Raw genomic sequence first — 128509 nt, forward strand, 5'->3', positions numbered from 1 at the left:
TCAACAATTCCACATGCAGACATCCAATAAATAAGCAAGCCACGTTGAATGAGTCTCAGTTGACTTGCCCATGAGATAATAACATTACCTATTTCATATGCAGATTAAATATAACTATATAGGAACTGCATATGCTTCTGTACTAGATGCATATGAACATGCATGTTTACATATGTAAATGGAAATAGCTGTGCATCATGCATCAACAATAGGGAAACATTCTGGAGAATGCATGGTTAGACAAATTTGTTATTGTAAAAACATAATACAATATACTAAAAAACTGGGAAAACTATGTCAGGCCATGTTATGATATGAACCATCATTGTATATATAGCCCATCATTAATAAAAACATCATTATGATGTATAGGATTTTATATACAAAATATGTCTATGTGTGTGTATATATATATATATGTATATGTGTGTGTGCATATATCAGTTTGTAACTTAAGAATTATACTATTATTATATTTATCATATTTTTTTAACTTCTAGCAATGGCACACACTACTCTTATATGAAGAGATTGTGCCAAAACTGAAAATATTACTTTAAAAATACTTCCTACTATGGTCCATAAGATAGGTTACACTAACTCGCATTAATTTTGCTGCTTTCTATGGAGCCTGAATACTTGTTCCTGGCAAAGCCATCTCTGTCCAGAATAAGTTAGCAGCCCTTGCCCAGGATACTTCTAGTTTCTTCAACCTCCTATTCAAGTGAAAAAGAGGTTCATTCAATCCAATATTGTCAATATTGGTTGACAATAGAAAAGATTATTCTTCCCAATTTTGAAAAGAGAATTTAAGACATTCTATGTCATTAACCTTTTCTTTTTTATATTTTTATTTGGTATGTTAGTCCTTGATAATGTCAACCAAATATACAGTGGGTTTGTTTTTTTTAATTGATGTTGTTGCTGTTATTTCAAAACAGTTTCTCTATGTAACCATGGCTGTCCTGGAACTAACTGTGGATCAGGCTGGCCTCAAACTCAGAGATCTGCCTGCCTCTGCCTCTCAAATGCTGGGGTTAAAGGTGTTTCAGCAACACCACCCAGCTAGTAGGTTCTCCATAAAGCCTATGACTTTCTAGTCACAAATTCTTGGACAGATTTACACTACCAGATTTTACAGCTCCATCCTGTGGAACCAGAAAACAGTTGGTTACCTCCATTTGTACCTGACATTTACACCATTCTTTCACCAGTAAGCATATTTTGTCAGGCTGGTTGTTAGTCATAAGATTCACAGCTATATAAGACTATTAATAAGTTTTCTTCCTGAACATCACACACAACATTTTCTGATATTACAAAAATCATCTATTCCAGTCAGTACCAGCTTGATTTGGCCCTGTGGTCCAAGTGTCTAGTATCTTTGGCAATAGAGCTTATCATCAAGTTTCGATAGGTAATCAAGAGCAATGGTGACAGCCTAGATTGTTTTTAGGGTTCTATTGGTTTTCCTGACCAAAAACTCAAAGGAAAGCACTCCTCACCCATCACTGGTCTTGTTTGATAATCGATAGTATATGGGGGGAGAAACATAATATCCCAATTCAGAATAATTCTATTAAATATATGAGCATACATATGGAATCATATAAATAGGTCTGTACATTGCTTTAACAAACACCATTAGCATTAACTATCTCCTCCTCTACCCGACCCTGCCATGCTTCTCCCCATCGAGCTTTTGTTTCTTCATACCCTCTGTGTTCAACTTCCTCCTATGAAATCATTCTTTACTCTTCTAAAGTTTGCCCCTTTATAGTTTTCTGACATCTACAAGTATTCCAAATGAGGCCCACCCATTTACAGATTTAAAGCAAGGATTCTCATGGGCCAGAGAGCATGAGGCATTTGCTGGAGTCTCCAGTACTTACCTTAGTTACTCAGTGTGCTTTTTTCAAGTCCCATTCATTTTCTTGCAAATTTTACAATTTTGGTTTTTCTTTACAAAACTCCATTGTGTCTATGTACCACGTTTTACTCATTTGAAAACTGCTAGAGGAAAAATTTGGGTGTATTCTTTTGCACTTAGTCTCAGTCAAAAAGTTTCTGAATGGGACTCCAGTAGAGTAGGAAATAAGATAAAAAATCAGCTCGCTAATGAGATCTCATGAAACCAAAATGTTTCTGAACAACAAAAGAAGCAATCAATCCAGTAAAGAGGCAGCATAAAGAGTGGTAAAAATCTCTGTCAGATATGTAACCGACAGAAGTTCATCATCTATAATATGCAAAGAATTCAAAAAAAACTTCAAAGAAAATTGAGAAAACAAACAACCCCATTGAAGAACTGGTGATGGATCTGAACAGAATGATCTCAAAGGAAGAGTAAGAAATGTGTAAATGGTGGTCAGCATCCTTAGCCACTGGAGAGATGCCAATGAAAACTACTTTGAGATTTTTATCTCGCCTTAGAACGGCCAAGATCAGTAAACTAAATAATAATTACCACTGGCATAGATAAGAGGATATCTAATTCACTGCTAGTAGGAGTGCAAACTGACTCAACTGCTACAGAAATCAGTGTGGAACTTTCTCAAAAATCTAGAAGTAGATCTAGCACATCACCCAGCTCTTCTGAGCACCTATATCTGCAGATCTTCATTCTATTACAGTGACACCTGTTTCTCCATATTCACTGGACAAACAGTTGTTTGTACAATAGAGAGTAAGTGGAATCAACCTGGTGAATGTTCAGACATCCATCAACTGACGAATGGATCATTAATGCACTTTCTTAAATGACTGACTTTTCCATCCATTTTCCAGGAAGCAAGATAACAAAGGGAAACAGAAAGGGAGGGTTCTGTCTCTTGTCCCGATACCCCACAGTTGTCTGTTGACTCTGTATATACTCCTTTTCTTCTTACCTTGTGGGTCATTTTCACATAAAACAAACTTCCAACTGATTTATTCTCTTTAAGGATCAAGTGTTATAGCTACATAGATTTTTTGTTGTTGTTTTTTTGGGTTTTTTTTTTTTTTTGGTTTTTTTTTTTTAGCTACATAGATTTTACAGCTCAGCAATGCTCAAGTTCTGAGAGCAAAGCTAAAGATTCCTGCCATCCTGGACTTTCTACCCAGAGGCCGTGAATGGCGATATCAGTAGACCAGTGTGGCAGACTCCACATAACAGATCCTTCAATGAGAAGTCACAGGTGTGTTAGGAGTAAATGAGACCTGTCTTCTCTCATGTCTCAATCTCCTTGACTTCTTGTGTCACTGCACACTTTTGACTCTAGAACTCTGATAAGCAGTGATACAGATTAAAATGGCTCCTCCAGGCTGTGGCAAGGCAGGTTTTGACATGTTGGTCATAGCAGCCACCCAAGTACAAAAGTAACAGCAATCCCTGAGGGAATCTCATTCACACTAGGGGTACTTGAACCCCAAATCAGGTGACTGAAATTACTAGAGGATAGGGGGAAGACGGCTCCAAACCATTCAGGAGGAGGAAAGAGAGCAGGGCCTAGTAAGATTAGTCAGAAAGCTGAAAGGGATGATGCTCTCCTGGGTGACCGGATGCTGGTTGCTGGCTGTCCTCAAGCATTGTGGTGATTTGAATGAGAATGCTCCCTAATGGCTCATGTATTTGAATTCTTGGCCTCAGTTAGTGGAACTATTTGGAAAGGATCAGAAGGTATAGTCTTGGAGGAGGTATGTCACTGGGGACAGGCTTTGAGGCTTTAAAAGCTCATGACATTCCCAGTTAGAGCCCTCTGTCTGCCTCTGTCTGTCTGTCTCTGTCTGTCTATATGTCTGTCTCTGTCTCTTTCCTCTCTCTATTTCTGTCTCTGTCTCGTGTGTGTGTGTGTGTGTGTGTGTGTGTGTGTGTGTGTGTGTGTGTGTCTGTGTGTGTGTGTGTGTGTGTATAAGTCTCTTTTGCTCCCCATCTGTGTATGTGTGTGTGTTTGTGTGAGTGCATGTATGTGCCTTAAGGTTGCTGTCTCAACATACAAGTTCTAACTATGGTCCTAGTACCCTGCCAGTCTGCCTACTTCCATGCTGTTCCTCCACATGATAGTTATGGACTCATGCTCTGGAAATATAAGTAAGCCCCCAAATTAAACGCAGTAATAGAGAAAGAACCAAGACAACCAGAAGCACGAGTTTTTGCTTCTGCTAAAATCTGTAATCTAAGCAAGCTGGTAAGGTGGGAGACTTTCCAAGCACATACTTAGCCCAAGCCGACCTGCACTGTACTGTGCCCAATGGCATACTGGACTCTCTTAAAACCAAGAAGGAATTAGAAAAAGGAAGTTTTGCCAAGTAGGTAGGAGTGTGTGAACAGAAATGCTCTCTTCTCTGGTTTCCCTGAGACAAGCCTGAGTACAAATGAAACAACCACAGGGTCCTGGAGCCTAGCAGCTAGAGGAGCTCTCATTGTGCCTCACAGGCAGAAGACTGTGTCCTCACTGGGGACAGTGGTGCTGGTACGTTGACAAGTCTCCTAAAGGACAGGGTATTCTTTCAATAGCAATGCAATGCCGAGATACTTTCCTAATCTCCATAAGGATTTCCGTACCTAATAAAGAACTTCATAATTGTAATGAACAATGGCAACTTATGAGTGAGATCAGTTCACTGAAACTCAGCTGTCATTTCCCTCTAAATGAGGCAGAATGGCGAGGAACAGACTAGAACATATCAGAGCATCAGATAGAGAGAGAGTAATTATCTCATGAAATACTTAGTCATGGCTTTGAGATCTACTTATGCATGTACATACCTATGTATGCATATGATGTGTATGAATATGTATAGTGGGTTATAAAGATAAAATGTCCTACTGTGAGTTACAATCATAATGTTTAAAAGCCAGTCTTGTAGCCAATACCCTTATCTTGTATGGAGATACAAGAAACAACATAACTTGCATAAAAACAAGCACTCAGTGGCGAAGCTATGATTACAGCATAGTTCCCCCACTCCTTGATGATTATCTTGCACTTCAGCAGTTCTTCAAAATCAGACTGACACCAGATTCCCACCTTTGCCAGCAGCATCTTCCTGCCTAGGACTTGAATAGCGACACATTTTTAGTAACTCCATTCATAGTCTTAAACAAAAATTCTAAGCTAGATAGTAATGCCGACCTTTGTTGAGCTCTGTGCCAGACAGATGGGGAGCCTGGGGCTAAACATCAAGGTGCTTAGTTGTTTGTCTTGTAAATTTCCTCACTAAATATGACAGCCGGGAATACAGCCCGGGGCACTGTGAATGTTTATTAAAGAAGGTATTTCTTAAGAAGGCCTTGCTGATAAACTAGACAGTCCCATTTGTCCCTTTATGATCTAATTCTCTCAAAGGCAGAGCTTAAAAGTGTTTTGTTTTGTTTTGTTCCCTCAAAAGGGGAAAAGAACTTACTTCAGATACAGTGGTGGCCAAACCCACAACTGAAGAGAGCTGTCCTACATAATAACAGGCTGATCCTCAAAGTTCAAATTGCTTTCAAATTGCATAAAATTCTTTCAGAAGATTTGACTCAAAGGGAGAAAAACAAGCCAAAAAAAAAAATCTAATATTTTCAATTAATGTGTGCTCAGAAAAGTTGCCAAAGAAAAGAAAAATGAAAAATGGTTGTCCTCTCCTCCACCTCCTTCCTCCTTCTTTAAATATTTAACAAGTAATTGTGCACGGAGCTTACATTTAACTCTGGGCCTGCAAGAAAATACTTAGGCTCATATTTCTGAAGATAAATCCTCTGAAACAATAGCCAGCTCACAGGAAAGTGCACACTGACAGGTGTTTCAAAGACAGACATTTTATTTTGGCTTTGGTTTTTACCCCCCTTGGGCAAGTCTGGGAGCCATTGTATTTCTTGGAAGATTTCTCTCTGGTGAGGTATTCCACACATATGAATAATAAAATAAGCAGACACTATCCAAAGTATAAGGAAGATGTAGAAAGAATAGATTTGTTTAGAATCTAATGGTGATAGCTTGAGTATTAGAAAGTTCTCCAATTCACTGAGTTTACACTATGAGCAAAGGAAAAAGAATAGCCCTCTACAGTGCCCATCCTATCAACTGCATGTGCAGATTACAAAGTAACGCTATTAATATGCCAGAAAGATACTACATAGTTAAGCTCCAATTCATCTCCAAGAAAAGCAGATCCCTATTTACCAATATTTAAAATATTTCTTGCAAATATTTTAAATTGGTTATTTGTTGCTAAGTTCTTATTTTTTCTTTTAAAAAATGTGACATTCATAATAAAAAAATAGTTCATGTTTATGAATCACTTACTTATGACAGCCATTGTTCTAAGGACTACACATGTCTTAACTCACTTCATTTTCAGGGTTAATGGATTAAAAAAAATTAAGGCGATTCTAAACAAAAGAGTATTTTGGTCTGCTCTCTCTCCACCACTTAAAATTGTACCTGCTACATGCAAAATAGATGTTCACTGAATATTTGCTGTTGAAACTCTCCAGTATGCAAGGGATAAAAGTGACAAATCTGGAAGTCTATGGTCCAAGAGCATCTTAGTTCCTCTTTCCTTTGCTGTGATAAAATATCCTGACAACAGTGACTTCGGGGAGAAAGGTCTTATTCTACCTCACGGTTTGAAAGTACAATCCATCCTGATGGGGAAGCCCTGGCAGAGGAGCTGGAGGCAGTCGGTCACATTGCGTCCACCAGAAGCAGAGAGGAAAGTAAAGAGGAAAGCAGAGAGGAAAGTTTGTACTCAGCTCATTTCCTCCTTTGATTCAGCCTAGTGCCCTAGCCCATGGGATGCTGTCCTCCCATCGAGGGCCAGTCTTCCAACCTCAATGGATACCATCTAGACATGCCGTCACAGACCTGTCTCACATTAGCCTCCTCCAACAACTTGACAGTCGGCATTAACCATCACAGGGAGATGTTATAAAATCAATCAATAACTCAGATCTAAGAGGGTGTAGTGGCTAGTTTTGTGTGTCAACTTGACACAGGCTGGAGTTTCACAGAGAAAGGAGCTTCAGTTGGGGAAGGGCCTCCATGAGATCCAGCTGTGGGGCATTTTCTCAATTAGTGATCAAGGGGGGAGGGCCCCTTGTGGGTGGTACCATCCCTGGCCTGGTAGTCCTGGGTTCTAAAAGAGAGCAGGCTGAGCAAGCCAGGGGAAGCAAGCCAGTAAGGAGCATCCCTCCATGGCTTCTGAATCAACTCCTGCTTCCTGAAACTTCCTCCTGCTTGAGTTCCAGTCCTAACTTCCTTTTGTGATGAACAGCAATGCAGACTGTGAGCTGAATAAACACTTTCCTCCCCAACTTGCTTCTTGGTCATGATGTTTGTGCAGGATTAAAACACTGACTAAGACAAATTGGTACCAGCGTAGTGGGGTATTCCTGTGACATCCCGACCATGTTTTGGGGAGGACTGTGGAAGGATTTTGGAACTTTGGGCTAGATGATCCATTCGGTGTTAAGAGTTCTGTGGAATGTACTGTAGGAGCTTGGAAGATAATGTTGAGACCAGTGCAGAAGATGGAGGCTTGGCTTGTGAAATTTCAGAGGGAAGATTAAAGACTCTTACAGTGGCCATGTTTTGATTGTGAAGATTCTGTGGTTTTGGTTAGCTGGGGCTGAAGAATCAGCTGTGATTAACAAGATACCAGAACCACTAAAGCAAACTTTTGTGTTACTGGGACTATTGATGCTGGTTAGCTGAAGCTAAGAAATTAGTGGTGATTAAGAGGAGACCAGCATCACTGAAGTGAAATATTCTAGGAAGTGTTTTCTGAGAGCACAGAGAGTGTGTTCCAGAGATAGGCACAGTTGTATTTTGTGCTGTGGCTGGACTTGGTACTATGTAAGAGTCACCCAGATGGCTCTGGTTTTGAAGGCATGAAAGGGTCAGGAAGAGCAGCTGAGGCTCTTGGCACAGTGAGAGACCACAGAAGGCCATTGGTGAAGGTGCACCCTCAGTTGCAATTGATGGCCCAGGACTTGAAGGGGTCATGCATAGGTTTGTCACCATGAAGAGAGCCTATAAGAGGCTATTGGTGAAGCCTAATTACAGTGGAAGATAGCAGTGTTTTGGAGATGCCAGTACCATGTGATGACCACCAAGAACAACAGGAGCAGTGGAGTACAGGCAGCTGGAGCCTAGAAGACAAGCTGTGTGCTACAAAGTGCAGAGCTGGAGAAGTGACCCAAGCCCTTGGAGGAGCCCAGAAGATCGTGAGCTGGATCCCAGACATTGGACATTTGGAGTTTGAGTTTTGCTTTTGGTTATGACTGTGCCCTGATATGTTTCCTTCTTGAAGGAAGAAAATATTTTAGTGGAGACCACAGTTAAGAGACTTTGAATTTTTAAAAGACTTCGAATTTTAAAGATATTGGACATTTTAAAGTGATAGAACTTTTAATATGTAAAGACTGTGGAACTTTTAAAGTAATTTAGATCTTGGGGATGAATAAGAAAGTAAGGGTTGAGGCTTAATGGTGATGTGTTTGTGTGTCAAGTTGACAAGGGGTCAATTGTACTGGCTGGTTTTGTGTGTCAACTTGACACAGGCTGGAGTTATCTCAGAGAAAGGAGCTTCAGTTGTGCCTCCATGAGATCCAGCTATGGGGCATTTTCTCAATTAGTGATCAAGGGGGGGAGGACCCATTGTGGGTGGTACCATCTCTGGGCTGGTATTCTTGGGTTCTATAAGAGAGCAGTCTGAGCAAGCCAGAGGAAGCAAGCCAGTAAGGAACATCTCTCCATGGCCTCTCTATCAGCTCCTGCTTCCTGACCTGCTTGAGTTCCAGTCCTGACTTCCTTTTGTGATGAACAGCAGTGCAAAAGTGTAAGCTAAATAAACCCTTTCCTCCCCAACTTGCTTCTTGGTCATGTATGTTTGTGCAGAAATAGAAACCCTGACTAAGACAGAGGGCTTACAGTGCTATTCAGTGGATGCAATGGCGACCAGGTACCAGATCTTTCCAAGTGCTGTCTTCCCAGCACACACATTTTCCCACGGACGGTACTTGATGGTTTCTAATTGAAGAGGTCTCGTTACAGAAAAATGTGAAAGCAAGGAAATAAGGCCTCTTTATTTAAAATAGGCACAGTTAACATTTCAGAATGGTTCAATACCGCTGATAAATTTCAATAGTTTAATTACTGGGTTAAAGGGCATGAACTCAAAGATATGTGTTTGGCATTGACAAAACAGAGCCTGCTGTCCTCATTAAAAAGCAGGGCCAGCTCATTGTGGTTTCAAAATACATTTCACTAGCGGCTAATGCAGTTGAATGTTTCCTCATAAGTTTATTACCTGTTTAAATGTATTCTTTTGAAAAGCATCTATTCATATCTATATTTAAATTTTTGAGAATCTTATACATGAGTACTCAATCTACATCATTTCCGCCCTCCCATCTTCCTTTTTCGCTCCCACCTGCTCCCACGACCCTCACTTCATTTCCAAGTCATGACTCATCTATGATCATTATTGTAGCACATATGTGCACTCAAAAAATATCTACTAAGATCATTTAGTGTTCCTCTTAATGTGGTTATAACCAGCCACTTGAGATTGGATAACCAATCCGTCAGGAAGATAATGGCTAGAAACAGCAGCCACTGTTTCCCTGTAGCTCTGCATCTCTGGATGGAGCCTTGGGAACTCTCCCCATTCCTCAATAGGATGTTGACTAGTGTGGTTGTTAAGCAGGTCTTGTTTAAAAAATTGAGCTTGCATAGGTGTAGCAACCCTTTCCTGCTCAGAAACTGCTACAGCACAGCAGCAAGCATCCTGTTCTGGTTCTTACAAGCTTTCTGCCTCCTCTTCTATGAAATTTCCTGAGCCTAAAGTATAGAATTTGTGTTACAGATGTACCATCCAGGGCTAGGCAATCTGTACACACTTATTCTTTCCACTGTCACAAGCTCTAGGTCTATTTAGAAGCCTCCATCTGCTGCAAAATGAAGCTTCCATAAAGCATTTGTCTGTAGGTACCAGGGTAAGAATTTAGAACACAATTGGATCTATATTTATTCAGGAAAGTGGTAGTAGCAGGTTCTCCTTCAGAGTCTATAGCTTCTTCAGGCATGGGTAGTTGGTTATGTTTACATATCAGGCATGAATTCCCTCCTTTTGAGCAGGCCTTAAATCCAATTAGACAGCTGTTTTTTGGCCAGAAAACTCAAATGCCACTAACACACCATTGGAAATATCTTGCCAAGGAAATCTCACTGTTTTGGCTCACAGGCATCGTAGCTGGGTAGGACTATTCTCCCTCAGTAGTTTGCATGGCACCTCTGGGTTCTGTAAAAGCTTAGCCCTCAGGGATTTCCTGAGGCATTTCCATCTATCTCGGCTCAATTTCTCTAAGTTCTGTGTCTAAAATGTGTGGTGTTTTCACCAATGGGGTCTTACCTTGGAGTTCTGGGATGCTTTTTTGTTGACTGTGTGAAATGAGACTCTAGAATATTGATTAGAAGTTAATTTCTGGTTGTGCTATTGCACAAACTTGGTTGACTTCAGATCAGGACAAATCCATCTTTTAGATACTCTGTGCTGATTATTTATTTACCAGAGAGATTGCAGTTGGTTCCAAATCACTTGTAGCTGGTATGATGGGTGCTATAGTGACTGAGATTTAAGTGATTCCCCTGTTGCAGCTCCAAGCTGGGGCTGGGAGTGGAAAGGCAGCACTGAGCAAGGGACCAGGCAAATTCTCTGAAAATACACATGACTATGGCTCCAGACAGGAGCACATTCACCTGGTGCAGCAGGGTCTGGGGGAGCAGAATGAATGGGGCAGGGAGGGGCTGAGGATCCTGAGTACCATTAACCAAGAAAGTAGACAAATGCAGCTCCTGCATGGACCTGCGCCTGGAGTGGTGACATGGGCTGAAGATCCTCTGTCAGACTGAGGAAAAATGAACAGAGATGCAGCTCCTAGCATAGCTTGAGCCTGGAAAAACTTGGCATGGGAGGAGGGAACTCTCTCTATTAATATCCTCTCCACTTGTAAATTGGGGTTGATTTGCCATTACAGTTTTCTTAGATCTTTATATGTCCTGAATATTAATCTGTCAGATAGTTTGCAAATTTTCTCATTCTGTAAGTTGTCTTTCGCCTGCTGATTGATTATCCTCTTCGCTGTGCTGAAACTTCTTAGGTGGATATAAATCTGTCTATTTTTGTTTTTATTATCTATGTTTGGTGTGGTCTTTTTCATCCAAAACCTCACTGCCTTTCTTTCATGAAGTTTTTCCTGAATGCTTTCTTCTAGTGCTTTTATAAACTCACTTCTTCTTGAAGAGACACGAGTACAAGATTGGAGAACAGGGACTCAAAATTAGGAGTACTCAGTTTGAGTTTCTATAGCATGTACCACAGTGAGCGTAGAACACAATGGCTGAGCCTAGTGACTGTCACCTGTAATCTAAGTGCTTGAGAGGCCAAGGCATACAGTGAGTGTGAGCATGGTAGCCGAGAGAGTGAGATTCTCTCTCAAAAACATTCACTAGTAAGTTGGGAATGCTGACACATTCCTGTGATCGCAGAACCTGAGGATCTGAAACAGGAAAGTCTGAGGCCAGACTTGGCTACATGCAGGATACTGCCTCAAAAGAAGAAATGCACTATGCTCCATTTTCTAAGTAAACTGAGGATGGGTTGTGTAAAGCAATATAAGCACAGTAATGGCAAAATTATAGAAATGTTCTCAACTGAGGAATATCGAATGGCCAAGAAGCACCTAAAGAAATGTTCAACATCCTTAGTCATCAGGGAAATGCAAATCAAAACAACCCTGAGATTCTACCTTACAGCAGTCAGAATGACTAAGATCAAAAACTCAGGTGACAGCAGATGCTGGCAAGGATATGGAGAAAAAGGAGCACTCCCCCATTGTTGGTGTGATTGGAAGCTGCTATGACTGTGGAAATCAGTCTGAGGGTTCTTCATAAAAATGGACAAATTGGGTATAGTGAGGACTCAGCTATACCACTCCTGAGCATATACCCAAAAGATTCTTCACCATATAACAAAGACACAGGCTCTACTATATTCATAGCAGCCTTATTTATAATAGCCAGAAGTAAAATGAACCCAGATGTCTTTCAACAGAGGAATGAATACAGAAGATGTGATATATTAACACAATGTAATACTACTCAGCTACTAAAAACAGTGACTTCATGAAATTCTTAGGCAAATGGATAGAACTAGAAAATATCATCCATCCTGAGTGGAGTAACTCATTCACAAAGAACACACATGGTATGCACTCACTGATAAGTGGATATTAGCCCAAAAGCTCAGAATATCCAAGATACAATTCACAGACTACATGAGCTCAAGAAGAAGGAAACCCAAAGTGTGGATGCTTCAGTCCTTCTTAGAAGGGGGAACAAGGGGGCTGGAGAGATGGCTCATCGGGTAAGAGCACTGACTGCTCTTCTGAAGGTCATGAGTTCAAATCCCAGCACCCACATGGTGGCTCACAACCATCCGTAAAGAGATCTTACACCCTCTTCTGGTATCTGAAGACAGCTACAGTGTGCTTACATATAATAAATAAATAAATCTTTTTAAAAAGAATTTTAAAAAAAATAAAAAAAGAAGGGGGAACAAAATAGTCAAGGGAGGAAATATGGAGACAAAATGTAGAGCAGAGACTGAAGGAAAGGCCATCTAGAGACTGCCCCACCTGGTGATCCATCCCAGATACAGATACCAATCCCAGACACTATTGTGGATGCCAAGAAGTGCTTGCTGATGGGAGCCTGACATAACTCTCTCCTGAGAGGCTCTGCAGGAGCCTGACAAATACAGAAATAGATGCTCACAGCCAACCATTGGACTGAGTTTTCAACCCCATAGGAAGAACAACAATATCAACCAACTGGACCCCCAAGAGCTCCCAGGAACTAAACCACCAACCAAAGAATACAAATGTAGGGGCCCATGGCTCCAGCCACATATATAGCAGAGGATGGCCTTGTCAGGCATCAGTGGGAGGAGAGGCCCTTGGTCCTGTGAAGGCTCAATGCTCCAGTGTAGGGGAATTCCAGAGCAGAGAGGTAGGAGGGGGTGGGAGGGGGTAGGGGAACACCCTCATAGAAGCAGGAGGAGGGGGAAGGTATAGGGGATTTCAGGGGAGTGAAACTGGGAAAGGGCATAACATTTGAAATGTAAATAAGTAAAATATCCAATCAAAAATATTTTATTTATATATGAAAAGATAATACTATTTTTGAATAAAACTATATTCTGAAAAATATATTTAAAAAAAGAAATGTTAACTAGCCTAGTATGGTCAGTTCATATTACAGATATCACACAGTACCCCATAAATTTATATGATTATTTGATGTTCATCAAAAAACTGTTTAAGATGAAAATGGTAATTCTGAAACCATTTTGGTGGCACACACCTTTAGGCACAGCACTTGGGAGACAGAGCAGGGAGATCTCCATAAATTCAAGGCCAGCCTGGTCTATATAACAAATTCCAGCCCAGATAGAGCTCTGTAATGATACTGTGCCCTTTTTTTAAAAAAGGGGGTGGGGGAAGAAAGAAAGAAAGAAAGAAAGAAAGAAAGAAAGAAAGAAAGAAAGAAAGAAAGAAAGAAAGAAAGAAAGAAAGAAAGAAAGAAAGAAAGAAAGAAAGAGTGGTGGTTTGAATACTCTTGGCCCAGGAAGTGGCACTATTAGGAGGTGTGGTGTCATTGGAGAAAGTGTGTTTCTGTGGAGGTGGACTTTGAAACCTTCCTCCTATCTGCTCCTCCAGCACCAGGCCTGCCTGGGTGCAGCCATGTTTTCCCCCATGATGGACTGAACCACAGTACCAGTAAACCATCCCAAATTAAACTTTGTCCTTTTAACCCAGTCACAAAAGAACACATGTGGTATGCACTCACTGATAAGAAGATGTTAACCCAGAAGCTCAGAATACTTAAGACACATTTCACAAATCAAATGATGCCCAAGAAGAAGGAAGGAAAGACCCCTGGTCCTGGAAAGGCTCGATGCAGCAGTGTAGGGGGAATACCAGGATTGACAGGGAAGTGGGAGGGGGTTGATTGGGGAACAGAAGGAAGGAAGAGGGCTTATGGGACTTATAGGGGAAACAGGAAGGGGGGGGCTCATTTGAAATGTAAATAAAGAATATATCTAATAAAAATAAATGCTTCTCTACTGACAAAAAATAAAACAATGCAAAGGATTTTTAAAAAAGAAAAAAGAAAGAAAAGAAAAGAAATGTCCTTTATAAGAGTGACCTTGGTCATGGTGTCTATTCACAGCAATGGAAAGCCTAACTAAGACAGCCAAACAGAGAAAGAAAGGAAGAAAAATAAAAGTATTTCTGATTATTTGATGATCAAACAGTGGATAAATGTGAAAAATTATCATACTGTAGACAATAAATTTGTAAAATTTAAAAGAATACCAAGAATAGCCTTGACCAGGGGTAGTTCAAAAAGATGTTTTATGGTTTGGAGTCACTAAAGCTTTGTTAAATGGACATTTGTTAAAGTAAAGTTTCCTCCTTCCTGTCATCAACTTACATCCTCCCAACAACTCTTCAAGTATAGGAAACATGTGAAGAAAATGTCTTTGTTGACTATAATAATGTGGAGATGCTTTCAAAGCCTAAAAAATGACTGTGAAGACCAACTGCAGAGCTCCCTCCACAGATGAGCTGTCACACCTGTCATACACCTTCTCTAGTCCCAACTAGTGCCCTTCCCACTGTGGTGCTCTGGATCAAACAGGGTCATTCTCACAAAAATCAGAACACTAGGGATCTGTACTCATTTTGGCAAGTATTTAAAAAGTCATACATATATTCTAGACCTTCCTAATGCTGAGACACTTTAATACAGTCTGTCATGTTGTGGTGACTCCAAACCATAAAATTATTGTGTGCCTACTTCATAACTGTAATTTTGCTACTGGTATGAGTGGTAATGGAAATATCTATGTGCAGGATGGTGTGATATTTGACCACAAAGGGGTCATGACTCACAGGTTAAAAGCCATTGCTCTGGAGCCTTGGGATTAACAAGTAACCAAAAAAGCTCAGAAAACCCTAAGAAAGCCTAAGATAAAGAGGAAAGAAGGAAGAAGTAGAAAAAGAAGATCTTTCTAAGTCCTGCTCATCCTAACAAAAGGATGTGAAGGTAGTCAGCCAATGGGTGAGATGCTACAGTCAACTTCCAAAGGCAGAAATTAGCATTTGGTCAAAAAGCTCAACTATTGTTGACCTGTAACCAAGAGTAAGTGGCCAAGTAAGCGGATTCAGATCCTCAGGATATGAATTAGGTACCAAGATGTGCATTTAGGAAGTACTGCACAATAAACACAAAACCAAAGGGTCTGAGGCAGAATGAAATCTGTTATTCACCACTGTTAGGGAAGTACTTTTGAGCATACTTTTTGTTTTTTGAAAGTAGATTCTTGCATAATATATTTTAATCATGGTCTCTGCTCCACTACTCTTCCCAGTTCCTCCTCACTTCCATCTGGATACACTCCCTTTCTGTTTCTCGTTAGAAAAGAACGTGCTTCTAAGAGATAATTAAGAAATAAAATATAATAAGATAAAGCAGAAAGTTGGACAAGACAAGAAAACAAGGAAAAGAGCCCAAGAAAGGACAAAAAAATCAGCGACCCACTCACTCATGTAGTCAGGAACCCCATAGAAACACTACCCAGGAAGCCATGATATATTTAGACAGGACCCGGTCCAGACCTATGTAGGTCCTGTGTGTCCTACCTCAATCTCTGTGAGTTCACAGGGGATCTAATGATGTTGATTTAGAGGACTTGTTCCCTTGGTGTCCTCCATCCCCTCTGAATCTTACACTCTTTACTTCTCTTCCTGGTTCCCTGAGCTCTGAGGATTTAATGGAGACATTCCATTTAGGGCTGAGTGTTCCAAGGCCTCTCAGCCTCTTCCTACTGTCTGGCTGTGGATCTCTGTATTTTTTCTCATTTTCTGCAGGAGGAAGCCTCTCTGATGATAGCTGAAAAGGAAGACATTGATTTCTGAGTACAGCAGGATGCCATCAAAAATCATTGGATTGTTGCCTGTCTCCCTCTCCCACTCCGTCTCCCTCTCCCTCTCCCTTTCCCTCTTCCCCTCCCCCTCCCTCTCCCTCTCCCTCTCCCCCTCCCTCTTCTTCTCCCTCTCCCTTCTTCCTCTCTCTCCCTCTCAATCTCCCCCTCCTCTCTCTCCTTAGACAAGTAGTATTTATTCAGTTTTATCCTGTGCTCCTGATCTATGTATTCTCTGGTTTTGATCACCCAAGCAGTGATGGATTTGGAGTCCATCTGATGGAGGAGGTCTTAAGTCAACTCAGGTGTTGGTTACTCCCACAAGCTGTGTGCCACCATCATGCTAGCATATCTGCCCTAACAGGCAGGACACCTATGTAAGTCAATGGGTTTGTAGATGACCTGGTATTAATGTTTCTTTTTTGGTAGAGATGAACATACATTTCTGATGCAGATATTTTTATCATATACACATGAATCACTGCATTAATATCTTATGAACATTGCAAACCATTTGCACAAAATAGATATATTTTAATGGGATGCAATCAATTTAAAAGTAAAGATGTAGCCATAAAAGATCCTTTTTTTCTGTAGAGAAATACACGTTAACTAGAAAGGAAAATGAGGGATGAGCCTATGATATGCAAATGGAGGATCTGTGAATCCCCTACAAAAGCTCTTGAAGGCAGGGAAGGTGCCTGTTGGGATGATGCCTGCTGGCAAGGTAGCAGATTTAAAGACCCAGAAACCTGACCATCATCAAATACCCAAAAGGGAAATTGCAACCTAGCTCTTTCTGACTTGTCTGCTTCAAAGAGCCGCAATGACTTGAAGGCATAGCACTCACCCTGCTCTTGATAAGTTTTTGTTATATTTTCACATGTTTCTTGCAAAAATTTCTTTAAAACTTTGCAGTCAGAATCATTTTATAGAATGATTCTGACAGTTAAGAAGCCAATACATTATGACCTTAAGATCCAGTCCTAAAGCACACATTCTGAATTTGTTAGCTTCGTATATGCTTAGCTCTATTTTACTTTTAATGTTTAATAAATTCATCCTTAGCCTTTATGTCCTTTTGCATATACCAAAAGAGTGTTGAGACACACTTCCTGAGTTACACTCATCCCATATTATATTTATTTTATTTTATCTTATTTTATTATTCCCTGTGTGGGCTTCTGTATGCATGTATTGCTATGTACCACATACATGCAGTCCCCTGGAGGCAAAAAGATAATGGATCCCCTGGAACTTGAGTTATAAATCGTTGTGAGCCACCATGGGATTCCGGGAATCGAACCTGAGTCATCTGCATGAACATGTACTTTTAGCCACTGTCCTAATTCCCTAGTCCACATGCACCTTTTCAGCTGAGGCAGACTGTGCTTGTAATTATTGCTCCTACAGCTTTGTAATCTGTGTCATCTCTATCTTAAATATTCTTGTTTACTTCTGTAGCCAAAAATCTGCTTTTTTCCTCCTCTGTACAATCTTGCCTGGTCTTAATTATTTTTTCACACAAAAGTCGATAAAAGACAAGTAATGGATTTTAAATCACAAGTTCACTTCATGTCATTCTCTCAAACCAGAAAAGATTCATTCTTTCACAAAAAAAGCAACACGAGACAGAAATACTAAGTCAATTAAATAATGAAAAAAAGTAGCCAAAATAGGAGCTGCACAAGAGATGGCTCTAGAAATAATAGAATTTGTCTGACATCCCAGAGATATATCCTGGAAAGAGGAAAGTCAATTTTCACAAATTGTCCTCTAACTTATGCATGTGCGTGCACACACACACACACACACACACACACACACACACCAAATAAACAAGCAAACAAACATTTTAAGATAATACCCAGCACTCCAGAGGCAGAGGCAGAGGCAGTTTAAATCCAGCCTGGACTACAGCAAAAGTTCCAGGTACACAAACAGTAATCCATAAACCCTGTCTTGAAAAACAAAAAAGAAAAAACAAAAAGGAAAAACTCTGACAAGACTTACTTCAGAAGAATAGTCATCAAGCAGTGTTGTGTGAGATAAAACTGATAATATATGCATGTCTACGTGTATACATACGTGTGCATACATTTTATTAGTGGAAGAGGATCTAGTGTCTAGAATGAAGACCTTAAATTACAAGTGATTTTGACAAGAATGTAAGATAACTCTATAAAGACATCATATCCCTTTCAACAAATAGTGCTGAAACTAGGTGTTCACAAATAAAAGAACAAACTTAGAGCCCACCCTTGAGTCATATATGAAAATTAACTCAAAATTAACTAACCAACATAAGAACTAAAATTGCAAAATTCCTTAAAACTTAGAGGAAAGGAATCCTCATCAAACTGGTACAGGCACTCTAGAGATCAGTGTATATAATTCTCACAAAGGCAAAAAAACTAGGACTACTGTATAGCCCAGATATATCATGTGTTGGCATATGCCCAAAAGACTCAACATTCTCCTCCACAGATACTTCCTCAGTCAGCCATCTTCATGCCTGCTCTCTTCACAACAGCTGGGAAATGGAGGCAGACTAAGATGTCCACCAGCTGATGGATAAATAGAGAAATGGAGTATCTATACACAATGGGATTCTACTCAATTGGAAACAAAAATAAAAATGTGGAAATTAGAGGTATATGGATGGAACCGAAAAATATTATACTGGCTGAGGTGTAGATCCAGAAAGACAAACGGTGCTTGGGTAAGTAAAGTAGCCAAGGGAGTAGAAAGACACCATTTGCAGACAGGGAGAGTAAGAGCTCCAGAGAGGGGTTTTGTAGGATGCAGGAGTTATGAAGAAGAAAAATAGGAGAGTGGATATTTGCTGCCTGCCAGGACAGAAAAGGGTCACTAGGTACTGTATCACCCGGAGCTTTAGATCTCTGGTGGTGCAAACCGCCAGGGGTCTGCCTGCGCCAAGAAACTGAGCACATAGGTGGTCTGTCTGCCAGCCCGCTGGGAGTGGGGCCTGTATCCTGCCCAGAGAGCTGCAGAAGGAGAGAAGCCCCGCGGCCATATTCGCCGCCTGCTGGGACAGAGGTACTGGATCACCCTGAGAAATAACCTTAAAGATCCACAGTAGGTCGAAGCACCAGCCAGTGACAATAAGACCATCTAACACCTGGGAGAACTAGATGGCTAAAGGCAAACGTAGGAACGTTACTAACAGAAACCAAGGCATTTATGGCAGCATCTGAACCCAATTCTCCAACAATAGCAAGTCCTGGATACCCCAACACACCAGAAAAACAAGATTTGGATTTAAAATCACTGGTCATGATGCTGGTAGAGGAACACATGAAGGACATACTTAAAGAAATTCAGGAGAAAATGGATCAAAAATTAGAAGCCCTTACAAGGGAAACACAAAAATCATTGAAAGAAATTCAGGAGAATTCAAAAGCCAATAAGAAGGAAACCCACTTAAAGAAATGCAGGAGAACTTTGATCAACAGGCAGAAGTCATGAAAGAGGAAACACAAAATATCTCTCAAAGAATTAGAGGAAAACACAAACAAGCAAATGTCAGAACTGAGCAAAAACTTCCAGGATCTAAAAACAGAAGTAGAAACAACTAAGAAAGCACAAAGGGAGACAACTTTGGAGATAGAAAACCTTGAGAAGAAATCAGGGACCATAGACACAAATATCAACAACAGAATACAAGAGATAGAAGAAAGAATCTCATATGCCGAAGATACCATAGAAACCATGGACTCAACAGTTAAAGAAAATGCAAAATGCAAAAAGCTTGTAACCCAAAACATCCAGGAAATCCAGGACACAATGAGAAAGCCAAATCTAAGGATTATAGGCATTGGTGAGAGTGAAGATTTACAACTTGAAGGGCCAGCAAATATCTTCAACAAAATTATGGAAGAAAACTTCCCTAACCTAAAGAGAGAGATGCCCATCAATATACAAGAAGCCTACAGAACTCCAAACAGACTGGACCAGAACAGAAATACCTCCTGTCACATAATAATCAAAACCCCAAATGTACTAAACAAAGAAAGAATACTTAGGGCAGTAAGAGAAAGGGGGCAAGTAACTTATAAAGGAAGACCTATCAGAATTATACCAGATTTCTCAACAGAGACCATGAAAGCTAGAAGGTCCTGGGCAGAGCTCATGCAGACTCTAGGAGAACACAAATGCCAGCCAAGAGTACTATACCCAGTGAAACTCTCAATTACTATAGATGGAGAAACCAAGATATTCCATCACAAAACCAAATTTACACAGTATCTTTCCACAAACCCTGTCCTACAAAGGATAATAGGGGGAAAACACCATTACAACGAGGGAAACTATACCCTAGAAAAAGCAGGATATTAAGCTTCTTTCATCAAAACCAAAGAAGATAACCACACACGTATAAAATTAAAATCAAAAATGATAGGAAGCAATAATCACTACTCCTAAATATCTCTTAACATCAATGGACTCAATTCCCCAATAAAAATACATAGACTAACAGACTGGTTATGTAAACAGGACCCTACATTTTGCTGCATACAGGAAACACACCTCAGTGTCAAAGATAAAAACTACCTTAGAGTAAAAGGCTGGAAGACAATTCTACAAGCAAATGGTCCCAGGAAACAAGCCAGAGTTGCCATTCTAATATCAGTAAAATTGACTTTCAACCTAATGTCATCAAAAGAGACATGGAAGGTCACTTCTTGCTGGTCAAAGGAAAAATCCAACAAGAAGAAATCTCAATCCCGAACATCTATGCCCCAAATACAAGGGTGCCCTCATTCATAAAAGAAACTTTACTAAAGCTCAAAGCACACATTGCACCTAACACAATAATTGTGGGTGACTTCAACACTCCTCTCTCACCAATGGACCGATCAGGAAAACAGAAACTAAACAGGGAGACAGTAAAACTAATGGAAGCTTTGGACCAATTGGAGTTAACAGATATATATGGAACTTTTCATCCCAAAGCAAAAGAATATACCTTTTCCTCAGCACCTCATGGTACCTTCTCCAAAATAGATCATATAGTTGGTCACAAGACAGACCTCAAGAAATATAAGATTTAAATAATCCCATGATTCCTATCAGATCACTATGGAGTAAAAGTGGTCTTTAATACCAATAAAAACAACAGAAAGCCCACATACACATGGAAACTGAACAATACTCTACTCAATGATACCTTGGTCAAGGAAGAAATAAAGAAATCAAAGATTTCTTAGCATTTAATGAAAACGAAGGCACAACATACACAAATCTATGGGACACAATGAAAGCAGTGCTAAGAGGAAAACTCATAGCTTTGAGTGCCTTCAAAAAGAAATTCGAGAGAGCATACACTAGAAGATTAACAGAACAACTGAAAGCCGTGGAACAAAAAGAAGCCAATTCACCCAGGAGGAGGAGAAGACAGGAAATCATCAAACTCAGGGCTGAAATCAATCAAGTAGAAACCAAGAGTACCATACAAAGAATCAACAAAACCAAAAGCTGGTTCTTTGAAAAAATCAACAAGATAGATAAACCCTTAGCCAGACTAACCAAAGGCCACAGAGAAAGTATCCAAATTAACAAAATTAGAAATAAAAACGGAGATATTACAAGAGAAACCGAAGAAATTCAAAAAATCATCAGATCCTACTACAAAAACCTGTACTCAACACAACTGGAGAATCTGGAGGAAATGGACATTTTCTTAGACAGATACCAATTACCAAAATTAAACCAGGATCAAATAGACCATCTAAACAGACCCATAACCCCTAAAGAAATAGAAGGGGTCATATATAGGCTTCCAACCAAAAAAAGCACAGGACCAGATGGTTTTGGTGCAGAATTCTATCAGACCTTCAAAGAAGACTTAACACCAATACTCTTCAAACTTTTCCACCAAATATAAACAGAAGGAACACTACCCAACTCCTTCTTCGAAGCCACTATTACAGATACCAAAACCACACAAAGATCCAACGAAGAAAGAGAATTTCAGGCCAATTTCCCTTATGAATATCGATGCAAAAATACTAAATAAAATTCTTGCCCACCGTATCCAAGAACACATCAAAATGATCATCCACCGTGATCAAGTAGGCTTCATCCCAGGGATGCAGGGATGGTTCAATATAAGGAAATCCATAAATGCTATCCACTATATAAACAAACTCAAAGAAAAAAAACCACATGATCATTTCATTAGATGCTGAAAAAGCATTTGACAAAATTCAGCATCCTTTCATGCTAAAAGTCTTGGAAAGGACAGAAATTCAAGGCCCATATCTAAACATAGTGAAAGCAATATACAGCAAACTGCTAGCCAACATCAAACTAAATGGAGAGAAACTTGAAGCAATACCACTAAAATCAGGGACTAGACAAGGCTGCCCCCTCTCTCCATATCTTTTCAATATAGTTCTTGAAGTCTTAGCTAGAGCAATTAGACAACATAAGGAGGTCAAAGGGATACAAATTGGAAAGGAAGAAGTCAAACTATAACTATTTGCAGATGATATGATAGTATACTTAAGTGACCCTAAAAACTCTACTAGAGAACTCCTACAGCTGATAAACAACTTCAGCAAAGTGGCTGGCTACAAAATCAACGCAAGCAAATCAGTAGCCTTCATATATTCAAAGGATAAGCAAACTGAGAAAGAAATTAGGGAAATGACTCCCTTCACAATAGCTACAAACAGCATAAAGTATCTTGGGGTGACTCTAACCAAACAAGTGAAAGACCTATATGACAAGAACATCAGATCTCTGAAGAAGGAAATCGAAGAAGATCTCAGAAAATGGAAAAATCTTCCATGCTCATGGATTGGCAGGATTAATATAGTTAAAATGGCCATCTTGCCAAAGGCAATCTACAGATTCAATGCTATCCCCATAAAAATCCCAACCCAGTTCTTCATAGAGCTAGAAAGAGCAATTCTCAAATTCATCTGGAATAACAAAAAAAACAGGATAGCTAAAACTATTCTCAACAATAAAAGAACTTCAGGGGGATTCAGAATCCCAGACTTTAAATTTTACTACAGAGCAATAGTGATAAAAACTGCATGGTATTGGTACAATGTCAGGCAAGCAGATCAATGGAATAGGATTGAATACCCAGAAATGAACCCACACACCTATGGTCACTTGATCTTCGACAAAGGAGCTGAAAGCATCCAGTGAAAAAAAAGATAGTCTTTTCAACAAATGGTGCTGGTTCAATTGGAGGTCAGCATGCAGAAGAATGCGAATCGATCCATTCTTATCTCCTTGTACTAAGCTCAACTCCAAATGGATCAAGGACCTCCACATAAAACCTAACACACTGAAACTAATAGAAAATAAACTGGGGAAGACCCTTGAGGACATGGGCACAGGGGAAAAGTTCCTGAATAGAACACCAATAGCTTAACGCTCTAAGATCAAGAATTGACAAATGGGACCTCATAAAACTACAAAGTTTCTGTAAGGCAAAGGACACTGTCAAAAGGACAAAACGTCAACCAACAGATTGGGAAAGGATCTTCACCAACCCTAAATCTGACAGAGGGCTAATATCTAATATATACAGAGAACTCAAGAAGGTAGAACCCAGAGAAACAAATAACCCCATTTTAAAAATGGGGTACAGAGCTAAACAAAGAATTTTCACATGAAGAACTTCAGAGGGCTGAGAAACACCTTAAGAAATGTTCAACATCATTAATCATTAGGGAAATGCAAATCAAAATAACCCTGAGATTTCACCTCACACCAGTCAGAATGACTTAGGTCAAAAACTCAGGAGACAGCAGGTGTTGGCAAGGATGTGGAGAAAGAGGAACACTCCTCCACTGCTGGTGGGATTGCAAGATGGTGCAACCACTTTGGAAATCAGTCTGGCGGTTCCTCAGAAAACTGAGCATGACACTTCCTGAGGACCCAGTTATACCACTCCTGGGCATATATCCAGAGGATTCTTCAGCATGCAATATGGACGCATGCTCTACTATGTTCATAGCAGCCCTATTTGTAGTAGCCAGAAGCTGGAAAGAACCCAGGTGTCCTTCAACGGAGGAATGGATACAAAAATGTGGTATATTTACGCAATGGAGTACTATTCAGCCATTAGAAACAATGAATTCATGAAATTCTTAGACAAATGGATGGAGCTGGAGAACATCATACTAAGTGAGGTAACACAGTCTCAAAAGATCAATCATGGTATGCACTCACTGGTAAGTGGATATTAGCCTAGAAACTTTGAATACCCAAGACATAATCCACATATTAAATGATGTCCAGAAAGAATGGAGGAGTGGACCCTGGTTCTGGAAAGATTCAGTGCAAGAGTATAGGGGAATTCCAGAACAGGGAAGCAGGAAGGGGTAGATGGAGGAACAGAGGGAGGGAAGAGAGCTTATGGGACTTGCGTGAAGTGGGGACCCAGAAAAGGGGACATCATTTGAAGTATAAATAAAAAATATATCAATAAAAAAATAATCTTGGGTGGGAGGACAGGGGAAGAGAAGGGGGCTTACGGGACTTTCGGGGAGTGGGGGGGCTAGAAAAGGGAAATCATTTGAAATGTAAATAAATTATATAGAATAAAAATTTTAAAAAAAATAATCTATTATAATTGAAAAAAAAAGAAAAATAGGAGAGTGCACTTTACTGAGGGAGGAAGGAGCAAAGAGATGTCACTAGGAATGTTTGAAAAGATTATAACATATCATCTTACACTCTCACTTAAAATTATACTATATATATAATAATGTATATAAATGGAATTATACATTATATATATATACATAATATATATGGAATTATAATACACATAATGATAATGCTCTCCTCTGGATTTATAAACTGTCAGAAATAACAGGCAAAAATATATCTGCCTTTGAGCTTTTAGTCAGAGAGACCCAAGAGATTCCACAAACAGTATAGGCTACTGCCATTGTCTTTTGCTTCCTCCCAGACCTTGAAGGTAAAAGTCTGTTCCTGAAGACACCATATCCCTCAGGCACCTCACTTAGAGAGACAGAGCTGGAACTGAGCCAAAAGCCTCCTCCCTGAGGACCAGCTCTCAGTATCAGAAGGTGCTGTACAAGCTGCCAAAGGAGAAAAGTAATCAACTCACTCTCATGACCCACAGAGAAAGATCCCCAGTGACCCCGCAGCGGTGTTATTATCTTGGGGATAACTATCAACTATCTAGTTGGACTTCAGAGCCACTCTGAAGGAGGTAAATAATGCTTGGTAGTATACAAGTAGCCAACTACCTGTAGTTAAAGAGACCATAGACCCTACAGGATAACTTAATATTGCTATGTTCCTAAATCAATATCACTTCTAACTGTATTCTAAATAATGTATTCTTATACCAATAAATAAGTATATCTGTCACCTCTCATCAAAGAAGCCTCTTTTTTTAAGTAAATGTAGGCTACTAAATAAATCTAAAACAGGTCAGATGCAGGTAAGTTACCATGGGTGAGTAACCCCAGTTGATATATCTATACATAGCATACCCCTTACACCTACCCTGCAAAAGATAGAGTAGAAAGATCGTAACAGCCAGAAGAGCAGGACACCAGCTGCAAGATAGTATCTTCTAAACACATCAGAGATGATATACCATGAACTCTCAATGATATGGATACCTAAATAAGACTTGTATATGGGGGGGAAAAACCAGTCAACATGCCAACATAGTTAAGAATAATTTCACAGGGTCCCATCCATGGAGGAAGAGCTCCAGGCAGTCAAAGGGTTGCTGGGTGAGGGTAGTTTTCTCCACAGAAGAGTCCCTGATAATTTATCTAAACCCAAGTGGCCCACCCTAAACTTAGGTGGACTAAGACCCTAAACACTAAATGGAGTCAGCAAGTTCTCTCCTCCCTCTCCCTCTCCCTCTCCCTCTCCCTCTCCCTCTCCCTCTCCCTCTCCCTCTCCCTCTCCCTCTCCCTCTCCCTCTCCCTCTCCCTCTCCCTCTTCTTCTCCCTCTCCCTCTCCCTCTCTCTGTTTTCCCTCCCTCCATCCCTATCTCTCCCTCTGTTTGTATAGCTGCAATAATTATAGAAGAGGTCATAAACCGAAGAGGAATTGGTATGGCATACAGAAGGAATTACAGGGGAAGATGGAAAGGTTGAAATGGAGTGAATACAATGTACTCATGTATGAAATTCTCAAAAATGAAATTTTTAGAAAAGTAAATTATTCATAAAAATAAAAACTTGAAATGAGAATTCATTTATTTTATTTGTTTGTTTGTTTGTTTGCTTGCTTGCTTGTTTTTGGATTTTTTTTTTCAAGACAGAGTTTCTCTGTATAGCCCTGGCTGTCCTGGAACTCCCTCTGTAGACCAGGCTGGCCTCAAACTCAGAAATCCGTCTGCCTCTGCCTCCCAGAGTGCTGGGATTACAGGCATGTGCCAACACCACCCGGATTTATTTTGTTTTTAATAATTGTGATAGGGTTTGGCACTGAGGCCTCGGGCTTGCTTGATTAAGCTAGGCTGACTGGGCAGCAAGCTGCAAGGGTCCATGTGTCTCTACCTCACCAACCTTGCTATTACCACTGTGTGTCACCACAGCTTTCTATGTTACATATGTCCTGCATACAACTCAGCTCCTCTTCCTTCTATAGCAAGCACTTTACCAACTGAAGCATCTCCTCAGGCCTTCTCCTCCTTTCCATCCTCCTCCTCCCCCTCTTTTTCTCCTTTTCTTCTTTTTCTTTTTCTTCTTTTTCTTCTTCTCCTTCCCCTCCTCCTCCTCTTTCTTCTACTTTTACTTCTTCTACTTCTTCTTTTTCCCCTTGAGACAGAGCCTCTGTCTCAAGCTAGGCTGAAACTCATGCATTTGGGTATATTTTGAACTTGTAATCACCCTGCCTCCACCCCCAGGTGGATTTTTTTTTCAAGACAGGGTTTCTCTGTATAGCCCTGGCTGTCCTGGAACTCCCTCTGTAGACCAGGCTGGCCTCAAACTCAGAAAACCGTCTGCCTCTGCCTCCCCCTTGCAATTCCAAGTGTATAGCTTCACACCTCTTTATGCAGTGCCGGAGATTGCACCCAGGGCCTCATGTGGGCTAAACAAGTACCGCATGAACTGAGCTACAACCCCAGTTCCCTAGAGGCCTTTCTTTAACAAGCAAATAAATAGCTATATACATGTCACATTAACATACATGTAGTCAGGCGTCTTTGCAAAAGTAGCATATGATCAAAACTGTCTTCATCCTCCCATATCTCCACACCTTAGTATGATTAAGACCTGAATGTCTATGAAAAGATCCAAGACTCTTGAACTAGATCTAATGGAATGGTTCCATGTTCCTGGGAGCTGGAGCTCATCATCCCCATTCTTACTCATCCTTCTTTAAGCCCCCTCCTGACTTCATTCTCATCCCAACCAACATACTTTGCTGAGTGAGGACCTGTTCAAGGAATTTGTTGTAGTAATTTTTTTTATCCTAATTCAGGGTTTCTACCCTGCCTTTGATCATTCAGTTCCTGGATAAAAGATACACACAACCTTACTAACATGCTTTCAACAGTAGAAGAGCTGGGCAGATAGATACCCTCTATGCTATTAAAATCTACCTTCTATTGATAACCTGAGTTATTACTATGTTTCACCTGAACTTCTCTTACCTCCAACTGGCCAGCCCTCAGGGTCACGTTTTCATTTCTCACCTAATCCATGGCAGCTTCTCCTTCCTCCTCTACCTTCTTCTCTGAACCCCCACCAAAGTCTCTTCTGCCCAGCTTTTGGCTACCAGCATCTTTATTTACCAACCAGAAATAACTTGGGGGCAAGGTCACATAGTGCCTTCATGGGGAGTCTCTTGTCTCTGGGACAACCAGGTCCCAATATTAGCATTAGAATACAAGCAGCATCAGTCCACCCCACTACAGGGATTAATAAAAATCAGCCTGTTAACTATAATCTGAACTCTTTCTGAAAGCTGATTTGGGAGAAATAATAAAGACAAGTACAAGGGTAGTTTATACCTAATACAAGGAGAAAAAAATAATAGGCTGATGAATCTTCATTGTCAACTTGACTGGATTTAGAATCACCTAGGAGACAGAGGCATACTTCTGTCTCTGGCTATGAGGGCATAACTGATTGAAGAGTGAAGCTCCACCCTAAAATGAGTGATGTCATCCACTGCGTGAAGGCCTGACTGGAACAAAAGCTGGAAAACCAGAAAGTTAACATAGTGCTGCTGCCTCTCCCCTACAGTGTGAGTTGCTCTTTCCACCACAGGAACTGAATTCTCTCGGACCACAAACAATGTAAATTCTTCCTCCTATAAGGGTTAATGCTGTCATAGCAGAACAACTAAAATAATAATAATAATAATAATAATAATAATAATAATAATAACAGTTAATACAGATGCATGATAGAATACTAAGCAGCCATTAAAGCCATTACTAAACATATGCATTTTAATTCTATGTATGAAAAGATATTTACAGTTTGCTATAAATGTTAAAATGAACATAAACATTCCTAAGAGCCATTCAATCTGCTAATGCTGAATTTTGCCTTCCCTCTGCCACTTTTTCTTGAATCAAACCTATCTAAATGTCCTCCAACAATCTATTGTTGGATTTTCCTTTGACATATATTTCTAACAAGATCACTTTGTACACTAATCAGTATCCTGGCTGAAAACCATCTGAACATTGAGACTAACAATTATAGGCTAATGCAATAATTTTATACCAGCTGGTAGGTGATGAAGGACTATCATTAACAGTTTCTTCCTCTCTCTTTAGCCAAGAGATTCCAATCTGTGAATAATTTGGGTTGATGACCCAAAGTTACTGGATAAGCCCAATGACCTTAAGTCCCATAGTGTAAAAGAAATCATAGCAGCATCCTCAGATAACTAGTACTAATCTTTTCTAATGTAAAGCATGACTTTGAGAAATTCTTCCATGTTCACTCTTAGTGGGAGCCCTCTGGAGGAAGGTCCGTCTAACTCAGAAAAAGAGATGTGTTTATTCCTTCAAACAAGCTCCCTAGGGACAAGCAGTTGTCAATACAACTAAAATCTAACCTACCCCAAATGGAGCAAAAATCAATACCTTGGCTTCCTATGCCCTTCAAGAGTGTGCTTATAGCATTAAAACAGCCAATAAAAGATTAGAGATTGGCTGTTTTTATTACATGCCAGCTACTTGACATTTCATAATTACTGTAGTCATACTTGCAATCTATGTATAAAGGTGCCCAGGGTTACTACAGTATACTGATATCCAAGGCATCAGGAAGCTTGTAAAACCTCAGCGTGAATGAAGTAGGTGAAGGGACCCAGTTGCCTGTGTCAACAGCTCTCTTTCACTTTCCAGCCTTAGATTAAAGTGTGTCCAGTCATAAAGTACCCATGCATCTTCCTCTAAGCACAAAGGGACGCCAGTGAATTAGTCCAGTATAAATTTTATCTCTCAAAAGCTCAGTTAAATGTGGTTGCAAATTCTCAAAACTTAAAAAGAAGGGGGGATCCGAGAAAGGGGAAATCATTTGGAATGTAAACAAAGAATACAGAAAATAAAAATATTTTAAAAAAACTTAAAAAGAAAAAAATTAAAAGCTAAAATAAATTGAAGAGTCCAAGCAAGTTTTACACACCTTGCTGTTTTCTAACATGAAAGGGAACAGGGAAACTGCATGTTACGTAATTCCATATATTGTAACTTTCCCTTCTGTCCCATTCATAAGAAATCTGGTACTACTGGGTCATTGCTCACACTAGCTCAACCTGTGATATTTTATTTTCTTCTATAGTATGTGTTTCCATATTCTTTTTGCCCCCCCAACTCTAGCTTGAAAACCCCAGGCATGTGAGGTATGGACTTTTTTAAAGAGACGTTATAAGTTAGCTGCCACATGCGGAGATACTTGATGGTATTATAATAAAAGCACTCAGCTGTTAGAAAGAACTGTTCATCTCAGCCCCAATGCTAATCCAAAAGCTACATTTAGGTCAACAGTGGAAAGAGAGTACAGTACATTATGGAGAAAAAGAAATGCAGTAGAGCAAAGCTTTGGGACCGATTGGAGTAAAGGATGAAAAAGCTAAGAACAAACGTCAGGTGTCCCACTCTTGGCTGAGGATAGTAAGCAGGCAATTTTCAGAATCTGTGGAGGTAACAGACCTCATTGGGAATTTGAAAGGGAAAATCATTTGAAATGTAAATAATATATTGAATTTTTAAAAAAGGAATTCGATGGTTAAACGCTGTAAATAAAAATACTACTTTTCTTCTTTGTGAAAATAAAAATTAGTATTTCTGTCTACTCAGCATATGTTTGAAGCAAATAAATCCCTAATCCAGTGGTTCTCAGCCTTCCTAATAATGTGACCCTTTAATACAGCCCCTGATGTTGTAGTGACCCCCGACCATAATATTTAGTTGCCACACCATAACTGTGATTTTGCTACTGTTATGAATAGAAATAGAAATATTTGGGGGGATAGAGGTTTGCCAAAGGGGTCTCAAGCCTCAGTTTGAGAACCATCACTCTACACAAAATGAGGTCAGTAGTTAAGTTCTCTAGAAGATGACCACACTTTATGAAATAGAAGACACGTCCAATCCAGATAGGTATAAGGCCCTTTCTCCTCATTTTCTTAGTGAGAAAGAGCTACATGTTTCAGACAGAACCTTATTATATCACCACTAGTTATAGAAACACACGTGGTTTTCATTCTAACTTATGAGTTTGGTCTTTGTGCACTGATTCACCTTCATGAATTTCTTAATTAAAGGCTATCTGCAGATAGCATGAAGAATACATACAGATATGCTCAACAAAAGTACTCCTTCAGTAGGAATCCAGAGCCAAGAGGGGGAGGACCACCTACACAGAGGAGGACCACCTACACAGGTCTAGAAGATCGCCCATCTCCTGCTGCCATGTTTGCAGGTTTCCAGCTGTCTGAAAGAACTCAGCACAGCACGTACTTTAGTCCTTTGATGACAAAGGTTTGAATCTGATTCTTCTTTTAGAACAAAATCTATAGGGTGGAAAGGCCAGCTTTTCAAATCTCATCGGCTATAGGAAGCAGCAAATTTCTTTTTACTGGCCAAGAAGTGACTTGCTTCACAAACAGAGCCAGCCTCTATAATCACCAACAAGCTCTGGGAAGCTGGAAAGGGAAAGTTCTGTTCTCCTTCCCCCTGGTGTCCCTTTTCCTGCTCTCCCGTCGGTACTTCCGGTGCTTCCGTTATTTCCGTTCAAATGTAGCCACGCTTTTACAGACAAAAAGGAATACTACTTTAGATCATCTGATATTTCAGATCAACCATGTTAGTGATCCATCTGTGGAAAAGAGATAACAGATTCGTGCCTGGCCGGCTTTTTGTGGCTGGTTTCCTCAAATGTAAGGTTCCTGGACCTTTCTAAAAGAATGGGTAGTTACATCCCCAAATCTTCCAACAAGCTTATGTGGAATCCTATGAGGGTGCTAGATAAGTATGAGATGCGTGAAGACACAAAAACGGAGTCTTTGCCTTCCACACACTTGGGAGGCCCATAAAAAAAAAGCAGTGTGCACTATAGAAATACAATAATATGAACAGAGGCCTAAGAGTTCAGTGAACCAGTGCAGCAAGGCGCTCCTCCATCGCGGTTCAGCGTGCAAGCTGGTGTCTGCGCACTCTGGACCCATCTGTGTGCTGCTATTGTTCACGGTTCTGTAGGATTATGCCCACGTTCTTTAGCATAGTTCACTATCTACAAGGACCGGAGCAGCCCAAACAGAGCGTAATGGCGCCATTATACTATGGGCTGAAGGGTCATGAGGTCTTTTGACTTCATGGTGATGTGAAGCAATAGTTATATATGTCGGCAGATGAATTTTCTTTAAAAAGTCATTCTATATTGTAGACTTAGAGAAATTAGAATGAAATGGGAGAAATAAGGATGGTCAAGGAGCTCTTTCAAAAATGCATTAATAATGGGCCCAAAACTACTATCTGTGTGACCATGTCTCAACTTATGTATCATACGCCATCTCAAAAAAATTGGATTGTGAATCAACATTTGAGTCCAGTTCTATTTCAAATGTACCCCGAAGCAATTTAAAGAATAATTTAGAAAAATTTCCCTGTAAAGCAGACACTCTTTTATAATGTGAATAATCCTCATTTTATAGCTTGTACATTAGTTAGTTTTATCATGTTTGGGTAATAAAAAGGCAAACTGCACATCATATTTTATATTTTAAAAAAAATCACGCCTTATTTATAATAGCCAGAAGCTGGAAAGAACCCAGATATCCCTCAATGGAGGAATGGATACAGAAAATGTGGTATACATACACAATGGAGTACTATTCAGCAATTAAAAACAATGAATTCATGAATTTTTTTAGGCAAATGGTTGGAACTGGAAAATATCATCCTAAGCGAGGTAACGCAATCACAAAAGAATACACATGGAATGCAATCATTGATAAGTGGATATTAATTAGCCCAGAAGCTCTGAATACTGAAGATACAATTAGCATATCAAATGATTCCCATGAAGAAGGAAGAAAAGGGCCCTAATCCTGGAAAGGCTTGATCCAGCATTGTAGGGAAGTACCAGGACAGAGAAAAGGGAGAGGGAAAGATAGGAGAATGGATGGAGAGAAGAGGACTTATAGGACATATGGGGAGGGGAAACTGGGAAAGGGGAAAGCTTTTGGATTGTAAACAAAGAATATAGAAAATAGAAATATATAAAAAAAAAATCACGAAGTTACGATTGAGGAATCACAGAATGCTGGCTTGTTTTCTACACCGTTTAGGCGCTAGGCTCGAGAGATCCATAGCTTTAGTGCTGGGTAAACCTACACTGGATAAGTGAGTACCCCGGAAGTAGCTGGTAAGGAAAGAAACCAACGCTGCTCCGGAAAAGCCTAGTTTAAAAAATATGGAGATTATGTTCGGTGACATGTGAATACATGAAGCACGGATTTCCGTGTATCTAGAAGTTCCCAAAAAATGCAGCATAAGAATCTGGCCCACGAATCATATTGTAAAGATCAAGTACCTAAGTTGCTGAAATAGATTCAAGCATGCGCACTGCGTAATGTATCAACAACTTGAGTGGTCAGGTAAATAATGTTGAATAATCTAAGCCTTATCAATGCAAGGGAAGGACAGACAAAGATAAGCTCCTCTGAGTCCTTCATTCTGCTCTTTGCTGGGGAGGCTCTGTTAAGAGCAGGGAATCGCTCACAGTACAGCACCATCGCTGGCTTAGTCTTTATATTTCAAAACATAGTGGACACAAGGCAGGGTTTGTGGTAAATGGACAAAGGTTTTAGCTTTGATCTCTGTGTAAGATGCGTCCACTGAGCCGCCCCAGGCTCGCTCTCACTTTCCACAGTACTCTGCAGTACTCTGGCTCCCCCTTCTCCTGGAATGCCTCTGGAACAATAGTGAGGTGCTAAATATGTAAAGTTTCCCTTTGAACTGAGGCTGGGGAGTAGTCAAGCCCCAGGAGACCCGAGCTGTAAGCACTCCCGTTGACTTTGAAAATGTGAGACCTAGTTCTATATTTTTAGAAGTACACGCTTACTAGAGAACTCTAGGTATGCCAGTGTACGGGCTTTTTTTTTAAAGCCATAGCACAAATAAACGCATAAAAGGAACTTTCCTTTATCTGGGGCTCAGGACAACTTTATACTTTGCGCTTCTCAGTAGGTAAGCAGTGGTCTGTAATGTGTTATACCTTGCATTGCTATTTTAAGGTTTCCTTCTACCGTGATTTAGAGAACGTCTTAAAACCACAAATCACCCATAAGTTCACCAGGATTTAGCTTCCAATCAATAGAAATCAGTCAGCAAAAAGGATACCTGGAATCAAAATATTGCTACTTAGAAATTACAGATAGTTCTTCTAAAAGCTGGGAGGGAAAATTTTCAAAGAAGAAAAAGTCAGTGTATCAGAATTTTTGTTCCCAATGCACATCATACCAAAGCAATACATGAAAACAAAAATCCCTGTAGGTTAATCCTGTGTGTACATATAACATTTTTTATTATGATAGTCATTTTATTCATCAAAGGAAAACCAGGGTACCTAAAACCATTCCTAGTGCTAAATGCTCTTGTTCAAACCATAGCACCTCTTTAAAGGAAAGTAAAAGTAATGTTACTATACTAATATGCTTTTGTGTTTAGGTTAGAAACTGGTCCTCCATATTAATATCCTCTAGTTGCTTCTAAATATCAAAGAAAGGACACAAGAATATAGTTCTCAGTTTCATTTTATTTACATGATATCCTTTGAGTAATATGTAATCTACAAATGTTTCGAGCAACAGGAGAACACACTCTTTGGTGGAAGGAGGGATGGGCATTTCAGATTTGCCATTTTATTTCTTACCACAGAAATTTGCCCTCAGCTTGTGGACCATATCTGTGGAACTAGGGAAGGATTGTGATTCCATCTGACTCTGTGTTGTGCTCATGCTGGAAAGTCATATCTATGCCTGTCCTCCAGGGTAGGGAGGCAGCTCCACAGCTATACCAGATATGAAAGTTGGAAGAACGAGAAAATCCTTAGATCAAAGCTTAAGCAACAGAAAGCCATTAGGCTTAGATATTTGGCACTATGACAGTGTCCGAATAGTCTAGGGCAGGGATTCTCAGCCTTTGTGATGGTACAACACTTTAATATATTTCTTCACATTGTGGTAACCACCAACCATAAAATTATTTGTGTTTCTATTTCACAACTGTAATTTTGCTACTGTTATACATCATAACGTAAATATCTGACATACAAGATACCTGCTACATGACCCCTGTGAAAGGGTCATTTGACCCAAAGGGGGTCATGACCCACTTGTTGAGAGCCACTGGCCGAAATAGAGTAATTTTAAAGAATGATAGTTTATTTTATGCAGACTGTTCTCTATCCTGATAAGCTATAGTCTTAAGGTCTTACAAAGCTAAGGGCTGCCTATAAAAAGTAGAAGATGTGTTTTCAATGATGCTTTAGGAGCAAAAGACACTGCCCTGTCATCTAGGAGACATAACATAGAGCTGGAGGAACAATGGTCCTCACATCATTTTCCAATACAGCATGGTACTGTCAAATCAAGGAGCCCAGACATGAAGTTGTTCTAGCAGTCTCGTTTTAAAGCAGGGTAATAGCTTCAGGGCAGCAAGCTTCAGAGGTTAGGAACAAAGATTGGTACCAACTGCAGTGGCCAGCAGCAGCAGCAACAAGACACCATCACAGTGTCTGACAGAGTGTGTCAGGATATGTTCTGACAGGAAATAAAATGGCAGCATCTTTTCTGACTGACGTGGAGCCCTAAGACTATTTGACTGTTTGGTCGTTGAAGATGGCAAAGGTGTTAGGTAGGAAATGACTCTAATAATTTTATATATCATCTTACATATATTTATAAAATGTTGAAATACCTAAGAAAAGGATGCTACATCAGATTCCTATGTGGTCCTCTCTTCCCAGGTGACTCCAGTTTGTGTCAAGAGAACAAAAGGGCAACCAGCACAGAGGCTGAGAAGAAGGGTGAACCATCATGCCAATGTGTAGCAATTGGTTTTGTCTACTCAAAATCCCAAAGCAAGACTCCAGGACCACTTCTAAGATGTCAAGATAAGCCACGATGTTGTTAGCCAGGAGAATGGAAGATGCATGCCCACCCCATCCCAGAGTCATAGGGTTGACCAGGAAACCATGCAAGGAGAGTCAGCAATAGAGGAGCAGATCGTAAAACAATATCCCACAGGTGCCAGACCCACAAGGAGATGTCAGGTTAAAGAGGGGTGCTGGCACTGGAGCATCTGTGGTGTGGAGAGAGCTATCGCGGTGGAGGGGCCAGCACTACTGAAGGGTTAATGGGGTAATGGGCAGCAGTTTCAATGAGCACGATGAGGGCAAACAATGCCCTCGAGAAATTCCCAGTGAGTTAGCCAACAGGATGCCAAGGTAGCCCAGGAATCTCACTATCCTACCATCTTAGTGTGCTCTGAACTTTTTTCTCATTCTTTTACACACACCCCTTTCGGGCCCCACCAGGCCTCAATCTTAATTGATCTTTGATAGCATCATGAAAGGCGTTAGGAAAATTTCAAAATTGAAAGACAAAGGGCTGAAGGACATAATACAATCAAAGGGACAGTGCAGCCTCAAACCAAGGACCTTTCTTCTCTAAAAAGAAATGGAAGAGGGAGGCAGATAAAGGGAGGTGAATTGACAGCGGGCCTTTCTCCCTCACCCAACCACGGGCTTTGAGGGAAAAGTGGGAGGGGGCAACCTTCTAGGTTCAAACAGAAAAGGTGAAAAGCGTCATATTTGAAAACATCACTGCCGGCCCTAAATTTCAAATTAGAGCTGCCTTTGATTGCAAATGTTTAAACTTATATTAAAGGGAAATGGGCATCAAGGGGATTGCTTCTGAAGCCAGGCGCAGCGTGAAGTAATAGGACAGTTCCCTCATTAGAATGAAATAGGGGCGAAGCTATGAGGGAAACCTTAAGGATCCAGCACGGACGCCCCGGTGTTGCCATTTTTGACGCTGCACTGACCCCTAGAGGCCATCCTTTCATTCGCAGTGCGCAAAGGCTTGGGCAAGAAAAAATAGTTGAAATGCTTTCCTGCAACCAGAGCAGAGCAGAAAACAAAACCCAATCTCACTGAGTGCTAGCTAGCAATTAAAGTGAAGTTAATAGAAGTAAACTTTGTGAATTTCTCATCCCCTGACCACCAGATGTGAAGCCTGCTACAGTATTTGTCAGACAGACTCAAACAATTACTTGCATTTTTTTCGCCAATGCGAGGCCCGGAGCCAGCCGACCAGCCCTCAGACTCCTCCCAACACTGGGAAGGCAGAGGAAGTCATGGTCCTATATGAAACCCAAGTAGCCTGAGTTGTCTCATTAACTGACATCTTGCTTGACTTTTTTTTTTTTTCAGACAAGAAATCACCAAAACGCCCAGGTATCGTAAGCAGTTTAAACATAACACTGTGCAGGCACGCAAGCTGTGTTGTTGCTTCTGAGATGGGGGGGGGGGGGGGGGAGTGGTCACGTCCATACTTGCCAAGAATCTTGATAAAACAAGCACTCTTGCATTTGAACTCACAAGTCACCTAAGGCATCTGCGCCCCCCTCCCAAGGAGAGCAAAGAGAAACACATCCATGTGAAGCACTGGATGAGTTAGAATTCTTACTATACTAGAGAGATACGGGAACAATACTATACAGGGGGGTGGGAACATTTTCAAGGTCACTATGAGGAATTAAGTTTCTTATGGTAGAGCAATAAAAGATCCAAAAGGACTTGGGGGATAGGATCTAAAATTCCAACAATCTTCATCCGTAGCTAATATTTCAAAGACACATTTCCTAAACAACATGCCCGGGATGTTTTGATTCTTAAAAGCTCCAATCTTCCTAAAGAAGGCCTGTTCTTCTGAGAACAGGCTTTAAACATTTCTGGCTTTAAGATGGTTTTGCTTGTGCCTCTAGCCCATGGCTCAGCATGTCTGATTGAAACTGAGTGGATGACACTCCTCAAAGAGACGCCAGTGCTGTGAGGAGCTCCTGAGGTCAGTGGGGGAAGCCAGATGATACCAGGCCTCTTCGTTCCCAGACTGTCTTTGTCTGAACATACCAGAGTGCCAATGAGATTCCTAATCAATTCCCTTCTGGGTTGTTAGCAGTAGTCTCCCCTGGAAGGCAGCCACTCTAAAGCATTCTCCTCCACAGTCGTAATCGTTAGCATCTCAAGCACAGCTACACCCTGCAGAGGAAGACACTGGATTTATTGGAAATTGTTGAGCCTGGGAAATAAATCCCAGGTAAACATCTTTATCCCTGGGAACTCTGCATGAAGCACTTTTAAACCTGTATATGCATGGCTGAATAGTCTTCGTTTTCAAAATAAGTGCCTACAAGGAGAAAGTGATATATGTAACACAGCCATTTGATTTAATACCAAATAAATAAATAAAACATACAACGTAATTTAATTAAATAACTCCTATGCTTAGCCAGTTGCCTTCTTCGTGAGAATCATAATTATGCCTTTGACGTTGGCCCAAGCACAACTTACCAGGAACTTCGGGTCATTTTTACCACTAATGATCTAGCCATTGATTAGGGAGCGATCTGACTTAATGGATGAGTTAGCTGAAATAATTGGATTGACAATTTCCATAGATGAGAAGTTCACTTACACGCCATCTTGTGCCCATTAGGATGTCAGTTTCAAAGAGCACCATAATTACTCACAAAATATTCCAATTTCCACCTGCAGTTGTCATTCAGAAAGCATGCCAAGAACCTAGGTAAGAGGAATCCACAAACACATAAGCCCTATCAAATGAACCATCTCGCTGTTGGCAGCCTTCCCTTTAAGGAACTCCCATCTCCATTGACTTAAGGAGCCCTCTTCCAGTCTCCAGGTAAACAGAAGTGTAACACTGTGCCTTAAAGGACATCTGTTCACCCACACATATAACTTTAAGGGGGAATCCAAATAAGCATGAATTATAAAATTGTAAGATTTCTTAATTACTGTACTGGTAAATGCAAATGTCATCAAATCTCAAAAATAAAGTATTTAGACTTGTGTCGTCTTTGTGTAGCCTTGGTCAGGAGCCCTTCAATTCGGGGGATTAGAGAATGTCTTGCTCTGGCTGGCATCGGCAGGTGAAAGCAAGTCAAGAGAAAGCAGCCGATGGGTCACATGTCCCCACCCCAGCCCGCTGGAGGGGAATTAGTCCTTTAACGTGAGCCGTTGGCCTAGAAATGATGGAACACTATATTTAAAGAATCTTTATGACAGTACTACAATCGACCATCATCCAAGGGAGTTTATCTCCAGGACCCCTGAAGGTACCAAACTCTAAGATTGTTCAACCATTGCTCCAAGACTGAGTATTTTCATATATGGACATATATTCCCAGTGTGCTGCTACCACCTCTAGATTACGTATCATACCAACGCCATGTAAATGCAGCATAGATTGAGATCTTACTCTATTATTTGAGAATTGTCTGGGCACAGTAGCATAGACACATTTTTATCTGTAGCTCCACACAACACACATACACACACACACATACATACATATATACATACATACATATAAACAAAACTACAGGGACAGACTGGCAATCATTTTCTAAAGCCTAAGGGAAAATGAATTGTCTGAGAACATTTTTTTAATCCCTTGCAAAATATCTGGTCAATATAAAATGGTTCTGGCATAGCAGAAAGCCTGACAAAAATGTCAAAGATTGTTATTTGTACTGTTAAAGTATTAATGATTTGTATTCAGTTCAGGAGCAATTACCATTTTCCATAGTCCCTAGTCCAACAGAAGGGTTTCATTTAAGAAGTGTGATTATACAAAACAAAGCTATTGACAAGAGGGGAGGCGGCCTGTATAAACTCTAACAGCAAAGGCGATAGGCCTGTGCTGCCGAAGCTTCCCTGTGGCTTGTGCACAGGAGCTGTGTGTCTTAAATCATAGGAAAGACTATGAAAATCATTGATCTTATGGATGCGAATAGTATGACTGAGTTCTCATACATGAGGGTCAGTGGACAATAAGAGAGTCAGTGGTCTGGCTCTGCCATTTAACAACTTTGTTGTCTAAGTTATTTAACCTTCTGTATGTATCCATGTCCATCTGTCAATATCACCTATATCGCAGCTGCCCTATGAGCAGCAAGTTAGTATTTGAAGGATACGTAAAAAAACACCTGGTACACTAGAAAATCTGTATAATGGAATATACAGTGTGTTAAATATAGATACATTGAAGTGTTAATTGATGTATATGTACATGTGTGAACATGTCCCTGTATGTACAGGTGTACATACATGTGCATGTAAACATATGTGTCCATACCTGCATGTTGGGGCCAAAGTATAACTCTGGGTATTGCTCCTCAGGAGGCAGTCACCTTGTATCCTAAGATAGGGTTCCTCACTGGCCTGGAGAGGTGACTGCTTACTGGCCATAGCACTGTGGGGGCCTTCCTCGCTCTAAAAGCCTGAGGCTGGGGTTATGAGCATGTACCACTGTACCTTGATTGTTTCATGCTTCCGAGGGTTGAATTTCCCTCATGCTTGCACAGCAAGCACATTCTTCTACGGGAAAAACATTGTGCCTCGAACCAAAAAGCTCTGTATGAGCACACTGGTCCATCTTCTGTTGCTATAGCCAAATACTGACAACTTACAAAGTAAAGCATGGTATTTAGCTCACAGTGTAAAATCTAAAACAGCATGGCACTGACTCTTATAAAGATGCTTTGGGTTCATTCTATCATGATAGAGATCTGTGTGGGAAGGGAAATGGCAGTGTGTGTGTATGTGTGTGTGTGTGTGTGTGTGTGTGTGTGAGAGAGAGAGAGAGAGAGAGAGAGAGAGAGAGAGAGAGAGAGAGAGAGAGAGGTGAATTACCTTGTTTCTGTCTTATAAAGGGGGCTCCATCCTGATAACCTTGTCCAATCTGAATCAACTGCCTAGGGTCTCATCTCTGAACACCTTAACCAGTTTATCTTTCCGCTCTGTTAATGGGGATTAAACTCTACTGTGAATTTCTGAGGAGACAAGCTACAAGCAAACCATGGCAATTGACCATTAAAGCTTGTGCCCTTGAGGAGCGTATGGAAATGTGGACACAAATCCCAGGATGCATTTTTAGTTTGTTTATGGAACCCCAAGAGTCCATTGACTCTAGATAAAAATCCATGCATTAAATTGAAATTATATGTACAGCAAAAATATGCTAACATGGTGAACCCGAATACAAACTTCAACAGGGTCACAACTAAGATATGGTATCACATATGGAGGATATTAAAAGCAGGGTTGGCTTGCCAAAAATGAGTACACTAAGGTTCTAAGACCCCATTATCTGAGGAATGTGCCTATCTTCAGAGATACAATCCTTAAAGAAATCATAGGAGAGAGTTATTCTGACCTGGTCCTTAACACTCAAGACACAGATGATATTAGAGCAAAAAACCACATGAGAAGACAAAGGAGCAGAAGGCCACCTGCAATCCAAGGAGAACCACTCTGCTAACCCAGTGAGCTTGGACTCTTAGCACGCAGAGCCATGAGGAGACAGATGCCTCTAGTGCAGGCCTCCCTTTCAGCAGTTCTGGGTCATTGGTACAATGAATAGCAGAACCTCTGGGAATAGTCATATTTTTGGAATGGCAAGAAAGAGGAAGAGGAGGAGGAAGAAGAGGAGGAGAATGAGAAGCAGAGGGGGGGAGGAGGAAGATGAGGAGGAGGAAGAGGAGGAAGAGGAAGAGGAAGAGGATGAAGAAGAGGAGAAGGAGGAAGAGAAAAGGAGAAGATCTTGACTTTGTACTTGATGTCATCTGTCAAGAAGCTAGGATGAAGCAGTGCATTTTCACCAATTGCAATCATGAATTCTACCTTAAAACTTTCTTTTTTAAAATGCTACCTCCTTTGGAGCACTTAAAATATTATAGCTGTGATACTTACGAGGATCCCAGTGGGCTAGTAATAAATACAGAACTTTTTGTGGTCAGACTTTATGCAAGTGTGTAAGAGGAAAATTTATCATTGGCAAGAACTTACAAACATGAGCAATACAGATGTAGATGCTTATGTTTGGGAGAAACTACAATGTGCCTTTGTCAAAATACTGGACAGGTTTGGCAAGGAACAGAATTTGTGTTTCCCTGTACAATGTTGGTACCATTGCCATACATAAGCGAAGGGGTAGGTAGGGGCAGGAGAGACGGAGAGTAAATGCTAACAAACCACACTGCTTCTCGGAATCAGAGCCCAGTTCTCTGAGCAAACCTTGCTGCTCTTCCTTTTGGAAAGCACATCTCAAAATGAAGCTGTTCCTGTTGCAGAGATGACAGGATAAAAATAAAGAAAGGTGAAGAGGAGAGGAGAGAAGAGGAGACGGGAGAGGAGAGGAGATGGGAGAGGAGAGGAGAGGAGAGGAGAGGGGAGGGGAAGGGAGGGAGGAGGAGAGGGGAGGGGAGGGGAAGGGAGGAGAGGAGAGGAAAGGGTGGAGGGAAGGGGAGAGGAGGAGAGGGGAGGGGAGCGACATGATACACAATTACATACAAGAATTGCTTTGAACACTGTAAACGGCCCAGGACAGGTTGTCAGAGTGTTAAATTTCAACAAATCTGTGCAAAAGTTAGGTTCCAAACCTAGAAGTGACTTTTCTCCTGATGCATTAAAAAATATATCATTTAAATGTTTCATTTAGTGGACATTGATGAATAAGCTTGCAATACTCATCATAAATACTCCTACATAGAAAACCAATTCAGAAACTAGCTTGCTTTTACTCTTTAATATTATTCTTAGAAAGAATATGACATCCAGGGAAGATATGAAATTGGTGACTTATTCTCGGGAGTCTGGGAAGTTTTCTATTTGTCCTGCCTGGGTCTGTTACCTCATCTAAACCAGACTTATCTGACAGCTAGTTAAAAGAAAAAGGAGAAGGAGGATCAGAAGGAGGAGGAGGTATTAATTATGCTTATTCTCTGACAAAAACCAAGAAACAATGAAGCACCAAAGAAATAAAGCAAGCCACTGTAGTAAAGATGGATGATGCAAAATCACATATCTTCTAAATTACTTGAATAAGACGCCTTGCATCATGGGACTGCTGTCCCTATTCTTGCAAGCTTTGACACAAGTTTTTGTTTACAAATATTATTTTGTTATGTTTTAAAGATAGTTGCTAAATAATTGCCAATCTCTCCTCAGCTTTTATTTAATTATTTAAAAAATAATGAAATGATATTGGAATTGATGCTATCTAGGAAATAGGGCTATTATTCTTTGGGGTTGTCGCCAGGTTGTCCAGTAGGTGGCTCCCAACTCAAGTGCATACAGGCAGCACTAATTTGACACAGTGAGAGAGCGCACGCGCGTGTGCAGAACAGAGAGAGAGAGAGAGAGAGAGAGAGAGAGAGAGAGAGAGAGAGAGAGAGAGAGAGGGAGGGAGGGAGGGAGGGTTTATTTTTAAAAGAGAGAATAAGTTAGAACAAGATGTATTGTGTTTCTCTAAGGGAGTTAACATGGAGGAGGAGTTCAGTGTGAATATATCCAGGTCATAATGCATCGTGTATGAAGCTCTCAAAGATTAAATAAAAAAGAACAGTCCCATGCTGTCTTAGTTCGGATTTCCGTTGCTGTGGAAAGGCACCATAACCAAGGAAACTCGTATAAAGGACACCATTTAGCTGGGGCTGGCTTGCAGCTTCAGAGTTTCAGTCCATTATTATCATAGTGAGAAACATTGCGAATGTGCAGGCATGGTGCTGGAGAAGGAGCTGAGAGTTCCACATCTTGATCAGAAGGCAGACAGAAGACTGACATCCTCAGGCAGCTATGATGAGTGTCTCAAAGCCCGCCCCCGCAGTGACGCACTTCCTCCAACAAGGCCACACCCACTCCAGCAAGGCCACACCTACTCCAACAAGGCCACACCTCCTAATAGTGCCACTCCCAGAGCAAAGCGTATTTAAATCATCACACTTGCTGCCAAGTCATTTTCTCACCATTAGTCACGTTTTCCTAGTTCTCCTCCTCCAGTCTCCTCCCCCAGTGAGGAAAGGTCATATCCTTCCTCTCGGTTAGTGATTTTGTTGCCAAGAAGGCTACTTTTTCTCTTTCTCCCTCTTGAACACAACCCACCTTTCTCTAAGACTATAGCAACTTCCCCAAGTGAATATTTTTGGACAAGGCTACTCTGGCCCCGGCAGAGATGACAGAAACATGGAGACAGACCCTAGCACCACGCTTTCCAGGTTCAAGCCTCTGCTTGCCAACCCTGTAAGTTCAGTACACTGGGCCTCAGTATCCTTGTCTGCAAATACCAGCGGTGTAGTATTGTGTGGGGCCACTGGGAGTTTTAGGTGAGATTATGCTGCTGGCTTGGCAGTATTATAGTCTGATGAACTCGTCTCTAGAAGTTCTCTAGCTTCAAGGTGTCAGCTGAGGCGCCTTGGCCATGGGAACAGACAGGCATTGGAACAGAGGCAGGAAAGAGAGCAAAGTTCAGCCTGGATGCAATTGATCTGTGTCACTTCCTGGACAGGAAGTCCCTGTCACTGCAGAGACCACTGCCCTCTTTCAATACACATCATAATAATACCAGGATGGTGACCCTCCCTGCACAATTTATGTGCTTCACACAAAGCTCTCACATTAGCTGTTTTTGTTTTTTGAATACCCCTGTGTCAAGCTCAGTTGTATTTTATTTTCTAGTCCAGCCTGACAATTTCCCAGTATTTAGAATCATCGTAGAGAAAACAATCAAATTTCAGCACTGTTTTGGTTGTTTTTTTTTTTCCTTTTGAGTTAACCACAGCTGCATCCCAAACCATCCAGGAAGATAAGCTGGTTCATCATCACAAAAGGATAAGAAATTAGAACTGAAAGGTATGTAATGGAGAATACTCTCTGAGGACTGTTAAGTTCCACATTTGACAACCATAAGCAATATTTATCTGGAGAGTGAACCCAAAATGAGACAGGCCAAACACCCTTTCTCCACTCACTTAGAAACCGTCAGGTCAGCTGTGCCTAGCCTTAGCCAACGGTTCAGCACAGGGCCTGCCTACCCCCATTCACTCAATATTTGATCACCAAGAAGTTCTAGACACAATTGCTGAAGCCCCAAGATACAAAAAGGGTCACTTAGGGTTTGAGATATAGCTCAGTGCTCTGGGGGGAGGGGGAGTCACTTGAAAATGCTCAGTAAGGAAAATGTGAAGTCAAATACCAGCCTACCAAGATCAAGATATACCTCTACTGAGACACTTGATTACCTTCCTCTCTCCAGCCCCACCGTGATTCTGACTACAAAGGAAAGAGTATTCTTGTGTTACATTGAACTAGACTCGGGACAAAAAATGATAAGTCTCTGACATAGGTTTTTTTGCTGGTTGTTTGTTAGGTTGGTTGGTTGTTTTGTTTTGAGTTTTCAAGACTATGGGAATGTACATGTAAATAAAAATTATTGTTTTTAAGCACTGAGGTGCATACACTTTCGTGAGGCAAAGGTCCATTCACAATGATTTATGGCTGTGTTGGGCCTGAGTTAAGTCAACTTAGAAAGAGAATGATTTTCTTTTGGCTCATTATTTCAGAGGTCTCAGTCCACAGCCATCTGGCTCCATTGCTTTTGTACTTACGGCAAGTCAGCACAGCAAGGTAGGGATTACCTGGTGAAGCAAGCTAGCATTTTACAGTGGCCGAGAAACAGAGAAGAAGATGACCCCCGTGTTCGTTAGAGTTTTTATTAATGTGACAAAACACCATGATCACAAAAGTAAGTTGGGGAAGAAATGGGTTTTTTGGCTTACATTTCCATATTGTTTATCACTGAAGGAATACATGACGAGGTAGGAACCTGGAGGCGGGAGTTAATGCTGAGGCCATGGAGGAGTGATGATTACTGCTCTGCTTCTCATAGTGTGCTCAGCCTGCTTTCTTATAGAACCCAGGACTTCCAGCCCAGGGATGGCACCACCCACAATAGGCTGGGTCCTCCCCCACTGATCATTAATTGATCACTTACAGCTGGATCTCATGAAGACCTTTCCTCAACTGAGGCACCTTCCTTTCTGATGATTGTAAAGAGAATCTCTTGTGCGATGTATAGAAGCATTACTTGTCAATACAATACTGTTGACCTATTAGTTTAGGCAGGAATTAGGGAGGTGGATGTTCCAGGATAGAGTCAGGCAGGTGGTGTGGGGGTCTGCCCCAAACTCTGAGGAAGATGGGTGCATGAAGATGAAGGAGAGGTAACTAGCCACGGGGCAATGAGTAGTTTAGACAGGATAATTGAGTCATGAGCTAGCGGAAATGAGCCAAAGCTTTTGGCCGAGGCATTTCTTCATATTCAAGAAATCTCAGAGTCATTTTGGGGAGAAGTTGGGGAGGGTCGAAAAGCCCACAGTTATAGATGACTCTTGTTTGAGTCAAAGAGACACACAAAACCAGCCAGTACACACCCACTGTCACCTTTAGGAACCCCCTCCTAATGTCATACAACCTTCTAGTAGGCCTCACAAACTGATGCTTGTTCTGAGAAGCACACACTACATCCCACCTGTAGCAGCAACCGTTGGCCCCCCCTACCCACAGAATCTTTTATCTTCCCAAGCTAATATTTTATATTAATTAAACAGTAACTCCCTATTACTACCCCTTTCTCTCAGCCCCCTAACAATCATCATCGAACATCCTAGCTCTGTCATTTAACAAGTCAAGATATTCATGCAATAGTTGCACTTTTATGACTTGCTTATTTTATCCAACAAGACTTTTTGATGATTACTGCTTACCACTCACTTGAAAATCCAAATACCTGCATACTGTACATTTCTGTATCCTCTGATGCCTGCATACTGTACATTTCTGTATCCTCTGATACCTGCATACTGTACATTTCTGTACTCTCTGATACCTGCATACTGTACATTTCTGTATCCTCTGAGCTAAGAATGTTAGGTGATTCTAGCACGGTAGAATATAACTGTCATCTTAACATTGAGGAGATGAAGCAGAAAGACGAACTGATTGTGAGATCAAGGATATTCTGGACAACAGAACAAGGCCCTCATTCTTAGAAAGAACTCCAGAGGATAAAGAAGCATTGCTTTGTCATTACAGTCATATGGAAATAAGAAAGGGAGGGATTTGATAGGAATAAGATTACAAAGAACATTGTTCAGCTTACTTATAATCATCAACTTGACACAGCCCAAAGCCATGTCAAAGGTTAGGGTCTCAGTTGGAAGAGTGCCCAGATTGAATCGACCTCTGACCATATCTACAAGAAATTGTCCTTACTTACAACAGATGTCATGGGTCGCAGACCACTGTGGGCAGCGCTATCCCTGAGCAAGTTGTCCTGAGATGTATAAAAGGCTAACTGAGAGGGAAATAGGTGAGCAGCCTTCTTCCATGGTTTAGCTCCAAGTCCCTGAGTTGAGTTCCTGGCTTGGCTTTCTTTGATAATGGACTATAACCTGTAGGCTCAAAGGAACCATAAACCACTTCCTCCCCAAGATGTATCTGGTCACCGTGTTTATCGGAGCAACCAAAAGCAAACTGGAGCAAACACCTACCCCAAAATGATGCTAATCAATGACCAGAGCTCAGGTACAAATCATTGGTGACATGAAATGCAAAGGTGACAAAGGAGCAGACTTTACCGGAGAAAGGGTTGGAAAGCCTTGGTCAGATTAATGTATTTCAGGAGGACAGAACTAGAAGGATCTGAGATGAAGGTTAGGGTCTCAGTTGGAAGAGTGCCCAGATTGAATCGACCTCTGACCATATCTACAAGAAATTGTCCTTACTTACAACAGATGTCATGGGTCGCAGACCACTGTGGGCAGCGCTATCCCTGAGCAAGTTGTCCTGAGATGTATAAAAGGCTAACTGAGAGGGAAATAGGTGAGCAGCCTTCTTCCATGGTTTAGCTTCAAGTCCCTGAGTTGAGTTCCTGGCTTGGCTTTCTTTGATAATGGACTATAACCTGTAGGCTCAAAGGAACCATAAACCACTTCCTCCCCAAGATGTATCTGGTCACCGTGTTTATCGGAGCAACCAAAAGCAAACTGGAGCAAACACCTACCCCAAAATGATGCTAATCAATGACCAGAGCTCAGGTACAGATCATTGGTGACATGAAATGCAAAGGTGACAAAGGAGCAGACTTTACCGGAGAAAGGGTTGGAAAGCCTTGGTCAGATTAATGTATTTCAGGAGGACAGAACTAGAAGGATCTGAGATGAAGGCAGGGGGAAGGTTGAGGCAGAAGACCTGGATGAGGACTGAGGCGCCCTCAGAGGTGTGGGTCACCAAGAATGCCTGTCCCCTCCTTGCCCTCCTGTGCACGCTCTATGCACCAGCCTCTGTGGGGTGCACCGGGCATCTTTGCACGTTTCCTGGAGCAGCTGCTCTCTAGATGTTTAACCAGACTTTAGTTCAAACACTGAGTCTCAGCAAGTGGTCCCATCACTTAGCCCTTTCACTCGGTAACTTTTCCTCCATTTTACCCTCTTAACATTAAGAAAATCTTCTAGAACGTGTTAATGATAGTTATGGTAAAACGTAATATAGTAATGACTTTTAATAGATGAACAAAGTGAACTTCTAACACACTAATTATTCTGACATACATCATATTGAGTAAAAGAAACTAAAGGTGTGTGTGTGTGTGTCCTGACTCCACTTAAATGATATTTCAAGGGAGGCAAAACAGGAAGTGGGTCAAGTCTATGAGGCAGAAAGTAGGTGGCCAAGATAGTACAAGGAGTGTCTGGAGGGGGTGAACAGCTCTGTTCAGTCACAGTGGTGAGTACCCGTCAGGTCAGCACTCCGACCTGAGCATCAAAGCCCCTGAATGTTAGTGCACAATTTAAAAAAGTAAATACACATTTTCAAAGCCAGAATGGTCTTGTGCCCCTCAGTTATGCAGGAGGACTTTTGAACTCTGCACTCACTTAGCCCCATACACCTCTGGAGATTAACATTTATAAAGACAAAACAAAATGCTCAGACATCCCCACATAGCCTTTGAAGGAAACACTCTCCGAAATAGGAGCTCACCTTAAGTGACATTTGTGGGGCCTTCCCCCACACACTGTAGAATTCTCAGCAGCATGTCTGGCCTCTCCACTCGATGGGGTGGTAAACAGCTTCACCTTTCTTCCCCAAATGTAATAATAAAAAATATCAGGGTGTTGCCCAATCTTCCCTCAGAAGGAGGGAACATGTGCCTTAGATTAAGAATCACTGTTTTCAACTACAATTCAGAAAAATGTTCTAGTTACAGGGGCCAAACTGTATTGTATATTTTAAAGGAAATTGGAGAGTTTTCTAGGGCAATGCATAGAGAAAAGTACACGGGGAGGAGGAGAGTGAGTCTGACTTTTATGCTGACTTCAAACTTCAGGCTTTGCCACCCGCAGTGACAAATGTGTGAGCATTTCTCCTCCTGTCCTGACATCCTTATCGCTTTAAGAAGTCCTGAGATTGGAATCAAGGAACCGCTAAACCAATATGGAAAATGTTTGGATTTCAAAGCTGAGAAATACGAGATAACTGTGTTTGTAATTGCTGTGATAATCAAGTATCGTGGCTAAAATGAAATGGGGGCGGCTGCTGCTCTTACCCAGGGAGTAAAGTCTGCATGGATAACTCTGCCCTTGAGGTTTGTTATCAAGCCACTCATTTGTTCCAGATTAAGAAAAGAGAAAGTGAAAAATAAAATAAAATGATAAAAAATAAAAACACTTAAATACAAAATAAAAAATCCACTGTCCCAAGGAGCATTCTTTATTTTTTTTTTCAAAAGCTGGTGTTAAGACAACTAGTGAAATTAAGCTAAGAGAATGGTAAAAGACCCCCTGTGACTATTAAGTATTTGATAAGTGATCAAATACTTAAGGTGCCTCTATCATTGTGAAAAAAAAACATGTTTCAAAATGCCATATGAAATATGCAATTTCACCAGGTGATGGTGGCGCACGCCTTTAATCCCAGTACTCTGGGAGGCAGAGGCAGGCAGATTTCTGAGTTCAAGGCCAGCCTGGTCTACAGAGTGAGTTCCAGGACAGCCAGGGCGACACAGAGAAACCCTGTCTTGAAAAAACCAAATCCAAAAAACCGAGAGAGAGAGAGAGAGAGAGAGAGAGAGAGAGAGAGAGAGAGAGAGAGAGAGAGAGAGAGAAAGAGAGAGAGAGAGAAATATGCAGTTTTATAGAGTGGACTGCACATGTGAACACTGCAATTCAGAAAGACCTACCAAAATAAAAGCTTAGCAGTTTATATTAAAAAAAAAAAAGAAAAGAAAAGAGAAAATAATCGTGCATGGATCTAATATAATTTGAGATGTGGATTCTACAGGATCACTGTGAAGATGTATTCCTTCACAGGAATCGCATAGCTGACAGTGAACACTTTGATCAAATAGCATTAGATGCCAACTGTTCTATAAGTGTGACTTTGCCATAATATCTAAATATTAATTTGACGATCATCAGAATCTTGCTCAAATCCCTAAGAACAGCCAAGTTAGTATCTGCTACCAAAATCCTTATGCAACTCTAAAACTGTGCCTTGCCCAAAGAGAAAATGGTGGCTTCTGTTACTGACTTTTCGGCAGGGCTGCTGGAGGGGGAAATACTGTCCAGTGACACTATTTTGGGGGTAGAGCCTGATCACAATTAATTTTTTAGGATGAACCAACCACACCTCAGAGTGACTGTGTAGCCCTTGGTCACTCAAGAAAGACAAAGTACCTGGCTCAAGGTGGGGCACTGAGTTACATGATAAGAGGCAAGCTGGAGATGAATCAATCACACCAGCAATCAGCCCATGAATTATGATGCCTACACAGTGAACCCCCAGTGAGAAGACACTGCACCCCGCAGCTCAAGTGACCTCTCCAGCTTCATGCTGTCCCATGGGGATTGCTCCTGTACCAGGTAAGCAGCGACTCTCACAGAGGATAGTGGGGTGCCCCAAACCCTCACAGATGCCCCCCACTATGTTCCTGCTCAGTGGGGGGTAATCTGTACTCACCCTCAGAAATACCTTTCAACTAAGAACGTAATGGCTTTAAGTGGCGTATTTTCAGTCCAAACGGCAAACTGTCATCTTGAGTTGACTTTGGAAAACTCCCTGGACTTGCACTTGGTGGCAAAGTGAAGATGTTCTTATGGCCGGCCTGTGCCATTTCAAATTACCAAATCTTCTGAGACTTGACAATGTATTTCAAATGAGAAAGGTTTAGAGATCTGACAAAAATGAAGTCATATACAATGTGTCGGGCAGATTCAGCCACTGAGATCAGACAGATGGTGAGAGAGAGGAGAGAGAGATAGAGGGAAGAGAGATTTGAGGAGCCATTTGAAAAGAAATGCAGTGCCCTTGGGTTTAAATAAAATGTAGAATGGTATACAGAGAACAGACACTTCTCCAAGCTGCGGAGGCACTGACTACACAAGAAAGACGTTCAATCCCCAAAGCAGCAGCCGATGATATATATTTGTGGAGAGTTTCACATCGAAAATGAAATAAAATTCTGGGATCCAATCTGATGCAGAGAATGTGACTACAGAATAATGCACAGGACTAAAAGATAGGTAGGTTTTGATGCTCGGTGACATGGGGGAATTCAGGACTGTCTTCATTCATCCATTTGCCCCACTGATGTTTCTCATTGTTGTATAGCTTTTAACTTAGCTTCCTTGATGACTACAACTGAATATCTATGGTTTCATTTTAGAAATGCAATAGCTACATATGCGGCTGGAGCCATGGGTCCCTCCATGTGTACTCTTTGGCTGGTGGTTTAGTCCCTGGGAGCTCTGGGGGTACTGGTTGCTTCATATTGTGGTTCCTCCTATGGGGCTGCAAACTGTTTTCAGAGGGGAAACAAGGAAAGGAGATAACATTTGAAATATAAATAAAGAAAATATCTAATAAAAAACATGAAATGCAATTGCATTTTAGTACTTTGCCTAAAGGAAATTTTGGTTCAAAAAAAGAAAGAAAAAAAAATGTAGGGCTGGGACGGACTGAAGAAAGTCAGGTACTTCGACAAATAAATGCTGAAATATGGAAGCACAACAGTGGGGAAAGTGTGGCACGGAACAGTTAAGCAGCTCAAGAGAGGAGATTCAAACAGGTGTTGTGGTTGAGTCTGCAACCGCCATATCACACCCGTGATTAATCTCAGCCATCAGGGTAATTCCAAGCCCCTTTCTCAACGACTAGCTTAGCAGTGGGTGTGTTCGCCAATGCTAGCCAATGAGATAAAAGGAAGTATGGGTACAGGCGAAGTGTTTTGAGGAATTCAGTGCTGGCAGAAAGGTACATGCTGTAAACAGGAGCCAGGACCGGTAGATAACGGTAAAGAGCAGATGAGAAGGATCGGGTAGCAAAACACAGGATGGGGCGAAGGCTGGAGAAACGGGAGGCTGGCTGGGTGGTGGTGGTGGTAGTCGTGGTGGTAGTGGTGGTGGTGGTGCACACCTTTATTCCTAGCATGTGGGAGGCAGAGGCAGGTGGTTCTCTGTGAGTTCAAGGCCAGCGTGGTTTACAGAGTAAGTTTCGGGACAGCCAAGACTACCCAGAGAAATTCTGTCTCCCCCTCTTCCCCCGCGCGCGTGCAAAAAAGAAAAAAAAGAAAAAGAAAAAAAAGAAAAAGGATGGAAGGAAGGAAGGAAGGAAGGAAGGAAGGAAGGAAGGAAGGAAGGAAGGAAGGAAGGAAGGAAGGAATATGAAAGGAAGAAAACTCAGAGGCTGAACTGCACGCAGTCCGGATGGACAAGAACTTCACAAGGTCCCGCAAGGCGAGCAGCCTCTGTGAACAGAGTTCAGCCATGACAGAAGTTTTCCTGTGATGATTAGAGTTCAAACCGGAAGCTTAAATTCACGTGACAGTTAGCTCTTGTTCTCTTACAAAAAGGTTTGTGCTCATGCAACAGTTACTTAGCAAACAGCATGCAAAATATTGTTAGGACTGGTGCAAAGACATAACGACCAGAGACCACTGGGCCCCTGCTGGCCTTTCTGCTCACACAGGAAAGATGAGACGTTTTGTCTTGATTAGGGCCTAGGAGCTAAGTTTCATTTGGCACATTTGAAGGAAAGAGGACTAAGTAATCCCGTGTCTTAAAAGCCCCTGTGTTGTTAAGTGTAAATGTTTCTTCTCTAAATCTCGGAGATTCTGAATTGGGAAATGTCCGAGTCGGCGGAACTATCTTCCTTCTTCAGTGCTGGATGGTTTCCTCTTGTCTATTGATTTTAAGACTATGGCAACAAATTACAAGGAGTTCAGTTTTCTAAAACATCAGAAGAACAAAGACTGTTAACTGTTACAGGCTGATTAAGAGTCCTCCCTAAATCTGTATGGTTAACACTGCTCACCAGCCCAGACTGCTATGGCAGGAGGTGGTACCTTTCAAAGCCCACAGGTAGAATTCTGGTCACTGGGGATGCTACCCTTGAAGGGGACCTCTGAATCTTGATCCCCTTCTCTTTCCCAGGCCTTATGACATACACAATCTCCTTGTCACTTGTCCCCCACCTTACATATACATCCCAGCAACACAGACCCAAAGGCTGAGACCTCTAGGACCAGGAGACCAAGTCAAGGCGAGGCCCCGGCTGTGAGCTGATCTCCTCAGACATTTGTCAGTGGTGGGAAGTTGACACAGTGACTATTCACTGAGGGAATCTGGAGTGCGGGGAGCTGAGCATTTTAGCTCACTGAGTAATACTGTGTCTTTCTGGTGTTTGTGTCTTGGTGTTAGGTGACTAATCTGTCCCCTTCTCACAGCACTGACAAAATTCTAGTGACATTAGTGGTTTTGTTTCTTCTTATAGTCACAGCCGCAATGCGGTCGTTTCCTGATGTTCAAGACTAGAGTTAAAGTGACCCTAAGCTTAGTGAAGATGAAGGAGGAGAAGGGGGTTTAGGACCTATGACCTTAATTCAACTCTCAGATCCCATAAGGAGGCAGAAAACCAAATCATAAAGGCTGTCCTTTAACCTCCACACATACACCATGACATACACCCAGACATACAGGTGCCTCAACACACAATTGCACAGGCACTTGCACAAGTTTGACTTTTTATTGAAAAAAAAACCTGTTTTTCATGTAATACATTCTGATCACAATTTCCCCTCCCCCACTTCTTTCCAGATTCTCCCTATCTCCCTGCCCACCCGCTCTACCTCTCTCTTAAAAAAAAGCCATGTGAGAGAATGAGACAGAGAGAGAGAGAGAGAGAAAGAGAGAGAAACAGGCATCCATACGCCCCCCAGAAAAAAACCTGAAACCAAAATATACAAAACAAAAGACCAAATAATGCATTTGAAATGTTTGAAATATGCCCAAACAAAGCATTATGAGACAAAACGTACACAAAAATACCATCGAGTTCATTTTGTGGTTTGCCTGCTGGACATGGGGCCTGCCCTGCAGTGTGGCTAACAAACCCAGTGAGACTCCATTGAAGAAAATTTAATTTTTTCTTTCCAAGTGGGTATCAACTATACATATCTTCTTGGTTAGAAGTGGGAACCTACACACACACACACACACACACACACACACAAATAGTAATAATTCTATTCTTTAAAATGAAGTAACTCATCACTCTGCACACTCCACCACATGTTCACTGTAGTTTTCTCTTGTTTCTAAACACTCATTTTCACTCATCTAATTGTTGGGACTGGGCTCTTTTTCTAAGTCACTTTACCATCGTCTTGATAGCTCCCTAAACAAACACGTACAGCCTTCACTTCTAGTCTCTCCCAGTAAAAGGAATATTCACCAGTCAAGAAGAACCAAGGTAAACCCCCACAAAGTAATTCCAATGCTTTAAAATCACCGGGGCCTTTGAGGCTGTTCTCATGCAGGACTCCTGGTTGTACTCCATATACTACCTATGATAGCCGCTATCCTTGAGAAATAAAAAGAATGTGTTCCACGTGGGAGGGGAAAGAAGGGCAAAGAGATATTACACTACATTTTGATTATTACATATATGGAATTTCACATTGATAATAAGTAGAAAGGTTAAAAAAAATCACCTGGGACTGTTGATGTGTGGTTTTTAATTTAGTTGGGTTTCATTTTGTTTTGTTTAGAAGGAAGAAATTACGAGCATTCATGAAATATTTTACCACATGGGAAACTTGAGCTACATTTTGCAGCCTTCCTCCATTAAATGAGGGTAGGAATTAAGCTACAGATAATTAGGATTGTGACAACAGAGTGAAACCAGTAGCCAAACCAGGACTGTCCCAGGCCAGTCCTTGATGGCTGATGGTGTTGTATTCCCTGTTGAGAATTCCACAGAAGTGACAGAAGTGGTGTTAGAAAGACACACAGTCACAAAAGTATGTATGTTACTGCAACATGTTGGCTGGCAGCCACCTTAACTCCAGAAGCAAGAGGAAGCTCTTTGTGGGAGCAGCAGCCTTAAATTGCTTTAATGTCCTTTCAAAAACAAAAGCCTGTATCCCAAACTTAGGCTTATTTACAACTTGTATTATTTGTAAGCATGTGCTAGTATGTTCACAGTAAAACAAATATAGAAAAATCCAAAAAAGTTGAGATGAAAATGTATGTTGAATCAACTATTCCTCCTCTCAATGCCCTGCAGACATACCCAACTTTAAATATTCTTTCATGGGAGCATGTAGTCACAAAACCTGAAAGTAAACACATGAGAAATATAGCCTAAGCCTTACATAAGGATGACCCCTGCCTTCTGTGACATAAGAACTATGCTCAGGTAAGAAAACATCCTTGTAAAAGATCTCTGTCACAGAGCTGAAGGCTGGAGCAGGGGCCTTGCAGAGGGTGAATAGTTCCGGAAACAGACCACTGTATTCAAACTCACTCCCTGACTCGGGTTAGGTTCCATAAAGCATTTATGTGTCTGGGTCTTTGGTGCCCTAACTCTGAAATGAGAGTAAAAGTACGCACCTGTTAAAAACTCAAGGATGATATTGATGGTGGGGTAAGTATTACGTTGTAAAATGCTAAGTTGTAAAATGCTAAGATGAAATTAAAAAAAAAATTTCCCTACTTATGACCTCTTAAAAAACTAAAAGGTAGTCATTACAAAAGAGGGTATACTCTTTTCCAATTAAAATTTTTTCGCCTATCTCAGCCTCTCTGCTACAAGCAGCTTTTGCCCTGCCTTGCCAGGCCTAGCCCGGCAGGTTCCTCTTGGCACAGCCCGGTGTGATGTAGCTGACAGATGTTCCCTCTCTGTAGACAACTGAAACGTGCCCTGTATAGGGGTCATACACATACCCACCCTGGAAGTGACAGCAGGAAGGACAGCCCGGCAGGCGGGTGGGAGGCAGAGGTCTCCTGAGGTCACAGCAGCTTCAGAGTCTGGAGGCCCAGGCAGGTTGCCAGGCACAGCAGCAGCAGGCCTGAGCACCTGCTTTAGCAGTGGTAACGGGGTTAAGAGGGTTGCTCTGAGCGCCCTGGGGCCCTGCCACCCAGTCTGAAGTCCTCTTCTGTATCCAGGAAGCAGAGCCATCCTTCATGGATTAAGTCATGGAAGATGATTTACACAAGATTTTTTTTTAAAGCATCAAAATTTATTGCTGTGCATTTCCTCATAGCATTCACTATGGAAATAGTGCAAATATTTATTGTGAACTCTACAGCATTTGAAAGATCACAAAGCCTCTGCTATCTTTTGCAATCATTTATGAAGATGTATATTAAACTTGTATTAATTTTAAAATTTAAACAATATTACATTCAAAGAGATTATATAATGCTTTCTAGAGGAAAAAAAAAATCCTGGAAGCCATCGGGCACTCTCTGTCTTGATAAAACATGTTTTCTAACTGCAAAAGTCTTTATTCGCTCACAAATTCATTCAACAAACACTTATTAACAAGCACGTTCCAGGCATTGCTCAGGGCACCTGAGGGCTTGAAGATGGAAAGACACCAGCTCAGCTTTTATGTGGATTACAGTGTAATACTAGAGACGGACATGCAAAACATTTGTTTACAATACAATAACTGGCCTCCACGGAGGTATTTACAAGAGACAGTGAGAACCTGGACAATGGAAGGGGCATCTGCCTGGAGAAATCAGGCCAACCCCGTGGACGAGGCAGCCACTGAGCTGACGCTTACCCCTGACGAGGAGCTCACCACACCACACGGACAGGCAGGCAAAGGGGACAACAGGTGCACAGACACCAAGGCCCAGAGGAACTTCAAAGGAGAGAGTGGTGTGGCTTTTCTTGAAGTGAAAGGTAGCAGGATCGTAGCAGGAAGAGACTACCATTTATGAGATCATGAAGAGTCTTTTGACTATTCTTCCATTTTTCCCCCTTTTTGAAACAGGACTGAGTGCTTACTACGTGTCTGAAGATGTGCCACAGCCTAGGTGCTGTGCCAGCTGTACCCGGACACAGCCTTGCTCTCGCCAAGCTTGCATTCTACTAAAGAGACAAAGAATCAACAAATCAAATACAGATCTCTACAAGGAATGGGGGTACTGAAGTAAAGCTACGCAGACAGGGCCATGCACGAGCACCTCCTGAAAGCAACAAGGATGGCGGCGGCGGCGACAGCGTTGACCCACTAAGTGCCAGAAACTGTACTCAACACCTTCCCAACAACGTCCCATGGAATCCTCACAACTCTATGAGGTAGGTATTGTTACTCCTATTTGACCAAGGAGAAATAAACTCAAGGACACCGAGGGTCCCGACAAGCCACAGACGGCAAGACTAGGATGAGACATGGGCTCTCTGGCTGCCAAATTCTTGTTCTGACATCACAGGCTGCACTTCAAGGCATCTGGGGAAATCTGAGCAGGGAAGGGTATGCCCACCGCTGCTTCTTTGGAGAAAAAAAGTGGGGGATAGAGAGAGGAAGGAGAAGGAACAGGGAACAGAGCTGAGAGAAAGCAAGCTCTTCCCAAGTGCAGAGGGAGAGGGGAAGTGTCCTGAGAGGAGTGGCGAATGCAGCACTTCTGGCAGGACTGACTCACAGATGCTTCCAGCGAGGGAAGGAGCCTTTCTGTCTTGTCCAGCTGAAGTCAACTTTGACCCAAGTAGAAGAATACAAGATGATGGTGGGTATGTGGTGATAAAATGATGGATTTGATTTTGGACATGTTCTGTGGGTACACTGGGAGCATCCCAGCCTCAAGTGATGGTCACTAAGTGGCCACGCCCTGATGGCTCTCACCCCTTGCTTTAAGTACACAAAGAAAGACTGCTACAGCTCTGTGGTATGTACACAGTCAGTTTGCTCTCAAGAGGTGTACAGACATTTGTAAAGTAATTAGGATTGTGCTGTAAAAAGAACAAGACATGTGATTCAAAGCCATAGTTACTATTGATGTTATCCTTTAGATAGAAGGACAACTTCTGGGTAATCAGATCAGAAATTCCAAACTTCTACAGTTTGGCAATACAGCTCCACAACAATAGCAGCCTGAAGCCAGCCACTCACGTGGCTTTGAGGATCCTGCATCCCTTCCCTGGGAAGGAAAGGAGGCTGGAGGTCCTGGGGATGAAGGACAAGGTAGCAAGGACAGGTGGCTACAACCTTGACCACATTACTTTGGGTCTAATTTCATTTTGTTCTTTTTTGGTGCTAAGACCTGAACATAGGGACTCAAGCATGCTTAGCATGTATGCTCATTTAAAATGAACATAACACGCAGCACAGGTCCAGCACATAAACACATAAACTGTACCTATAAAGCAAATTATTTTGACTCCATTTTTCATAATTTCCTTTAATTTCTTTAAAGCCATCCCTCTTGTCTTTTGTTCTGGTCAATTTAAGTATGTTTCCATTAAAAAAAACTCATTGAATAATCCAATGATAGTTTTAGTAATAAATATCAAGCAATTTAAGTGGCCAGAAAGTTAGGCTTAGAGCTTCTAACAGATGAAAATGTTGCTGGTTAGTAAAGTATCACACTCTGGTTCAGGAAGCTACATCTTAGAGGCTGCTTCTCAAGGTGGCAAAAGATCTGGTGTGCTCTACTGACTTAGTTCATGGACACTAGAAAGGAAAAAATTCTAGTCAAAACAAGTGGAACTTTGGACAGCACCTACAAGGCTTCTTGTAGCCTTATCTCATGTCACATGAGAGCCCTACTGTGTAAAACTATCCAAAGTACTAGTCATGGGTAAGAGAGGAAAGCTGTCTGCTAGAAGCCAATGCAAAGCTTTTGGGGAAATCACAATTCTCACACAGAGAAGCCTGCAGGTACACTGCAAACACTAGCTACTTCCCATCACTTCCAATTCCACACTAAGGGCCAGGGTCAAAGGTGAACGTGTATCAGGAACGCTATCCAGGGGCTCTTACTGTGAGTAATCTTTAATAGAAGAAGTTCCAATCAGTCTGTGAATATAGTCATTTATTTGTCTTTACAGTGATGATGGAAGAATGTACAGGTATCTTCTTTCAATAAAGTATAAAAATCTGCTTATATACAGTGAAGTATAATAATCTTTAATTGGGAAACTTATTTGGTACTCCTGATCTGTTTATATTAAAAGTGTGGGGGAACAAATATCTCACGTAAGTGCTACATTTCCAGTAGACTGCACCTGGCAACAAAGCTCCACTGCATCTTAAGGGCTCTGCTTGATATTATAAAAGACTAATTTTAAGTCCTAGGATTCAAAATAAACATCATTTGGAATAATAGATATATACATCAAAAATACATCTAGAAAGGCATTGGTTAGTGCTATTAAAGAGCTATGTGCTCAGGTACACGTTTTTCTCACAGGCGAAACCTGGCGGAAATGTTTTAATTCTGTTTCTAGCAATTTGCTCTTGGGGAAGGTCAGTCGAAAGTTACCTGTGAAGACAAAAAGAAAGAACAATAACTTCCTAGGTAAAAGGTCAGAGAGACTCACTAAGAACCTCATCCCTACAGCCCTTGCAGAGCACTGAGCTGCAGGCCGGACAGAGATGGCTGACACCCTAAGTCACCAGATCCTCCTCATACTCCAGTATTTCATTCTGATTAGTTTTAATACCCAGGTCACTTGCTTATACAATATTTCTGGTCTACAACTGGCTAAAAATTAATAAAAAGGAAACTCACAAGGCATATAAGTAAAATATCCCCAAAGACAAGAGCCAAACCCAGACATGGTTTTCAGAAAACTCGACTTAATAATGATATCTTGTACTTCACAATAATTGATTTTACTTCACATCATTGTAGATGTGCTAGAGTCTTCCTGACTACCAAAGTAAGATGGCCTGTGCGACTGCACACTCAACCGTCTGTAGCTTTGATGCAGTTCGTTCACAGCTGCACGTTCAAACACATTTGTTTCTGTCATTATCTCCTTTCCCAATCTCTCTGCAAATGCTTGATAACCTGGGTACTTATCTATTCTGTAAGTAATGTAGAAGATCGCAGTATGCTGCTTAACTAACTAAATACATGCATGCCATTCTTGTGTATAAAGAATATTAGAAAGAGCACAGCATGAGGAGGCTGGAAGACCTGAAGAAACTACAGCTTAGAAGAGTCAGAGATAATCTGTTATGAGCCATGCGAACCTGTCCTGCCCCACCTCTAATCTGGTTCTAAGCTAGAGCCCCATGTAGTCTACAAATAAGGGTGACATCTATTCTGGTTTTATAGCCATGCTCCGGGTCATTAAGGATTTTGAGTTCATAAAGGATAAATGAGGAGGTTATGCAAATATAATTTTAATAATTAAGAAATATCCTAAGTATTCCATAAGCTACAAGTCTACTGCCCTAGTCAAACAATGTTTCCTTGAGGTCAGAATATAATATGTGTATGTCTGTTCCTATTGAACATGTCAAAATAATGGTCATTTTTTTTAAAGAATTAATGAAAATTCTAATCATTCTTCAATACTCTAAACAGATGCCAGCTCCTATACTGGGCGCTGCTTGTCAACATGAGCTGTCTGTGTGCTGCCCTGGAGCACTCTAGAAAGTCATCACCAAGGAAGCAAAGGTCGTTTACATCCTATCTATGCACTCCTGACTGCCCAGGAGCAAATTCTGAAAGAGAAGGGGGAAAACCTGACAGAAGAGGTATGCCACCCCAGATTTTATCTTGATACAATGGCATAGACTGAGGCATGGGAACAGCACCCATGCGGATGCCCTTACTGCTCCAGAGACTCTGTGCTAGGGCCTCAGACCAAAGGGACACGCTCTACACTTCTCTCCCTGACAAATGTAACACACACACACACACACACACACACACACACACACACACACGGAACAAACTCATCAGATTCCTACAGTGCATCCTTTCAGCTTGTAAAACAAAGTCTGAAATGTCAACACTGTCTTCCTGTTCTCAGTGAGGAAATAAAGGGCTTAAAATGAGCCTGAGGCAGAGTCTCCCAGTAAGGAAATAAAGACTTCGATAGGACTGACGTGGCCCTAAACAATCTGTATGGCCAGGATGCTGCGTGCTGGATGCTGCTGCCCTCACTGCCCATGGAAACAGCAAGCATTATGTTTACTCCTTGGTCACAGTGTCATCATAGTATGGGGCACTATTAAAGTAAAAAGAGGCACCCAAGGAAAGGGAAGGTGATGCCAACAACTAACCTCTCCTCTCCACGCCCGACCTGTGCCCTGCTGCTCTCCTCAACAGGACTCCCATGCAGTGGCTCCAGTGGAAACCCCATTCTTCCTTCTGCTATCCCAAGCTCATTTCCAACCAGCCACCAGGAAGCTGATTCTACCACATCAACTTCTGATTCCTGATTCTACCACAGGAAAAGGATCTACCCTTTCCTGCTCATCCCCTGTCACCTTGAAAAGGCCACCCCTGTCCCTCACTAGACTACCTCTGCTACATCCCAACTGGCCCTGCCTCAGTGCCTTCTCTGCTCCACATCAACAAGCTAATATGGTCATTCTACTTACCTCGGTAAGAGCAAGCTCGAAGTCCGCACCATGACTCACTCACAGGCCTTCCTGACTGGGCCTGCTGCCCACACAATCCCCACTGCTCACTAGGCAACAGGAACACTATAGTCCCATCTCTTATCCCTTCTCTGAAGAAAGCAACTTTCTCTTCTAACCCCTCTAACCAAGCCACTTTCTACCTCTGCTCTGCTTGACTCAATTCTACTCATCATTCAGGACCAAGGTAAACATCCCTTCCTCAGGATAGCTTGTCCACCCTTTGCACCATGTTCTGCTGTGGTCTCTCCTCTCAGATTTGGTTTCTGAGGAACAAGGCATGGGGGTGTATGTGTGGTAGAAAGTATAACAGATCTTGCCAAGACACACACACACACACACACACACACACACACACACACACACACGCTCACAATTGCATCTTTAAGTCTTTGCCTGTGTTATACTTGTCAGTGTTCTTCCCATTCTCTCTATCTAATGCACACCATGAAGACTCTCCTAATGGTATGATTCTGTTTATCTTACTGCTGTAGTTCTAAGGAGGGTGTGGCATCCCCCAGAAGGCCAACAGGCCAACCATTCCTCTGAAACCAAGAGTTCTTTCTTCCTTCCTCTATCTTTCAAGACACTCTAGCCATTTTTCAACATTGATTAAAACCATATGAAGTAGGCCAAAGGATCCCTTCTAGGTGGGTGGCTACTGCATCAAGAATGTCCTCCCAGAATTAGGACAGACATGATAGCTTAAGGCAGAGCAGGACACATGCAGGACACATGAGTGTTGAGCAGGCTACAAAGAGAAAAAAAATATGAAAGCAAATGCCTTCCCTCTGTGAGCCTCTCTCCCTCTGTGAGCCTCTCTCCCTCTGTGAGCCTCTCTCCCTCTGGAGCCTCCCCCTCTGGAGCCTCTCGGTGCCTGGCGCAGCTCACCTGATCATATTCTTACGCCTCATCTCCACTGTCCATGTCAATGTCTACTTCTTCTGTGTCCGCAGCCCGGGACAGGATGTCTGCCATCAGTGCTTCCTCCAGTTTCTTTCGGACTTGTTGGACTCGTTCTTCCTGTTTCCTTTTCAAAAACAGAAGGAAATGAAACTGAAATTTCAGTAAGTAATAAAAATGAAACTACTCTGACAGCGCAAGCCTCTCAAGGACCATGCAGAAAGGCACACTTCCTTCTCCTTAGGCTTCCCAAATGCCTCTCCACACAGGAACCAGACAGTGCTGACTCTCACCAGAAAGCAGACTACAGATGGGCTGTTCAACAGTGGTAACCTCTTGTCTCAAGAGATTCTGGAAGGAATATATAAACTCAAGAGGCCTTTTCCTCAACTTCAAGAATTCAAGTATGTAAAGATTTGGGGTTATAGCTTAAAAACTAAGCAGAAATAACTTGGAAAAAGTATATGTGAGGGAGATAGCCTGGAATAGGAAAGGAAACAACCTAGTAGGTGAAGCCTCAATAGAGACATGTGCTGAGCTTGCCCTGGCAGTCTGCTGCTGGGTCAGGACAGAGGAATACTACAAGACCAGATCAGCAGAGCAGGGCCAGGACCCTGAAGCCCATGCCCTGAGGACAAAGACCAAAACCATCTATCCAACTGAGATGAGTCAAGGAGGCGAGACCATCCCATGAGCCTCTCCAGCTTGCTGACTGCAAGGTGACATCAAAAGTGGCAATGATTCTACATCATAAAGAAAGCCCTAAACCATTTGATGACAAACAAAACCAAGGATAATGAGGCTACTAGAATGTTCTACAGCTCTGTGATGCACAGGGGAAAGATGAGCCCAGCTCCCTACAATAGCAATGGCAAACAGACAGAAGCAAGCCAGGAGGCCAGAGCAAGAAATAAAGAGACAGAGGAAGAAGAGCGTGGACTGTCCCCACACAGAGCACAGACAGAATAACCTAGTGTGTGAGGAGACAGGTGGTGATCAGAATCCACGCAGAGAAGGTGAAGGAGCCACAGTAACAAGGGAAACTCGGGGCTGTATAGAAAAATACAGTGCCGTTTCCTTCCAACAGGCTAGGAAGACAGCAGCACTGCCCAGACCCAGGATACCAGACAGGTAGAGAAACATGTCCTGGAGGACTCCATCAGATCACCGGGAGACTGGCCAGCTGTGGACTCCATTTAGTTCTAAAACCCTGGAGTGACTGACTCTATGTCCAAGGTAAGGAATGTAACAGGCACTGTGTAGCCACAAAAATCACTATCTTTTCTTTATTAAAAGAAATGCACAAAGAATTGCTAACAGACTTTCAGTTCCTAATTGGGGATTCAATCAATAGGAAGGAAGCAGTATACTGTCAATCTGACCTCTGACCTCTACAGTTCTTTTTACATCAAATGAGTTTCAAAACCTGTCCATGTAGCGGAGCGGGCTACAGAAGAAGAAACACATTCGTCACATTGGCAGGATCACCACTAACGTCAAATCACAAGAGGCATAGATGCTGGCTATGACCCATCAGGAAGGCAGGGTGGGACACACTGCACCTTGTGAAGATGTCTAGCTTCAACTCTAATGTCTATCAATGAGTTTCTTTTACTTTGAATATGACTTCTTGCCTTTATGCAACAAATGCACTTGCTGTAGGAGTAGACAGAATTCTATAATGTTCTCCAAGACTCCTCCATTTCCAATATATATTCCTTGTACAATTTCCCCCAGGAAGAGTGGATGACATTGGTGATACAGTGGGATATTGCTCTATAATTGGTTATTAATCATAGAATCATTAATTAATCCCAAAGAAGCTGATTCTAGGGAACCTAATCAGTAAGAACTGTGCTGAAAGAATTAGCATGAGGGTGTACAGAGAAGCCAAGTGGGGACCACAGGTAAGCAGTGGGGACCTCATGTCAGTAGTGGGGACACAGGTCAGTAGTGGGGACACAGGTCAGCAGTGGGGACCTCAGGTCAGCAGTGGGGACCACAGGTCAGCAGTGGGGACCGCAGGTTGGCAGTGGGAACCTCAGGTCAGCAGTGGGGACTTCAGGTCAGTAGTGGGGACCATAGGTCAGCAGCGGGGACCTCAGGTCAGTAGTGGGGACCTCAGGTCAGTAGTGGGGACCTCAGGTCAGCAGTGGGGACCTCAGGTTAGCAGTGGGGACCTCAGGTCAGTAGTGGGGACCACAGGTCAGCAGCAGGGACCTAAGGTCAGTAGTGGGGACCTCAGGTCAGCAGTGGGGACCTCGGGTCAGTAGTGGGGGACCGCAGGTCGGCAGTGGGGACCACAGGTTGGCAGTGGGTACCTCAGGTCAGCAGTGGGGACCTCAGGTCAGCAGTGGGGACCTCAGGTCAGCAGTGGGGATCACAGGTCAGCAGTGGGGACCTCAGGTCAGTAGTGGGGACCACAGGTCAGCAGTGGGGACCATAGGTCAGTAATGGGGACCTCAAGTCAGTAGTGGGGACCTCAGGTCAGTAGTGGGAACTGCAGATCAGTAGTGGGGACTTCAGGTCAGAAGTGGGGACCACAGGTCAGCAGTGGGGACCTCGGGTCAGTAGTGGGGGACCGCAGGTCGGCAGTGGGGACCACAGGTCTGCAGTGGGTACCTCAGGTCAGCAGTGGGGACCTCAGGTCAGCAGTGGGGACCTCAGGTCAGCAGTGGGGATCACAGGTCAGCAATGGGGACCTCAGGTCAGTAGTGGGGACCACAGGTCAGCAGTGGGGACCATAGGTCAGTAATGGGGACCTCAAGTCAGTAGTGGGGACCTCAGGTCAGTAGTGGGAACTGCAGATCAGTAGTGGGGACTTCAGGTCAGAAGTGGGGACCACAGGTCAGTAGTGGGGACCTCAGGTCAGGAGTGGGGACTGCAGATCAGTAGTGGGGACCTCAGGTCAGTAGTGGGGAACCTCAGGTCAGTACAGGGAGCCTCAGGTCAGTAGTGGGGGCTTGTAAATGACTTAGGCTATAATTTATGGGAATGTCACCAAGTTCAGAAAACAATTACACATATTAATGAAAATATTATCAAGTATACTGAAGAGATAAACTTAATGATAAGATTTTTAGCCAAGGCTCCCTTGGGAAGCACATGCACTGCAGCTAGAACAGCGGAGAGGATCAGCAGCCCCTGTGCAAGAAGGAGATCTTTAGCTAGAAGCTCTGCAGAAGCAAAGCCAGCTCCAGTCAGAGGAAGAGCAGCAGTTCCACTCAGCATCACTTCTCAACCTGTGCCAACTCAACAAGCAATGCTGCCTGGTAGCTCCTGCCATGCCACTTCTGTCACTTATACGGTCTGGTAGACAGTCAACCCGAATCCCAGTCTGGGTTCCAGATCATTCCTCTACTATCAACAGGCCTAGTGTTGAAGCCACTGGCCTTCCCAGTACCCCATGTGACTTGTGAAAATCCTGTCCACTACCTCTGTGCTCATACCTATAAGGAAACAGCCTTGTTCCCCAGGTGATTATCTTCCTCAAGGTCACAGTGATCCACAGAGCAACCTCATTTCTTGCTTTGATTTTTATATTTTGTCTTTTATAAATTCTTTTAAAATAAAGTTGATTTCAAATTCTAGGAAACAAAAGCATCTGAATACAACTTTGAACTGTTTCTATCTTTTTAAAAGAGATTATTTTAGAGCCTGAGAAGGGTTTTCCAATTATAAATCTAGCTAGACTCATGCATTCAGGAACATTTCCATATCAACTCTTTATAGATTTAGATGAAAACAAAAACAAACAGAAAACTATTTTAAATTGGATGTTTCCAAACTGCCATCTGCTGGTTTCATCTAGGAATGGTATTCCAGGAAAACTGGTACTCCAGGAAAAATGGTACTCCAGGAAAAATGGTACTCCAGGAAGACTTAGATTCAAATAGAAATAGTGGAGGACACTTACAAACTGCCATGTTTAAAAAAAAAAAAAGCAGTGTACTGAGGTGTCGCTATCATCATTACAAAGTAATGGTGCCAAAGTTCAAAGGTCCCAGAATGGAATTTCCTTGTGATCTCATAATCCAATGTGTTACTTCTCCAAAATAATAGTGTGCTTATGCCTCAGGGTGCTGTCAGTCTGCCCTGGGTTTTCCTTACTGTTAATGCCAAGCACATGCTCTGTGGCCCAATCTTAGGAAAAATAAAGATCATCATAGATATAACTGTGTCCTCTCTTCTTCCTGACTCATCACCTCTGCTCTGTTCTCCTTGGTTGCTTCCCATCTTGCTCTATTGTATAAGTATGTGTGTATATACATGTACAAGCATAGATGCATGTATGTGTACCTGTGTTCAAGTATGTATGCCTATGGGGGTGCATATGAATGTATGACTGTGTGCATGGATGAGTTGTATCTCTGGAACTTTTTAAAATCTTTACATGTAACAAAGCAGATATAAGTAAACCTCTAAACTGAGTTTGAATGAAATAAATAAACTCACGATAAGTAAACTGAACTTTAAAATGCAACCTAGCCTTAAGGCAACAAGGCTGTCTGTTACCTTCTATAAAGAATGGTTGATTTGCAGACAAGTGCATGCAGGAAGAATCACAAAGATGCAGTGAAAGGGTTAATTGTGTGGTTTGTGGATAGAATACTTGCCTTGAATGCTAGTGGCCTGGGTTTCAATTTCAAGCACTACAAAGGCAAATCAAAACTAAAAGGAAACTGCATAAAAGGCCCAATGGATGAAAGGGGCTCATTAGAGCAGAACTCTAGAGGCACACACTGTGACTGCTGCATTGAGAATATGGCTAATCAGGTGACGACATGCCGTGATGGTCACTCTGAAACAAAGCTTATATTCAAAACTATTTTCCTTACCAAGATCTTTATCACATTCCATGCATTTCACACAAGCTCTGCATCTTAGTACTACTGATGCATGAGACATCATGGCCACAAGCAACTCGGGGACCACGAGGTGTATTTTGATTATACTTTCATATCACAGTTCATTATCAGAGGAAGTCTGGGCCGGAACTCATCAAGCATGGCAAGTGTCTGGAGGCAGGAGCTGATTCAGAGGCCATGGAGGGTACTGCTTACTGGCTTGTCCTCATGGCTTGCTCAGTCTGCTTTCTTACAGCAACCGGGACCTACAGCCCAGGGATGGCACTGCCCACAGTGAACTGAGCAGTCAGTCACTGCCCTGCAGGCCTGTCTACGGCCTAATCTTATGGTGGCAATTGATCAACTGAGAGTCCCTCCTCTTAGAGGACTCTACCTGTGAGTAGTCGGCATAAAGCTAACTGTAATACCCACCTGTAATAACCGAAAGATGGTCTCTGACAGGTTCATCATCCCTTAGAGAGAGGGGTCCCCCCTTGGGGGGATTTGTATGCATACAGACAAACATGGGATGTAAGACTGAACACAAAGTTCACGCATGCCTCACATACTCTTTACACACTCACTGTGAAGGTCACTCCCATGGCATTTTTAATAGCTTAGCACATGAAGCAAAGTTTTACAGCATCAGGCTCTTCACTTATGATCAGACCTCAAAAGACTTCAGGTATTGAACTTGGTTTTAAGTTTTGAATATAGGATGATCAACTGTATTAGCTACAGCACTGAACCTAATGGCTTTCATTTAAAAAAATCTTCTACAGGCAAAAACTGAGGTATTTAAGATTATGTTAAAATGGCTTACCTAATGTCTTCATCTGTAACAATGAAAGCTTTGCAGAGGGGTTGAGATGTGTTAAGCCAAACAGCAGGGTTCTTTTCCACAGCCGCAGAGACTTGTCCTGTGATAGGTGCAGAGCTTGTATGCAGAGCACTGGCCACAGCAGATAGAAGGGTTTCATCATTACTACCTGGACCCACTCCTGCAAGGAGAAAGCAATGCTGTTAAGAGGAAGCCACTCCTGAGACAGTGGGCCCGCCACTGCCTGAAACAGCCAGAACGTTTCTACTGGCTTGCAGTCATACAAGGAAGCCGCTAAAGCAACACAGGGCAAGCTTCATCCATGTACACTGCACACCAGAGGACTGAGGAGGAGCAGTGACAACAGTGAACTCGGACAAAACTTCAACTTTAAAATAAATTTTTTAAAGCCCAAATTTTTGAAAACTTATGTTTGTTTTCTGAAGAAAGGTCAATTATTTAAATAATTTAAGAGCCTGTAAGATCACTATGCTATACTCAAGTATCCCTGTTAACATAGCCTGAATTTGTTTCTTCCTATTTACTTTTTAATACCAATTCCCAATCTCTAGGCTTATCTATACTCTGAGACTTCTGGGAAGGTCAGTGCCATTATGTCATGCCAAAAACTTAGTTGTCACTTTCATATGACCAGAACCAGATTACTAGAAGTAAGTAATAAGAGCACAGCTCACCACTGTAGGGGCCTCTAGTCACAGCAACATTTAAGTAATCCAATCAAAGTTCTGACTTTATTTAAGCAATGATATCTAGGAATATACAAGCATGAGATAACTGCCCAACTGTTGTTCACTGGGAAGATTTCTGAAAAACCCACACTAAGTCAATATTGAGGATTGAAATTCTAATACTTGAAAAATAATGTAACTCTTGAAGAAGACATAATCATATGAGAACAGCAGTCTATAGAAAAAGCAGGAGGGCTTGAAGTTGATATTTCAGTGTAAAAAAAGAGAAGGAAAGTGCTGGGGTGAGATGCTGCCGTAAGGAGGAGACATGGAAACCCTGTTCATCTGCAGGCGGCGCTGACGCAGCACACAGATTAACGCTCACAAGGCCAGCGAGAACTAAACATTTCACACAGAAGAAAAAGGAAAGCTAAGGCTGATGTACTACATAGGAGTATTGTTATGACACATGTCTGTCATGTGTGTTTTCCCTTGGCTTATAGTGTAAGAGGCATGCCATCCAGTGAAGCACATGGTCGCCCAAAGCAAAGGCGTGCTGGTATTGGTCAATTACGAATGCACAATACCTAAGACCAGTGCCTGGCACACAGCAGGTACTTAGCAAATATATTCAACACTCTAGATGATACCTTGAAGACCTTTAGGTAGCTCCATGGTTTTTATAATTTGCTCTGTTACATCTGACGCACTAAGTCCTTGTAGTCTCTTCTCCCAGAAAAGCTGTAAAGCAAAAATACCACTGTTAAGAGACTTATTTCTGAGACAAGGGAACAGCATACCTGGTGAGGCCACTGAATACCGGAGTTGGCTCAGAGGTCTCCCCGTGTTCTGACTCTCCTTAGAGCGTGCTAGATGAAATGCCAAACAAGAACACCTTCAACACATAACTCCTTCAGATGACATTACTCAAAAAAATGTTTTGATTTTCCAAACTCAATTACTTCAATATTATAGACTGTGTGTTTTATAAATTATACATAATTGCTCATAAGGTATAATTTGAATTTTTAAAGCTTCATTTAGCATAAAATGCCAATGTTAAAACAAAGAAAGAAAAAAATAACCAGTATCTTCACAAAAACATGGTTTTTCTATGACATTTATATGTTTAGCCTTTCAGTATACTTTAAATACTATATTTCCTACTGATAAAAAGTTTTCTAAAGCATCTTCACACAGTGATGAATCTCTCTCTCTCTCTCTCTCTCTCTCTCTCTCTCTCTCTCTCTCTCTCTCTCTCTCTCTGTTGAGCAGTCCCTGGATCACTCGCCCACTCAGTGGTCCCTGCCTCAGGGAACTACGAGGCATACATTTAGCTCCCAAACAGCAATGCATACTTTTACTTTAGATGCTTTTCAGAAGCCAGTCTTTCTCCCAGACAGCCATTGTGGCTCGCACCCATGTGTGCATCCATGCAGCGTCTTCTGAGTGCCTACACGCTACCATCACGTGCACCATCAACAATGGTTCTCTTCCTGTTTCTTTTTAACCTACATCTTATTTACCATTGGCAAGGGAAAACAAAGGCTTCTCTAGGACTCGCTTCCTTCCTTTAATCCTAGATAAGAGGGCCTGGTGCATAGGCGGCACTGAGACACTGTGTGTAATGAGTAGCCAGAGTGAGCTGTGAAGACACACCAACTCCGTGACATGCACAGTCTTGGTCATGTTTCTCCTCTTCACAAGATTTACTTCTCCTTTACAAATGCTGGAGCAATGGCTACCACACACAACAGCTATGGAGGGTAAGTGAGGCGAGACATCAAGCGCCTACCACACAGTCGTCATAAAGTTTACTGCACTTACTTTTAGCAGGTTTTAGCTACTTTTAGGGCCTTGGGGAGCTTAATGTGTAAAGTATCAGCTAACATCCATCAGACACAGGAGAAGACATGGTAGTATAATAATGTTATATTTATAACCTCAAATCTATCAACAAAAATAATTTCCAACAAAGTACTCTAAAGACTTTTGTATATAGAGTTAATATAGTTCCATGTATTACCTCTTCCTGAAAAGTAATATCAATAAGTAGCCAATATAAATGGTCAATTAATACTAGGAAGATGGAGGTATGTTAATTAAGAGTTCACAGTCAGTATGATGATTATCATAAGTATCTTAAGAAATCCTTCCTGCATTCTGTTTACTCCTTGGTAGGAAAATATTATCTTTGTTTTGAATACCACAGCTTTATTTTTTAATAATTAAGGGAAATAAAATCCAGTTAAATTCCTAATTAATATGTGCAGAATTCAGAGCTGGGAAGAGAACTCAGTAAAGTGCTTGCCTTGCAATAATGAGGACCTGAGTTGAATTCCCCAAATCAAAGTAAAGTTCCAGGCAGGGTGGCACAGGACTGGAATCCCAGCACTGTGAGAGAAAAGACAGGCAGATCCCTGGGGCTTGCTACCAACCAGCCAGCTCAGTCTAACTGGAGAGATAGGCCATTAACAAAATCTGTCTCAAAGGAGGTTGGATGGCATTCATGAGGGTAACAGCTGAGATTGTTGTCTCACACACACACACACTATATATAGAGAAAACCCAAAGTTATGTATGTTTATGTTATACACATGGCTATGTATGCACATATGTAGGCATCCCACTGTTTTGCAAGTTCATATTCCTTATTCAACTTACTACAAAAAACTGCCTATGTACTAGACATGTGCAAACATCATATTAACAATTTACCCAGCATTCACATTATAGTAGATGTTATAAGTAACCTAGGTATAACCTAAGGAACAGAGGATGATTACACAGGAGGCTTCAGCATCATGTGGTCCTAGAACCAAGCTCATGAGGAAGAAATGACTTAATTTCTATACGTTATACTATTACTTAATTTGTAAAAATAAAACAAAAGTACCAAAACCGAAAAGTATGGGGATTATGGGTGGGTATGATTGACAGTATTTTACACTAAACTCTATTTCCAGAATTAAAAGATGATTTTGAACCTATCAACTTTAATGTTTAACTTTAAAAGTTTTAGATTAGAAGAAAAAATATACAAAAAATTAGAAGACAGTCATATAAACTATTGGATTGAAACATGGGTACACTGCGGGCAGCTCCCCAGACTCTACTCTGCTTTCACTAGCCTCAGTTTACAACTCAGTCCTTGGGGAAGAGCAAGGGAGGGAAAGTCTTTCACCTAAATGTTTCTTAAGTTCTTCTTGAAGCCCAGGTGTTTACCAGGATTAGATTACATTCATCTGGGAGTCTTCCCCACTCAGCTCATGTCCAATGAAAATAACAGGCCAAGTGCAAGTCGTTGTGAATGTGAAGCATCCTAGCCTCCTCTCTGTGCTGTGATAAAATCACTGACAAAAGCAACTTGAAGGGAGAGTTATTTAGCCTACAATTCCAAGTCACAGTCCCTCATTTCACGGAAATCAAGGCAGGGACGTGAAGCAGTTAAACACACACACACACACACACAAGAACAGAGAGAGAATGAATGCAGCACACCCGTGTGATTTAGCTTGCTTTCTCCACTCTTAATAGAGCTCAGGACTGCCAAGCTGAGGGAACAGTGCTGCCCACAATGAGCTTCAGTGCCCCCATCAGTTAACGCGATCACAACAGCCCTCCACAGATGTGTACACAAAGGGATGTTGAAAACCAGACGTGGATTACTGTTCCTGAAGACTCTCTCCCTGGATGATTCTAGATTGTTTCAAGTCAACAACACTATCACAGGAGCTCCCATTTTACCACAGTTACCTAATCTCTCCCAGCACATTTTATAAACACCACCACTGTCCTCAATTCTAACATCAAAATCAGATTTTACCTACCTAATTCAATTACGTCCTCAATTCAGTTTTGCTGCCTGCTCTGACACCAAATGTCCAATAAATATAATACTTAAAAGAAACATTGATTTAATAAATGAACCAAGTCCCAAAATCAATGCACTGTCACCTTGGGTTATTAAGTATGTTTCTAATCCTTACCAACAAAATCCTCTAAATGCCTCTAAGCTCTTCTTAGCACCATCCGGAATGCTAGAAAAAAATCAGCTCCCACATGAACACCGTCTCCTACTGCCAGTAGTCTCAGCAATGGCCTGTCAGATAAACCAACTAACTGTGGGAGAAACATCAGATGAGATTAAGCATCATATAAAAGCCCAAAGAACCTAAACTGTTCTCAATGCGCAGTGCCGTCTTTGGGCAAAGCATTGTCGCCACTGCCAGGCCTGTGTCACTTGGCCAACTTCTCTCAGTTCGTGCTTTAGTACACACACAGGAGCTGAGTCAGAGCAGAGCTGCCTTCACGTTACCTGCCCTGGCCTCCCAGAGGGCCAAACATTATGGTGAGTGCAAAAGCTGCTGCTTTTGTGAGATGTGCCACCAAATATGTTTACTGAAAGTAAAACTAATCCAAAATCCAACGGTAGAATTTTGCTTTTGAACTGCTAAGGTTTGGTTTGGCTTGGGCTGTGGTTGGTTTGTCTTCTGAAGCACATCAGGAAGATGAGGACGAAACGGGACCACAAGAAAAGTCACAAGCACGCAATTCTGGAGCACCCGAAACTGAGTTGCTAGAATGTTTCTATCAGGGCCTTCCACCCTGGGAGCATACCTCGTACTCGGAACAGACTGGTACTCCATCCCATGGTCAGAACATGGGATGGGAGCAGCTGGGTCCTGAGAGACTGAGTACTGACACCAGCATGGCTGTGTCAGCAACCCCAGCGTCTCAGATCCGTCAGGCTTTCCCTGACACAGACTCAGGGGAATGGCAAGGCCTTCCACTGGTTCGAGTACCAATGTTGACAGTGTTTGTAGAAAGTACCAACCACGGCTTCACCTTCTCAGATGCCTGCAGCCTTACACTGCTACACAGCCTGCCCTACACACACACCAAGATCAGCTAACCCACCTCCTCATTCAGATGGATATGAGAAACACTGATTTTTTTTCTTGTTCTTTTTTATTATTTTCTTTATTTACATTTCAAATGTTATCCCGTTTCCCCTCCGGAAAAAAAAACCCTATCCCATCCCCCTCCCCCTGCTCACTGTCCCACCCACCCACTCCTGCCTCCCTGTCCTGGCATTCCCCTGTACTGAGGCATCAAGCCTTCACAGGGACAAGGGCTTCTTCTCTCATCAATGTCCAACAAGGCCATCCTCTGCTACATATGTGGCTGGAGTCATAGGTCCCTCCATGTGGACTCTTTGGTTGGTGGTTTAGCCCCTGGGAGCTCTGGGGGTACTGGTTCATATTGGTGTTCCTCCTATGGGGCTGCAAACCCCTTCAGCTCCTTGGGTCCTTTCTCTAGCTCCTCCACTGGGGACCCTGAGCTTAGTTCATTGGTTGGCTGTGGGCATCCACTTCTGTATTTGCCAGGCACAGGCAGAGCCTCTCAGGAGACAGCTACAGCAGGCTCCTGCCAAGCAAGACTTGTTGGCATCCACAATAGTGCCTGGGTTTGGTAACTGTGGAGTACTACTCAGCAATTAAAAACAATGAATTCATGAAATTCTTAGGCAAATGGGTAAAATAGAAAATATCATCCTGAGTGAGGTAACCCAATTACAAAAGAACACACATGGTATGTACTCACTGGTAAGTGGATATTAGGCAAAAAACTTGGAATACCCAAGACACAATTCACAGACCACATGAAGCTCAAGAAGAAGGAAAACCAAAGTGTGGGTGTTTTGGTCTTTCTTTGAAGGGGGATCAAAATACCCATGGGAGGAGATACACAGATGTATATAATAAACACTGAATTTATGGGCTGCTGGTGTTTACACACACACACACACACACACACACACACACACACACACACGCACACACCATGCCAACCTTTCTATAAAAGTCTGTTGTTTCTTCAGTCCTGGTTGCCCAAGACAGGTCAGTCCCAAAGCTGTGCAGGTTGCAACACAGAAGGGGTGGTTTACAGGAAGCAAGCCCAGCTCAGTGTTCTCTGAGCACCCATCCCACGCATAGTATTTTGGTGAGTACTGGGGTGTTCGTGCACTGGCAATGAAGAAGCTCTGTTTGGTAAAAATAAACAAAGCAAGGGCCACCTCAGAGACTGTAATCATGCTGACAAAAAATTAACCTCAGCATTAGAGAGGATTTTAAGAGGTAGCTCTAGAAAATATACAAGATAATCTATAGGCAACAGCCATGGAGAGCAATGTCTACCCACGGAAATAGCTTAAGCAGTAATGAGCATTTCTCAGTAGTTTTACGCAGAGCAGCCAAAGTGGCTTATTTCCGATATATGCCCTAAAGCCTGAGCCCCACACCTCCACTTCCAGCGCACTAGGTTTCATTCACTAATTGTTGCTTCAGGTGACCCGCTGTGGGCATAAGAAGCCTGGTTTGAGTTGTGGTGAGGTGCCCCATGGAGGGGCGCTCTGCCATCAACACCACATTTTAGTCCCAACTATGTCGGGGATAGAAAAAGCACAAATTATTCTCAATACCTCAGAGACTAGAGGGCAACAGTGTTCCCTCCCACTTTATTTCACTGTAGAACGATTTGTTAAAGCAGTCAAAGCTGTAGTGACTGCTGAAGTGTAAAAAAAGAGCTCGTCCAAAGTTCAGCTGAGGCAGTACAAATACGCTCAGTCACAGGATCTCAATGGCATAGGCTGAACAGCAACAAGTGACAACTTCCACTTAGCCAACCATAAGCCCAGCTCTCTGCTAAATGCTTTGTTACAGGAATTTAGTCAGTGTTTGCTGCACCATTTTGGAAATTTTCTATAAATGCACATTTATAGATAAAGAAGTGGAGGCTTGGTGAGGCTGACCAGGAGTGAGAATTAAAATCAGGTCAGGATAACCCAACAAGCAGGAAGAGTGCTGAGTGCTTGGCTCTCCCCTGGCCCAAAGAGCACAAGCCTTGGACTCCTCTACATGACATCCAAGATGGACGACACATTTATCTGTCTTTACCTGTCAAGAAAGCGACTGAGATAGTCTGAAACCACTTAAAATCTGGAATCCATTTAAGGGACCTACAGACAAATGTTCTGCAAGTCGTGTCTGGTGTCTGCCCTTTCCTTTTGCAGAATAAAGAGGCCCAGTGAGCAATACCTTTAGTTTAAACTGGCGTAGGGTCTCAGGGAGGTATTAAACTGTAGTTCATGTGATTTTTGAAGTATTAATCATAGACTGAAAATAAGCTTTCTTGGGCCCAGCTGCAAATGTGAATCATTTAAATCAACAGAATTTTCAGAGGATGGAAATTTTAAAATGAGACTATTCCTTTACGAAACTACTTCCAGGAACACAAGGCTGACGTGTACATGAACGAGTACTTCGTGGGTGGAGAGCAAGGCTGCTTCATAAGCATGCGGGACCGAGAGCTCCCAGCTTCACTCTGTAAGAACACTGTTCGGAACTATCTGTGCCAACACCAATTTCCCATACCCATGGCTGGAAATATCTGTGCCAAATATACCATCATTATTTGTAACTACAATTATACCTAATTTGAAAGTTATCAGTATCTTTACAGTGCTGAAAATTCATATGACATAAAAATATCTTCCATATTTACTCAGGACCTCATCAATCAACTGGGAAGATAAAAATATCTAGCTCTGAATGGCAAGGTGAGCCTTAGACTCAGACAGCCTATATTCTAATCCTTGGTTTTCCAATAACTTTATGAATTTGGTGGCTATCCCTCTATAAGTATTAGTTTCCTTCCCTATGACATGTAACAAAATCCATTACAAATAGTTATAGAAACTTGATGAGGTTTCCTAAACACCAGAACAAATCCAGTACAAAGCAGCCACGACTGCACTAGTGTGCCTAATAGCAAATGTGGATCAAACACTGGCACTTTGTCATATTAATAAAAATCTCAAGGTAGAGAGGAACAAGAGAAAAATTAATTTGAAGGACATTAACAACTGAGCCTTAACACACGCTTGAGCATCTCTCCTTCCCTCCCAAAATTTCTAATTTCTATGGAGGAGTTCTTGCTACTTCAACACTCACTCTCTCTCTCTCTCTCTCTCTCTCTCTCTCTCTCTCTCTCTCTCTCTCTCCTCCCCCCCATTCAAGATGACTTCCTCCCAGTTGGACTCAGACTCAATGCTGATTGCGAATGCTTTCAGAAGCAGTACCAGAGACACCATCTGAGAGACTAGAGAAACATGAAAACAGGAAGCCCCCTTTTAAAACTAAGAATTCCTAGGCACCAAGAGCACAACCTCAAACCAGGTCCAGGGCTCTTCCTTCTCCAGGAGCTACACCAAGCACAGCCCCCTGCACTGCACACAGGACCCACTGCAAGTGCACAAAGCTGGTGGAAGGTGGTGTAGGGCGGCTGGGATAGAGCAGGAAGAGAGCGCGAACCCGCGCTGGGCAGCAGCACTTGCCGGTGTGCTGTAACATAATCTCATCCTGCAAGTTCTTCAAAAAGACAACAGAAAATCAGTCTGTATGGACTTACGCAGTAACCCTTGCTCTACACACACATATTGTTTCCTTGCTAAAATAACACAAGAGGTTTCCTCCCTGTAATTCCACATTAGGAGGAACAGTGAAGGGGGCCACGTCCCAGGCTACGCACAGCTGAACCGAATGAGTAGAAAGGGGAAAGCCCAGGGTGCATGCGCTGTCGGCCATGCTCTGGTCATCAGAGAAGGGATGGGACCGCAGGCACCACGGGTGTAGACCAAGCACGCACTAAACATCCCGGTAGAAGCGCCCACACTGGAGAAGCTCTGCTTCAGACACAATGTGAGACGCTGGCAGGAGCTCTGCTTTGCAAACTTATTGGTGATGCAGCAGACACTGTACTGTGGCCTACCCAGCAGCCAAGCAGTGGCCAAAGGAACGGACGCCTGTGAAGATCTGGATCCTGTTCTCGTTCAAGTCCAGGGATGGCATGGGCAGCTTTTAATTAAGAGTTCCGCAAACTGTAATTTCTCATTATTTTTAGTCTGTCTGTTTCTGTACTGTGGTAATGGCAAAGCCCGCAGAAAAGCCTCAGGAGAGCTGGGCTTGTGTCTGGAATGGCAGGCAGGAGAGAACGGGAACAGACAGAATCTGTGCTGAAGTCATTAACAGGTTTGAACAGTGAGGCCCTCCCCAGATAAAAGCGTTTATAGCAGGGTTTTCCACGCTGTCTTTCTGACAATTAGAGTGGGTCTTTGGTAGCCGTTTCTAACAACCTAGAAGTATAGAAACTAGCCAGACACTCCTGGGTGTCAGAGGAAGAAGGAGAAACAAATTGGTTTAAGATAAAAATTTCTGGTCCAGAGAGCACAGAACGGGATGGTATTTACCACAGGAGGACCCAGATCTAGAACAGAGTCAGCAGGAGCAGTCTGGACCCCACACTGCAGGGAGCCCCTGCCCCTGGCTCCCCTTTCAGGGCTGTAAGATCCACTAATCGTGGGAGCAGCTGTCTCGGAGCACTGCCAGAAAACTAGGAAATGATCACGGAGTGGTCAGCAAGAGTAACAGGACAGAATGAAAGGATGTTTGTGGACTTCTTCTTTCATTATGCTTGATTTGGGCAGGTTTTGTCTTATTGGTCTTTTGTTTATTTGTTTAGATTTTATTTTTTGTCTTTTTTGTGATTTTTTGTGTTTGTTTTTGCTTCCTGTTTTGAGGATTGTTTTTTGTTTCACTTTTGTTTTTATTTTTTATGAGAGGGGGAGGGAGGGGGAGAGCAGGGGAAGGGAAGGGGGGTAGGGAGGAAGAGGAGTGGGGAGGGGGAAGGGGAAGGGAGGAAAAGAGGGAGAGGGAGAACGTGAAGTTGGGTAATTAGAGATGAGGTGAGGACCTGAGAGGAGTTTAAGGAGGGAAGACATGATCAAAATATATTGCATAAAACATTTAATAAAAATATCTTTAAAAGTTGAAATTCAGTCAATTTCTGACTAAAATCATGTCTAAAGAAGAGTAATTAATAATTATTAATAATTCAAACACACTAGATGAAGCGATACTTGAGAAGCCAGAACCGTTCTAAGATTACTTATTTTGGAAGACGTAGAGTTCAAAATGTCTGAAACATTTAAAGCCCTGGCACGGCCATCAGCATGCAGACTGACACACAGATTTTAGAAGGAGCTCTCATACCCACAGCAGCACAGAGCACACTACTGCAGAGATGTCACACAGACCACTATTTCTGCTATTTCCAACATCATGAGCTAGATATTAGCACCTCGGTCAATGAGTCCATAGCCTTGGTCCGAGGCTCACTAGAGAGGCCTGGCACTGAAGCCTGCAGGGTCCTCAGCCTCCGCTCTCCTGCTCCTGTGCCACACCCACCACACTCCCTGGCCCTGGGCTGCCCTATGTCCTCCTGCTGCCTTGCCCACTGCCTGGTGGTGCACCTCATCTCACTTCCGCTCCTGGGCTCCTTCCTGTAAGGGCAGACTCACTTGAACGCTCAGGACCGAAACACACCTCATCAGTGCGGCTGCTCTCTCAACTCCGGAAGAGATCCGCTTCCTTCCTCACCTGACTTTCTTTCTAACCCAGGCTTTGCCCTCCTTGCTATTAGCACTGGCTTTGCTTAAGATCACAGAACCTTGTAATGCGAAATGCAATTCTCATTTCAAGACCCGTCTGCCCAACTCCACTGCCATCTTTACCTGCTGTCAGGGGACTTAGGTCTGCCTTTAGGATGCTCCTCTGTATGCTCCAGTATTCGCACTCTGTTAACCAGCATACTAAAACACCTTTTCAAGGGGGCTGGGGGCAGACTATAAATAGTATTCCAATAAAATACTAAAATCCATAGAAAATATAAATATCAGTACATAAAGAGAGAAGTGCTAATACTTTATCAAACAGAAGAAACAAGTTATCTAAAGAAACTTCACTTTTTAATAGTTTAGCCTGTAATCTTTAACTTGGTCAAGCAACGATGTTACCACATAGTTGCTCATACAGCAACATGCAATGCAGCACAGATGTTATTACATTAAACACATGTATTATTTTAGGAAACTTGTCTCTTAGGTGTATTGTCAATAGTATATCACAAACACTAATGATTGTCAATTTTTTTTGAGACAAGGTTTCTCTGTATAGCCCTGGCTGTCCTGGAACTCATTCTGTAGACCAGGCTGTCCTCGAACTAAGAAATCCATCTGCCTCTGCCTCTACTTTCCAAGTGCTAGGATTAAAGGCATGCGCCACCACTGCCCAGCTATGACTGTCACTTCTATCACAGATCATCAAAATATTGAAAATCTATAAGGAAGTTTTTTGATATTACAAACTTTTAGCAACTTTAAGTTTTAAATAATGTTAGACTTATAAAATTAATTTATACAAGTTCATTTTCATAAGGCATTTGCTGAGTATGATCAAAGAATAAAGAAACCTGAACCTAGGAGTGTATTGCAGTAGCAAACTATTCCCCAGGACTGAGTCTGTGGCTCACTGGTAGAACACCACCCAGGCCTGAGTCTGGAACTCAGAGGCAGTATACCCAGGCCTGCACATGTAGTTCAGGATACAACGCTTGCCTCGAACAGACAAAGCTCTGAGTTTCCATCTGACAAAACAAAGGAGGGAAAAAACAAACTTAGAGACCAAAGCAAAACCCCAAAAAATGTGCACTTTGCATTCACCAACTTTTGAAAAATTAAACACATAAGACGTTAAGTTAGGGTTATATGGGCAAATGATGCTTCTATCTAGAAGGAATTCACTGTCCAGTGGTGAATTTGCTCTTTTTAAAATCAGTTCCAGGTGCCGGAGAGAGGGCTCAGTGGCTCAGTGGTTGAAAGCGCAGGCTGCTCTTCCAGAGACCTCAGTTCAATTCCGAGCAACCACATGGTGGCTCACAACCACCTGTAATGGGATCTGATGCCCTCTTCTGTGTGTGTCTAAAGACAGTTAAGTATAGTCCTATACATAAAATAAATAATTCTTTTTAGTAAATAAATAAATAAATAAATAAATAAAATCAGTTCCATTTAACACCTGACCTGTCTAGTTATGGCCAGCTAGGGCAGTTTAAACACCATGACCTGCAGAGATCAGAAGACAACCATAAGCCACCCCATATTTTCTCAAGGTGTTCCAGGGACAAAAGACTAGATAATGATGAGAGACTTATATACAAACAAGTGAAGCTTTATTTATGTAGCTGCAAATATATGTTTATATATGTCTGTATATCTTGTTATATATGTCTCGTGTGTGTGTGTGTGTGTGTGTGAGTGTGTGTGTGTGCCTGTCTGTCTGTCTGTCTGTCTGTGTGGTCTCATGTTAAAGCTAAATAAACAATAACAATTTGGTCTAAAAACAGACTGGGGAACAGAGATAAAAGGAAATGTCAGGGTCGATGAAGATGAAAGAACAGAAATGACTTGCTACAGTGGTTTCTCTGACCTTTGCTAGAAGACTCTAATTGACACACACACAGCACCATATATTCACATGTCTGAAAGACTGGACTCGTCCTAAGATGCATATGAAATGAGACCACCATCTGCAGTGCTAACATTTCCTGGGTGCTATTGCCCCCAGGTTTAACTCACAGCACAGAAGGGAAAAGAGGAAGAGTAGAAGGAAGAACTATACATGAAGATCATCTTGAACCAGACTAGCAGGACTCCAAACCTGGCTGCCATGTATCAGGAGTTTTATGAAGCTGACCCATGTCAGATGAACATGAGCTCCACAGTCCACGTTCACTACGCAAGCGTTTCCTCCATGGCAAGGATGGCAACGCAGAGCCATGGGCAAACATTTCGTTTAAAAAATGGCGCTATGCCAGTCGGGTGTCCTTACATTGAGACATAAAACCGCCTTACATCAAACACAAGGTCAGTTCTTGGGGACAGGAGATGTAAATGTAACACAAGCTTTCAGACGGAAACCGAAAGGATTACACTGACAACTGCCAAGTAAACCAACCGGTCCTAAGAGGAGAGAGAAGCTGGGGACGGGAGCTCAACAAGTGACACCACAACCTCCACCTGGTGAAAGATGGTGGTGTCGGCACGCAGAAGCTCTCTGACTGACCCTCCTAGTCTCAGCTCACCAAAAAAACTTTCTTAAAATTATGAGCACAGATTTCTCAAAAGATGATCTTAAGAGAATAAAAAGGTAATCTACAAACTTGAAGCAAATATTAGGATTTTTACATAAAAAACTCTTTGAATCAATGAGAAAAGAAACAATGCATCATACTAATGAATAAAAACTTGCAGAGGTGTCAATGAGATAGATGATTGCTTGCTACCAAGTTGATAGTGACAAGAACGTAATCCCTAAATCTACACACAATAACAAGTAATAAACAAATTAGAATCATTGAAGAAGTACTGCATCAGAAACTGGTTATCAGTGCCACTACTTAGCAAGAAAATGCAAACTGAAACCATAAAAAATACTGAGTATACACTGAAATATTTACACTTCTAAGGACTGACAACACTAAGTACCAATGAAGACTTAACATGAACTGCACCCTTTTGATGGATGTGTAGGTGTATAAACCACCAAGAAAACGACTCGGCGGCATTTTATACAGATCAACATGTGTATGTTCTATATGACCCAACAGCTCCACTCTGGCTTAAACCCAAACTTATTAATACACACTAGAGCATTCCCTTGAAGCAATTTAAAAATCATCACTAAAAGAAAAGGAAGGATCAATGAAATGAAGACTGTAAAGGCACAAACATGGGCAAATTAGAGAAAAAGTCTAAGAAGCCAACTTACACACTGAAAGATTAAAAACTTGGGGGTTCGAGAGAGAAGGAAATTCTGAAAGACTGAAGAAATGTTCCCGGACAGAGGGCAGACATCATCTCTGTCTCCTCCATGCCCAGGCTGAATGAAAAAGCCTGAGAAACACACAGGGCATTCATTCCTCTTTGTTTTGCTTTTGAAACAGGGAGTGTTAGCATTCAGCCCAAGCTGGCCTTAGATTCGCCATCCTCCTGCATCAGCCCCCAGAAGGCTAGGATCACAGGCATGCACTGCCATGCCAGTCTGTGGCCATTTCTCCTTCTCTCGCATGTAAATTACAGGCATAAGTATGTAGATATATGTATACAGAGTTTTTGAAGGAATTCCTTAACATCATATACGAAACAGTCAGAGAAGCAGGCAGGCTGTGAGATCCCGTGCCAGCCTCTTCACCAGAAACCCTGCAAGTGGCAGCAGTGAGCAAAGCCTTTATTTAGCACGGCTCAATCTAGACTCACCAGCAGAAAAGTTAGTATGTCCAAATAAAATAAAGTCAATTCCAATATGCAAGTTTTCAAAAACTTCTCCTCCCACCATATTTTTTGACAAGCTCTGGAGGTTTAATTACTAGCTGAAGAAGGAGCATCCTCAGATAAAGATGGGAATGAAGAAACAAAGTCAGCAGAGGCAAGCCCAGGACTCTAGCTGCACAGCAAATCTCAGGAGCTAACTCAGCCTCAGCAGAGGCAAGGACAGCTCCAAAAACCCAACACGAAACAGAAAATGTTACTTTTGGGACGAGGCAGACTTTCTCAAGATTATAATTATGTAGTAATTACATACTTTCACTGCGGTAGGCATGTTGCTAGCCCCATGAACGTTTTAGTTCTAAAGACAAACCATGACTATGAATCCACCCATGTCCCTAATGCTGTGATGCAGCAGAGGGATATAGCAGAGGGAGGAAACAACATCAATCCCACCTGGGACAGCACAAACAACAGCACACAGGGGTAACCATAGAGACAAGAATGAAAAACATGATATCTGGGAACAGAAATGAGAGACAACAGACTCAAGCAGATTTTGATGTGAAACAATGACACCTCGAATATTTTTGATCTATAGTTCAGTTTTTTAGAGAAATTCTGTTAATGTGACCATAGCGTAGGGTTAGGAATTTTGTGCCATGGAGAGTCACTGACCCAGCAAGTGCAAAGCCTTAAGGTTCGCTCCCAACACTGGAGAAAAAGTCCTGTGTCACCCTCACTTGAGTTGTCTTATAAGGAACTGGGAGCATAAACTGCATGGGGTAAGTGAGGCAGTTATAAACGCCTTCATTTTAAATTTACATAAAATGCTCCAACAGTAATCCTTGCCTCCATAAAGAACAGAAAGTTAATATTTCTATATTGGTTTTCCCTCTTGGGTCCCAACCATCTTTTTTTACTATCCAGACCTCCAATGATTATAAAGATTATTAATATTCTAATATCCAGCTTCCTTTTCTATTATTTATTAAAAATACTAAGCGACTCTTTGGTGTTTCCATATTCCTGCTGGCAGCATTTGTCTTTCAGCTCTTTAAAACTCTCCCACCAAGCAGCTGAGCTCAGTCAGTAAGTCATCAATTATCTCGTGTTGTCCTAACAGCCTACCACAGTGCCTACAGTGATCTTCCAGCCATAAGCCAATCCTTACACTATACACAATAGCTAGGTGAAGAGCTCTGTCTAGACCGCTCTCTTCATACTCCTCTACTTTCTCTTTATGTGTATTGGTGTGTTGCCTGCAAGCATGCTTAATCACCCACTCTATTCCTGGTGCCCTCTGAGGCCAGAGGAGGGAACTGATCACCTTAAACTAGAGTTACTAATGGTTCCAAGCTGCCCAGTGGCTACTGGGAATTGAATGCTGGTCCAACTGAAAGAGAAGCAGGTGCTCTGAAGGGCTGAGCCACCGCTCCAGGCCTCCTTTTAAAGACCATATACTCTCCAGTTCCTGCTGTTCACTGCATTTGTATAAGAAAGTATTTTTCTACCTCACTCCATCACACTAGGTGGTCAGCTCCAGGACAACAGGGACATTGTCTTGTCTACTGTAATATCCCCATTATTTAGAAAATGGCCGAGCCCATATTAATGTCTCAATAAATAATAAAAGTGAAAAATAAAGGAATTCATTCAAAATACACACAGATAGCTGACATGGAAACTGTGGTAGCAATCAAGAAAGAAGGAAGGAAAAACACTCAGGCAGGTCTCTAAAGCCAGACTTGAAACACAGGCTTTTAGAACAGAAGAAAGTGTAGACTTCTGGGCCCAGTCAAAACTATCCAGTTAAAGGTTAAAAAGAAAATGTGCAAAACACGAATAAGGTCTAGAAGGGTGAGAGGAGCGAGTGGTGCACTCACGCAGGAAGCTGAAAGCCAAGTTTCAGTGTTCCCTGAGTGCAGGACGGAAGAAGCTTTGGGGAGAGGCCAGCAGGTACAGGCATCTGCTATCCAATCCAGGGACTGGAGTTCAAGCCATGGAGAGCGCATGGTGGAAGGAGAGCGCCTACTGCAAGTCATCCTCTGACCCCCACACCCATGGAGCATGCGCCCAACTTAGCTCATTAATAACTTGTTTATGGCAATATCTTAATTTTTAATTTATTTCATAATTAAGAACTAACTTATTTATAGTGATTAATTATTGATTTATTCAATCAACAAAATGTAATTTGAAGAAAGTTGCTTTGGGGAGCTTAGGAGGTGGTAAGAATGCTCAGCAACTATTAAGCTGGTAGAATTCTTCACTAGCGTGCATGAAAACCTGGGTCAAACCCAAGCAACAACAAGGGATCACACCTACAACCAGGAGGCAGGCGGACACAGGCATCAGACGCTGAAAGTCATCTGTTAGCATCAGTCCCAGGCAACTTCACCTTAGGAGATGCAGAGGGCATGGCGTTAAGTCACATTAAGGTGCTCCAAATTTACCCTGAACACTAAAATGCAGCCTCGGGACTTGAGCAAAAGACCCTTCCATCTTCATGACAAAGAACATGCCCTGACTGGTGTTCTGTCAGTTTGACCAAGCTAAAGCCATTTGGGAAGAGGGACTCTCAACTGAGAAGTGCCTCTACAAGCCTGAGCCAAGGGCAAGTGTGTGGAGCACGCCCTGACTGATGGCTGCTGTGGGAGGGCCCAGCTCACTGTGAATGGCCCTGTCCCTAGGAGGGTGGTCAGGAATTATACAAGAAAGCAGCTGAGCAAGCCAAGGGAGCAAGCGCCTCCATGGCCTCTGCATCAGCTCCTGCCTCTGCATCAGCTCCTGCCTCTGCATCAGCTCCTGCCTCCAAGATCCTGCCATCTGTGTTCCTGCTCTGACCTCCTTCAGTGATAAACAATGGTATGGAAGTGTAAAATGAAATACACCCTTCCTTTCCCAGTTTACCTTTCAGTCACGGCTGGTTTTTTGTTTTTATCACAGCAACAGAAACCTTAACAAAGATGAGTATGAAGAATGAATTGAAGGGAGCAAGGCAGATAGCAGAGAAAGAAAATGGTAACCGTAGTGTGGGAATAAAGGAGAGTGTTGGTGATTCACCTCCTCCTCAGGTCCACACTGCTCAGGAAGGAACCGGCTGCAACATCTACCTGTGCTCCCACACCTATTGGTCGCTGTTCTGTGTGATGTCTTATTATTTCGGTTTGTTTGTTTTAACTAAGTAAAACTATAATGTAGACCAATGTTTTTAGTACTAAGAAGTTCTTTTTCTTGTTTGTTGATCTTGCTTCCCCCGCTCCCCACCCCCCAGACAGGGCCATTCTACAGAGCCCTGACTGTCCTGGACTCACTATGTAGACTAGGCTGGCTTCAGACTCACAGACTGCCATCCTCTGCCTCCAGAGCGCTAGCGATCACAGGTGTGCACTGACCGCCACGCTTAGCCAAGAGGTTCTTTCTTCAAAAACCTACATTCTTGATTTCCATCTCAACCTTTCAAAGGTTACTTCCTTGCAAGGTAGCAGAGGACAGCCATCCACAGGGACAGTATGCAGAAGCCTTCACTCGTGGCCTCCTTTCCTGAAGAGGTGGTAAACACGACTGTATTGTAAAGAAACCGTGTTCCGTTTTGTTGTAAAATGACTCACCAAGCAATGAGCTTCTGAAAGCTTCCCGGTGTGCAGTGATAAAGGTGATAAAATAAAATCGACAAAGAATTTGTTAAAGGGGAGTGTAAGGGTGCGGCCAGGAAGACTCGCCCACAGGAAGGTTTGGGGTTAAAGATGCAAGAGCAACAAAAAGCTCAGCTTCTGCACCACTACCCGCCCCTCCCCCAGCAAGGTGAACAGTGCCATTTTAATGAAATGAAACACAAACAGGAACCAGCTGGTTTGGCAGTACAGAGTCTGACAAGCTGACTCAGAGGTGTTCTGGATACTTCCACATGAACTGAACCAAACAATGGAAGAGCAGGAAAAAGATGCAGATTTCAGAACTGTTAACAATGCATCGAGAGTCAAGGGAGGAAAACCATCATGGAGGGGCTCACAGCGGAGGGTGCACAGTGTAGTCTGGGACCCCAACAGTCCAAAGCTCACTCAGGACTGCAGGGATGGAGTGAGACAAGACAAACACTGACAAAGACCCCACCCCCGATCCCCACCCCCCATCCCCGCCACCCCTGACACACAGTAGACAGAGGCAGGAATGGTAACTGCACCCAAGAAGAGGGTAAATCAGGAGGTAATTCGATGAGGATGCTTTATCCTTTTACTGTAACAAGCATCCTCAGTAAGTACAGCAAGAGCAGCTTCAGTGGAAAAACAAAAGTTTCTTTTCTTATTTTATTCAGTAGCAAAGCAAGAATAAAAGCTCTATTTTGTAGATGAAAAAAATTGAATAACATGTAAATTACAAATACAAAGACACCATACAAAAGCTAAGCTAAAGATAAGAAGGAAGAGACTGAACGATAAAGGGGTATACAGGTAACATGTTCCTAAGGCATGGATGGAACGCATGTAAGTGCTCTGAGGAAGAAGCCAGTGTATACAGCTTGACTCCAGAGGCAGATGACCAAATCTACTCAGAGAGGTCTCTGAGAAAGTCACGGAAACCAGAGTATGCCACAGGAGGTTTCATCAAACTCCCTGCAGGGTAACAACAACCAACAACACCGCCAAAACCTTCTTAGAGTGCTCCTGACAAAGAACACACAGATGCCTCAGTCTAGGCAACTGCGCACATATTCAAATAAACTTAACTTTAAATAAAAAATATAAAAAGGAACCGCCTTTATAAATAACATGCAGTGCCACAGAAGGCAAACGGAACTGAGGTGCTTAACTTGCTGATGGGTAGTCTTTTAATTTGGTACAGCTCTGTGGAAATCAATTTGATGGCATATATCAAAATGGTAAGTTCATGATAGTTATATTTCTGAGAATTTAGCCCAGGAAACCATTGTAACATATAGAAGAGACAATATGTACAAAAACTCTCTGGACACTATCTTAAACTGAGATATAGCTAAGAAAATCATAAGCAATAATTGCTTACAATTATTAGCACAACATACAGTAAAGTCAACTTACAAATTATAGGAATATATCAAACAAAACCCCAAAATGTGTGTGGTGTTACATGAAACATTTTAAGACACACAAATGTATAATCACTATTATGCTCTTCAAAATGTCCTAAAATACTAAAAGCAAGTATTTTAAATGGTAAAAATAATTGAGATTGCATTGGATAAAAGAAAGTCTGTATTTTTTAATCTACCCCAAATCTGTTTCTCTTATAAAGAACAAAAATGATAAAGATATTTTAAACTTTTAAACATCAGCATCTAAGAAATCCTCCACAATGTGATGATCTACTTCAGCCTCTCTAATTTTCAGCTAAAATCCTTATTTTGGGGTTAGTGATATAGCCAATGGTTGAGTACTTGCCTAGCACGTGGATGGCCCTGAATGTGTGCCTAGTCTAAATAAACAAATAAATGACAGAGAGAGAGAGGAGAGAGAGAGAGAGAGGGAGAGAAGGGGGGGAGAGAGAGAGAAACCCACAAACAACAAAAAACAAGACCCCACACTTCATTTCTAACTAACTTTTCTGCTGGTTCTGTTTCTACTTGTCCGCTGCCCATGCATCCCTATTAAAGAAATAAAACTCAAAGCAATGAGTCATCCATAAAACATTCCTAGTCAGAGGACTAACTAGGAAAAAGATTCTTATCACAATCGGAACTCAATTTTAAAAACTTGAATATGTCTTTTTTTACGAATTATTTATTTTTGTGTTTAGGAGAGCACTGTAGCTGTCTTCAGACACACTAGAAGATGGCGTCAGATCCGATTACAGATGCTTGTGAACCACCATGTACTTGCTGGGAATTGAACTCAGGAACTCTAGAAGAGGTTTCAGTACTCTTAACTGCTGAGCCATCTCTCCAGTCCCCTTGACTGTGTCTGGTATGACTAGTTAAATAAGGGCCACAATGACCTCCCCACCAGGAGTTACAACTTGAGAGGAGAGTCGCTCACCCTAAGGAAAAGACAAAGCAACAGCCTGCTGCTACACAAGAAAACAACAGCTGCTTATGCTACTGCAGGACAGTATATTCCAGGGACTACAGTCCAGGAACAATGCATCCCATTTCTACATTATAATCTTAATTTATCCAGAAATAACTATGTGTTATATTAAATTGTTTTAATGCCCTCTTTAAATATAATAGTTCACACATTTAAATAAAAAGCATTTAAAAGAGTCAATCCATATAAATTGGTTATTTATAGTTTACAGAACTCATATTGAATAAGTCTATAATGACCTGGACATAAAATGTTTGTTCTTTAAAAACAAAACTGCTCTTTTTTTTCATATATATAACTTCAAATCTACTGAGGGTGGAACCTAAATTAAATTCCAAAAAGTTCATTCTAATTCTAGACCTAAGGTTCAATGCTTATACCAGTAACTTCAATACCTTAATAAAAGAGAAGGATATATTTAAAGAATAAGAACATGCTATCTATGGGAACCTTAGAAATATAAATCTCACTGTCTAATTTATTCACTGCCTAATAAAAATGCCATATTGAGTAATAATTAATTTATACTGATGACCTACTTTACTGGATCTAAATAATAAATAGCAAATCAGAATTATTTTTGTCTTCATGTGTATTCATCAACCATCTGCTCAACAATGGTTGGTCTGCCATATATGTGCCAAAGTATAATTAAAACCAACATCATTTTATTAACAAATTTATATCTAAGCTGTTTAGGAATTATAGAAATGACCTCCTTATATTACCTTCATATTGATGATACAACATTCAAATGTTACTTTAGTTGTTAGGCTGAAGATAATGAAAAGCAAAAGACAATTATCTTGGCATGATCAAAAAAATCCTAAAAATATTATCAGGTTACATGAGATTTGGAAAGACAGCCATGTTTGAAGAAGTAACCTGCTAAATTATAATACCACATGTCTATACGAGCTAAAAAAAAGAGTAAACCTTCAAAGGATTGTGTTAGATTGATGCTAAAATTCTTTGACAAGTGTCAGAGGAGAAGGGGCACACAGTTTTCATTTTAGGATAATTCCATACATCATAACAGAGAAAAAACTCAAAACTATTCAACAAACAAAGAATGAGTAGGTACATTCTGTTCCTGTCTGGTTTAAATCTCTAGGTTACTAATCTCTCCAACCAAGAACACATCCAGCACAATGCAGTTACCACAGCTTTTACAATCTGTGACTGGATTCAGGTCTAGTAAATAATAAAATTTTTGTTAAAATGGCCAAAAATGTCAGTCAATTGATCTTTAAATAAAGCACGTAAGTTTATACATAACATTGAGAATGATCTAGCAAAGGAAAGAGGATAGAACCCATTAAATAAAACCTGTTCTCGACAGGACAACTCATATTTCCCATGTAGATAGTGTTAGCAGAGGTTATATTGTACCTCCATGTAGATAGTGTCAGTAGAGGTTATAATGTGCCTCCATCTTTTGGGGTTTGAAAATCATTTTACTCAGTTACAAACTTTCAAAATTTTCAAATAATAAAAACCTTTGTAAGGAACCAAATTTTAAAATATCAAAAAGCCAGAGGACATATATTCATGACTATGTACCTTATCTATAAAAAAATGCAACCAGAGAACAGCTTGATAAAGGCAGACAGAGGTCAAGATGGTAGAATCCCTTCTGTGTTGGAGCAAACTGAACACACCAACACCAACAGTTGTGTATTTATCCTAAATGCGAGAGTCAAACAAGGGCAAAGTCTCACACAGAAAGCTGAATAGGCCAAAGAAAACCTGTGTTGATGAGACCCTAACGGCACATGCAGGTATGCATCTTTTATACTTGATGTGATACACTTACATGGCCCCTGTTGAATCTCTTGGGGACCAACAGTAAAGCAAGTTTAGAACTTCAAATCTTGAGACATCTATAGCAAGATGCTGATCCAATGTGGCTCCAAACATCTTCTGTTTTCCTGGCTCACCTGAAGAGGAAAAAACACTGCAGAGGATGTGGGAACTGATTTTTTTTTTTCCTGTAGTTTCTTCTAGAGCAAAAGTCTGAGAGATTTGGCCCAGTCCTTTGTGAAGTGTGAAGAAGAAACACTTGAAGGACTCGTGACAAACAAATCGAATGACAAGATAGAGTGGAGAATATTCAAGCAAAAGATACTCATCATAGGCCAATCAGGGCTTCTAGCCCCAAAGTGGGGAGGAAACAGAGAAAAGAAAGGAAACACAGTCTCTCCCTCCACCTTCTCTCCCCTGCTGTGACTGATGTTCATGGAATACCTAACTTCTGACCATAAGAGGTAGGAGTCAGCAGAGCCATCTGGAAGGCTAATGTCTTCATCCCTGGCCGTGTGAACTTGCTAAGCACCAGGGAAGCCTTTCAGATAATACTAAGAAATTTCCAGTGGATATAAGTTGAAGAAATAAAGGAAGAGGAAATTGCATTGAACTTATTCAAAAACAGAATTCACAGGAATATACCCATACTGGCAATCTGTATCTAATTCAGGTTTTCAAAAGGTTTGAGATAAAGTCCTCGAAATTAAAAATCGGAATCAAAGGGGTAAAGAATCAACTTCCAAATAACAGAAAATGTTTTCAAACCAAACACAACACAAGCTTCAGGTTTCGGCCTTCTAGTTAATACTATCCCTAGAAAAAATAATCCCTTTAAAAAACTAAGATTAGTACAACCAAGCCTGAGGTATAACAGAAAAATTAAAACTGTTGCCAATAATATTACTATAATTCACTTTAACTTTTAAAGTATTTTATTATTAAGTCCTGTATTATTATGGTTATTCTCTATAATAGGACTGGACATTAAAACTTTTTTCCCAATACATTCCAACTTAACCAGAATTTACCTGCATTATTCCTGGTAAAAATACCAGAATTTTCTGAAAAAATGACTAGCGGTCCAATGAGCGCCTTACCTGACGTGGCTGCTCGTTCATCCGCTGTGGGTCCGACTTCACTTTATTGTTCGGGTGGTTCGTGACTTTGGTGACTGGTTGCTTGAAAATTGATGCAGTTTGTCTAATTGGCAACGTTGTGTTCAGGTCTGGTTTACCCTGGGAATAGATGTGTTTTCATTAATATTAAATGAAAACAAAATTTGATCAATGCCTTTTTAAATCCAAAATCCATGACTTTAATTAAGATTGTTCCAACTTTAGTGTCAGCATGTTAAATATTCTAAAGGGACAATTATTTGTTTTTGAAATGTATTTATTTTATATGTATATATGCCTGAGTCTGTGTATGCACACCACATGCATGCAAGTGCATGAAAAGGCTGAGCAGCACCGGGACACCTGGGCCTGCAGCTACAGATGGTTGTGAGCTGCTGTGTGGGTGTGGAGAACTGAACTCAGGGCCTCTGCAAGAGCAATATGGGTCCTTAACTGCTGAGTCATCTCTCTAGGCTCTCTAAAATTGCAATTTAAGCACTTTATTGTATGTTTTTTCATAAGTAAGGTGCACCTTTAATTCTTTGTATGATATTATCTGATTAGCAGAGTACTAAGGACATTTAGATGAATGTATCTGAGGAAGAATCAGAACATTAAGACAGCAATCAGGGATGACAATTATATCTACATTCTAAGAATAGGGACACATATTAGCATTAAATCTTAACTTGATTAGCAGTGAGACTACACTTAACATAAAATCACATTAAAGCACTTATTCCAGTCAACAGAATCCATTTTTGAAAATGTTTACAAAATGAAGAGACATGTCTAAATTAAAACATCAAAAATTGAGCACCTATGAAAAAATGGCAAATTCCACATATAGACCATATAGAACAGGTTACAAACAAGTGACGTCTCCTAAAATGTAGTGCATAAAATTGCCTCTGTACATGTATAAGGTGTATACAGATGAAAACCTACTCGGTTGCATGCACCAACTCGGGTCTGACCTCCACGTAAGGGTTACCTAATTACATATGTGGACATATGTCAATGTCTGAAAAGACACACAGGCCAAACCTTTGTGCATGCAAGTCTGTTCTGTAAGGCATAACCACCCTGCATTTCTGCTTTGTCTGCCGAGGCAGTCTCTGCACATAATCTGTGCTGGACTAGAAACCCATTACGCAGCTCTGCTGCTTGGATGGGCGTGGCCCCAGCCTGAGAGGCAGTCTTTATTTGTTCCCTCTCACGTGTCATGCTTTTGGCAAGATCTGAAATCAAAGCTTTGGAAAGTCATATGACATATTTATCAAATTTGAAGCATCCAGTAAATAACATGCCAAACATGTATTAGTGAGGTCAAATTGTAAAACAGAACTCCTATGATGCCATCTGCAATATCCAATGCGAAGATAAAAAAAAAATTTAATTGATATTTTGATTCTAGCAAAGGATGCAAAGAACCATACATTGAGAATAATTCATGCCTGATATTCCTATGTAGACATATTCATGAACTTACACTTGAAGGGTTTATGTCTTTACTACAATCATCATGCAGAACTGTAATGTGAAATCTGACACTACAGAAGAGAAAGTCTCAAATCTAAGTACACATTGGAACCACCCTGCTTGTTCGCAGAGGATGAAAGACCTCATCCCCAGAGCTTCTGATCTGCCAGGCTGAAGTGGAGGCAGGGGATTGGCATCAATTTAAGGTCTCCACTGGTGAGTGATGCTGATGCTTATATTTGGAGAACGATCGCTCTAAACAAAGATTCCTGGTTGATGGCAGGATGTCCAAGTCTAGCTATGTATGTGTGCTGACAGTAGATTAAGGGTGGAGTCTGGTATGAAACCCACTCTTCTAGCTTCTCTCAAACACTAAAAGATAGAGAAATGGCTGACTGACCTGGTTGGGTTAACAGGCAGGACTCATTTGTCACAGTTGCCCACTAGAGATGCAAGGCATCCTCTGGCACTTCAGGATAACTGACATTTGCATGAACTGCATGAGCTGTACAGGCATGGCGTCTGTGGCCACTCCTTGAAGATTAGCAAGCATAGCAGGTAAGCATCACCTGGCAGCTGTGACGGGCAGCTATGACACCTTCTGTAACATTGAGATCCACAGCAAACACTCCTCTTCCGCCTACTGGGCACTCTTGTTATTCTTTTATTTAACTTCCCCCAATGGATATGGCTTATCCTCAAGAGATTCACCTCAAATAACTATCACAATAGTAGTTTCTAGCACTTAGCTTTATCTTAATAATCTATAACTGTGCAAGGTCAAGGAACAGCCTGCAAAACAATCATCTAAGGGTGCCACCTTTAGAAAGTAAGCAACTTGATCCAGCAAGATGGCTCATTGGATAAAGGAGCTTGTGGCTGAGTTTAATCCCTTGAAGGCCATGATGGAAGGAGAGAATTTAATCTTACAAATTATCCTCTAACTCCTACACATGCACCATAAATAGGAATGCCCTACACATGTGCCCAGGTACACATGGGCATAAACACGTGGAGTTTTATAATTAGTATTATTAGTAGTATTATTTAATGGGGCTAAGGCACATGCTATGGTGTGTATGCATGTGCTTGTCTGTGTACATGTGATGTAGCTATGCATGTATATATATATGCCTATGTATAGAGGCCATAGGTTGTTGTCAGGTATCTCTCCTCCTTACTTTTATAGACAAGGTGTCTCACCAAGCCTGAAGTTTACCAATGTGGCTAGACCAACTGGCCAGAAAGAACTAATCTTCCTGTCTGCTTCCCTAGTGCTAGGATTAAAGGTAGATGGAGTTGGTGCTTTTTCTTGGGTACCAGGTGTGTGCATTTTTAAAAAACCCCTCAGTAACACTGTGATGCATATAAGACGTCAATTATTTCTGCTTATAACATTTAGAACACTAGCCCTAAACAAAGTCACCCAACGTCAGTGTTCAGTCTTAAAGAATCATAACCTAATTCTTAAGGAAAACAACTGCTATCATTAAGTATATCATATAAAGTATGATAATATACTATAGTATATTATAGTATCATACTAAAGTATGATAATATACTATAGTATTCTTCACTATGAGTCTTAAATCCACAAAGACTGGATGTATGGAACATATGGAATTATTAGTATTAAAAATACTAAGGTTGGTTTTCTGTATATAGTTATGCTCTTGGATCAATAGAGAAAAATAAGAAATTTGCTAAAATATTCAAGATACATTGTTAGGTTTCACTGTCTAGTGAGGTGGTTCATTTTATGCAATCTTAAAGAATCCTAGTCTAATTCTCTTATTTTTTTAAAGATTTGTTGAATTATGTACATGATTGTTCTATCTGCATGAAGCAGCAGATCCCATTATAAACGGTTGTGAGCCACTAAATGGTTGCTGAGAATTGAAGTCAAGACCTCTGGAGGAACAACCAGAAGTGATCTTAACCACTGAGCCATCTCTCCAGTACCACACCACACAACACCACACCACACCACACCCCCACTCTAATTCTTAAGGAAGACAATTGCATAGAGTAAGAGATATTAAAGAATGTACCTCATCATTCTTCTCTTAATTTCACTCAGCCATTTTTTAACACTTTTTTTCTTTTCCTTTTAAATAGTTACCAAAGGTGACCTTTTGTATTCTATAACATTCTCATGGGCAATCTGCAAAGTATACTGACTGGCTTCCCAGAAGCTCACAAAACCAGTAAACTTTATTGTTACTCTCCCCTAAGGACTACCAAAGAGTCATTTAACTCATGGCCACCTGTCACCTGAGTCTACCTAGACCACTGGCACTCTGCCATGAGCTTGGGCATTAAAAACAATCACCTAGGAAAGAAGCCTGATTATAGCTGTTCATGAAACTGAAATCTGCCCTTTAAATATTAAAAAGGTGAAGTTCCTTTACATTACAGACTAAACCAGCAAACTTACTGCAATATTATAAACCAGCCCAGCCCTAGTCAGTTCAGATTCTAAAAATGTCCTGTTAAATGAGCAGCTTTCTTCTTTCTTTCACTTTCTTCAATGGCCTTCCACAAATTCCTGTAACATTAGACTTAAGTAAACGCAGTAAATATGGGGACGGGATGGGTCTCAGCACCACGGAACACCTCACTGAGCCGCGCAGGTCACAGAGCTGTTCTATAACCCAGCTCCTGCCAGTTGTTTCTGTCCCTGCCTCCTCAGAATGTTGACAACACATGCAGCTCGCTGCTCTCTAAAGCTCACAGCAGTTTGTATTTCACCCAATGTAGATCATCCCAAATGCCAACTGTCAGCAGTTCTGCTAGTTACACTGTAACCGACTAAAGAGCCATCAATCCTTTATGCATGATCCAACATGTCAGCAGCCTACACTTGTTTCTTTTAAATAAAAAATTTCATTTCCAAAGTTACTTCCAATCTCAGACTTTAAAAATATTTGCTGATATTTTATCAGTATTATCAATATTAATAAATGATTGGTATTTTATCCAACTGATATTCTGTGATATTTTTCTACTTCCTGTGATCATATAAAGCTCTCAATGATGTTTAAAAAAATACTGATTTATCAAACATGGTATATTACAATTTTAAAATAACTACTAAACATATTTAACTTCAGATATGAGATATAGCTCAAAGGGGAAGGTGGTTGGGCCTTTTCTACTACTTGGTTTTGAATATTTTGTTATATTGCCTAGGCTGTCCTCCCAACTCCTGGACTCAGATGATCCTCCTGCCTCACCCTCCCAAATACCTGGATTATAGGCACACTCAACCATGCCAGACTGGAAGAATTTTGAAATAGCTTCATGTTCTTCGATAAGAATTACTAACTGTTGACATCAATTCTATTCTTACTCCCTTTTTCCTAGAGGAGGTGGCACTGCACAGTCCTGGTCACATGACTGGGGAGAATGAGTTCATCCTGTGACTCAGACCTTGAAATGCTTTTTAAAAGAGTTTGTGTTAAAATACCACAGTAAGTCATCAAAAAAAAATATTTAATAATCAGTAGTCAGATATACAAAGTTCCCGACATTTGTTTAAAGCAGAGTTTTATTTGTGGAAAAAGTTGTTACCAAAGTGATTCATTTCTCAATCCAGAATTTCCAACTGTTCCTCTATTGACAACAGCATTTAATGCCATTCTAATACTGCAAGCAAGTGAGAAGCATGGTTGTCTCTAAAACAAAAGGCTGGTGACAGAGGAAAATGTGGAGAGAGAAAACAACAAACAAAAAACACCAACCCACCATAGGTATCATCAGAGATCTGCTGAAGGAACGCAGGCGGGGTTTATGAAGCTTCCGAGATCTGCTGAGGCTGGTTCCTTCCACGTCATGCGTGCCAAGCCTGTGTGCGGCTCAGTGGGAAAGCAGCCGCAGAGCATGTGGAAAGCCCTGGGTTTGACCGCAACTCCACAAAAAGGCTTACAGATAGATATCTGTGGAAAACTTACATGTTACAGCAAGTATCACCTTCTTTAGACAGATTTTTTTAATTTATCCTTTATTTTATGTGTATGAATGTTTTTGCAGCGTGTATATGTGTATATCTCTTGGTTAGATTGACTCCAGAGGCCTAAAAAGAGTACCAGGAACTACAGTTACAAAGTAGTTTTGAGCCACCTTGTAGGTGCTGGGAACTGAACCCTGGTCCTATGCAACTCTTATGCCAGAGGTCCTCTTAACCCTGGAGCCATCTCCAGCCCTGTCAGTCAGGTTTGGAGAAAAGCTATATGAAAGATAGCTCAGCTGGGCGGTGGTGGCACACACCTTTAATCCCAGCACTTGGGAGGCAGAGGCAGGCAGATTTCTGAGTTCGAGGCCAGCCTGATCTACAGAGTAAGTTCCAGGACAGCCAGGGCTACACAGAGAAACCCTGCCTCAAAAAAAAAAAAAAAAAAAAAAAAAGAAGAAAAGAAAAGAGAAGAAAAGATAGCTCAACCCTATCAAAGCATAGGTTTACTTTCAAATTGACGACAACTTTTCACTTTAAAATTTTACCTTATCACAGGGTGAAAATTGTTGTTCTACTTACCTAAAGTGTCTATTTATAACTGACATTGTAAAGTATAATTCATGTACACATTAATTCTGTACCTCTGAGTACACAACATGTTCCAGAGATATTTATATCCTGATTGGGAAACAAAAGTAACATGCACAGAGCCATCTTTACAGACACTGTACGTACTTTTAAAAAGCTACTTTTGCAGAACCCAGGATCCATCGCCAGCATCCAAAAGGTTGACTCAAAAACACTTGTGACTCCATTTCCAGGGTATCCAACACTCTCTTCTGACCTCTATGGGCTCTTGCATATATGTGGCACACATGCACACTAACACACACACACACACACACACACACACACACACACACACACAGGATATAGAGATAGCTCAGCAATTAAGAGCACTTACTGCTCTTGCCGGACCCAAGTTCAGTTCCTGGAACCCATGTCAGTTTACAGCTCCTTGTAACTCTAGCTCCAGGGAATTTAACACTCTGTTTGGCAGGTATCTGCATCCTTGGAGAACTATGGGAAGTCACACAAATGTGTTCTTTATGCCACAATGACCCCAGATTCTAGGTCTGCAAAATTGGGCTAACTCTTCAGGACCTACAAAATTTAATGAAATCATTAGCAGAAATGAGTAGCCAAATAAAACCATATGAATATGATGGCATACACAACCGTATCCTCAAATCTACCTCCATCCATTATTAATGTAAAATCCAAGTTCAGAAGCTTCAGAAGCTTCTATCAAGGTGGGATACATGTGAATCCCCAAAAGTTAGATAAACCTAACACTTTACTAATCAAACTGCTCTCACCAGCAAGCTTAAAATTTAGGTTCTTTACTACTACTACTACTACTACTACTACTACTACTGCTACTACTACTACTACTATCATCATTATTATACCCAAATTTCTAAATATAGGACTCACATTAGCAGTAAAAATGGAATGCTTCTAATAACTAACGTCACTCACTCATTAGGGTAAATAGCCTTTACCCACTTGTTAGGGATATTGCTGTACACGTAAAACCATAAACTCTTTGGAAAAAAAATACTGGCCAGTTTTCTTTGTTATCACTTTTTTCTTTTATTCATAAAACAAGGACTGCCTAAGTCATCATCACCTGTCTGGACAAGCACAATAGCCTTCAACAGATCCCAACTCAGACCCTGGCCTGTTTCTGCTGCTCTACAATACGCTCTTCACATGTAACTACACCCAGCCTGGAACTTCCGGCATTACCCTGTGCTGCATCAGCTAAGAGCAGCCTTCTTCATCCTCATCTAGGTTCACTCTCCACTCAGTCCACTCCAACACCTCCTTCTGTCTGTCCTCACATACTGGTGCATCTTTCCTTAAGTATTTTACACAAGCTCTTTCCTCTGTATAGAATGCTTTTATCTCAAGTTATTGAAGAATGGCCACTTGTCATCAACATTTGACCTAAATTATCACCTAGCCACCTTTGCATTACTTAGCTCATTGCACTGCACTTAGTATTTTAATTGATGAATTTACCTTACCATCCCCCTCAAATATAACTTCCTGGGACTTCCTCTACAGCAGTCTCAAATTTAGAATCATGCTTGCCCCAACTTTGAAAATTCTTTCCAATAAGCTAACTGGAGTCAAAATGCCATTGTATATTTAGCACTACACTGAACAGCCTTAGCCTGAGTAATCTTATTTCTGTCTTGAATTTAAAAGTGCTAAATGAAAATAACATAATTAGATGTAGTCTGTACGATCTGTATCAAAATTGTCATGAAAAGATTGTCTGTTCCAGTTTACTAATATAAAGAAAAAGTCCCTAAGCTCATTCTATCCCTGAACTACACCCAAAGCTCTTTTATTTTTTAAATTATGTTTATTATTATTAGGGGTTGGGGTGCTTGTGCCTGAGCACATATCTCGCTCTGTTCATCTTTATAGAAGTTACAGACACTAGACTCGGGCCCCTTCCTGACCCCTTAAGACAATGTATCTAGGGGCTGGGAAGGAGGTTTCTGATCTCCCTACTGCATTCCAGACTTTCTCCATTACTTCTCCCTCCAAAGCAGCATCTGGCTCCACCACCTTTCCCCCCTCAGTGTTTTCTCTTTCAGTTCATTATACTTTGCCTTTTTCAGCCCAAATTCTGTCCTCATTTTTAAAGGCCTCCATCTGTCCCTGAACCTCTCCCCCCGTCCAACCTCACTGACCTGCCATTAGTTACACGTGTCCAAAGCAGCAACTCTTAATGAAGCATCTGAGTCTCTAATGCACCTCCGGTCTGCAGCTCAAAACTCAGGGCTACCTTTTGCCTCTTCTGACCTCCAAATCTCCATCAAGTGACTGTCCCTTTTCCTTAGTTCCCTGTGCCTTTCACATTCTTCCCTAACTAGTATAGTTCCATGGTCTTGTCATCTGCAAACACATTTAACTTTTCTGACCTCCACAATTTCTTCTCTCTCATGACCCATATTTTTAACCATCCCGATCTTTAAAATGGCAGAGTTCAACCAAAGTGTCCTCTCTCATGGCTCATTCTGTGACTCTCAACCTTACCTATGAAAATGTACTGGAATAACTGTCCTTGCTGACCAATTTCATCTTTCACATTACAATCTAATCTGGCTTCTGTCCGTACAAAGCCTAGTGCTCAGAAGCTAATTAAAGCTTCACATGCTGTTATTCGCTACCTTTAATCTGAGTACTTAGTAATCAGACGCAAAAGGATCTCTGTGTGTTCAAGGCTAGCCTGGTCTACATAGTGAGTTCCAGGACAGTGAACCGTATGTAGAAACACCCTGTCTAAAAAAATAAAGGTAATTAATTAAAATGTCAAAATCAATAAAACTTTATCTTCCTCTGGTCAACCCTTCAACAGCTGCCCTATTTCCTGAAAGACTCAACTTGTTGCTAAGCAAAATACCCAGGGCTCAGGCAACTTAGGGCTTTATTTCAGTAGACAGCATGGTGCCAGCATTCTGATGAGGAGCCCTTGACTGCCAAAGCAGGTCAGAGCAGCAGTCTACAAGCAGAAGAGACATGTGCAAACAGAAGCAAGAGGACATGAAAAAGCAAGGCTTGACCTTTATATAACACGCACTGCTATGGTACTGCCTGTGAAACCCACAGTGCTCCACCCACAAGGGTGCCATTAATCCATTATAAAAGTGGAACCCTATGACATAATCACTTTCCACTGGGTCACCCCATCAATAGTTCATCCACTTCAAAACCACAGTACTGAGGGCCACGTCTCTAGACAAGAACTTCTAGGAGACAAACTATACCCAGACTACAGCAGTGACCAAAGCCACAATTTTAGAAAGCATCAATTCTCTCTCCCTGTGAGCAGCAGGCACTTAAATCTCCTTATTTCTCTCAATTCTCCCCCTTTCCAGGCCTCCTGCCACAGCATTAATTTAGGACCATTAATGTCTGAACTAAAGCAGCCTACTCCTAGCTTTGCCCATTTCCAATTAGCCTACTGCATTCTTTTCCATACTGCATACTATCTAAACCCAAAGGCAAACCACACACTAACTTAAGAGATTTTCAAACTATGCAGTAATTGCCTTCAAATTACACTACTGGGCTATACAGTGTAATTTTTATTATTTTGTGAGGATAATTGAAACAAGTATCTTCTCCGTGTCTGAAAATCTAGGATAGTGTCAATCATACATAATCCAAGTCTACACCCATATGCACAATGGCATACTGACTATACAGACTACATGAGATGACCCATGAAAAATGAAGATTGGCGAATCTGACATAGACCTGACTTCAACCCAAGGAAGAGGTCAGTCACAGAGGTGTGTCCTTCTGAGGCTGCGGCAGTGCTGTCAAGTTCAGCTGAGAAAGACTTGTTCCATACAATGTTTACTGGAAGCAACTTGCAAAATACATCCCAAACCCTATCAACATCAGGAAATTTGCATTTTAAGTTTTGTAGCTTCATTATTATACTACATTAATATTGCAGTATTAAGAAGTGGAAACATAAGGAACTCAGTTTCCTGTAGATGTTTTAGCAAAAGCATGCATCCAAGGTTGCCTGACCATGCTCTGCACCCACAACCTAACGCAATTATCTTAGCTTTAAATTGTTTATATTTACTCTCTCCTCCCAGTCTCCCTTCCACCCTGTGTGTGTGTGTGTGTGTATGTTTCTCCCCATATTTACATGGGAATGGAACTAATATCTGCTTGGCCATCTCACCCACCCAAAGTTATTTGTCTCTACTGCCTCCTTAAAATGTCAAATCCTATCTCTGAAACCTTGAAATATCTATTAAAAGTCTAAATGTGTATATGTGAGCACACACTCAAAAAAATGCTTGTATCCAAAGCTAAGACTTTGCCTTTTCATTCTAGAACTGTACTGTCCAAGAACACCAGACATATGCACCTACATTGGCCACATGTGTGGCTAAAGCTAACAGAATTCAATCCCAGAATGCTCCGCAGTGATCACCCTGCTATGACTGCACCACACTCAAGCTGGTCCCTTTCATATTATTCTGAGCCACCTGCTCCCATTAACCCTAGTGAGATATTCAGGAAACTATTTTGTATTTCAGATCTATTTTATCACCTTGAGAGAAGGGGTTGCCTGCAAATAATTATAGCAGCAGCAACAAAAATCAATAAAGTGTAATCAAATCAAGAATGCAGTCAACTGTGGGGGTTAGATTAAGACTAAACTTGAGAAAAGTAAAAACAAGCACAAAAGCTGCAGTGTGTGTTACTCCAACAGGAGCGGAATTAAAAGCCACTTTCAAAGACCTTCAAGGGGTCTTTCTCATTATACGTGAAAATACCATTCATTAGGAATAATATAGAAGACATACATCAAGATCAACTTATAGTTGGTCAATCCTGTTGACTTATATCCACAGTCCTAAGAAGAAAACCTTTTTTTAAAAATGTAAAAAAAAAAAAAAAAAAAGGGAAAAACCCCAATGAATAATTGACTTTGACCAAGCTTACTACATATAGAGATTTCTGTCAGGCACTTAGCATTTCCCAGTTTTCTTTATTCATTACTGTCATGAAAAACAACTTCATTTAGCTAACTTTACCACAAATATTTCTCTACTTGTAATGATAGTGTTACTCCCAAAGTGAGCCTGCTTATAAAATTGCAAGAACTCCAAATTGTGGCTACTTACCTAAAGCAAAACTCAGGTCAAGCCCAAGCAGCACAAACTTCATACAGTCAGAAAACAATGGAAACAAAAGACACATCCACACGTGTTGTACGAATTTATTGAATAAGCATTTATAACCACCACACCCTTCTCGAATCAGACGGAACGTAAAATGGTATTTATTTAATAGGCTGCTGCATGCAAGGTTTGCGGCAACTATACAAAACAAAAGCAAAAGCAAAAACAAAATGAAGCGTCCCTGCTCTCACGGAGCGCACAGTCTAGCTGAAGCACAGCCACGAACACACGATCATCATGGAAGGAGGGACAGGGTTCCCAGATATGCAGGCAATGGAGCTGAGCCTCAGCTGAGGAGGTCACCAGGTGAGGGGGAGGGAAGCACATCCAGAGCAGAGGAAGCAACCCAGAAGCAAGCAGATCCTGAAAGCGCATGCCAAGCTGCGGGTGCGGAGCGGTCCAGGGCGGCTAGAGCAGAAAGGTGCACACAAACTAGACACCAATTAGTGTTGGGTTTTTAGGGAACCATAACTGTCAGGACGGAGAGCTTCAAATTACATTAAATAAGACTAAACTGTGATTCTGGAAACAGTGGGGTAATTTAAAAGCATTCTCTTCATCTCATAAATATTTAAGTCCTCCTGTGGGTACGAGGTGTTACTGTGACTAGAGTTTTAAAGTGGCAGTTTTAGAAAAATGTAATTATTATATACATGTCTATATTATACACACATGCACACGGTGTGTGTGTGAGTGTGCAGGCACACACGCATTTGTGTATTCCAAACAAAAAGGTAAAGAGCTTGAGCCAGAAAGCTCCCACACTGGACACCGTGTTGAGCAGGGCGGCTTGATGCTCAGAAAGGTGGCTGCTGACCCTTAAGGAAGGAAAGGGACGTCTGGGGGGGGGGGAGGGGGGGGAGTGGGGGGGAAAATAGCGTGGGTCAATGTTTTGATAAATGTTTTATGTAAATACCCACTATGTTTTTCATGATAAAGCTAAGGGAGTTTTATTGCCCAATTCTACAAAAGGCCTCAGGCCTCGAGGCTAAGATAGTCTGTATGGCTGTAGCACCTAATACCAGCACAGCCAGTTCACCAAGCCCACAGCCTGCTTCCTGAGCGACTACTGCACCAGGAGGATCTGGCCGGGCTGTAGCAGTCAGGTCCTAAGAAATGCCTCCACTTTTCACCCTGTATTTTCACAAGACTCAACAAGGGAGTGCTGATGGTAACATCAGACAGACTCCTCAAAGTACAGAAATGAAAACCTTTTACAACTGAAAACGCCACTGAAATCCCTGAGGCCTGACAGTGACTTCCGCCTCAACTCCTGTCTCAGTGCTGAGGTGAGGACATCCCTACAGGAAGCACGCAAGGCAGTGAGTCAGCTGTGGGGCACATCACACATGGCCAGCGGTCCTTGGAAGAACAGTAGCTTTTTTTAAAAAAAAAATTCTAAAGCTTTAATCAAATTAAATTAACATATGCAAATGTGACTTATTTCTATTACTACAGAATAGTGGACTGAGGAGGATCTCAAGGACAGGCAGGGCTGGTGAGCACTGGTGAGGGCACTGATGTCTGAGCAGCGTCACCACTGTCACAGGCACAGCTTCTGACCCGACTGTGCTATTATACACTAGAGGCAGCAATGTTGCCTCTTTTTAGGAAATAGAAAATATATATATATATATATTTTAAGAAAACCACAAGCCAAATAGATGGTGGTAGTGCATGCCTTTAATCCCAGCACTTGGGAGGCAAAGCAGGGATATCTTTGAGTCACAGGCCAGCCTGGTCTACAGAGTGAGTTTCAGAATAGCCAGGCCTACACAGAGAAACCCTGTCTTGAAAAAACAAACACATAAAAAAAAAAAAAAAGAAAGAAAGAAAGAAAAGAAAATCGCAAAGTGTGATGTCCATGTTGGCCTAGTGACATACTGAAATACTGTTTTCTATGCACAACTACTTATACTTTTTCCTCTGCAAGCACTTCCAAATAAAGAAAAATAAGTCCCACTTACAAGTTTTAAAAGGCTCTATAAGAGGAGAGACACTCAGACAACCAAGATCTCAACAACCCAGTCACAGCATGAGACACCCGTGGAGAGCCTGGGAAGCGCTGCTGCGCTGCTGCAGTTACCAACCTTGTTCTGATTGAGGGGGTCATTCCGGAGTCTCTGTTTGTTCTTCTGTAACTTACTAGGCATCATCTTGCCAGTTCTGAAGTCAAAACTGCTAAGGTCAACAGCATTTCCCAGGTATCTTGCCAGCTGAGGTTTACTTCTGAACTTCTTACCACTTGGACTAGAAGAAAATATGTTTAATTGTACAAAGGGAAATATTAGTAGCTTCTATATAATCTTTTTAAATAGAATCCTAATATAACCTTTTAAGTTGTCTGCTTTCAATTGTTACAAATTATAACTGTAGGGTTTTGGTTTAATTTTGGAATTATTACAAGTCCTGAAGGAACTCCTTGGCTTTCTGAAGAAAGATAAAATGTATCACTTAACACTGGAAGGTACTGACATGCTGCTACAGATTATCCTTCTACTGCCACTCAGCTAACTGCTGAGAACTGAGCACAGCCACCTGCACAGCACAGCACAACACACTTCCAGAAAGTCCTTATTCTCACCAACTTCTTTCCAAACTGTCTTTTGAAAACACAGGTTTATATATAATGCCAACAGCTCAGAAACTCTTAAAGTCAGTAGCTAATTGAAAACATAGGCATTTGGAATCCACATAATCTGGTATAGGTTTATAACATCTATAATAGAAAACAATGAAACTCAAATTTTTATATGTAAATGATTCCTACTAAAACTACAGTAACAACTAAAACAAAAAGAAATATTATTATCTGCATGACTGTTTATTCAATTCTTATGTGGCTTTTGTTTTGACAAACTATTTTAAGTAACCCTGTCAACAAGCAGGTTATATTTAGAAATATATATGTATATACATACCTGTATATACATGAAATAACATCTACTGAAAAGGAGGTCATACATTTGAAGGAGAACAGAGAAGGGTATAAAGGAGTGTTTGGAAGGAGGGAAGGGGTAATGTAATCATATTTAAATTTCAAAAGTACAAATAAAAAAAGCAGAGATGTAAAGAGAGAAAAATAAATGAAATTAACCCATCAATAATAATTTCTTCTTAGCCAGGTGTGATGGTAATTGCCTGGGCTTTAATCTTAAAAGAAGTCAGATAAATAAACAATTTACTTCTTGTAAACAAACAAACAAAAAACTGCTGAAAATGCAAAATTATAAAAGTGCCAGCACTGAACAGACTTTCCTTAAGGGCTTCCTATGCCATTAGTCTGAAAGGAACTGGTTTTTGGGGATATTGTCCAGAATGTCTTATCTTGCAATTTTTATGAGCCAAATATGCTAGAGCAAACTGTGACTCTGTCTGCAGGAGAATTCTTAAGAATTCCAGAAAGCATCTCAAAGAGGCTGTGATCCTGCACACAGTATGGTCACAGTGTGTGCAACATAATTCAACAGACAAAGAAAATTTTAAATTGTTGAAAAACTAAACAATAAACAATTTCTTGGGATTAAAGTAACTTCAGGCTCAAGGCTAAACCCAGTGCATGTCCCATCACCATGGGCTGTGGACAGCTGGAAGGCCCATCAACATTGTTTTCCACAATCCCTGCCTTAAGCATTCTTGGAATACAATTCAAAGTACACAAGCTTCATCCAACAGATGACTATTAGAGCCACCAATCACCAGACCATAGAGAACAAAGTAGTTCAGACCAAAATCCTCACTGGGAAAGAGAGGATCGCACAGTGCTCACAGCCTGATGGAATTACACTGAGAAGTCGCTCACTACCACAGAACAGCCAGCAGGTTACTCTCAACCCTGCCCGAAACCTGAGCATCCATCCCCAGCAGCCACGTGCTGCCCCACGCCTGCCTACCAGGTAGGCAGCTCCCAGCGTTGCCAGCGGCATCCATCTCTGCACCTGGCCCTCAAAGCTGGACGGACACTAAGAATCCTTCAGGCCCCACATCTCCCAGCTACCCATGCAGCACCACGTCATCAAAAGCTATCACTCAAATAGACTGTTTTCAGACTTTTTTCTGTCAACTCTGATACCTTGTGTTCTAAACTCAGTCACTAAGTCCCTTTGAGTCTTCCCGGTGTCTGGTTCCAGATAGGACACACCTGTCAATGAGCTTCCCAATCCCTCAAGCTCACCTGAATGGTCATGTCCCCTAGGGAGCCTTGTCACTCTCTATCCCAAACTAAAAACAATTGTGCAATCCTCTGAAACTGTTTTATTACAATTCCTGTATCTTTCCTTGATTCCTATATACTTCCAACCCCAACTATTATAAACCTTCCTTTTCTAAAACTCTCAAATGTCACAAAATAGCTGTAACCATTGAACACAAGTAACTTTCTGAGAGCAAGAAGCCTTATCAACTGAGTAAGACAGAATGTGGTTTTTCTTTTGCAGCATGCTGGAATGAATCTTAAAACTAAAAACACCATGCTTAGTCACTTTGACTACTGAGTCTTACTATATCACAAAATTAATTTGAAAAGTTTTAAAAATATTGTATTGCTCAGTCATTCATGATTACAGTTTTAATTATGCTAGAATACCCATGTAGCTCTACAACTCAAATTCATAAGACTGATAAAGAACATTCTGAAAAACTATCTTTAAAATGGTTAGTAAATAAGGGAATAAGGGCGGGAGAGAGGGAGGGAGGGAGGGAGAGACAGAGGGAGAGAGGGAGAGAGGGAGGGAGGGGGGGGAGGGAGGATGTTAGGACTTGTAAGACATGCTGTGGTCTCAGCTACTTGGAGGCTGAAGCAAGAGAGAGAATTCAGGCCCAGACTGGTGGCTTTTAAGAAGTAAAGAGTGAGGGTACTGTAGCTCAGTGGCAGGGCGCTCACTGTGTCTACAGGGGCGAGCACAGAAGCTGCTCTGGCAGGGAGACACTCACAGTTGAGAAGGAGGAACATGGAAGACCTCAGCGACAACGGCTACCCTCCACTACCCCCCCCCCCCACACACACACACAAAGAAAATAATAACAGCCTAAACAGAAAGCCACGGAACAATAGGTTTGTCCATTAATTAATTGATTTATTCACTCTACTTCCAATTGAAGCCCTCTTCCCTCCTCTCCTCTCAGTCCCACCTTTACAAATCTCTCCCTCCCTCCCTCCCTCCCTCCCTCTCCACTACTCCCTCTCCTTCTCAGGGAAGAAGCCCCCTTGGGTACCACCCTGCCTTGGGACATCCAGTCTCAGCAGGACTAAAGCCTCTTCTCCCACTGAGGCCCACCCAACCAGGCAGTCCAGTCAGGGAAAGGGGAGCCACAGGGCGAGAGAAGCTCTTCACAACAGATGGCTTCCAGCAGGGCAGGGAAGGATGCACTTCAGCTGACTGGGCGGCCACTGAGAGCCTGACCATGCTCCAGCAAGTACAGAGATAACACAAATAAACTTGTTTTTTCTTTTTTGCTGGCAGAGAGGTCAGAAGGGCGGGCAGGGACTGGACAGGGAAGGACTGGGAAGTGAATGTGACAGGGTCTATGATGTGAAATCCCCAAAGAAGCAGTAAAAATATTGTGTTTGGGGGAAAAAAATCTCCATTACATAGAGATAAACAAAAAAAAATCTTTCCAAAAAATAAAATGAAAAATGTTAATCAGATTTCCTCCTAAATATCTTTTTAACACAATAAAAAGTTGAGATCCAGTATGAACCTTGTTTCAACTGATTTATTTTCAGAACTTGAAAATATTCAGGCAGTAACTTTTACCAAAAAGATAAACACGACTGCGCTTAGCATGTGGCTGAAACAAAAGTCATTTGGGGAAGACATTTGGGAAGAACTAATAAATTTCAAAACTGAATGTGCAGAAGGTATTTCCTATGTGTTAAAATTCAGCTTGGAAATATGCCAACACTGCGGTGTCACTGCATCTATAGAGGATAACTCACTAAGGAGGCGACACTTCTCTCCTCAGACACCACAGAGATGTAAATACCTGAGAACTCAACCCAGACTACACCAAGCTGGTAGTGTGGAGACACACATGGGCCCAGAGCAGGGTCCAGAGCCAGTGTCCAGCACAGAAGAAGCAACTCCCATTGTATCAGTGCATGATTTAGATCAATATGACTTATAATAGCTCCTATGTTAATTAATCTTAACGACAAATATAAAGTACTAACTACAATTTTTAAAAGTCTCACAAACTCCACTAATTATATAATCCAAAAAGGGTAAAATGCAGAAGTCACGGTTTCAGTGTTAGCAGAATCAAGTGCTGCCGGTTAAATTCTGCTTCGCTCCTATCAAGCAAATCGGACTTTCCAAGGCATCTGACAAGCCACTGCCCTTTCTGTAACATGCTTCAAGAAAGTAGAGCTGCCTGTCCCAGGCACTGAAGACCAGGGACCGTGACCTACAGGCGATGAAGCCAAGCCACAGGAGGACAAGTCAAGTAGGAAATATACCCAGCAGATTCTCATCATCTGCATAGTAGCACCTACCCTGTGATGCCTGCTGGCTGAGCACACCGTGCTGACATTCCCTCCCTCCCTCCCTCCCTCTCTCCCTCCCACCTGCCGCCCTCTAAGATGGCTGCTACTGGTCCACATCTCAGAAATACTAGGACTGGCAAAATGACTAAGGTTCTATTCTATAACATCAATTAAACTTTTATTTTATAAATATAAATTTATTTTATAAATACCAGTAAAACTTAGGTTTATAGCACTGCTTTTTTAATGTTAAAGGTTGAATGATATTAGTCATTTTCAGTTTGCTCTCACCAAAGCTAATCCAGTAATGAAATACTATTTCAGTTTCAACCACAGAGAAAAATTCCCTGTCAACTGCCCCTATCTGTTCCTAAGCTAACTTGCAATCATGCCTTTCATTTCTCTTGCCCAGTATTTAAATACAAATCAAAGTCAGGAACTGGATTTCTCAGTTCACATGAGGACATTCTATCACTTGAGCCCAGCTTTCCGTAAATTCTGTAAAACTGTTTAAAGTGATTGCTAAACCTAACTCTACCTTTAAGATTCCTAAATATAATTATCCAAAACAAAGTGTATAAAAGAAGCCTTAAACACTGCACGGGAGACCCCAGAGCGCCCAGGGCTGCTCGCATCTGTGCCCCACTCTGACACCCCCCGACCCCAGCCGCCACCGCGGCCTGTGCTGGGCCACCACAGCGTGCTGGGCCACTGTCTGCACGACCTGCAGTGTGTGCTGGAGCCCCTCACTAACAGCAGGACATATTTTGATGGCATGATGAACTATAGCTTTACATTTCTTCAAACCAGTTTCTAACAAGGTGAGCTGTGAGTATGGCAGTCACCACAGAGGAACAAAATGCAGCAGCCTGTGAGGACAGGGGCATCTCAAGAGGGCAGGCGGCTAGTGACAATGATAATGAACAGGGTCAAAAGTGCAGCACTACCCACCGTCATCAGGAAGCACTTCACTGAGAAAGTGAGGAAAACTCTCACACAGACATTCTATAGACTAACAAATAACTATATATTAACAATGGAAAAGCTTAAACTAACCAAAACCTTTTGTATGGGTATTTTGCTTGTATGTATTCTGAGTACTACATACATACAAAGCCCTTCTATCACCTGGAACTGGAGTAACAGACAGTTGAGGCACCATGTGAGTACTAGTAATAAAATGTATGTCCTCTGGGGGAGCAGACAGTGCTCCTAACCACTGAGCCATCTCTTTAATCCCTTAAACTTTCAAAGTTATTTCTTTACTACTTTAAATCGTCAAAGTTTAAGTTAATATTCAAAACAAACAAAGATTACCTTAACATTAAAAACAAGTCACCCAAGTTTTATCTGAGGCTAAATTATAAAAATTAGAGTTATCTTTTTGTACTTCAATACAAATCCTATAAGAGAAAACTAACAAATCAATTTTTAAAAAAATGTACATCCCTGCTTCAGAAAACAGGGTGCGCTGACAGGAAAACTGACTAAGGCCAACTCCTCACAAGTCCTCCAGCCCTGTAAATGTAAGCTTTTCTACAGCATACATTCAAAAGCCCCAGAACAATATCTTGCAGTACGTTACCACTCCTGTTCACATTATGCCTCTCTCCATGTCTGACTGGTTACGAAATAATCACATCTGAACCCATCCTGCACATGGCCACAGTCAAAATGGTCTCAGGACCTGAGGGCATCATGACAAACCCATTTGTGGTCTGCCAGTCTCTGCATTCTAAAGTACCCAAGTGTGGGTCCTAAAACAGCACTTCAACGTCAGTTCCTCTTTAAAAGACTATGTACATTTAGCTTTAGAATATGTAAATAAATAGATAACATTTATATTTTATATAAGATTAAAATAAACTTAAAAAAATAACAGTAACAGTTTTTAGTGGTCTTTCCCCATCAGCAAGAGCTGACGGCTTAGCTCTAATTTGAGGCTCTTTTAACCTGGCTCCCTTTAACCTTTCAACCACTTCTCTGACCTTTGTTCCAACCATGTTGGTTGATTCACTCTATTATTCATAGGCAGAATGACCCATCTTTTTACCTGGTCCATAATGCAATGCTCGAATCTCCAAGACCTTCTCTGGAGACTGCTCCTTTTCCTATCATCCTGTATCTACTGTGAACACACACAGCACTCAGGAAGGGGCAGATGTGTTTCCTAATCTTAGCACACAGCAAAAGGACTACCGTGGCAGGAAAACACTCCTGACTGTCTGCTGACTTCACTTCTACATCTGCTCTGTGCGGTTATAGAATTCCCACACTGAAGTCTAATCTCCACAGAAGTAGTTACTTTCAAGTGAAATTAGACAGGATTAATTTGCTCCAAATACTGAAGGTTGGCTCAGGGTAATAACCTGGGACAGGACTGCAATGCACTGTATTCCTTGAAATTGGGAGCAGAAATAAACTACAAGGTCGCTCCTTACTGGGTATGCTGCCTGTCTGGTTACCTGTGCAAGGACAATATTAATCCCTGTGTCAAATACTATGAGGTCTGTGTGACAGCCAGTGGGCGCACGGGGGCACGAGGAATGCTGCGGCAGGCTCACCATGCACCACTGGTGAGCTGACAAGCTGGAGAAGCATTTCCACATCAAATCGGATCTTTCGATTAAGATCCCTTGTGATTTTTATAGACCTCAACATCATCTGGGTCCTGTTCTTCCTAGTTCAAGAAAGTGAAGCCACCCGAGGCTGGTAGTGTGTGCCTGCAATTCCAGCATTTGGGAAGTTGAGACAGAAGGATTGCCATGACTTCAAAGCCAGCCTGGGATCATATGGCATCTACCAGGCCCAACAAAGGCTGCACAGGAAGGGAGAGGGGGAGAGGGGAAGGAGGGAGGGAGGGAAGGAGGGAGGGAGGGAGGGAGGGAGGGAGGGAGGGAGGGAAGGAGGGAAGGAGGGAAGTGAAGGGAAATGGAAGACAGAGCAAGCTCCTAAAGACCCTTCTGAAGACAGAACTATAACCAGCAAGTGTTACACAGAAAGCCAAATACTGGCCAGCAAGAAAATTACTGTTTTATGGGTTCAAATGTGGCAACCATTTTTTTTCAGAAATTGTACCAATGGACCCAGTAGTTTAACAAACCACACCCTTCCTTAAAATATGCTTTGGATGATAATATATGAACTGTCACAACACTATCTCAGTAATCCTGACAGAAGGCATAATTATAATGCTTAACTGGCAACCAGAGGTGCTTCCATTACAACGCTGGCAGTTTCAGGATGAGCCAAACATTCTACCAGAATCTAAGGCTTTTCCTGTGCATTTAATTCCAGACCAATTAATAAGTGTCAGGCACACCCTCTGTTAACAGTTTAAATTAATCTTCCCAGGAACAGGCTAATTGGAGGGTTAGCGTTATTAGAATCTGTGTGAACAGCTGGACACGTGTTCACATTATCAGCAGTAGAGTTCACCCTTAACTTACCACTAACAGCTACAGTTTTGTGAGCTTCTGTTTAAAGGCAGGTACACTAGGGGACACCAATATGTAAAATAAGTCTGAAAAGTAATGTGAACTCGGTTACACTGGTCTAGCACAGAAAGTTACCATCACAAGTCGCACTGCAAGCGTCACACTGTACTTCAGGCTTCCTTAGTGTTTCAGCGGACAGCCTCGCAGGAAAATCACAAGGTGCACATTGTAATTTAGACTCAGCAAGATTCGGGCAAATGGCACACGCCACTCCTTGTAGCCCTAAAGGAGCAAGCACGGTACAAATCCTTCTTATGGCCTTTCCATTGTAAAGTACAAGAACTCATACTGCGGTGTCTTACAAAAAGATGTAATTATCACTAAGGTGCTTGATGCTCTTCCTGACGATGAATTTGTACAGAAAGCTGGCTTTCAACTGGTTAAATAGGGCTTATCTACCAAGAACAATTAATATTCAAATTTGTAAAAAAATCAAAAAACAGGAAAATGTGACCATGAACAAAAGGGAGCTCTGTGGCTACGTGACTGGTTTCTGTCTGTCTACTTTCAAGTCTCAGAGCATGAACATGGAGGATGCCAGGCAAGATCTGAGGAGATGGCCCGCTGGGTAGAACACTCGAAACTAAGTGAAGCCAAGCACCCGAGCCCTAGAACCCATCCATGCAGGAGCCCCTGTCCTGGCTGGACGGCAGCGCGTGGTGGAGAGGCTAGCTACACGGGATGAAAAGGCTAACTCTGGGTTCTGTCAGACACTCTGACTACATGTGGAAGGCAGAGAACTATGAAGAAACCTGATGTCAAGATCGGGCCTCCGCACAAACCCACATGCATACATGCACACCACATAGTCATGCATTCCATAAACGATGTATACAGTAGCCCAGGCAGAGACAAACAAATCTCTAAGAGTGCAAGGCCAGCTTGGTCTACACAGTGAATCCCAGGGCAGCTGGGATGACATAGTAAGACTCCATCTCAATAATAATAATAATAATAATTATTATTATTATTATTATAAATGCTAGACAAGCTCTATAACAGTCTAAAGCTCTGATTATTTTATTAATTTTTAGACTGAGCATGATGGTGCACACCTTTAATCCTAGCACTCTCAGGCAAGCAGAGTTCTGAATTTGAGGCCAGCCTGGTCTACAAAAAGAATCACACAGAGAAACCCCGTCTCTAAAACCCTAAAAAAAAATTAATTAATTAAAAAAATACATAAGTAAAAGTTTAAATTTTTTTATTTTGTGTACATATATGCATCTATTATTTGGCGTTTATGATAGATGGTGTGCACAGCATGGTATCTAGGTCGGAGGACGACTTGAGAGCCAGTCCTCTCCTGTCAGGTGGGTACTAGGGATCAAACTCAAGTCATCAGATAGGACAACAAGCATCTTTACCTACCAAACCATCTGACCAGCCTCTATGTATTCCTACAAACAAGAGTCTCATTACATTAACCAAGCTGGCTCAAACTCCTGGGCTCAAGTGATCCTATCCCTCAGTTTCCTGAGTATCTCAGACTACAGGCATGGGTAACCACACCCAGTTTGGCTTTTGAAATAGCTTTCCTAGCTACATATCCAGAAAAAGAAAAACATAAGCTTTTCTATAATGCAAAGTTAGTTTGAGTAAATATATCACGCAAAGCCAAACAAGCCATATCCCAAGGCAGGCTTCATAAGCAAGGAGATCCAGATTCCACCGTGCTCTTCTCCGAGGGACTCAATCCCAGACATACACAAAAATTCTTGTCAAATATAACTGCCTCCAAGACAGGGCCGGCTGCAGCCATTCGCACAAAACCTATGCAGACTGCCTACTTAGAAGACGTAATAGTAAAAGGAAATACAAAGTAATACAGGATTGTAACAGGACAAAATGAAACTGATGTACCTGAGAGTAAGAGCTTTATTTTTAGCACCTTCATAGCACTGAACTGAATAGCAACAAAGAAATTAAAACACATACACACACACACACACACAAAATCACCTCCACATTTCTAATATAAATAAATTTTCCAGCCGGGGCCTGATGGTACCAGGCCTCAGTGGTAATCCCAGCCACAAGGAGGCTGTGCAAGAACATCAGGAGCTCAAGGCCAGCTGGGAAGCCTGGCAAGGCTCTTGTCACTACATTTTTTTAAAAGGGCAGGGGAGCAAGATTTAACACAGTTTATAGGACTTGCCCAGTGTGTGCAAAGTAATCCCCAACAGTGAAAACAAGTTGTCTCAAACACGGTGGGGAAAAAAAAAAATCAATTGGAATACAACATGATTTTTTTTTTTTTAATTTCAAGAGCTGAAAAAAAAAATAGTAAACTAATCATTCCAAGCAGCCAGTGAGAATGTGTTCAGGCCTTGGGGACACTGTTCAGAGGCACAGCGCTCGCTTGCCTGGTGACGTACCAGCTCCTGGGTGTGAGCAGCAGCACCAAGGAGGCGGGGAGACCAACATGTTCATATTTATGTTCTATCTCAGCAGCAACTACAGCCATGTATTTTGATGCATATAATTATATACAACTTTTTAACCTTTTAAACTTAACTACATGAACTGAAAATATCATGCATATATTCCCTTCCTTGGCTAGATGACCAATAGGAAATCCTTCACATAATTCCAACTTCTGAATGACTAACAACTAGTTCCTAAACACTCAGATAGTACACTGACTGGAAACTGCTCAGTTTGTCCACAAGCAGGGACCTCCAAACTACTGAGGTGAACTTGTTTGTACTCTCCCATTACATAGGATGGTCTGGAGGAACATTTAGTCAGTTTGTTTATAATCCCAATGCTATCAAGGGTCCACTGATCCTTCCCATGAGCAATATAAACATAACGCTGCAAACCTTGAAGCATTTCAGATTTATTTCTTAACTTTAGTCCTGGTTGATACTTGGGGAAAGAGAATTACTGTATGGGCTGCTTGCAGACTATACAGTACAGCAGCAGCACCTCTGACCTTTCCACACCAGATGCCAATAGCACCACCCTCTCCCCAGGTGAGAACTAAAAATGTCTCCAGACATTGCCACATGGTCACTGGGGAACAAATGTTGGTCTAGGAGTCTGACAACTTCCGTTGTCAAAGAGAGAGAGAGAGAGAGAGAGAGAGAGAGAGAGAGAGAATATATACTGCCAAGCCAAAGCATTCCAGTTTCTGAAGTTACAAATGCCTACTTTATGTGAAACCTCCCTCTATCCTACAAAGTTAACTGAAACTTTGTTCCCGGAGATGGCTAATTCTTTCACCCATATGCAAGATTAAAAGCACTTCTGATGATGAATCTGGGACATGCTGGGACAGGCGCCAACAGTGACTGGGTTTTACAGTTTCGATGAATTACACCTTCTTTTAACCCTTTCGTGGACTGAACCACCATCCCTCCCATTAACCCTTTCTTTGCCAGCCATATTCCCGGAAGCCTTCTACAGAATGTGCCCTGACCTTTCAGACACTTGTGCCCCTCACTTCACTGAGGTCTAACCTCTGCCAAGGGCTTCAACCGCACACCCCTCCCCTTTCCATAGCCGCTTGCCCGGTCCTTGTCACAGACCTTCAGGACTCTTCTAATCCTGGAACCCTTGCCCAGGCCAGCTCTTGACCTCTGACCCAGAACTGACATTTAACCCCATCCTCGCACCCTCGGAGAGATACCTGAAGTAGTAGACATCGCTCTTGCCAGCACTGAGCCCTGATTTTCGGATCACTTCCTCCTTCTTCCATCCGGGGGGGAGGGCCGGGCAGTCCATCCTCTTCCCGCTCTCCGTGGCCCGGGGTCCCCTGGGCCCCGGCCCCGAGCTCCCCGATGGGAAAGGGACAGGATCCCGCCGGGGGGCGACGCCGCCACCGCTGCCGACGCCGCAGCCGCCCGCGCCGCCGTCGCCGCCAAGGCCGCTGCCGCCACTCTGGGGACGGCCGCGGCCCCGGCCCCGGCCCCGGCCACGGCCCCGACCCCGGCCCCGGCCACGGCCACGGCCACAGACGCCGCCGCCCCGGGCCGCCTGCTTCCACCGCCCCCGGCCACGGCCGCTGCCCCGAGCGCCTTCCCTGCGCACGCCGCTCACCGGGGACGGAGCGAGCGCGCTGCCCTGACCCCCCTGCTCTATGGCGGAGTCGCCGCCAGCGCCGCTGCCGCCCGCCGCGCTCTCCCCCTCCTCCTGCTCCGGGCAGCAGCGGCCTCCCCCCGGGTGCGCGCGCATCCAGCCCCCTCCCCAGCCGGCTCTGCGCTTCTTCCGTAACCGAGCCCTTGGAATCCCGGAGACCCGCCCCGCCCGCAGAGCGGCGCGCGGGGGACGCGCGCAAGCATCATAGAGCGGGCGCGCACAGAGCGGCCCTCCCGCCCGGGGCGTGGCCCCGGCCGCGCCTCTTAGGTCCTCCAAGCTGGAGGCACGGCCATGTTGTCTCCGCCCCCCTCTGGGTCACGCCCCCGTGACCACCTGCTCCGCCCCTGCCGCGCCCTTCCGGCCCAACCCCCCACTGGGCACGCAGAGCGCAGAAGGCTAGACCAGTGTAATCCTAATGACCGGTGTCAAGCTTGGCCAGGCTACGTTGTTTCAAATAGGGTTAACTGTAGCCATTGTGTGAGGTTACCTATATTTGCTTCTCAGTTAAGGAACAAACAAAACATCTCATTTTGTATTTTCAAACTCAGATGCTCTGAATGCAACAGCAGTTAGCAGTTAGTCCACCATGATTTCCCAAGGACTTGAGATTGGAAGAAGGAAACCAGTACCCCCTTGAAACTGTTGTCGGTGTCCTCCAGAGCTTGTGAGTCAGGGCCACTGACTAATTCTCTTAGGACTTTTTAAGGGTATAGGAAGGGGACTATTCAGTTGTAAAGGTTTGGCTTCTAAAAGGACTAAAATACCCGAATTCATCTGGAATTAACCTCATTTCAGGGGATCTTTTCTTGATGTAAACCTCCTGGTGTCACATAAAAACATCAGTGGCCTTTGGTCTCGTAAATCAGTATTTATGTAGAAAGTCTGTCTGGGTGTAATTCATCCAAGTCAGCCAACTCACTCTTCAGGAGTAGTTTTAAAGGATAATGGAACATTACTTAAGGAAATTGATTGAAATTTTAGAAAGTTATATTTTATTCATATGTGAGAGGTGGATTTTGCTGTATTGTCCCACATGGACTTTAAATTCATGGAATCAAGTGATCTCCATCCTCAGCCTCCTGAACTGATCACATGGTGCTTAACCAGTTGACACCTGCTCTGTCAGTCATCTCTGACTCCATGTTAGTTATTGACTGGTAACTATTAGTCACTTTGCTAGTGATGGTCTGATATTGCAGATGTCTCCCCAGTGCTATTAATTAAACTAAGCTTCCTTTGTCCTCACAGTTACACGGCCAGTTTGTAGTTTTACTGGAGCAGACAATTAACCCTATCACAGCCACCAGGATGCAGCTACAGTCTTTCTTAGCTAAGCTCATATTTTGTTGCTTATCCCTGAGGTAGTCTGAGTTCTCTTGGGTGGAACTTTTTGTTGGAAGCAATCCTTATAATTTAATTGCATTACAAGCAGGATTATAGTATAAGAGAAACTAGTAGTGGCTTACAGTCTCTTCAGGGTTTGGCAATATCTTAGTTTGGTTTCTATTGCTGATGATGAAAACCAGGACCAAAAACAACTTGGGAAGAAAAGAATTTATTTAAGCTGACATATCCTCAGTCGCAGTCTATTTAGGGAATCCAAGGCAGGAGTGTATGGTATGAACCTTACAGCAGGTAAAACAAAAGCCGGGGAAGAAGCTGCTTTCCGACTTGCTCTCTGGTGGCTTGCTCAGCCCGCTTTCTTACACTACCCAGGACCATCAGCCCAGAGGCAACCCTACCCCACCCAACTGGCTGTGTCCTCCCAAATCAATCATTAATCAATAAAACGACCCACAGGCTTGCATACAGGCCAGTCTGATGGAGGTGTTTTCTCAACTGTGGTTTCCTCTTCTCAAATGACTGCAACTTGTGTCAACTTGACAAGAGACTAGTCAAGTCAGGGCCAAGGGGGAGGGGACACTGGTCTATGTTCACTGATCCGGAACCCCTTGTTCCTTTTATCTGTCTACTCTGGTTATTTCACATCCAACTCTTACGAATCTTCCTCAGTGTTTCACACCTCGTGTTAATCTTTAACCATCCTTCTGACCCAAGCCTCGGTTCTCACTATACCAAGTGCGAGCAATTCGCAATTTTCACTGTGAGGCCTTATCATTTAATCGTTTACTACTATCATTTACTACCTGATCCAGAGAGCTAGCTCCTGCATTAAGGTCATTAGTCCAAACCATAAGCCTTTGCTTTTAAAAGATAGGCTTAAAAATGCCACAGAGAGCCGGGTAGTGGTAGCACACGCCTGAAATCCCAGCACTCTGAGAGGCAGAGGCAGGCGGATTTCTGAGTTTGAGGCCAGCCTGGTCTACAGAATGAGTTCCAGGACAGCCAGGGCTAGACAGAGAAACCCTGTCTTGAAAAAACCAAATCCAAAAAAAACAAAACAAAAACAAAAAACAAAACAAAACAAAACAAAAAAAGCCACAGAGTAGGGGTAAATTACAAATTAGTCAAATATAAAGCAAAGTACTCCAAGAAGAGATCTATACCTAATTCAAAAATAAACCATAGAAGAGTGTATGCATGTAATTTTAGAGACTCTTAGGAGGAGTCAGATAACTTTAAGTCAAATGAGCAGAAGCACAGACACAGGTATTTAAATTCAGGGCCAAATGTTTAGAGGCAGAGTCTAGTTTCATGAATCTATTTTATTCCATTCTTTCTGTTCCATTTAGAAGGGATGACAGACATTTTGAGTTAAAGAAAGCTATTGTAGAAAGGACTCTGGAAAACATCATAATGGTCACATAACAGATGGTTGTTATAAACTGAATTTGAGGAGTGCTTTTAATAAAATTAAAAAAATGTTACATGTTTCCCAGAACACTGAAATGTTATACTTTTATTATAACTAATCCACATCACAGGGAGAAGTAGGCGTGCTACTCATTTTTGAGAGCACTCAGTTTAAAATGAATTGTATCAGTTCTGTGCATTCATTGGGTGTTTTCCCTGATGCCAGACAGATCCAGCAGCAAGCCCTGGCGATCCACCAGTGACAGTAGCGAAAGTGAAATCCGTGAGCTGGTGAGGACAAAGCTAAATAATCACCATAAAGCACAGCAAACGAAGGGAGGGAATACCTAATAGCACTAAGCCAGGTATTTTGTGTGGGAGTGAAGGCCTGGGGTGCTAAGAAAGGGTCCTGTGAACAAAATGGGAGGCATAGAGAGAAAGGGGTGGGCGGGTCACACACAGGTTCTGCTAGGCGCAAGGTGCTGCCATACAGGTGGTGGAGGAGGAAGCAGAGGAGGAAGCACGGGAGATCTTTCCAGCTTTGAGATGGAGAAACCAGGGAAACTTGGTTCTACGCTTTCATTTTCTGAGGCAGGCAGAGGAGCTTGGTCTTGTTGAGCTGTGACTTCTGGTTCAGTTATCACCCTTCCCACACAGCGTTCTTAGTCAGCCCTTATTTCTTTCTTTGGTCTTTTGAGATAGAATTTTACTGTACTGTAGGCCTGTCTGGGGCTCCCAGGATCAAGCCTTTCTCCCTGCAGAGCTCTTGAGGTGATTACAGGTGTTCAGCATTTATCTCTGCCCTGCCTGATTGCTGGTAGATCAGATGTCAGAACATTCTGGTGTTTTTCAGGCCAGATTATGCTTCAAAACCACTGTTTGATATATCAAGTGTTGTTTCACGGTCCTGAAACCTAAAGATCACCTTCCAACTCCCGGCAGCAGGCCCTTTATCCTTTTGTACGTGACCCACCAACGTTCACTTACGGGCGACGGTACAAGCAGCAGAAATTTTTAGAAATGTCAGTCATTTTTTAAACGCTTTTCTGTGATCCAGAACTCACCGTTTCTTGTTTTCACTCGCTTTACCGATAATTAACTCTTCCTAGTAGGAACAGTTCAGCACAAGATTCCTCTGTAGTCATTCCAAGTGGATGGTTATTTAAAAAAAATAATAATAATTTTTATTTATACCATGTGTACTTGAAAGTGTCATTAGGCTCTTCACATGCCTTGCCAGCAGCACTCTGTTTTCGTTGGAAATTAGGTGAGCGTAGTTACACGCCAACTCAGTGAGTCACAAGGCCTGCTAATTAGAGCTGGAGGCGGTCTTTTTGGTCACCCTCCCACTCTCCACTCTACTTAGGAAGTCTGTCCTTGCCCTCTGAGCTCATGGAGGGAAGAAAAGTGATGATTTTGTCCTTCCTTAACACAGATAGCCCACTGGCAAATAGAGTACTATTGTTTTCAATATTCTAGTTCTTCTTTTGTCATTTTGTTACATGCAGAGGTACAATGGGGGGGGGGGGGGGGCGGGGAGGGTACGTGCCAGCGAGCAAATCTGCAAATCGCACAGATCTCAAAACCCGGCCCCGGTGCCCAGCGCTTACGGTCAACCCCTGAATTCATTCTATTGTTTCATAATAAAATTCAACAACATATATCTCTTTGAAAATTGCTTTTTTCTCTACTGGCTTGCACTCCTCTCTTTACTCGGTAAACAAACAAGAAATGTTTGAAAGAGCCGGCTGGGCTTTCAGGGTGACAGCTGGTGTTTAGTTTTTGCCGGAACACCTGGGAGGTGGAAAGCAGGCGTCCGTAAAACCCTATTGTTCAATGAACAGGCCAGATTTCATACATAATCTTAGGTTTACCTTTTAATTTTTTAATCCTTAAAATAAACCGGCAAGGTCTTTGACATTGAGGAAAACCAAAAGTCTTAAAATTTGCTTACAACTTCAGAATGATGGTATGCTTCTTCAATTAGTGACAGAAATGGCATTTTTCTAGAATTATAAAAAAAAAGTGCATATTCACCCAATGGCGTAAGTGTACACATATCTTCGGTTTTGAATAACTTTACGACTAATAATTTTAGACTCTTCGCCTGACCCCAGAGGAAGGTACTGTTGGCTTCCTCATTGGAAGACCAGACCTTCTTTAGCTGAGACTCGATCACAGATGCTTCTCTCCAGACATCAGTTACTGTCACATGTTCTTCTGTACGGAAGTCTGTCCTCTGGGTGAATGATGGGAACAATTGTGACTCAGCAGCTTTGTCCGTCCCTATCTGGGGCAGACACATGGGTTGGCAGCACCGAAGAGTCTCCGTCAAGCTGTCTCCCTTGCTCATCTCCGTCGTAAGAGCTAGAGCACAAACGCACCTTCTCACTGTAGCTTACATCTGCAGCTCAGACACGAAATGCAAGTGAGTGTGGGAAATTGTCCACCTTTTGTTCAGAATAGGGCAAGGTGGCACTGCCCTCTTCTTTGTGTTGCTGAAGTAACAGACATGATTTCTGACGTGTGTTTCATGCGCGACAGCCAGGAAGAAGAAGAATCAGTGACATTATAAAGCCACTGAACAGGGGCTGGCAGCTATGATCTCCAGACTTCTTGTCATGAGAACCTGGACCACGGACATGTTCAGCAGAACACATGATTTGATAACTTGTAATTTCCACCCTCACTAACTGTGAAAGCTATGCTATGATTCAGACAGTTCTCTGCGGGGAGTCCCTGGGGTATTAGCCGAACAAGGAAGGTTTTCCTTCACCCCCTGATGGGCGTGAAAAAATGTTCTCTAACCTCCAGCATGAACTTGATTATGTTACAGTAATTGTCTTCTTTTCTGCCTCACAGCAGAGATCCCCCCCACACACACACACACTGTTATCTTTACAAATGAGATATGCAATGGACTTAGTTTCCTAGCTCTCTAGCAAAGAAGTTTTCAGCATGAATTTTTCTTTTCAATGATAATGTCGCTCTCTGAAGCCATCACATACAGTGGCAGTAGACGACAACCACCTTATTTCACTGCGTGAGCTTCACCTAATTAGCAGGAAGCCATAATACTTTTCGTGAGGATGACAGAAAGAACAGATACCAACATGACATGGGATTGACAACATTAGACTGTGAGCAGATCGAGAGCACACACGAAACACAAATTCTGCTAACACTCCACCAGACACAGGTGGCAGGAATGCCTCGTCATCTGTGGATGGGAACCCCTACTAGGGGTAGACCGTTGTCGGCTTATAAAGTTTGACACCTGTGATTTGATTTCCAGGATGAGGAATCACCCACAATACAAAACTGGCTTAACTTGATGGCCATTTGTGTAATCACATTCTATGTATGTTATGTAAATGTGGTCAGCCTTTATAAATAATAAAAACCATAAACATGCATAGTGCCACATAGTGCTACATGCTTAAACAACCTGAGGATAATTGTTTAACAGAATTAATGGCTCTTCAATAACATCATTCTTTATTGAAAAGATAATATACACCTTTTCAAATTTGAGGGGAAAGATAATGTTGCTCTCTGTGACTACACATCCTTCATATCCAATAGTTCTATTCATATTCAAAGAGTTCTAAGACATTGATATTTCTCTCTTGTGAGTCTTATATTTTGATTTTTTCTTTGTTTTTCTCTTTTGAGATTGTAATATATATATATATATATATATATATGACATATCATATATATGTTTGTGTGTAGGTATGTGCATATATGTGTACACATTCCTAGATACATAAATATAATGTGCCCAACCTGTATGATAGTACTTGTATGCATGATTTCGGGGCTGAGTATTTGGCATTGCATATCCAACTGGTGTGTTCCTTCCATGGGAAGACAATTTCTCCCACTCTCAGTATTTCTTATTGCCAGGAATTCTTTGTGTAGGGTCGAGGCTCCATTAGATTTCCCCCATTCAAGCTACATTGTCTATTGGTATTATCTTTGCTCAGATTGTGTTTAGGAGGCATGTGGGTAAGACTTCCTGAATGTAGTCTCTAGCATTTCTAGAAGACACAATCACATTGTCAGCCCAGATGGGAAATTTTTATTTAAAGTATGTATGTGCATTTATACACCAACATTCGTATATTATGGGTATTTTTAGCTGAACAATTAGTAGTATGATTCCTTTTGACTTTTTCAGACATCCTTACTGTTACTTTTCCCTGCAATTACTCCAGGTTATGTACTCTGAGGTTATGGATGTCATCAGAAGATTTGGAGGTAAGAACCCTGCAAATAAGAAAGAACACACAGTGTTTGTGTTTCTGGATCTGGGCTGCTTCACTCAATATGATCCAACTAACGATTTAACAGAAATGTCCAGGATTTCACATTTCTTTATGGCTACGTTTATTCCTAGATATTTTCTTTTCTTTGAAGCCATCCTGAATGAGAGTGTATCTAAGACCACTTTCTCTGGAGCTCTTGGTGTACAGAAAAAACCATTGCTTTGTGCACAGTCATTCTGTATCCTGCCATACTGCTGGTTTTGTTTATTGTTTCTAGAATTTTCTGTCACAATGTTTGGGATCTCTTAGACACAATATGTCATCTGCCAACAGGGATAGTTTGACTTCTGCGTTTACAGTGTTTGTGCCTTTAATTTCTCCATCTTCCTTGTGGCTCCGGCGAGAGCTTTGAGCACAGTGTCAAAAAGAGATGGGGATAGTGGACAGCCCTGTCATATTCTTGATGTCAATGGAACTACTTCAAGTTCTTTTTTTCTATTTAGGGTGATGTACACCGTGGGTATCTCACATATAACTTTATTATGTTGAGCTGTGTTCCCTCCTGTGCTACTTTCTTTAGGATGTTTATCAGGGTGTCATGTTTGAATTTTGTCAAAGGCTTTTTCATCATCTATTGAGATGATGATGTGATGTTTGTCTTTAAGTCAGCTGATGTGTGTTTTTCTTTTTCTTTTCTTTTTTTTTTTTTTAATTTAGCCCTTCTTTTCTCTGCCATTGCTTTCCAGCAGTCATGGATACCTTATTTCTGGGACAGTTTGTCAAGTGTGGATGGGCTCCCAAGTTTAGCACCTTCTCTAGGAGATGTCTCTGCATATTCAATTTGGTTTCCCGGGTAAGGTCGCTTTGTGGTGGTTAAAATAAAAATGGCTCCCACTGGCTCACATGTTTGAGCACATTTAGAGGAAATGCTTGGGAAAGATTGGGAGATATGGTCTTTTGTTTTGTTTTGTTTTGTTTGTTTGTTTGTTTGTTTTTTGAACGTAGGCTTTGAGGTTTCAAAAGACTATTCTAGTCCCAGTGAGTCCTCCCTGCCTTTTCCTTGCAGTTCAAGATGTGACTCTTAGATGCTCTGACCACCAGTTGCCTTCTAAGTCCACTCTACCATCATGGACTCCAATCCTTTAAAACCATAAGCCCTGAAGAAACTCTTTCTTTCATAAGTTGCTTTGGTCACGGTGTTTTAGCACAGCAATAGAAAAGTAACTACAGTACACCTCCTCACTAAATCTGGCACGAACTGGCTTATGCCTTCGGACAAGCTCATGGATTGAGCAGCGCTGGCAAGATGATCCTAGCAGGGATTTCCCAAAGCAGTGCTCCATTCAGACTCAGCGTGAGTACTGCTGGCTGGAGTCTCCAAGGCATGCTAGAGCTGCGGGCACCCGTCTATGCCTCCTGATTCACAACTATGATTAGGAATTGAGAAAATTAAGAAAATTACTTCCAAAATATGTTTCTTTCTGTTTTTTAAAAGGTGTCATAACATTAGATATAGGACTGTGAGAGCTGCATAGGATGGTCACTGAATTGCAAAGGTTAATGGATTGATTTACTTGATTAGGACTAAGCTTTCTCTAGTCTCTTTCCCTCTTTGAATTTTTGTTATGTTGTTCAGAACAATCAAATGAAGAAATGGTCTTGGCAAGCTTTTCAACTGTCAGAAAGGAAGATAAGGAAGAAGGGACTTGGGAAAGATGCTTTCTTTCCCAAATACATCCTTTCCTCTACGTCTTCATGACTGCAAGTCACTAGGAACATGAGAATGAGAAAGCACTCAAAACAAGAGTGGACAGTCATCTCCAGCGATAGCAATGCCACTTATAAGAGCTGAAAATTGTCTCTCTGAATGGTATATTTCAAAATTTTGTATTATAGCATGTTTGGGCGAGAAGGCTGGCAAGTATTCGGGTGGATTAAGATGGAGAATGACCAGATATAATATTTGGTTTTATAAAATAAAAAGACAGGATGCTGAAATGATATTTCAGGGACTTTTTTTTCTTAGGTCAGGGATTTTTACATAGCTTTTTTCTGGCCTGGAACGCATTACTTAGAACAGGATAGCCCTTAAACGCACAGACAATCCACCTGCCTCTCCTTCTAGAGTGCTGGATTAAAGATGTGTACCACAGTACCGGCCGTATTTCAATAAAGAAAAGCCAGTTTATGGAGAATCATTAATGTATTTTAAAAGATATATTTTTGTCTTTATCATGGATTGAGATATATTTTAAAAGATACATATTTTAAAAGATATATTTTATAATATATATATTTAAAAGATAAGTTTTGTTGAATCTAGTTTTTGCCTAACTTTGCTCTAACATAAAATCATTGTTGATGTCAAAATTCTGTGGGTACAGTTTGAAACATGAACCTCTTAAGATCATCATGGCAATGTGAAATTGTTCTTTGTAAAAAAAAAAAAAAAAGATTAGGGCTAATGAGTTAGCTCAGTGGGTAATGGTGCTTGCCTGTGTATGAGTGCGCGCGCGTGCACACACACACACACACACATCATGAAAGGAAGAAATTCCATTATAGATTATATGCCATTAAATCCTTCAAGTCAGACCAGCTTCTAGCTGGACCACATTTGGAGGGAGAGGGAAGAGGACAGATGCCACATGTATGTCTAGAGAGATTTAGATAAATAAGGAAAGTTGGCTGTCTTTCAATGATGTTTGTAGGAAATCATATCAAAAGGCTCTTAGAGGTTGTGGGTGCTGGAAATCAGTGATAATGACAAAGAACACTGGGGGAGGGGGACAGATCATCATTAACTTCAGGGTGAAAGAAAATAACTATAATCTGGGCCATAACTTTAGAGTATTCTACAATTACAAAATAATATGCACATGTTTTAACCAAAAAACTCTGAAGGTGAGCCTTCAGCAAAGTGCCCGGCTAAGGAAGCAGACATTGCTGCCCCTAGAAATGGGAACACAGGCGTGGGCCAGGGACCATCAATTTTCCTTACACTTAGTAAAGCGTTTGACTTGTTAAGAGCATGTGCATCTAATATTTTACTAAATGAACAATAATTGGGTGGTTTGTATGAAGACACATGCTTGTAACCTTAGAATGTGGGAGCAGAAGGCAGGGGAGGATCAAAAGGATGAAGATTTGTGGTCTGCCTCGGATACACAGTGAGTCAAAGGCCGGCCCAGGATGTATGAGACTCTGCCTAGGAGAAGAAAGAAAGAAAGAAAGAAAGAAAGAAAGAAAGAAAGAAAGAAGAAGAGAGAGAGAGAGAGAGAGAGAGAGAGAGAGAGAGAGAGAGAGAGAGAGGAAAGGAAGGAAGGAAGGAAGGAAGGAAGGAAGGAAGGAAGGAAGGAAGGAAGGAAGGAAGGAAGGGAAGGGAGGGAGGGAGGGAGGGAGGGAGGGGAGGGAGGGAGGGAGGGAGGAAGGAAAAGCAGTAAATAAGGAAAGAAAGGAGAGGGAGGAGGGATGGATGGGTGGATGGGTGGCTGGGTGGGTGGCTGGGTGGGTGGATAGACAGATGGATGGATGGGTAGATGGGTGGAAGGTCAAAATATGACTTGGCTGTGGTACTCTCATTCACAATCCATGAAATGTAATATAATGGCCAGATTCTCCCAAGCACTTATTATATGCCAGTCCTTAGAGTGTATGTTTTTCATGCATTGCATTTAGTTCTTACAACACCAGAGAAGACATTATTATCCTCGGGTTTACAGATAAAGATACTAAGATGACCAGATGTTAAATCACCCACTAGAGACCCCACAGCTGGTAATAACCAAGATACAGTGAAGCAGCAAAGGTCCACCTGGTTCTGAAATGTGAACCCTCCAGGTTCACACCCCTGTGAAACACAACCTTCTCTTGTTTATATGTAATTTTTATGTTTTGCACACGTTCGTGGCATATTCCCCCCGTGTGAGCTCTATGACCTTGTTAGGTCCTTATTTCAACATTTTTGGCTTATGACTTACAACACCCTTTGAGTTCCTGCTGGGTAATTTTGAAGGACTCTAGTTTCAGAATAATGCTCAGTCACAATTCTGAACTGCAAATGTGGTTTGTTTGTTTTGTTCGTTGGCTTTTTTGGCTGTTTTCATTTGTTTGCTTTCTTAGTACTGACTGCTTGTGTGTGTTTGTTGACAACTTTTGA

General features: G+C 41.9%; 1 protein-coding gene across 2 annotated transcripts; it reads right to left on the reverse strand.

The window, feature by feature from the left end:
• Window positions 1–58981: 58981 nt before the first annotated feature.
• Mbd2 (methyl-CpG binding domain protein 2) lies at window positions 58982–117560 on the reverse strand. 2 transcript variants are annotated; one of them, XM_052156093.1, is made up of 7 exons: window positions 116877–117543; window positions 105352–105511; window positions 92015–92152; window positions 69473–69563; window positions 68137–68314; window positions 62455–62593; window positions 58982–59446 (listed from the first exon to the last, which is right to left on the reverse strand). In XM_052156093.1, exons 1-6 carry the CDS (start codon window positions 117419–117421, stop codon window positions 62467–62469), a joined length of 1239 nt encoding a protein of 412 aa, XP_052012053.1. In that variant the 5' UTR covers window positions 117422–117543; the 3' UTR covers window positions 58982–59446; window positions 62455–62466. The 2 variants fall into 2 exon arrangements, 1 of the variants encoding a protein (XP_052012053.1); XR_007973102.1 differs by lacking the exons at window positions 58982–59446; window positions 62455–62593; window positions 68137–68314 and adding an exon at window positions 90928–91051 and having other exon boundaries at window positions 69477–69563; window positions 116877–117560.
• Window positions 117561–128509: the final 10949 nt, after the last annotated feature.

The sequence above is a fragment of the Apodemus sylvaticus genome, chromosome 13 (assembly GCF_947179515.1).
Source record: "Apodemus sylvaticus chromosome 13, mApoSyl1.1, whole genome shotgun sequence".
In the NCBI taxonomy this organism is placed as follows: domain Eukaryota; kingdom Metazoa; phylum Chordata; class Mammalia; order Rodentia; family Muridae; genus Apodemus; species Apodemus sylvaticus.

Excerpts from the sequence above, each read along its gene's own strand:
- Mbd2 (XM_052156093.1), bottom strand. The coding sequence starts at position 117,421 with ATGCGCGCGCACCCGGGGGGAGGCCGCTGCTGCCCGGAGCAGGAGGAG. Across the intron at positions 105,512-116,876 it reads AGCGATGTCTACTACTTCAG|TCCAAGTGGTAAGAAGTTCA; the intron begins GTATCTCTCCGA and ends ATTTTCTTCTAG. Across the intron at positions 62,594-68,136 it reads GTTACAGATGAAGACATTAG|GAAACAGGAAGAACGAGTCC; the intron begins GTAAGCCATTTT and ends GTTTTTGAAAAG.